This window comes from Heterodontus francisci, chromosome 20 (genome assembly GCF_036365525.1).
Source record: "Heterodontus francisci isolate sHetFra1 chromosome 20, sHetFra1.hap1, whole genome shotgun sequence".
NCBI classification, from domain to species: Eukaryota; Metazoa; Chordata; class Chondrichthyes; order Heterodontiformes; family Heterodontidae; genus Heterodontus; species Heterodontus francisci.
Genome location: NC_090390.1, coordinates 45,788,084 through 45,932,262, shown reverse-complemented (window position 1 = coordinate 45,932,262; position 144,179 = coordinate 45,788,084). Strand labels below are relative to the sequence as shown.

General features: G+C 42.7%; 1 protein-coding gene across 2 annotated transcripts; it reads right to left on the bottom strand.

Moving 5' to 3' along the window:
* Positions 1-59,562: 59,562 nt before the first annotated feature.
* Positions 59,563-120,559, bottom strand: bnip3 (BCL2 interacting protein 3). 2 transcript variants are annotated; one of them, XM_068052710.1, is made up of 6 exons: positions 120,313-120,559; positions 90,948-91,128; positions 77,820-77,904; positions 75,768-75,874; positions 71,740-71,889; positions 59,563-61,695 (listed from the first exon to the last, which is right to left on the bottom strand). In XM_068052710.1, the coding sequence occupies exons 1-6, from the start codon at positions 120,350-120,352 to the stop codon at positions 61,650-61,652; spliced, it is 609 nt and encodes a 202-aa protein (XP_067908811.1). In that variant the 5' UTR covers positions 120,353-120,559; the 3' UTR covers positions 59,563-61,649. The 2 variants fall into 2 exon arrangements, with proteins under 2 accessions (XP_067908811.1, XP_067908812.1); XM_068052711.1 differs by lacking the exon at positions 71,740-71,889.
* Between the last annotated feature and the right edge of the window lie 23,620 nt (positions 120,560-144,179).

Here is a 144,179-nt window from a genome sequence, read left to right as displayed (position 1 = left end):
GAGCATACACAAATCCAGTGTTCCTCAACTGTACAGGAAAATATGACCCAATCCATAATGCCCCTGGAGGGCGAGGTGAATAGCCTCTTTGTTAACCTCATGCAGCTGTGTTGACGTCACCCATGTTCACCTTGATCCTGGTGCTCATTAAATTACTGCAGAATTAGGCCAAAAATGTACCATCCTCTAAATTCTGTTTTTTCAGACTATTTACTACCACAACAACAATTTGTATTTATATAATGCCTGTTCACATAGTAAAATGTCCCAAGCCACTTCACAGGAGCGATTATCAAACAAAATTTGACATGGAGCCACGTGCAATATTCGGAACAAGAATGAAAATTTCAAAATCAAAATATGTAATAATATAAAAAGAAGAAATGCTGGAACCACTCAGCAGGTCTGGCAGCATCTGTGGAAAGAGAAGCAGAGTTAATGTTTCGGGTCCGTGACCCTTCATCGGAACTGACAAATATTAGAAAAGTCACAGGTTATAAGCAAGTGAGGTGGGGGCTTGCTTATAACCTGTGACTTTTCTAATATTTGTCAGTTCCGATGAAGGGTCACTGACCCGAAACATTAACTCTGCTTCTCTTTCCACAGATGCTGCCAGACCTGCTGAGTGGTTCCAGCATTTCTTCTTTTTACTTCAGATTTCCAGCATCCGCAGTATTTTGCTTTTATATTATGTAGTAATAATACTTTTTAAGTATGAACACCCATTACCAGATTCTCTTTTCTTTGAAAAAAAGTACCTGAAGCATTAATTATTAAATGCTTGCCAGTTTTCTCATCTCTTGAAATGAATTGTGGGGGTAAATTGCTAGATCACTTGGTTTTGATATTAGCATTTCTGGAATGGGCCTCCCTTTCTTAAAGAGGCCTTCTTCATGTTGATACTTTTAGCATTAAGACAGAGCTAATGATTTCCACCAAGAAGCATAATTGTATAAGAAAAAAAAAAAGAAACTGAGAAAACACTGTGTGGCACATCAAGCTGGTCACTGAGCAGACCATGTACAAGTTGCCCCATCGTGGTCTGTACCACACATATAGGCTGAGATTTTACGGGTCTTCCCCAGGTGGGATCAGAGTGGGGGGGGGGGGGGGGAGGGGGAGGAAGTGTGAGGCACGGTGTATTGCAATGGGTGGCGGTGCGGACGGCCCGTTGCCCAATATTCCCGGGCGGGATAGGCCAAAGACAGCCTTCCCGCCCAGAGCCCAATTGAGGCTCCTAAGTGGCCTATTAACAGCCAATTAGGGGGTCTCTTCCTGCCACCTGGCGGGGGGGGGATGAGCCTCTCCACCATGCAGGGAGGACACCTTGTAAATGAAGCACCCTCCCTGTGGGAAATGGGGGGGTGGGGTGGTCCCTCCTCCATGGGCAATTTATGGCCCATGGAAGACCCTCACCAGAAACAACTTTACACGCCGGGGCCTTCCAGACTGGCCCCAGCAACCCCACCTCAACGACCTCTGTTCCAGGGCCTGGGTCCAAGGCCTCTGCAGTTTTGACTGTTGGCAGCACCACCAGGAGCCGTGGTAATACTGCTGAGCTGCTGGTCCTCTGATCGCTCCTTGGGGGTGCCACGAAAAGGTAGAGGTGGGGCTCCCCCTGCCTTTTTGGCACGGTGCTGGGATCCCCTCCTTCAGCACAAAATCCAGCCCATAATCTTTTCAGAGAAAGCTCTTAAAAATTTATTTCAGAAACCCAAGAGTGTGTCTCTCTTCACACCTCCATTATATAATCCTAACCATTTTGCTTTCTAGAAATATACTGATGTGCCCTGTAACACAGGAGCCACAGAGTATTTAAGTCATTTGTATCTAAGCATTGTTAGAACTTTCAATCACATCATCTTAACCAAATACTTGGCTGTTTCTGGAGTAGAACATGTAATTTGTGGGGAAATAATTCTTATTTTTACTTTCACTTGAGCTTGTAATTCTCTAGTTGCATATTTATTCTGTGCATAATGGATTCTGTCATAAAACTCTGAGAGGGAAATGTTCCTGTGATATTTTCTTGCATGATTAGCAAGTCCCTTTGGAATTATTGTCTAATTGTACCCTTGTTTATCATGGTCTGATTAACAAATATTAACAGTCAATTTTTAATGACTGAAGCTGTGGCAAATTATAGGAATTTTCTTCTGTTAAATTTGAATGTATGGTTAAAAGTTGTGTTAATATAGATGTAAGATGTGTTATGGCCATGTGTTTCTTTTTTATTCGTTCATGGGATGTGGGTGTCATTGTCTAGGCCAGCATTTATTGCCCATCCCTAAATGCCCTTGAGAAGGTGGCGGTGAGCTACCTCCTCGAAGCGCTGCAGTCCTTGGGGTGTAGGTATATCCACAGTGCTGTTAGGAAAGGAGTTCCAGGATATTGATCCAGTGACAGTGAAGGAACGGCGATATAGTTCCAAGTCAGGATGGTGTGTGACTTGGAGGGGAACTTGCAGATGGTGGTGTTCCCATGCATCTGCTGCCCTTGTCCTTCGAGATGTTAGAGGTCGTGGTTTGGAAGGTCCTGTCGAAGGAACCTTGGTGAGTTGCTGCAGTGTATCTCGTAGATGGTACACACTGCTGCCACTGTGTGTCGGTGGTGGAGGGAGTGAATGTTGAAGGGAATGAATGTTGAAGGTAGTGGATGGGGTGTCAATCAAGTGGGCTGAATTGTACTGGATGGTGTTGAGCTTCTTGAGTGTTGTTGGAACTGCACCCATCCAGGCAAGTGGAGAGTATTCCATCACGTTCCTGACTTGTACCTTGTAGGTGGTGGACATGCATTGGGGAGTCAGGAGGTGAGTTACTCACTGCAAAATTCCCAACTTCTGACCTGCTCTTGTAGCCACAGTACTTATGTGGTTGATCCAGTTCAGTTTCTGGTCAATGGTAACCCCCATTGATGGTGGGGGATTCAGTAATGGTAATGCATTGAACATCAAGGGGAGATGGTTAGATTCTCTCGTTTGAGATGGTCATTGCCTGGCACTTGTGTGACGCGAATGTTACTTGCCATTTATCAGCCCAAGCCTGGATATTGTCCAGGTCTTGCTGCATTTCTACACAGACTACTTCAGTAAATAGTGCTGAACATTGTGCAATCATCAGCAAACATCCCCACTTCCAATCTTATGATGGAGGGATGGTCATTGATGAAGCAGCTGAAGATGATTGGGTCCAGGACACAACCCCAAGGAACTTCTGCATGATATCCTGGGACTAAGAAGATTGACCTCCAACAACCACAACTATCTTCCTTTGTGCTAGGTATGACTCCAATCAGCGGAGAGTATTTTCCCTGATTCCCATTGACTCCAATTTTGCTGGGGCTCCTTGATACCATACTCGGTCAAATGCTGCCTTGATGTCAAGGGCAGTCGCTCTCACCTCACCTCTTGAGTTCAGCTCTTTTGTCCATGTTTGGACCACAGCTGTAATGAGGTCAGGAGCTGAGCGGCCCTGGTGAAACCCAAACTGAGCGTCAGTGAACAGAATATTGCTGAACAAATGCCGTTTGATAGCACTGTCGAAGACCCCTTCCATCACTTTGCTGATGACCGAGAGTAAACTGATGGGGCGGCAATTGACTGGGTTGGATTTGTCCTGCTTTTTGTGGACAGGATATACTTGGACAATTTTCCACATTGCCGGGAAGATGCCAGTGTTGTAGCTGTACTGGAACAGCTTGGCTAGGGGCGTGGCTAGTTCTGGAGCACATGACTTCAGTACTATTGCTAGAATGTTGTCAGGGCCCATAGCCTTTGCAGTATCCAGGCTATTCAGCCCAGCATGTCTGCACCTGCTCTACGAAAGAGCAATTCATCTAGTGCCATTCCCCCGTCTTCTCCCCATAATGATCTATGTAGCGGGTCCCACATGTTTCTTTGGACATCCACTGTAAATACTGATGCTGAGGACCTCAGGAGGTCAAGACAGATCATCCACTTGTCATTTCTGGCTGAAAATGGATGCAAATGCTTCAGCCTTGTCTTTTGCACTGATGTGCTGGGCTCCATCATCATTGAGGATGGGAATATTTGTGGAGCCTCCTCCTCCTGTTAGTTTAATTGTCTACCACCGTTCATGACTGGATGTAGCAGGTCTGCACAGCTTAGATCTGATCCGTTGGTCATGTGATCACTTAGCCCCGTCTATCACATGCTGCTTCCGCTGTTTGGCATGCAAGTAGTCTTGTGTTGTAGCTTCACCAGGTTGACACCTCATTTTTAGGTATGGCTGGTGCTGCTCCTGGCATGCTCTCCTGCACTCTTCATTGAAGCAGGTTTGGTCCCCCAGATTGATGTTAATGGTAGAGTGGGGGATATGCCAGGCCATGAGGTTATAGATTGTGGTTGAATACGATTCTGCTGCTGTTGGTCCACAGCGCCTCACAGAGGCCCAGTTTTGAGTTGCTAGATCTGTTCAAAATCTATCCCATCTAGCACGGTGGTAGTGCCACACAACACAATGGACGGTATCCTCCATGTGAAGACGGGACTTCGTCTCCACAAGGACTGTGTGGTGGTCACTCCTACCAATACTGTCATGGACACATGCAACTGTGACGAGTAAGTTGGTGAGGACGAGGTCAAGTATTTCCCTCCTGGTTCCCTGACCACCTGCCGCAGACCCCGTGTAGCACCTATGTCCTTTAGGGTTTGGCCAGCTCAGTCAGTAGTGGTGCGACTGAGCCAGTCTTAGTGATGAACATTGAAGTCCCCCACCCAGAGTACATTCTGTGCTCTTGCTACCCTCAGTGCTTCTTCCAATTGGTGTTCAACATGGAGAAGCACTGATTCAGCAATCTAGGGGGTGGGGGTTGGGCAGTGTGGCCGGCAGTTGAGCAGGGTGGTAGGTGTTAATCAGCAGGGGTTTTAGTGGTTCCCACTGTTCAACTCCCACCTGACCACAGCAAGTGTGTTTCGTTATTTACCTTTAACCTCTGTGTTTTATTTGTCAAATAATTAGACAGATTTTCTTGTACATGTAAAACAGAAAATCAATTACTTATGATCAATATGCCTTAACCTGAAATTGTCGCAAAGGCATTCACTCACTCTCTCAGACACACACAGGAAGAGACAGATAGAGAGGAAAAGGGGTAAGTGATTTTTAGCGGGGGTGGGTTCTGGGGGCGGTGGGGGTCATGGTAAACCTGTTGAATTCTCCAGGAAGTCAAGTTCTTGGTCGCGGGGCTGAGGTTTTGTAGGTTTCTCTCTTGGTTGAAAGTTCAGTTGAAGACAGTGGATCACTTCTCATTCACTACTGGATAAGTATAGATGTGGAATTCTATCGCAGGGCACATCCCTTCTGGCTTGCTGGAGTTCTCCCAGTCCCTTGGGTGGAAAACCTGTTTGGTGATGCTACTCTCTCTCTGTCTGTCCGTCTGTGTGTCTGTCTGTCTCGGTCGGTCTGTCTGTCTCTGTCTGATCTTTCTCTGATCTCTCTCTCTTTGTCTCTCTGTGTCTCTCTTTCTGTCTATCTATCTGTCTGTCTCCTTCTCTCTCTGTCTGTCTCCTTCTCTCTCTGTCTGTGTGTGTCTCTCTCTGTCTGTGTGTGTCTCTCTCTGTCTGTGTGTGTCTCTCTCTGTCTGTGTGTGTGTCTCTCTCTGTCTGTGTGTGTGTCTCTCTCTCTGTCTGTGTGTGTGTCTCTCTCTCTGTCTGTGTGTGTGTCTCTCTCTCTGTCTGTGTGTGTGTCTCTCTCTCTGTCTGTGTCTCTTTCCCTCCCTTTTAAGGTAAAAATTTGTTACATCTCGCCTCTGTTGGGAGACGGGGATTTTCTTGCCTGTGGTGACTGACAATGGTCCAGGATGTGTCTACTTCACACCTTCTTTGTTTCAGAAGAACCCATTCAATTCAAAAGGGTCTTTTCATGGGCTCAGGATAAGAATAATCCGGTTATGATGTCTCCACTTCGCACTTTCTTTATTTTAGAAGAACCCATTTAATTTGTGGTGTGTAATTTGTGTCTTATCCCCAATAATATCTGTGATTTGGCAAAGATTCTACCTGTAAAATGAGTCCCATTTGTTGGGACAAATATATCCCTCTATTTTTGATTTAGTTCAGACAAGACAACCAATCTGGTGAGACAGAGAGACGACAGCCAAAGTGTAGCCAATGAGCAGCAATTGCCCATAGGTCCTTACTTTCCCCAAACGGTCGCACTCTAGGTGATCTCCCCTTGTGTCTCTCCTTCTCCTCCAAGTGGAACTTGGTTATCTCAGGAATTTTTATACAGGTGCAACTGTGTATTTCCAGTGGTCCAGACTCTGACCTCATACATTCCTTTTCTTTTGAAGACTTAAGCTCGTCAGACGGCATTCATTGTATTTGGTAAATGCAATTAACTTTGACGCTTACCAATCACGTCAGAATTAATACAATCAATAGCCCATTCATGGTTTTGTTGGTAAACCATCACGCAGAATCATGGCCATTTCCTGGATTATCCTGGGTGAAGTTAACATGCAGACACCTTAAGGGCTTGCATTGTTTTTAACAGTGGGATCCTTTAACAGTGCACCCCTGTGACTGTCTTGTAGTCTTGAACTACACATTCCCCAGACAGACTTAATTCTTCTAAACCTATCTCATTTCCATCCTATCATCCTGGACTGTTCCAATGTTCCTTCCTTTGATTCTATAAGTGTCTGGTCTCCACGAACATATTGTCCCTAATCATCGTGTGACATTATTTGTTTACACTTAACTTGAACAATGCAGCTTTCCACATATCAGCAGTTCAATTCTTTGTTTCCCAAAAGAACCCACACCACACATTGCCTAAAATTCACAGTTACATGAACAATATATAAAAACCCATACTTCCATAAAACCCCATACTTCTTATACCATTTAATTCAAAAATGTCTCTTGATGGGTTCAATTGACACCTCTCAACCTAGTTAGGCATCCTTCGTTCTAAACAGACAATATGGCCATGCTTGAATATACAAGCACCCATTTTTTTTAGCAGCATTGTTCACTTTTTTGAAAGAAAGATCCATTTTTGAAAAGACAAAGTTAGCTTTTATAACTCTTCATTTTTAGTCCATAATTTTTCATCATTGCACTTCTTGTACGCTTGACAGATGTATTCCACACACTTTGTTAAATCTAAAGTGGCTGCTGGGAGATGGTTTGCCTTTCTTAAAACCACCTAAACATTTAAGTATAGGTTAGATTGCATATGTTAGTTTCAAAACTGGATTGCTGGGGTTGTCCTCGCAAGTCACAATTGTTAGGTTACATATACTGCAGTGATCAACCAGCTAAGATGTCAGATCAATGTGTATGCTTTATCATTGAACCTTGGAGACGAGGTTCAGCTTTAACAAACAAGAATTTGTAAGACATTCCCAGTAAGGTTCTCGGTATCTGATTGCTCATCCCTAAGGTAATGGGTGACCTAACAGGGGCCTTCAAAATTATGGAAGGGTTTGATAGTGTAACATAGAGAAGATGTATCCACTTATGAAGGTGTTCAAAACTAGGGGTCAGAAATATAAAACAGTCACAAATAAATCGAATGAAGAATTCAGGAGAAATTTCAGGAGAATAGTTAGAATGTGGAACTTGCTACCATATGGAGTAGCTTAAGCGAATAACATAGATGTATTCAAGGGGAAACTAAATAAGTACCTGAAGGAAAATGGAATAGAAGGATATGCTGATAGGATGCGATGAAGTAAGGTGGGAGGAGGTTGATGTGGAGCATAAGCACCAGCACAGACCAGTTGGATCAAATGGCCTATTTCTGAGCTGTAATTTTTATGTAACATTGGTATTCCACAGAACTGTCTGAATATTGTAACTTAATCTGAGAAAATGTGAAGAATCATGCAGCTCAATAGTTACGCTGATTTGGTCATGATCAAAAGTCCTAGCATCAAAGCTATTCAGGGTGTAAAGCAGAGATTTTTCTGTGTTCTGGAGTTCTCCCTGCATTTCTAAAGGCTGGATTAGTGTTAAGAACTAAAGGTTGGTGTACACATTTCAAACATAATTTTCCACCTGAGGCAAGAAAATGTTATCCCAAGATCTAAGAAGACATAACTGGTTGCTTGGTTGCTTTTCTAGATAAGTGTTGTGAAGTTCTCATGATGTTGTGCAATTGCCTCATATACTTCCTCTTGAAAAATACTTAAATGTAAATAAACTTCATTAGTCATTTTACCATGTCCAAACAGTTTTTTGTGTATATTTCCCATCATCCTGAATTCCAGTCTGTAAATTGATGTAATAAGGTTTAGATACAAACCATGGTTATTATTTGGCTTATAAAGAATACAGATTTCCTTGCTGTTAAAGAATACAACTCACAGAATCTGCCATTAGGCTATTTGAATAAGAGAATGATGTTTGGAAAGAAAACAGACCATAATAGAGGGATGTGTCCTCAGTACCTTGCTCTATGTCAGCCGAGAGTGACGTCTCAATTCATTCCATCTTCGCTGCCTCCAGATAATACTTGGCATCAGGTGGCAGGACCGTATCTCCAACACAGAAGTCCTCGAGACGGCCAACATCCCCAGCTTATACGCACTACTGAATCAGCGGCGTTTGAGATGGCTTGGCCATGTGAGCCGCATGGAAGATGGTAGGATCCCCAAAGACACATTGTACAGCGAACTCGCCATTGGTATCAGACCGACCGGCCATCCATGTCTCCGCTTTAAAGACATCTGCAAACGCGACATGAAGTCCTGTGACATTGATCACAAGTCGTGGGAGTCAGTTGCCAGTGTTCGCCAGAGCTGACAGGCAGCCATAAAGGTGGGGCTAAAGTGTGGCGAGTCGAAGAGACTTAGCAGTTGGCAGGAAAAAAGACAGAAGCGCAAGGGGAGAGCCAACTGTGTAACAGCCCCAACAAGCAAATTTTTCTGCAGCACCTGTGGAAGAGCCTGTCACTCTAGAATTGACCTTCATAGCCACTCCAGGCGCTGCTCCACACACCACTGACCACCTCCAGGCGCTTACCCATTGTCTCTCAAAATAAGGAGGCCAAAGAAGAAGACATAGAATCACAATATGTCCATGATGAGGTTAGAAATGGGACCAAACTGTGTATCAGATATAAACACCAGCACAGATAGTTGTCTGTTTATTTATTTATTTATTTAGAGATACAGCACTGAACTAAGCCCTTCGGCCCACCGAGTCTGTGCCGACCAACAACCAACCATTAATACTAATCCTACATTAACCCCATATTCTCTACCACATCCCTATCATTCTCCTACCACCTACCTACACTAGGGGCAATTTACAATGGCCAATTTACCTATCCACCTGCAAGTCTTTGGCTGTGGGAGGAAACCGGAGCACCCGGCAGAAACCCACGCAGACACAGGGAGAACTTGCAAACTCCGCACAGGCAGTACCCAGAACTGAACCTGGGTCGCTGGAGCTGTGAGGCTGCAGTGCTAACCACTGCGCCACCCTGTGTTCTATATAATTCAATTTAATATTGTAAACTAGACAAAAAAAAGGAACAGCTGAATAAAACTCAGCCTTTTAAAGCTGAAATTCTACTCTAATCAAAAGATTAAAATCCAGCCAGTAGTATTAAACCATTCACAAGATAATTACAGTTGATGAAGGTCATTGGTTCATCTTGGATCATGCAACCAAAAAGAAGTTGTTCCTGATATCTGTCTTAAATCTATCTTTGCTAGTTTGAACCTGTGTCTCCTTGTTCACTCTCTTGATTTAAACTAATTTTCTGGGATTACCTTTTCCATACCCTTCATTATCTTATTCAACTCTAAGATCACTTCTTAGGTGGTGCTTTTCCTGGCTAAAATTATTCCAGTCTTTCCTCCTAACTCAAACCTTTCACAACAGGATTGGGCTCCTCTCAGCACTGTTGCCAGCACTTGAATGTTTACCATGGACAAGATTTTGTGGACAACATCGAAGCAAGGATGCTCACCTCTGACCTTGAAGAAAGCTGCCCCCAATGGTCTAGTGATCTCTGGAGTCAGTTACTCACCTTTCCCAAGGGCAGTTTAAATCTGCCAAGTCAAGGGGATGTCTTGGCGTGCAGCAGTAATGATGTCAGCAAGCAGGCAGACAACCAACCAAATTGAAGTATTTACAAACAACAAACTGGGAAAGCACTTAATTTAAATTAGAAGTGAAGGATATTTTCAGATAGTGAACGAAATGATTGGATTAAGTTAGATTCTAAAATAAAGATAAACTAGCTTTAAGAAGGAATTTTTAAAAAATGAATTTTTAAAATCATTATGGAGCATTTTGACAATCCACAAATACAACGTTAACTTTTCAGGGCTGGTGATGCTGTTTAGCAGTACTTACGAAGTTAGTACACTGTTAAAAACCCAGTTACACCTCATTCAACAAGGTGTGACTTTTACAAGCGAGACTAACAGCATAAGAGTGAAAGTTCTCATCTATACAATTGGTTGCAGTCTGGAGGCCTCAACAGCGCACCCTATGGGAAAGCATAGAATCATTGACAACAACTGGATTTCTGCATTATTCTGCTCATGTGCAGACTCCAGAAGTTGCTGTCAGTTTCAGTGGATTAATGACATTGAATGTTGACAGTTTCATTGTCGTGGCTGTCATTATGACATCAAAATTCGAGCCATGTTTCTCTAATACAGATACTTCAGATATCCAGTTCTGAAACTAAAATATACAATGAAATTCACAATTAAATCAATGATTAGCTGGTTGTAATACAGGCAAAACAATTCCTGGTGGCCATTTTAGATCTAAGAAAGTGGCTGGAATCCAGCTTAGGTTTGTACATATGTTTAAAAGTTGTGTTAACACGGATCTAAATAGAGATACTTCTACTAATCTTTACATGTTAGCTATTATTATAAGGTATAACTTACTATGAGCCATCAGAGTATTTTGAACACTCTACTGGGATATGCAAATACTATAGTTTCAGTAAACAACTTTTGTTGTAAAATTGGGAAATCAGAAAACATTTAACATCAGGGAATAACATATTGTTCTTGGTGATATATTGATGGCAATAACAAGGAGTGACATTTGCAGGGTGCTCGAGAGGATGGAACTGATCTAATGTTGCTGACTGCAGCCAATTTAAATGAAAAATTATTTGAAGTTCTAACATGCCTGCAGAGCACAGTACTGCTTTCCAGAATAAAGGCACATGCTGAGGTTCTGCCCTTTCAGTCTTTAATTGTAATGGTATTGTATTTTTCCTTTAGCATCATAGACCAAAATAGACTTCTCCCAAGAGCACATTGTGATTTTCAGTGCAGTGGTTCCTTTATACCTTGCACTAGCCCATGGGATTAAGCAGCAACATTTATCTGATCTACATTAAGTATTTAACAGTTTTTGCTTCCCTCTAAATTTATAAAGCAATTGATGTTTTCTTCTGACAGCTTGAAGCCTCCTGTACAGCTGTTGAATGACACTATATTGGTATTCCCACTAGGAAGATGAGAAGAGTCTGTATTACTAATGCAAAGAAATTGGTACTACCGTAAAAATTATTTCTCACAATAATTCAATAGGATTTGTGAACATTGTGGTAATTGTACAATCCCTTTGGTGTGAAGTCCTATTAATATAGGATCATAAGAACAGGATAGGTCATTTAGCCCCTTGAGCCTGTTCTGCCATTCAATGAGATCATGGCTGATCTGCGGCCTAATTCCATATACCCACTTTTGTCCCAAATCCCTTAATAACTTTGGTTAACAAAAATCTATCAAACTCAGATTTTAAATTAACAATTGATCCAGCATCAATTGCCATTTGCAGAAGAGAGTTCCAAATTTCTGCCAGCCTGTATATGTAGAAATGCTTCCTAATTTCACTCCTGAAAGGTCTGGCTCTAATTTTTAGACAAGCTGGCTAGTCCTAGACTCCCCAACCAGCAGAAATATCTATCCTATTTTAATGAACTATTTATCTGGACCGCTAAGTCTCTTTGGTCTGCCATTGTTTCTAGCTTTTCACCATTTAGAAAGTACTCTGTTCTATTCTTTTTTAGGTCTGAAGTGGATAGCTTCACACTTGCCTACATTGAAATCCATCTGCCACAGTTCTGGCTATTCACTTAATCTATTAATATTTCTTTGTAATTTTATGCTTCCATTCACATTGCTTATAATGCCACCTACCTTGGTGTGATCAGCAAACTGGATATTTAGCTTTTTATCCCCACATCTAAGTTATTAAATATGGTGGATAGTTGAGGCCCCAACCCAGATCCCTGTGGGACACCACTAGTCATGTCCTGCCAATTAGAGTATCTTCCCATTATCCATAGTCTCTGTCTACTGTCGCTCAGCCAATTTCCTAAATAAGTCAATAAGTTGCCTTCAATTCTATGAAGTTCAACTTTAACTAACGGTCTCTTATGAGGGATTTTATCAAATGCCTTCTGGAAGTCTCTATAAATAACATCCATAGACATTCTGCTATCCACTACTTCAGTCACCTTTTCAAGAAAATTCAATCAGCTTCATCAGGCATGAAGTACCCTTTACAAATCCATGCTGGTTCTCTCTGATCAGCTGAAAGTTTTCAAGATGTTCAGTCACTCTATCTTAATTATAGACTCTACTAATTTCCCAACAACAGATGTTACAGTAACTGGTCTATAATTCTCTGGTTTCCCTCTTTCACCATTCTTGAATAGTGGAGTGGCATGTGCAATTTTCTGATCTCAAGGAACACTTCCCGAATCAAGAGAATTTTGGAAGTCTGTAAAGTTCTCATCTACTTCCTTTAAAATCCTGGGACAGAAACCGTCTGTTCTTGGGATTTGTCACACTTTAGTGCCATTCTTTTTTCATTACTGTTGTCCCTGATTCAATCATAGTTTCTTTGGGATGCTGACCTCAGCTATAAATACTGATACAAAGTAATTATTCAGCAAGTTCACCGTTTCTTTATTTTTATTGATATTATCAAAGTTGTTTTTAATTTCAAAGGGCCCACATTGCTTCTGATCACACTCTTTTTCCTAACATAATTGTGAATGTTTTTGTGTTGATTTTGATATCCCTTGCACATTTATTTTCTAGTCCCTTTTGATAGCTTTTCCTGTTTTGTTTCCCATTTGCCAAGATTTGTGCTTTTTTTTTTGCATTTTTATATACTTTTTTCTTTTAGTTTTACATTGTCTCCTACCTCATTAGTTACCAGTGGCACTTTTTTGGCAAGTAGAGCTCTTGCCCCTTAAGGGTATAAACTGGTTCTGTATCACATTAAATTCTTTTTTGATCTTCTGTCTTTTTACCCATTAATAGATTTGCATAATATACTGTGGACTGTCTTCCTCATCCCATTGAAGTTCACCTTACCTAAATCTAGAATCTTAATAGCTGTTTCACATTTCTCCCTTTCAAATATTACATTGAGCTTGATTATATTTTCTTGACTATTAGATAAATGTTCATGCATTAGGCTGTTAATTAAACCTGTCTTATTTCTCATTGCCAAATCTAATATGGCACGCCCCCTTGTTCTAGGACATATTGTTGCAGAAAACTATCCTGAACACAATCAAGAAGTTCACTACCTTTCTGACATGAGCTGATCTGCTTATCTCAATCTATTTGAAAGTTAAAATTCCCCATGAAAATCACACTGCTTTTACTACATGCTTGTCTAATCTCTGCATTTATACTATTACAATCAGGTGATGAGGGGTCAAAGGGCTGCCCTCTTTTTCCCTCTCCTTGTTTGACCACAATAGGTTTATTTCTTTTTGAAGTGGATATACTTGCCAATTCAGTGACTGATTAACTGTTTACATGCCGTGATCATAAACAAATCAATCGGACAGGTTTTCTTGAGTTTTATAAAGAAAGAGGTTCGCTTTATTGTACTAAGTAAATCTAAGTAAAATAATAAACACTCGTGTATACAGATGCACCCAAGCGCGCGCACAAAGTTCACATACACACACATAAATAGGTTACAGAGTGGGGAAGAAGTGATTGGTCGAATTAGAGTTCAGAGAAATAAAATGGGTATACAGTCTGTGGAGGTTGGTGACTTGGCTGGCTTCAGGCTGAATTTGCTGGTCACGTGACTTTGCTTTGGCCCTGAAGCTTCTAGTTTGAGGATGTGGATGGCTGATTCGGTGGTTCTCTGAGAGAAAGCAATAGGGCTGATTTCCTTCGAGGGGTCTCTTTCTGCAGTAGGGATATGCCTAGGTGGTCATGGTCAGCAGGCAGGGTTTGAAGCTTGCAAGGTGGATTGAAAAGAGAGAGAGAGAAAGGAAGGACCCCACTGAATCTTCTCTTCTCTTAGTTTCTAGTTGCTTGTCTGGTTGCTGCAGAGAAAACACCAGCTTAAGCATACAGATGGTGGGCCTATCACATGACTATCAGCCAGTGATTCAAGCATGGTGCTTACCAGTGTGTATTCCCTCTTGCAACTTAAGTCCATGTCTAGGAATTCTTTTCTCACAACCAGGGTCCCATTGTTCAAGTGATTAGGTTTCAGTGTTTCGTCTCCACCAGTTTAATATTCAGGTGATGGCCTTGATGCCTTTCTAATGGAACAGGAGAGAGAGTTCACTAACATTCCCCAGGTCATTTTTCTTGATTGGTCTGTGCAGACAATCCGTCTCCACTTCAATGCTTTGGAATGTGGAGTAGAGTGGTGCTAATTAGGGTGGTCATCTTTAGCTGCTAGTATAGATTACCTTTTACCGTTTTTTAAAAATATATTTATTTTATTATTTAGAGATACAGCACTGAAACAGGCCCTTCGATCCACCGAGTCTGTGCCGACCAACAACCACCCATTTATACTAGCCCTACAGTAATCCCATATTCCCTACCACCTACCTACACTAGGGGCAATTTACAATGGCCAATTTACCTATCACCTGCAAGTCTTTGGCTGTGGGAGGAAACCGGAGCACCCGGCGAAAACCCACGCGGTCACAGGGAGAACTTGCAAACTCCGCACAGGCAGTACCCAGAATCGAACCCGGGTCCCTGGAGCTGTGACGCTGCGATGCTAACCACTGTGCCACCCATGTTTCCAGTCGGTGGATTAAAAATCATCATTCAACATAACATCTTTTTGGGTCATGTCCACACCATGTGAAATGAAATGTAACGACAGCATGTAAATGAAAAAAAACTGTAAACATGCATTCATCCTCAAACACTCACTTATCAATCTCACTGCTATAGCTATGCTCTGGTTCATCTGGGATGATTCTGTGCTGAGTTAGATTCTGGATAAAGCATTAGCTTTCATATTGTTTATTTTCCTGCAATGTGGGTAAGGGTGCAAAGCAGGCTCCATCGAAAATAGCCTTGCATTCTGGGTTTTGAATTTCTCCACAAATGTCATAGGATTGTGGTGGGTATTAGCTACAGTCTCTCTAAATCTATTTTGAACATATACTTCAAAGTGCTTGAGAGCCAGTAATAGTCCCAGAGTTTCCTTCTCCATTGTAGACCAAATTAGAGTTTGTTTTAATAAATTTCACCTTTCTTCTTTCAACCTAAGAAAGCCTGATTGTGCTCATTTCTTTGCATTTCATTTCAAACACACTGTTTCTCCAAGTTAAAGCCCAGCAACAATTTGAAGTTTAGTATCTATATGGTGAAATTAATGTGCCTCATTCTTGGCAGGTGGAGGCCTGCATGAGACCTCCACACCCAAAGGAATGAAATGTGATTTGAAATATAGGCACATTTCATTAAAAGCGTTGAGAGAAATGTATACATAAGATACAGAAAACATGCTTTCTCTCATTCATTTCCATTCATTCATGAATCCTAAAGCTTACTAAAATTGTCTTTTCTGGGTGCCAGTGCTGCTTTCATTTCCCCTTTTTGACATCCCTATAACCATGTGGTTCTTTGGGGAAGCTTTTCTTCAGTTTGCCCATTGCCATGATTGCCTCGGGTCTTGGTTCCTGTTGGCCATTTTTTGTTTCAGGAGAGTTAGTAGTGGGCAGGTTTATCCTGAACTCTCTTTCAGTACTTTGCTGAGTCATGCAAAGGCTTTTGACTTCAGGGGATGGGTGGTTCCCTTTTTCTCTGATTGTGGAGGAGGATTCTTTGTTAATCTCCCCTTTGTTCTCTGGGACACCCCTGCCTGTAAATATTTGTGCAGACTTGACAGCACTCTCCTGTGGCACTTCAACTAGGTGAGGCATCACCCTCACAGTTTCTGTGCCCCCTAGAGGTTCCTATTTGTCTCTGCAGGTTCCTGTAGGAGCATGTGGGGTCTAACTATTCACATTTTTTGGGGTTGACTGACCGGACAGTAGGGGTTTTCATCAAGGCTTCCTCCCAGACTTCCTTTAACCTGCCTTCTTGATCATTTCTTCCCCCCCCCCCCCCCCTTCTCTTTCTAAACTTTTGCCAGCCGTGTGCCTGTCTGTTCCTTTTTGCTCTCAATGGGGGTCCAATACAGTTCACCAGCCCTCTGCTGGAGGGTCCGCTTAACTGTAGGTTGGGGTTTCCCCTCAACCTGGCACATGTGGCAACTCCTGCAGTACTCCACCACATCTTTGTGGAGTTTTGGCCAGTCAAACTGCTGTCTTATGCAGGCTTTGGTCTTTCGTATACTGGCATGTACAGCCACTGTAGTCTCATGGGCCCTTCTTAATATTTCTCTCCAGTTTCTCCACTGCACCACTAACTGGTGTATTACTGCCCACTCCTTGCTGTCAGGTCTGTGAGCAGAACACCATTTCCTCATCAGTACCTCATTCTTTAAATAGTAGCAATCAGGGACACTCTCCGCTTCACTTTCAGACTGGGCAGTGTGTGCTAACTCTTGCAATATTGGGTCAGCTCGCTGAGCCTCAGCTAGGGAAGATTTATTTAATTAGTTGTGTCTCCGAACTTTCCAAAGAAAGTCTCGGACAGGCGGACCTCATGGTCATCTGCCTGCAGTGCCAATGCAATCTCCTCTGGGGGAGCTGGTTTGATCATGGCCTGATCCACTACATATTCAGGGAAACTGCAGGAGACCGTCTCCTGCCACTGCCCTGTCTCTCTGACCTCCTGCGGTCTTTCTTTCACTACTGGGGGGGCTACCACCTTCACCCCCGCCAGATCATTAACTAGGAGCAGGACAACCCTGTCCACAGGCAAACTAGGGACAATCTCTATGGTCACCGGTCCCGAAACTAGGTCGCACTTCAGGTGCCCCCGATGTACATGTACAGGCGTACATTGTCCTCTAATGCCATTCACCACCCTTGTGGTGTTCACTGCACTCTCTTGGGGTAAGGTCAGGCCTTTTCCCAGTAAAAGGGATCTAGTGGCCCCTGTGTCTCTGAGAATTACTAAAGGCTTGCTTGGCCCTCTCGAGGGGTTACTTTCCCTTCAGACACAAAACCTTGATAACCTTCAGGAATCCTATTAAATTTTCCTGCACTTGCAGAAGCTTCCTGGGTCTTACTCTTACTGTAGTTAAAGCCACAGCTTGTTCTGCTGTGCTTTCCATCAGGTTCACTTCTTCACTGAGCGGGTGTGCCCTGATTAACCCTACAGGTTTTCCCTTTAGTTTCCAAAAGTCAGCTTTTACAGGCCCTGCTTTATTACAATGGAAGCACAAAGGTCTCCAGGTCTCTCACTTGCTCACAGCACCTTCCTTTTTGGTCGGAGGAGGGCCCCCTGTGTCTCCTGCTTTCCTTTCTCTCCCAGGACTGCTTGGGCGGCGATCACCTTCTCACCCTTTGTCCTTTTCGGATTTGTGGGGGTGATTAGGAAAGGTTCTCTGCTGGGAAACCGACTTATAAATTAAAGCAAACTCATCAGCCAGAATGGCCGCTTGCCGGGCTCTCTGAACCTGCTGCTGCTCTACATGGGGCTTTATTAAGAGTGGGAGAGAGTTTTTAAATTCCTCTAACAGAATTACTTCCCTGAGATTCTCATAGCTGAGCTGTACTTTAAGAGCCCTCAGCCACTGGTCAAAAGCCAGTTGCTTACTTCTTTCAAACTCCAGATAAGTTTAATTAGCTTACTTTTTGAGGGTTCTAAACATTTGGCGATAGGCTTCGGATATTAATTCATTTGCCCTGAGGATAGCATTTTTGGTCAGTTCATAACTTGATGAACTCTCATCTGGCAACAGCGAATAAACCTCATTTTCCAGTTTGTTTGCTTTGCAGTAAAAGAGACCAGGTCTCAGCTGGCCATTTTAGCTGCCTTGCCAGTTTCTCAAAAGAGAGAAAAAATACCTCCACATCTTCCTCATTGAATTTTGAAATTAGTTGAGTGAGTTTTAGCAATTTTGTACCCAGCCCTGAATTATGTTCCTCCATATTGGCCATGCTTTCACTGGGGTTACTCTGTTTCCCCCTACTTAACTCAAGCTACTTCAATTCTCTCTTCTCATTCTTTCTGGAAGCTTCTTCAACTCTCTCTCTCCTGCCTCTCTCTCTCTTTCTTTCTCCTGTCTCTTTTTCTTCACATTCCTTCTGGAAGGCTCCTCTCTCTTTCCTCAAATTCAAGTTTCTTTTTTTCCAATTGTAGCTTTGCTAACAATACCCTGTCGGAGTCTGCTTCTAATCCTGCTTCTACTTCTTCAGATTAAAGGGAAAAATAGTTGTCCACTAGTCTTAGGAGTTCAGATTTCCTAGCCTTGCCATGTACAGTGATCCCACACTGCTCAGTCATTTTCCTCAACTCCTCCTGCTTTTAATTTATCCCAAGTTACTTCACTCTGGCTTGGAGAGCTACTGGCTTCAGCTGCAGACATGTTAGTATTCAATCGCACACAACCACAAGAAACCTGTATTAATCTTCCTTTTTTTCGATTGTGAACAGTTTGGCTTCCCACTTACAATTTCTCCTATTTGTCTGTGGATAAAATCTGGACACTAGCACAAAAATTCTGTTATGACCAGGTGAGAAAGGTGTCTAGGGGTCCTTTTCAGTCTTCACCTGGTCTTACTGTAACAGGGTTTTATTTTTAAACACTGTGTTTTGAGCTCCCCCTTGGTGAATCCTTGTTCACCGCTTTCCAATTATAAGGCAAAGAAATGAGGACAAACAGGCTTTCTTGGGTTTGAAGAAGAAAGGTGAAATTTATTAAAACTTAAACATAAATTCTAATTTGGTTAACGCCTACGGATACACGATGTGCCCACACTAGCATGCACATGTGATACACACATGCAAATAGGGACAGAAAAGAGCAGAAGAACAATAAAAGTGGAGAGGTTTGAGGCTGAAGAGTTTGTTATGGTTCTTCGAACTCGCTGTAGAGACATTTTGTAGGTTGTTCCTGCTTTTTGTTGGGGACCAGTAATTTTCCTAAACCTTGTTCACTGTAGGAGACTTTTCTCTCTTGGGGTTCATGTGTCTTCAAATGGATTCCAAAGCAGGTAAGAAAGAGATGGGAGCAGACAGGAGAGAGATGTCCTCAATCCAGAAGCCGGGAGCTTTCTGATTTCAAACACACTGTTTCTCCAATTTAAAACTCTCAGTTCAAAACTCTGCAACAGCCAGTTAGTCATGTGACTAAACTGGTCTAATCACGTCTGTTCTGTGTATTGGGAGCAGGGACTGGTTCCTTTGTTCCCACACTGTCTGCTAGTATACAAAAATGTTTTTCTGGCTAGGGGCCTGGCAATTCCTTGTAATAGGCCCTCTTCTCAGCATCAATTTGAAGTTTAATGTCCATGTGGTGAAATGAATGTGCCTCATTCTTGGCAGGTGGAGGCCTGCATGATAGTCCCCCCAATTATTGAATCCCCTGCCACTACCACAGTACACTTCTCCTCCTCCCCCTTTTGCACAGTCTCCTACTCCAAGGTGCCACAGTCTGCATTCTAGCTCTCCTTCTGACCATCTTTATCTTTATCCTCAAATGTTAGCAAATACAATGCACCTGTTGGATAGGCTCAGTTTCTGTAGATCCTCATTCTCTATTTCACCTGGGTCCCTCGTACTCTGCACACTAAGTTTCACCAACCCAGTTCTGATCCTACACTTCTCTACGAGTTATGACTGAAGTCTAGAGCAAACTGCCCATGTACTGCTCCCCATTTCTTATGTGTTGGAGTGTTTCTAATTTGCACTCCAGTTCAATGTCTGAGTCAGAGAGATTCTAAGCAGAGACATCTACTGTAGATGTGTTCATTCAGGATAGTCTCGCTGCCCATAAACTCCCACATACTGCAGTCCAGCCAACCAGCTCTGCCATAAAAGCAAGAAACACTGGAAATACTCAGCAGGTCTGGCAGCATCTGTGGAGAGAGAAGCAGAGTTAATGTTTCAGGTCAGTGACCATTCTTCAGAACTGGCAGATATAAGAAATGTAAAAGATTTTAAGCAAGTAAAGCGGGGGTGGGGCAAGAGATAACAAAAGAGGTGTTGATAGGACAAGGTCACAGAATAGCTGACCAGAAGGTCATGGAGCAAAGGCAAACAATATGTTAATGGTGTGCTGAAAGACATTGTTAATGGACTGAAAACTGAACAGCCACAAGTACAAACATGAAAAAAAAAGTGGGCAGGCACAATAGAAACAAACTGAACAAACTAAAATAAAATAAACAAAAAAGAAAAAATAACTAAAAATAAAAGTAAAATGGGGGCCCCTCATGCTCTGAAATTATTGAACTCAATGTTCAGTCCGGCAGGCTGTAGTGTTCCTAATCGGTAAATAAGATGTTGTTCCTCGAACTTGGTTGATGTTCAGTGGAACACTGCAGCAATCCCAGGACAGAGATGTGAGCATGAGAACAGGGGGGTGTGTTGAAATGGCCAGCAACCGGAAGCTCGGTCGTGCTTTTGGACTGAGCGGAGGTATTCCGCAAAGTGGTCACCCAGTCTATGTTTGGTCTCCCCTATGTGGAGGAGACCACGTTGTGAGCAGCGAATACAGTATACTACATTGAAAGAAGTACAAGTAAATTGCTGCTTCACCTGAAAGGAGTTTGGAGCCTTGGATAGTGAGGAGAGAGGTGGTAAATGGGCAGGTATTACACCTCCTGCGATTGCAGGGGAAGGTGCTGTCGGAAGGGGACGAGGTGGTGGGGGTAATGGAGGAGTGGACCAGGGTGTCGTGGAGTGAATGATCCCTTTGGAATGCTAACAGGGGAAGGGAGGGAAGGATGCCTTTGATAGTAGCATCATGCTGGAATATCAGCCATATCCGAGTCTAGGTTATTTATATCTAATTCTTTAGTTTGTTATAGTTTTTCTTTTCTACATACTTGCAGTAAGCACTAAAACATTGGACAATATTTTAAATATTGCTGCCTCAAGCTTGTACAAACCACTACCAGGATTGGAGGCATAAAAGCAGCACTTCCTTCTGCACCAAATTCGTACTCTCACCAAATTCCCAATTTTTACACACCTTTTACAATGCATTCCGTTTATGACCACATTGTGAGTCAGCAGATACTGTTTACTTTTATACAACTTTTCAAACCACACCAAAGTTATTAGTGCTCACTCAGCTTCCTGCTCACAGCAATTAGCTTTTCAGGCATTAACTTCGAGCTGATTGACTGTTAACTAACGCTGATGGGCAGTTTCTGATAACTAACTTGAGATTCTTTTACAGTTTTTAAACTTCTTAGTTAAATTCAAAATCTTAAACTAAGGCCGAGATTTTCTCAGGGATTTGGAGATAGGCTGGGAGGCGGGACGAGTTGTAAAATGCCGGCGAAAGAGAATCCCGAGGTGTTCCTGCCACCAGGGTATATTCCCAGCAGTGGGAATGGCAGCAGCCCAGCCTCCTGCCAACTAGAGGTGGGTGGCCAATTAATTGGCCTCTTGATGGCCATTTTACCAGGTGACCATCATTTTTCTGGCATCGGACTGGCCCCCACTGCATGGGGAGTCTGCCTGCTCCATCTAGGTGGCTTCTTAGGATGGTGTGGGGAGGGGGCCTTGGTTTTTTGAGGCTCCTTATCTAAAAAGGGGCCCCCTGGTGGCAATGGCTGCTCCCCCTGTGGACCCGACGCCACTGCTGGATGGATTGCCACCAAGGCATGCATGCCTGGCCCCAGCATAGAGATGGAATTTTCTACTTGTTTGCAAGGGTGCCTCAATATGGAGGCACCCTCTCTTTCCCCTTGTAGCCTCAGCAGCAGATCCCTTTACCTGTGGCACTGCCGAGGTGCAGAGCTGACCACCCTCTGTTGGGGCTGGCAGCTCGGAGAAGCAGTCTGCTGTCCTTAATCGCGCAAGCTTGGGACCCGCATTGAATCCAGGCATTGTGACTTCTGTCGTGGTGGCAAAATCCTGGCCTAAATTTCAATTTGAGACCTACTCATCCACTAGATACCAGAAATTCCCACTTTTACCAAATTCCCAATTTTTACACTTTGTTTACAACGCACTCCATTTACAACAACTCCTACATAATATCCTATTTTTACTTTCATTTTATTAATACTACTTTCACACAAATAGAGGATAAAGATTCAGAATTGATTATCTTGGATTTTGATATGAAGAGAAACAAACCACAAAACTTGAAGCTTGTAAATTTTATTTTAGGCTGAGGGAGGGGACTTTATGGTAATGACTTCATTTTTCAAGGAGTTAGAGCAGGATTATGTGTTGTTTGACTTTTACACGTAAATACTAATAACCATGTGAGTAGGTCTGGGAAATTATGACCTACAGACTGAGTTGTTCACTGTCTCATAGAAGTTGACATGTATGAGCATAGAATGCTGGAATGGGTGGAAGTTGACTGGATGGTTGGCCCATGGATGAAGACAATTGTACTAATTTATCTTGCAATGCCTTTTGGATTCCAGAAAGGATTGTTGGTGGTGCTAGAGTGATTTGGTGATGACCAACACAAAGATGTATTTCCATACTGTGGAACAAAGTAGTAATCCCTTAGTGAGTGAGTACTATTTTTGCTTGGCCTCTTGGATAGATTGCTTCAGAATAGCGAAATATCATATTATCTAAAAGAATAAAATTACTTATGGGTATCTTATTCTCCTCTCCATAAGCTAGTTTAAGCAGGATTGACAGCATTTCAAGAATTCTGCAACTTCAATGGCTCCACAGCTCAAAATATCCTACCTGGATTCCTGAAAGAGACTACTATAAAGCTAAGAAGGCTAGGAGGGTATAAAAAGGGGGGTAATATTGAAGACCAATGAAGATATGGAAGCGGAGACGATCAATGACTTCAAGAGGAAGTTGGATGGCCTACTGAGAGACATAGACTTGCAGGGCTACGGGGATCGAGCTGGGGAGTGGGACTGATTGCAGAGCTCTGCGGAGAGCCAACATGGATTCGAGGAGCCAATTGGCCACCACCTGTGCTGTAAATGATTCTGATTCTTTGTGCTGAAAGTTTATTAGCGTGCCGCACATTACTGCAGCATGCTTGGAAGTCGGTGGCCTGCCCTCATTGAGCGGCCACCACCAAGCCTCCGTGATATTACGCGTGGGGGCTCATTTAAATGGAGGGGCGGAGTGGTTACCCCCGATGACAGGGAGGGGACGGCCGCCACGTTCCTGGCAATGGCTTCAAGCCCTTAACAGAAATTTGAATTTTTAAAGGGAAATAACCTTGTTAAATTTTTTTGATCACAATTGAAAACTGTTACCTTAAGCACTAGCATGCTAGCAAACACCCTAGCTATTTTCATAAAACTTCTGAATTTCACATAAATCACTGTGCTCCTCTGATGTTTCACACATCAATGCAAACAAGGATTAATGCGGCAGTAGTCTGACTTTACAAATGCAGCAAAGTTTTTCCCTGGGTTACTTGGACAATATTTGAAAAAGATGAAAGGAATCATTTTTAGTTGCTAATTTGTTACAAAATTCTTCTGATTTGCTTTAAGAAAATGCCATTTATCCACACTAAACTTATACAGACCTAGTGCAAGAAAGGCAGCTTGAATAGTAAGACTTCTTTCAATTCACACTGTTGAAAATATCAAAATTCTGATATTACTGACAAAGTCCAAAAATTAAACCAGGTCTAAAATGAAATTCTGTCATTAACATTTTAATAAAAATCATTATGGTACATGGTTAATTTATGGCAATGAACATTCTCTGAGATACCCAACAATTTGCACTCTGAACGCTACCCAGTAGTGCTCTGAAATGCTCGTGTTTAGAGTTCTTTGCTCGCATGTAATAGAGCCTGCCACTTACACATAAACCTACGAGTGCCTTCAGTCTTGACCAGGCTCAGATAATCTCATAATGGAGCCTGTGTTACAGTAACATCTTCCTGGGTGTGAAGTGTGACTAATCAAACAAAATGTTGGAATTATCCACATTTTCAGTGAGAATGGGTGAATTGATTTTGCTCATCAATAATTTCACTCTAGGAAACAAATAAAATATGGGGCTGGATTTTAAGGAGCCCTCGACACAGGATCTGTGGCTGTGGTTGGGGACCTGAAGATGGCCCCGGATGAGGCCTGCCAGGGACCTTGATGTCAGCAGGGTCTGGCTCGATCCTCCCAGCGGCAGCAAGGCTTTGTGGCAGCAAGGCCCCGCCCCCCACCCCCCACCCCCCCCATGCCGTTCGGTGACAGGACCACAATTTAAACATTTAAATAAATGTATATAATTGAATTAATTAATCTTGCGTCTCCTCCTGATGTCCCAGCACGATCTTCAGTCCAGCGGCCGGCACTGCTGTGCTTCAGATCCCCGTCCGGGGAAATGAGGCCAAACAATTGCTGTGGCATGGGGGGTGGTGGTGGGGAATAGGGTCAAATTAGCATCATGGGTGCAGGGGATGGTGGGAAGGGTTGCAGTTGAAAGTGCAGTTTTGGGAGTGAGAGGGAAGGTCAGATTGTAAAGGTAAGTGTTTTTTTTGGGGGGGGGGGGAAGGGCAAATAATTTAATTGTTCTGGGGTGGGGGGAGGTGAAGAGGAGCAAAAGAAATGCCTTTATTTAATTTTATTCACCAGTTTTAAATATTTAAATTTCCCAGTAGGACTGACAGCCCTTTAAAAATGGAGTCAGCGCCTGCTCACAGGCAGCTGACAGCATTGTTGGGGTTGGACAGCCTGCCCCCTCCATGTGAACAGAGGGCAGCCCTCCCTGGCTATTTAAGTGAGCCAGCGTGCTTGGATTCGTGGCGATTCTTTGGTGGCCCCAATTTTTTCGGCGGCGAGCTTTTAAAATTCAGGCCTTGGTGTTATGCTTATAAGCTGTCTTGTGCTAAAAATCTGTATTTGAACCTAACCCAGCAAGCTTTTTCTGTCACAGATAGGATTACAAAGCTGAGGAGCTCTGAACCCTCATTATAAGAAAAATAATGGGGCATAATTTATCAAGATAATAGTGAGGTTAAAGGTGCTCGCCATTGTTGACATGCAGATGGTACAGCAACTTTAGGTGAGGGGCTGATGTGGGGTGAATTCCCAACATCCAAAATTAGCTATCCACGTTGCACCACTCTGCTTTTAGCTACACGAAAATTGGATTGCACTGCCTACCTCACCATTGAAATGCAGCGAATAGCATGAAGTTGCTGCATTTGTGCAGTAGATGTGAAATAAACTCTCGACAGAAAGTTGTCTTGTCATTTTAGGAGTAACTACCCTTTTAATGCTGTGATAAGTGTTAATTATTGCCAATCAACCTCTCTGGCACTGAAATTAACTTTTACAATTGTGGTGTCTCATTTCTTCAGAATTGAATTATTGTTGGAGGTTTGAAAATGCAAATGTTACATTTTTTTCATTTTTCCTTTCTGTCACTTTTTTTTTTACTCTTTTAATCCAATTTTCCATTCCCTCTCTTTTCATTTCTGTACCGAGTCTGATATTGAATTCACCCACTCTAATTTACACTTCCTTCTCAGTCTTTGTGCTGTTTATTTCTCAATCCTGCAATCTGATTGGTTAAGGAGATGCACAGTTGTTTGTCCTGTCCCTCAGTTCCCAGATGCCTGGTTTCTCTCAATGCACCATTATTAGCTCATACTTTTAGCAACTTGCCATTCAAAAAAATTTGAAAAGATAAATGTGCAAGGGCAAGTCTAACTAAGAGCAAATTCTGTTATTTGCCTTGCTGCAGTAAAATTTGGCCAAAAGTTTTAGAGAGACATGGTGCAACTATAAAATTATAGATAATCTTTCTCAGTAAATTTACTAATTTGGTGAACACAAATTCACCACTTCTCTGCCAATTTACAATTTGGTTTAAGCTTATTTGTAGCAATTCACTGACTGCTTGCCTTTGAGTCTGCAAGTTAACTCTTTTTTTCCCAAAATGGCCAATGAAACGAGGTCTAATTGTGAAATATTTTTTTCAGTAATAAATTTTCTCATATCAGTACTTTTGGTATTGTATTAACCTCAAACTATAAGTAAACACTTAATTTTAAATTTTTAAAAATGCAAACTATTTTCTTCTGTTTACCTTGGCATTTCGATCCTGATTTTACTCATTTTTATTATTTTACTAGGCTAGAAATAAGACTGATATTCTCAAAAACCAAGGCTAGAACTTTGTTAAGCCAGATTAGAATTGTTTATGTCTATGTGCTTTTTGCTGGCTGAACCATTTCCTTCAAGCACTTAACTTGTAAAGCTTCTAAACTTAATCTCTTGGGTGCAGCGTTAACCCGTCCTCATCTTGCCTGAAGTGCACATATTAGAAAAAAAGGAAAAGATAGACAAAGAGGCCTAAAGTTATTTTAGCCTCATGTAGAATGCACTTCTATTGAATGATTTTCATAAGACTAACCAAAGCACATATTAGATCAGGATACATATTATACTGTCCTACCAATTGGCCAGCCTTGCTGAGAATGTTTCCCTCTCAGCGAAATGGAGGGTATATCATATAGTCCACATGAACATATTCAGGACATCCTATCTTCAAGACAATGTACACCTTAACAAATGTGGTTCATAATTTACTTGTATCTTGACTACAATTTAAGCATAAGAAGATCTAGGTTTGCATACGTAATTATATCTACAGTTGTACATTTATTCAAGGTCTTTTGTGACAGTGTGCATGCTGTTAAGTAACCTGTTACACCATAATTATTCTAGTAGAATGTTTAACCTTGCATCTGACTTGAGGAGTCATGGTTATTTTATTCGTCTCGACTATCCTGGCTTTTCAAGCCACTAATTTCTGATGAATGTGTCCTTAAGGAATATCGGGTTGGATTCTACCAGTTGCTTGGCATAGTGGATCGTGGTGGGGAGCCCCATAAAATGCTTGTGGGAGCGGCCCACCATGACCCATGATGCCGAGAAGGCCCTGTCGGATATTAGCGATGGTGGCGAGGCCCCGGTGTGGCCCCTCCGTGGCGGGGCCTTCATTAAAATATTGAACTGAGGTTAATTAAAATGCAGTCGAACTTGCCTGCTTCCGGCGGCTGTCCGTACAGAGTTCTGAGGCGAGACACTGGTGGGGAGGGGGGAGGACTGAAATTAGTGGGGGGGGGGGGGGGAAGAGTGTTGGGAAAGGGCCCCTTGCTTTTAATTTTTATTTGTACTAAGAACTCTTCTGTAAGTAGCAAGTGAATATGCATGTCTCCTTGTTATGAAAATATGACCTTAATTAATTTAAGTCTCAATGATCTGGCATTTTTAGCTTTCAAGTCTGGAATTTTTGATAATTAAGATCAAAGTCTAAAATACCTTGAAATACCCACAGCCTAGCATACCAGATACAAAATCAATTTGGTTTTACTTCTGCGTGTATTTCTACTTGCTTATTACAAATTAATTGTCTCGAAAAATAGAGCAACTGTTGATAAAACTTCTACTTGATTACTTTTTTTATTGATATAAGAAACAGATACATGATTTAACTATTTTCTGCTTAAATCGCTTGCTCTGGTGTCTGCTGGAAAATGCAATCTATCCAGTCGTAAATTATGATATTACCCCTTACAATTTGAAATGACATTCTTGAATACAAATAGGTAAAATTTACCAATGGTACAAAACTGGAAGGGGCATCTCAGAATTCACAGAATGTGCTGGCTAAAATTTGCAAGTGGGCAAAATAATGGCAGACAAAATGTTAATACAGATTGATAGAAAATATTACGTGCAGTGAGGAACAATGGGCAATGCAATACTCCATGAATGTTTTTGAAATAGCTAAGGATGAAATTGAAAGAAACATAGAAGTTTTAGTAGATTAAAAATGCCTAGCACGTGTAATCAACTAAGTCAGTAGAAAGTTTCTACGTAGCCAAAACAGTAGAATTAGACGTCAGAGGAATTTATGATCAAACTGTAAATGGTCTGGAGTGTGCCCAGTTCTGGTTGCTGAGAAACAAGGGAGACGTTGAAATGATGTGGAGCAGAACCACAAGGATCATCCTCAGTCTTAAAGGTTTCAATTATGAGTAAAAGCTCAAGAGGAATTTGAGTCTTCAACTTTGAAAGGAGATGTTTGAGAAATTATGTTAGAGATACTAGAGAGAGAAAATTACTTAATAAATTGAAAGTAAGGTGTAGAGTCACAGGTTTAAACTAGTAAAAGGCAAATTTAGGAGTGAGATACCAGGAAGTTTTTCATCACAGAGAGTGATCAAAGTATAGAACCTATAAATGATCATTTGTGCTCTCTATCACCATCCGTTATACAAAACAATGGCCCAGATTTTGGGGTCAGCAGCAAAGTGGCAGCAATCGCCACTGACCACACTGAGAAATGTGAACTCATCTAGTTTGTTGGCTGCAACGATAATTTCAAATTCTGGCTGCTGCATGGTCCACTGACAAGAGCATCAGTGAGACCTTGCAGCAAAGTGCATTCCCAATGAAGCCATGCCCCCTAATGACATCACAAGCTTTTTTTTTATTCTTTCATGGGATGTGGGCATCACTGGCCAGGCCAGCATTTGTTGCCCAACCCTAATTGTCCTTGAGAACTGCGTGGCTTGCAAGGCCATTTCAGAGGGCAGTTAAGAGTCAACCACATTGCTGTGGGTTTGGAGTCACATGTAGGTCAGACCAGGTAAGGATGGCAGATTTCCTCCCCTCAAGGACATTATTGAAACAAATGGGTTTTTATGACAATAGTTGATAATTAGCAAGACTGTTTCAATTCCAGATTTTATCAATTAATTGAATTTAAATTCCAGCAGCTACCATGGTGGGATTTAAATTGTCTCCGGGGCATTAGCTTGGGCCTCTGGATTACTAATCCTGAGACATTATCACTACACCACTCTCCCCTTGAGGTCAGTCTTCAGCTCAAAGGCAGGCGGGTATTTTATTATGAGTTTAAATACTTTTAAACTCTTGAATAACTTTGAAATGCTTTTATAAACTTTTAAATACTTCTAAACACTTTAACAAACTTTGACTGCTCAGTGACTGCCCCTGGGCAGCATTTTGCACAAAGTGCCTTGGCTTAAACAGGAGCTGCGAGTCCATAGTGGACCTTAGAACTTGAAATATTTATAAACTCAGAGAAAAGAGCAAACAGTGTTTCATAAAATACATTCAGACCCCATCTCTCACTAATACCATACAAATCTCCCTCCCTCTCTTTCCTAGTCAGGAACTGCACTCAAACTGTCAAGAGTAATTCAGAAGAGGTTTCCTTCCCCCCTCGCACCCCACACCTCCCGCCCACCCCACCATCTCCTCCATTCTTCAAACAGATGTAGAGAAAGGATATGCAAAAAATAGGATTTATAATCCTTTTTACACCACTAACACAAAGTGCTTTCAGAAAGCAAGTGCCACATTTGCAATCCTTCCACTTGGAATTTGCCTGAGACATCATTGTCTGACTTTGATGTCTTGGGGCAGGACTTTATCATGTCCTTGGAGATGGGAACGGAAGTGGGGGGCAAACAAAATGGCATGGGGTGCCGTTCCCACCGTTGCCCAGGCCTCCTGCCATTTTGTCTGGGGCGGGGAATGCCGAAGACGGCCACGTGGGGACGCTGCCAGGTAAGACCTGGCAGCCTCCTAGTGGGTCAGGGGGTCCCTCCTTTAGGAAAATCCATGGCCCCTAGAGGGCTCCCCAGCGATGATGGCTGTGCGCATCCCCCCCCCCCCCCCCCACACCCCCACTTCTGGTAAGACTCCCCCCACCCGCACTAACTGCCACCCCCCCTACCAGCAACCCGTTGCTGGGGCCTGCCTGATTGGCCCTGGCGACCCTAACCCCACTCACCTGTCCTGGCGTCTCTGATGTCCTCAGTACTGTAGGCCTCCTGCAATACCGTCAGTGGCCACTACTTCTGGTGGCGCTGCCAGTACTACAGAGCTGCCGGCCCTCCAATTAACTGGCAGCCCTTGGACGCGAGAACTCGCCCTTTAAAGCGAGGGCATCCCCAACGGTGGGCAGTTAATTGGCTGCCCACAGCTTGATTGCAATGGTGGTCTGATGGAGGGCTGAGGTGGGTTCTTGCCCGCTCCTTCTGGTCCGCCACTGGGACACCCGTTGCCAGAATAAAATCCGGCCCTTGTTCTCAAATAAAAGTGAATCAATTGACCATTCAGACAAATGCAACCTCTTCGTACATTATACATTGCACTTTGTATTCTTCATAGTTATTTGTTGAAGAGTTTCCATAGATATAGCTCCAGTGCAACACTAACAGGGCGGCGCAGTGGTTAGCACCACAGCCTCACAGCTCCAGGGACCCGGGTTCAATTCTGGGTGCTGCCTGTGCGGAGTTTGCAAGTTCTCCCTGTGACCGTGTGGGTTTTCGCCAGGTGCTCCGGTTTCCTCCCACTGCCAAAGACTTGCAGGTGATAGGTAAATTGGCCATTGTAAATTGCCCCTAGTGTAGGTAGGTGGTAGGGAATATGGGATTACTGTAGGGTTAGTATAAATGGGTGGTTGTTGGTCGGCACAGACTCGGTGGGCCGAAGGGCCTGTTTCAGTGCTGTATCTCTAAATAAAAATAAAATAATGAATAATCCCTTTTTCCTGACTGAAAATGTAGAATAGTTTCTGAGAAATCAACTCTCCTGCCTTAGGATGAATGCCATTGTAATTAAATCTATGGGATTTTAATGTAATTAGAATTTCTGACTTCTTTGCTTTTAATAAAGCGTGAACCATGTGTTGTCTGTGTTCTTGGTTAAGTCTTTGTAAAGAATCAAAGCAGCAGTACCGAGGGACATCATTCAGGTATATGTTTGTTTGTATGGTTATTTTGACTGCAGGCCTGATATCATCTACTGATTTTGTTAATATGGTATTTTAATAGCTACCATGAATGCAAAATCTATCTAATTGATACATTTGTTAAGCAACTGTTAATTATTTATAAGATAAGCAATAAAGTGGTTCATCACCTTTTGTTGGGCTCAGATTGGCAATGGGCAAGCAAATGGTGCAATGCTGTGTAATTAATACACAATCCATTAGGAAGGCTGTTTGTAATGAATTATGTGAGGTCAAAACGTCCCAGAAGCATTTTAGGTTAACACATATGGTTGAAGGACTGAGAGCTGGTCGTCCTAATGTTTATAACAGTTCCTTGTTTTACTGAATTTGGTACATTTTGGACATTGTAGAGAAGTTACATGCAGTTTGACTATTCATAATTACTCTGCACACTACCCCAACTATTAGTTCATTATCAGCAATGGTTGTGCTCCACTGATCTAACAAGATATAACATCACATTGCTCCTTCCCCTCCCACCAAACACACATATACAAAATTATTTTGACTGTAACTGGATGTGGAAAAAGTTGGCATTTTTTGAACTTTGCAAATATGAGAACTATGTTGGATTTACTAATACAAAAGAAAAATACTGCAGATGCTGGAAATCTGAAACAGAAAATGCTGAAAATATTCAGTAGGTGAGGCAGCATCTGATTAACATAGATTGGAAGAAGGGATAAAATGCCATAGTGTATATTCTGAAATTTGTAGACCCTTGCAAAATCACACCTTCAATGTCTGAGCTCATTCATGTAGAAGACTCACCCGGGTTAGGTATTGGAGAATGACTGGCACCTGTGAAACGACACCATAATGTGTCAGTGCTTTCAGACCAGGAGAAAGTTAACCTGGAAAAATCAAAATAATTGCAGAGAGTCATTATGTTGAAAAGATGCACATATTTGTAAATGAACTTAATGAATAGTAATTTGATGTATTTTCTCTGTTTCAAGAGTCACTGCTGCACATGTTAATTTAAGTCTATTTGTACTCTGGGATTCATCCCCAACCCATCTCTTCAGATTCATTACAATGAGCTTGTGCCTGACAGCGAAAGACCCTCAAGTTTAAATCTATTGATTGGGCTCTGTGAAATTAATTTTTTTTAAAGATACATTTGCTTGAGATGTGGGGTGGGGTGACAGAGGAGGATAATGAGTTAAATCTTTAAAAAAAAATACATTTGTGGAGCCAATTCCAACTTGATAAGCATGAGGTGCCACCTGGTGGGCACCTGCAGTATAGCACACCTTTTATTTGGTTTTGTTCTCGGCTCGGAAGATTGACAAAGTACTTTCAAATTTGACTCCATCACCATGCTCACTAGATTATTCCAAGTATTTATCACTGGAGAAGATTTCCGCTGTGTTATATTTGTCAAAATCTTTATCATCAATCTTTTAAAATAGTTTAGCACTGTTCCTGCAAGTACAGAGAGAAATGCTGTCTGTACTCTCCCTTCTCCAGTAAAGATTTTCTTGATATTTACTTAAAGAAAAAGCCTATAATTGTGCAAAGATGGGAGGCAGGTCAGAAGATTGGACCGAATATAAAAAAAAACAGTAAAGAATGACTAAAAGATTGATAAGGAAGGTAAAATTAGAGTACAAGAGAAAGCTAGCTAGAAATATAAAGACAGATAGTAAGAGTTTCTATAGATATTTAAAAATGAAAAGTTAACAATGTGAGCATTGGTCCTATAGAAAGTGAGTCTGGGGAATTAATAATGGATAATAACGAGATGGCAGATGAATTGAACAGATATTTTGCATCAGTCTTCACTATTGAGGATACAAGTAACATCCCAATATTAGTTGTAAGTCAGGAAATTGAAGGGAGGGAGGAACTCAAGAAAATTATAATCACCAGGGAAGTGGTACTGAACAAATTGTTGGAGCTGTGGGCTGACAGGTGCCCAGGTCCTGATGGACTTCATCCTAGGGTGTTAAAAAAAGTAGCTGGTGAGATAGTTGATGCGTTAGTTTTAATTTTCCAAAATTTCCTAGATTCTGGGAAGGTTCCATTAGATTGGAAAATAGCGAATGTAACTCCTTTATTCAAAAAGGGAGGGAGACAGAAAGCAGGAAACTACGGGCCAGTTAACTTAACATCTGTCTTAGGGAAAATGTTAGAAGCTATTATTAAAGAGGTATAGCAGGGCACTTAAAAAAAATTCAAGGTAATCAGGCAGAATCAACATGGTTTTGTGAAAGGGAAATCATGTTTAACTAATTTATTGGAGTTCTTTGAGGGAATTACATGTGCTGTGGATAAATGGGAACCGTTGGATGTATTGTACTTAGATTTCCAGAAGACATTTGATAGGGTGCCACATCAAAGGTTATTGCAGAAAATAAAAATTCATGGTGTAGGAGGTAACACATTGGCATGGATAGAAGTTTGGCTAGCTAACAGGAAATAGAGAGTAGGCATAAATGGATCATTTTCCGGTTGGCAAGATGTAACGAGTGGTGTGCCACAAGGATCAGTGCTGGAGCCTCAACTTTTTACAATTTATATAAATGACTTAGATGAAGGGGCCAAAGGTATGTTTGCTAAATTTGCTGATGACACAAAGATAGGTAGGAAAGTAACTTGTGAAGAGGACATAAAGGGACTACAAAGGGATATAGATAGGTTAAGTGAGTGGGCACAGCCCTGGCAAATGGACTGTAATGTGGGAAAGTGTGAAATTGTCCACTTTGGCAGGAAGAATAAAAAAGGATCATATTATCTAAATGGTGAGAGATTGCAGAGCTCTGAGATGCAGACAGATCTGGGTGTCCTAGTGCATGAATCGCAAAAGGTTATTATGCAGGTACAGCATGTAATTAGGAAAGCTAATAGAATGTTACTATTTATCGTGAGGGAAATTGAATACAAAAGTAGGGAGGTTATGCTACAGCTGTACAGGGCACTGATGAGACTACATCTGGAGTACTGTGTACAGTACTGGTCTCCTTATTTAAGGAAGGATGCAAATGCGTTGGAGGCAGTACAGAGAAGGTTTATCGACTATTACCTGGAATGGGCAGGCTGGCTTACGAGGAAAGATTGGACTGGTTAGGCTTGTATCTGCTGGAATTTAGAAGAGTAAGAGGCAACTTGATTGAAACATTTAAAATCCTGAGGGGTCTTGACAGGGTGGATGTGGAAAGGATGTTTCCCTTTGTGGGAGAATCTAGAACTAGGGGTCACTGTTTAAAAAATAAGGGGTCGCCCATTTAAGACAGAGATGAGGAGAAATTGTTTCCTCTGAGGGTCGTGAGTCTTTGGAACTCTCTTCCTCAAAAGGCGGTGGATGCAGAGTCTTTGAATATTTTTAAGGCAGAGGTAGATTCTGGATAAGCAAGCGGGTGGACGGTTATCGGGGGTAGGTGGAAATGTGGAGTAATCAGTTCAGCCATGAACTTATTGAATGGAGGAGCAGGCTCAAAGGGCCAAGTGGCTCCTAATTTGTATGTTTTCACTAATTCCAATTTAACTCCTATTTTCATGGCTTACTTTTAAAGTAATGATCTGGATAATTTTTAAATTTTCTAATGCATATCAAGGGACCACCAGGATATACAGGAATGTTTGATTACAATTTCCATCTTCCTCATTCTTTGAAAGTTCAACCTGCACCTACTAATTAAAGTATAGCTTTTAATTAAAATCATTAAATGTGAAATCTTCTACTGAGTCATAAATCTGCCTTATCAAAGAAATTGACTGTCATTTTGATCTGCAGTAACTAAACAGAATTCTGATGTACTTCCACTGATGCTTCAATGCAGATGGCTCTGAATAATTAAGGTCTTTCAAGTATTTGCAGTTTTCAAAGCAATTTCACAGATGCTCTAGAAGCTTAAAAATGTTAACAACATACATTGGTTTATTTTTAGCCCCATTTTAGTCTTCATTCCACCCATATAACTAAGTTCAAACTTGTTTTCAAAGAAAAGGACTATGAAATGCAGGAGGGATGAGATGACTGGTACTGTTGGTACATAACTGCTTAATCCCTGCAGGGACTCATGAGATGGAAAAGATTAGTCTGTTCGGGCTCTGTAAAGATCAGAAACAAGAGAATAAACAACAGCTACCAAATGGATTGAAGTTTAGCAGCTTATTTTTGCTTCAAATTGAAGCGAGTTTCAGGCTCTCCATTATGGCTGATCTACTTCACTTACGGCATCCACTACTCTGTAACATATTCTGCCAGCACAGAGGCAATGGGTCGAATGGTCGCCTCCTGCGCTGTAATAATTCTATATAATCTTAATAATGTCATGTAAGAATATACGGTGCTTCTTAAAATTATAATTTAATTTTAGAAATTCACATATTTCATCTGGTGGACCAAGCGAACCAAGTGTTTGTGGGGGAAGACTTGGGTAAGAGTGATCATTATATCGTAGGGTTTATATTAGTAATGGAGAAGAGCAAGGAACAATCTGAATTAGTACTTCTAAACTGGAAGAGGGGTAACTTCAATGGGATGAAAGGGGATCTAGCCAGGGTAAAATGGAACCAAAGACTGATAGTAAAAACTGTAACGGAACAATGGATGGTCCTTGAGGAGATGTTTCAGGTACAGGCTAGGTACATTCCTACAAGGGTGAAAGGTAAGGGAACCAAAGCCATGGCTCCTTGCACGACAAGAGAGATAGAGAATTTGGTCGGAAGAATAGAAAAGCAGAATATTATCTAAATAGAGACTACAGAATGCTGCAGTACAGAGGGATCTGGGTGTCCTCATACATGAATCACAAAAAGTTAGCAGGCAGATACAGTAAATTAGGAAGGCAAATGGAATGTTTGTCTTTATTGCAAGGAGGATGGAGTATAAAAGTAGGGAAGTCTTGCTACAACTGTACAGGGTGTTAGTGAGACCACACCTGGAGTGCTGTGTGCAGTTTTGCTCTTATTTATGGAGGGATATATTAGCATTGGAGGCAGTTCATAGAAGGTTCACTAGGTTGATTCCTGGGATGAAGAAGTGGGGTGGGACTTATTAGGAACAACAAGGTTGATATATGCCTAGGGCAAGGCTAGAATACTTAATGAGTATTTTGTATTGGTTTGTACAAACCAAGAGGATGCTGGTAGAATATTGGTAGAAGCAGAGATTGTACGGTAATGGATGGGGTGTAAATTGACAAGAAGGATGTATTGGAAAGGCTATGCTTAGAGTGGATAAGTCACCTGGTCCAGATGGTTTGCTTCCCTGATGCTCAAGGATGTGGGAGTGGAGATAGCAGAAGGGCTTGCCTCAATCTTCCAATCTTCTGTACATAAGGGGGGAGGTGCCAGAGGATTGGAGAGTGACAAATGTGACACCCTTATTAAGAAAGTATGTAAGAACATTCCTACTTAACCACAGACCTGTCAGTTTAATATCTGTGGTGGGTAAGGTTTTAGAAACAATAATCGGGGAAAAAAATCAGCAGGCCCTTGGAGAGGTTTGAGTTAATTAGGGAGAGCCAGTACAGATTTGTAAAAGGTATATCGTGCTAAACTAATTGAATTTTTTGATGAAGTAACAGAAAAGATTGATGACGGAACTGAAATGGATGTTGTCTATATGGATTTTAAGAAATTATTTGACAAGGTACCAAATAAAAGGCTGGTTAACAAAATTGAGGCTCATGTGTTGTATGATTGCCTTAAGAGTGATGTCCCTTTAAGAATTTAATATGCTAATGAGCTAAGTACCAGGATGTAATCATGTGACTGGAAGCTCTGCAACTGTAACACCCTAGGCAAAGGTTCTGTATATAGTTTGCTCTGCATTGTATATACTAGTTTAGCTGTTAATAATTCTTTTATAATCAAGGAACTTGAATCCACGTACCTCATTGTGTTGCTTAAGATAACACAGACCACATGATATGGTGGCAGCTATGGTGAAAAGACAAGATATAAGCTTGAAGACCACTGGTAAAACAGCAAACAAAATTTAAAAGCAGTACAGACACAAGAGAAAATTTGAAGCAACAAGTAAAGAAACTTTGAAACAAGGACCAAAAAAGAGTGAAAGAAAGCTACATACCTTAGAAGGCTGAGAATCATAGAACGGAAGCATGGCTGAGGGGCAAACGATTGGGTGAGTGATTGTGCCGATGATCAAGAAATCCTGGTTTTAAAAAAAAGCATTTGAAAAGTTTAAAAAAAAAATCATTTTCTATGGGTGCTGTGTGAGCCAGAGGAAAAAAAGGGGAAAACCCTGAAAAATGTGCGAACTAAAAAAAAACTCGGATAGTAAAAAAAAAAGTGCTCAAAACCCCTAAACCTGTAGAGTCTCCATTAAAGCAGTCAAGCTGAAAAAATCATTTTTTTAATTCATTCATGGGATGTGGGTGTTGCTGACTAGACCAGTATTTATTGTCCATCCCTAATTGCCCATGAAAAGGGCTGCCTTCTTGAACCGCTGCAGTCCATGTGAGGCACCCATAGTGTCTTTAGGAAGGGAGTTCCAGGATTTCAACCCAGCGACAGTGAAGGAACAGTGATATAGTTCCAAGACTGGATGGTGTGTGGCTTGGAGGGGAACTTGCAGGTGGTGGTGTTCCCATTCAACTGCTGCTCTTGTCCTCCTAGCTGGTAGAGTTCGAGGGTTTGGAAGGTGCTGTCTAAGGAGCCTTCGTGTGTTGCTGCAGTGCATCTTGCAGATGGTACACACTGCTGCCACTGTGCGTCAGTGGTGGAGGGAGTGAACATTTGTTGATGGTGTGCCAATCAAGCAGGCTGCTTTGGCCTGGATGGTGTTGAGCTTCTTGAGTGTTGGAGCTGCATCCATCCAGGCAAGTGGAGATTATCCCATCACACTCCTGACTTGTGCCTTGTAGATGGCGGACAGGTTTTTGGGAAGTCGGGGTGAGTTATTCGCCGCAGGATTCGTAGCCTCTGATCTGCTCTTGTAGCCACAGTATTTATATGGCTACTCCAGTTCAGTTTCTGGTCAATGTCAAGGGGAGATGGTCATTGCCTGGCAGCCAGAAGTCACAACAGGACACAAACAAACAGAAGACAGGTGCAGCATCATGGCAACAGCAGTAAGAAGAGCGCCAGAGACCTAAATGCAAGCCGATACATGAAATCCACAGCGAAACAGACCTGAGACAAGACTGAGTGGAGCGATTCACAGCCAGAAAACAAGCAGGCATTTCACATTGTGAACCTGACACATTGTGTTGACGAAGTCAAACAACTGGAAGCTTTTGCTGCTATTAACATCATGTGATCAAAGAAAGTCGGCAAGCACACGCTTAGGATTAAAATTGGCACCAGACCAGGTGCAAATATCCTACCAGTCCGAATCCTGCAGGTTATGTGCCAGAGTCGTTGGAAATTAATGATACAACTGACAACTGCAAAGTTAACTGCATACAATGGGTCACCCATCCCTTGCAGTGGTACACTAATGCAATGCAGCTATGGCAAGTCAGATCGGAAACCACAAATATTTCACCTGGTAGACACGAGCAGACCAGCAGAGACAGGACTACCAGTGTGTAACGACTTTAATATCCACAAAGTCACCAAGGTACCCACTACAGCAGAAGAGACCAAGGGTACCCGCATGAGTCAGTCCACGACCTACAACCAATGTACCCAGACAAGTTCAACATCATAGGAGATTTCAAAGATGATGCCATACTGCACCTCAGGGAGAATGCAATCCTGTCAATCGACCCTCCCACAAAGTGCAGCGTGCACATACAAGAAAAGCTTAAGCGCGAGTTGGATGGAACGCAATGGCATCATCTGTCGTGTGCATCATCACACAGACTGGTGCAGCTCAATTATGTGCATACTAAAGAAGGATGGAGCAATCGGGGTATGTCTAGATCCACATCGTCTAAACCTGTCCCTAAAGAGATGTCCCCACAAGATTCCAACACTAGAGGAATTGAATCCTAAGTTCACAGGTGCCAAATTCTTCTCCAAGTTGGATGCTAAACATGGATGTTGGTCTCAGGAATCTCAGGAAGTCACCACCTTCAGAACACCATTTGGAAGATATTTCTTCCAGAGACTACCCTTCAGTTTATCTATTTCAGCAGCATATGGACAGAATTACAGTGTCTGGATATATATGCGCTGCTTATGATGTTGCGGTAATGGGCAAAACCAAAACCAAAAAAGAGCATCATTCACTGATGGCAGTAGCTCATCACAAAGGGCTCATTTTAAGAGCAAATAGTGCAAGGTGAATGTAAGTCAGATCAATTTCTTTGGCTCCATCTATTCAGGTTGAAGATGTAAGGCATATGCCTACCCCAGAAGGCAAGTAAGATCTCCAGAGATGTCTTGGATTTTTCAACTTCTTGGCACCAAACATTCCAAATTTTTTCTGATAAAACATAATCATTGAGAGAGCTCTTAAAGAAAGACGTACTATTTCTATGGCAGGAGGGCCATCAGCATATGTTTGAGTCTCTCAAACAAGCATTGTCAGCAGAAACCTATACCCTGCAGTACTACGATCCAAGAAAGAAGACAATCCTGGAAGTCGATGCCACACAGAGCATGCATCCTGACAAACCAATTACATTTGTATCCAAATGTTTATCCTTGGCACAATCCAATTACTCAAACATAGAGCATGAAACACTTGCTCTAGTGTTTGAGATCACAAGGTTCCACACCTACCTGTTTGATAAGCAGTTCCCTGTGGAGACCGACCACTAACCACTGGAGATGATCTGGCACAAACCATTGACAAGCGCACCACCTCCAACTAAAACGACTCCTGGTGAAAGTACTGGGGTATGACTTCAGCGTCTGCTACAAACCGGGTACCAAAATAGTCATCTCTGATACGCTGAGCAGATTGCAAAACCCAAACAAGAATGAAGAAATCCCTCTGGATTTACAAGTAGACAGCATGGAGTTCGCGGTGTAAGATATGTTCAAAATCAATTTATTGCATTTTGGTCAGCACAAATGTGACCAACTACAAAAACAGCCAATGACCCACAATTGAAGGCACTGTAGAGAATCATTCATAGGAGTTTGGCCTGATACAGTAAAAGAGGTGTCCGAAACCAGCAGATTCTTTTGGCCTTATAAAGATAAACTCAGTATCTTGAGAGGCATTACCTTCAAAGGAAAACAAGAGATTGTGCCCAAAGCTCTCCAACAGGACATCTTGTCACATCTTCAAGGCCATATGGGTATAGAGCGAATATGATGACTGGCACGAGACACTATTTATTGGCCAGGGATCAATGTTGACATCAAAAGGTTAGTGAGGATGTGCGAGGCATGCCAGAGCCACCAGCCACAACAATGCAAAGAACCTCTACAACCTCACAAGATTCTGTCAGTCCCTTGGTCCAAAATCACCACTGACTTATTTTCCATGAGCAGAGATGACTTTATCTTAGTCACTGATAATTTCTCCAAATTTCCAATTGTCAGACAGGTAAAAGACACTTCAAGTGTGGTCATTGCAGACACATTGAGTGCCATATTCAGTCTATTCGCTGCACCTGAAGAAATTATCTCTGACATTGGGCCACAGTATACTGGCAGATCTTTCAGGGATATGTGTGCCAAATGGGGCGTAAACCATGTGATGACCTCACCACATTACCCTAGATCTAATGGTTTTGCCAAGTGAATGGTTTGCACAGTTGAATCACTTATCCTGAAGTTAGGATGATGAAACAAGATTTTCGTGTTGCCATGCTACACCTCAGAGCTACACCTATGGATATGGGCTTACCGTCACCAGCAGAGATCATGTTTGGCAGACAAGTGTGAATGATTCTACCAAGCCATCATCTGTCTAAATTCTCTGAGATTTGGGAGACATTGCTCGAAAAACAAGGGAGAATGAAGATGGTGCAGGACCGACAAATAGGGGCGGAACTACCTCAGCTACACATAGGTCTAAAGGTCAGAGTCATACACCCCACAATGAGAACATGGTTACCCACAAAGGTATCTAAAGTATGCAGCGAGCCTCGGTCTTACGAGATTACAATATCTAAAGGAGCAATGCTGAGGGGAACTGGAGCCAATTACAAGAAGTGTACAATACTTGCACACAGCAGACTCGAAGGAACACACTCAGACGATAAGAGTGTGATGGAACAACAGGACAACAACCAACACATTGACAACATATCAGCAAACCAAAAACAGCCACAGGTGAAATCCACATCCCCAGAGGTTATACCATAACAAGATCTGGAAGAGTTGTCAAACTACCGAAATGATATATGGTCTCTTCTGTACTTGTAAATGCCACAATCCCTATCCTTATACTTGTAAATTTTATCATCTCTATCCTGTATAACTAATTTTGATAATATCCAATCTTATGTGTTTTTACTTGTATCATATGAGCTTTATCTTTGGAAAGAGAGGGGATGTTGTATGATCGCCTTAAAAGTGATGTCCCTTTAAGAAAACAATATGCTAATGAGCTAAGTACCAGGATGTAGTCATGTGACTGACTAGAAGCCATAGTCACTCTGCAACTGTAACACCCTAGACAAAGGTTCTGCATACTGCATATAGTTTGCTCTGTATTGTTTCTACTATAGCTGTGAATGAACCTTTAGAGATCTTCAAGGAACTAGAATCCACGTACCTCATTGTGTTGCTTAAGATAACACAAAGAACACATGACAGCATGTAATAGGAGAATCAGTGTCAGCCTGGATTAAAAATTGTCTTACGGACAGAAAACAATGAGTTGTTTTTTTTAGACTGGAGGATGGTAGACAGTTGTGTTCCCCAAGGTTCAGTGGTCAGACCACTGTTTTTTTTTTGATATATATAAATCATTTGGATATTGGAATAGAGAGTAGAATTTAAAAATTTGCCAATGATACCAAACTTGGAGGTGTGGCAGACTGTGAGGATGATATCAAACGACTGCATCAGGACATGTGTCAGATGGAATTTCATGCAGAAAAATATGAGGTGATGCATTTTGGCAGGAGGTGTAGGGAGAGGCAATATAAACAAAATGGCACAGTTCTAAAGAGTGTACAGGGATAGAGGGAACAGGGGGTTCATTTGCATTGATCTTTGAGGGTGGCAGGACATATTGACAGTGTGGTTACCTAAGCAGATGGGAACTTAGGCTTCAGAAATAGAGGTATTGAATACAAAAGCAGGGAAGTTATGCTGAATCTTTATAAAGCTCTGGTTAGGCCACAACTGGAGTATTGCCACCACTTTAGGAAGGTTGTGAAGGTTCTTGAGAGGGTGCAGAGGAGATTTACTAGAATGGTTCCAGGGATGAGGGATTTTAGCTACAAGGTTAGGTTGGAGAAGCTGGAGTTGTTTCCCTCGAGCAAAGGAGATTGAGGGGAGATTTGGCAGTGGTATACAAAATTATGACAGGTTTACATAAGGTAGACAAAGAAAAGCTTTTCCCATTAGCTGATCAGCTAAGGGAACAGATTTAAGGTTTTTGGCAAGAGATGCAGGGGGAATGTGATGAAGAACATTTTTACACAGCGGGTATGAACTCGCTGCCTACGAGGATGGTGGAAGCGGAGATGATCAATCATTTCAAAAGGAAATTGGCCGAACGCTTGAGCAAAATAAACCTGCAGGGCTGCGGGGTTGCAGCAGGGGAATGGGACTAACTGGATCTATCTACAGGGAGCCGGGTAGCCGCCTCCTTCTGTGCCATAATGACTCTCAAATTTGACACTGGACCACAGAAGGAGATATTACGACTGATGACCTCCTTGGCAATCTCTTCCCACCATTATGTAAAATGGATTCCTCTTACTGCTTTTTGACCCTATGGGGGAAATTTTAACCAAACAAACAGGTGGGTTTGAGTTGAGTGGGGATTAAAGGTATTAAAATCAGAATCCAAGCCCAAACCCGCCTCCAACCTGCCCATTTCAAGCTCTAACTTAGGGCAGGCGACCAACCTGCTCCAAGGAGACGAGTTGGCACTTTAATTATGATAATGAGGCTGTGAGCCTCATTGTTATTCAGCTTTTTGAATTTAGCTCTGGGTCCACCAGATTTCCCAAGCCTCACGAAACCTAGCAGCTACATCCAAGCGTGATCCAAAGGGATCAAGGGACATGGGGAGAAAGCAGGAACAAGGTACTGAATTAGACGATAGGCCAAATAGCCTACTCCTGTTCCTATTTTCTATTTTTCTATGATTGCCTTTATACTATCCTGCTGGATCAAGCGTGCCTGCCTGAGGAGCCTCTGCGATCAGGCCCTGCCCCACCCCCGAGGCCACCTATTTCCCTCCTCCTCATTCACTTCTCCTGGGACCAATCCAGTGTATACCACAGCTCTCAGGAATTCACTTCAATTTTCTTTAGTTTCCCAGCTGCCTTCTGAAGTGAGAGTTCTTAAGGATTCTCTCTCTAGCATTCAGCTAGGTGAACCTTCTAGCTCTCCTTCAACACCTCACGAATCTGGATTTCCCCAAATCGGAAACATCCTTGGTTCCTGGTGGCCTTTCTGCTCCTTCCCAGATTCGGGCAGATTCTCTCTCCGCCTGGTTCAAGCTGCTTCCAAACACCAACTGACTTCTTGTCAGAGAGAACAGAGATAAAACACCTGACCAATAGGCATCTCCCTGAATCATCTATCTCCGTAGCAACATGGTACATCTGGGATGGTCCCAGATAAAAATTTTAACTAATTAACTCCAATTCCAAAACATCTCTTTGATTCTGGATAACCACATGAATAGTTTATACTGCCAACAAAGGCAGACCAATTCTCTTCAGACTTACTGACTTCAGTTTCCCAAGTAAACCAGTCTACCTACTGTTTTATGGCTCTCACCTTTCTAACTTTGACTCTGTACGTACACATGGAAAGATCTTTGAAGTGTATATATTTTGGGTGGTCCTGCAACCCTTTTGAATTCCAGAATTTCAATTATCTTACATCCACCAATTTAATTTTCCCAAAGGTAAAAGTGACCTTTAAAAATATTAATATGACCTATGAACTAGATGATTGTAACAATTGAACGTCCCTGCAACTGCAACAGCCTTCTGTTTTGGCTTCTTTTGAAAATTTGGGCCTGCTATTTATAATTCATTAGTCTACTATTCTGTTACCTTCTCAGAGTCTGTGGCATCAGTTGCTCCTGTAAGAGGTCTGAGCATTTTATTTTGATGGGTGTTGACTCTCACTGCCCTATAACTGCAGATACAATGGAGTAATTCAGATATAGCTCTAGCATCCCCTTGTGATTGGGCACGAAAGTATTTTTGCACATGTAGTTCTTCACTTTCTCCAAAAGATGAATACTTGGTGAGATGAAGTTTGATATGAAGAGCTTCAGCTGCTTTATTTCACATTGGGTAAACACACTGAGCAATAGTTATTATCAGATTCACTTATTTAAATTGCTACTACTTCGCATATAATAATGAACACAATGCACTTCCTGATGTCATTAGATCATCATATTTTATTTGAATAGACTAAATGTTAATGCATTCTGGCCTACAGTTCAGGGAAGAATCTCCTCTGCCTGCAATCTGCTACCTTTTTCTGAACCTTTTCTGGTGAGCCTCTGCCTCAGTCACTTCCCTCATGCATTATTCCTCTTCCTCCACCTGTTTTATCTCTCTTCACAGAAATGAAACCATTTTCCAACATAATGAGTGTGAGATGTTTGTTTTCAACTACCCAGACAGGCTGACCTATTATTTAACACCTTAACCACCTTTCATTGAGGTGCTGTTCATTAAATGTGTAAGAAGTCAGCTTTTTAAAAAAAAAACAATTAATTTCAAATCTTTTCTGTGAAAAAATGGTCAAAGCATCCTGAAACGTAAGAGCATTTCATTTTTAATGGTTTTAGCATTCTTGTATAGACATCTGGTTGTATTGTCTGAAAGGGCAGTGGAAGCAGATTCAATACTAACTTTCAAAAGGGGATTGGATAAATACTTGAAAAGGAGAAATTTGCAGGACTAAGGGAAAGAGTAGGGACGTGGAATGAATTGGATAACTCTACCAAAGAGTCAGTACAGGCATGATGGGCTGAATGGCCTCCTTCTGTGCAGTTTGATTCTATGATTTGGCTCCTTTCATGGCCCTCACCTCTGCCTCTTCCTGGTCTCCAGTTCAAGAATGTGTGTATCTGTCCAGGTGGGTGCCTTGTGAATAAATTCAAATTATGGTCCAATAATATTATTTGGATTTTGATGTGACTTGAACTGGGTGGGTCAGAAGTCTTGCCCAGTGACCAACCTGCTGAGTAAAACTGATTGGCTTCACAAGCTAACTGACATGACTGGAAGCTGAATTAAAAGGAGTATTCACCCACAAGCACTTGGTCCATTAGGATCTGTATGTCATTGTGAGGAGTACATTTCCAAGGGCGTTCTGAGCTTCCAGTTTGCTTCTTTCTGAAATGATCAACCCATAGTGCTTTTTTTCAAAAGGTTTAGGAATTCTAATAGTCCTATGAGGTGCACCCCCAGCAGCTTTACACAGTTGGTGAAAAGCTGCTGCTGTTTGTGTGATGATTCTTGAGATGTTTGTGACTGGCCGTTTGATGGCCCAGCTGCCTGTTGCACTTTGGCTATTGCTGGGGTAGTCTGGCCCCCAGCTGCCTTTCTGGCACTGTGGTTGATTTTGGTTGAGGAGCTGGCAAGGAAGCAGATAGGTTGACATTCTGAGAGGGACAACATGTTCTGCTCCTGTTGTACTAGGCCTCAGCACTGTCACTTGTCTGCAGGATATAAAACTGCAGAAGGTGAGTGATGTCTTGAAAGGTCCTAACCATTTCTCTATCAATCACCTGGTGAGGTAAACATTTGTCTCTCCAAGGCAGAGGGCAGGTTTGAGCACAGAGTCTGCATAGCAGCTGTTTGAGGTTCCATCAAATCTGCCTGGGCTATGAATGTTGAATCTTGTTCTGAGTGCCCAGGTACAGCATCTGGGGATGTAGTGATACAGAGTGCTGATGTGGAACTTGCATCTTCCAAATCCTGAGTGGTAGTTATAAGAAGCTATCGTGAGGAAATCTGGAAGATTAATGGTTTGCACATGAGTTTTCCTCTATGTTGAAAAGGGAGTGTTACTAGCAACTTTGCTGCTTCAGAAGTCAAAAGTCAAAAGGACACAAAGGTACATACAATAGACTGTTGACAAGACTGCAGTCTCTTGAATTCATTGAGGATTTAGATATAATGCATGATATCTTTGCATTCAAGATGATTACCGAAGCAAGATACCACACATATATATGCACTATTCGAATATATAATACAAGACATGAGGAAATTCAGTAATCCCACACTCCCGGCAAAGAAGCTGTGCTCAAAAAGAGTGTAGATTAGAGACTGAGTTACAATGTTGTATTCTCAGTTCTCCAACCCATGCTCCCTTCGAGCACGTGCCCTGCACCGGAAGCACTGAATTGCTGAATTTGCTCTATAGAGATGATGAAGTAACCACCCTCGGGGAAGTGAAAGTTGTAGCCTGACAAAGTTGGCTGAAAAGTGTCCATTTAGTGTCTAACAGTAAACATGTTGGCTTCAACCACCAGAAGTTTCTATTCAACTTAATAAACCATATGAGAGTTCGATTAGTTGTCACTTTTGCAACACATGACAGGAAAACCACAGGGGACAGATAAACATCAGTGCACAATTCTTGTATTGCTGAGATAACTGCCATATGTCTAGGTTACTAACCAGAAGATATCTGGTAAGGAACAAACAGAATCCCTGTGTAAAAGGTTCAGATTCGCTCACAGCATTGGGCATTATTCTGGCATGGAAATTTTGGCATGAGTGACTGATGCATTAGATATGCTATGCCATAATTTGTTGGAAATTTAGTGCTGCTCTGCAGAGACCCTCACTGAAAACTTTTAAGAGCTAATTATCATAGTTCCACCCCCATTAAAATCATTTGCCAGAATCTTGCGGGAGTGATAGGAGTCCTGTCAGCGGGTCTCAAAGTGGGGGCACGATCGCACTTTGGTGAGCAGTGGGACCCAAGGCCGCATTTTGTAGGTGGCAGTCATTTAAGTGGCTGCCACCAGGGCTGCCATCCTATTAAGAACAGTGGCCTGCCCCCAAGAGCTGACAGCCCAATCAGAGGGTTGGCAGCTCAGCAGCGCCACCAGGAGAGGTGGTCACTGCTGAGGCAGGAGTGTGAGCTGGGGCCTACAGCAGGTGGGTGGAGAAAATATTTTAAATAATCAAAGTGCCGAGTGCTGGAGGTGAAACCACTCCAGGGAAATCATTGAGGCCTTCCCTGCCCACAGCCCCTCTTTGTTGCATAAAACTTCCTCAGGCGGCTGCTGCTGGAAGGATGCCTCCATTTATCTGGCGGTCTCCTCACGCAACAGGGGGTTGACCTGCCATCAGCAAGATGCCAACAGCAGTGTAAAATGGCCCCTGGTTGGGAATGGAAATTCCAGTGCCGCCATCAGTGAAATGCCCTGACGGTGTGACTGCATAAGGGAGCCAATCTGACATGGCTCCCTGTGATATCCATATCTCTTAATACTTTTTATCAATTTCAGATTTTAAATTAACTATTGATCCAGCATCAACTGCTGTTTACAGAAAGGAGTTCCAAACTTCTACCACTCTTTGTGTATGGAAGTGACTCTTAATTTCATTCCTAAGGTTTGGCTCTAATTTATAGACTATGGCCTTTAGTCCGAGACTCCCCAACCAGCAGAAATTGTTTCTCTTTCTATCTATCCTATCTATTTCGCTTAATAACTTGAAAACTTCAATCAAATCATCCTCTAACCTTCTAAATTCAAGGGACTACAACACTAGTTTGCGTAATAAAAACAGAAAATGCTGGAAATACACAGCAGGTCAGGCAGCATCTGTGGAGTGAAACAAAGTTCACGTTTCAGGTTGATGACCTTTCATAGAACCTTTATGTAGCTTGTGTAATCTCTCCTCATAACTTAGCTGTTGGAGTCCAGGTATCATTCTGGTAAAACTACGCTGCACTCCTTCCAAGGCCAATATATCCTCCTTAAGGTGTGTCAAATAATCTGTTGTTCTTTGTGTGTTGGGTCCCAGTATCTAGGATGTGTATCAGGCATAGGTCTTGCCACTCCTGATCCGTCACTGTGCTCACTGAGACATAGTCTATTTTTTCTGCAATTTGTGGTGTGCATTTGCAACTGGAAGATTGGGGAGCACAACCATCTAACTCATGACATTTGTCAGTAAATTTGCCATTATAGCGACTTCCAGGCCATTGTAATAAAACCACAGTTTATCTTATTCAATCACAATAAATTAGTGGTGGAATATAGCATAACAGTATCCTCCAATTCAACCTAAGCAAAGTGACAGGAGATCTGCTAGTAATCTGTTATATGGAATATTTTCTGCTTTAAATCTTGAGTAACGTGTTCAATTTTCAATATATGCTGTTGGCCATTGAGGTTCCTCATAAAAATCTTGCATTTGTTGTGCATTTCATGCAAGAGGAAGACTTACTTCCTGTAACACTCCTATCTTGCTCTTTCCATAGCATCTGCCTGACACACTGACACTTCTTCTTTATAATTCATTCTCTTATTCTTACCTCTGGCTCATTCTTACCACATTGTTCCTTCCAACTTTAGTCTTCCCAGCTTTAAATTTGTGTCCTTGAGGTAGATGCTTCTGTTCTAACTCTAGAGGCATGTGAACCTCAGACCTCTCATCTAATGTGCTGCCTCTTCCCCTGATTCAGCTAGCCTCCTGCTACTTATATATTAGAATTAGAATTAGAACATTACAGCGCAGTACAGGCCCTTCGGCCCTCGATGTTGCTCTGACCTACACTATTCCATTTTCATCCATATGTCTATCCAATGACCACTTAAATGCCCTTAAAGTTGGCGAGTCTACTACTGTTGCAGGCAGGGCGTTCCACGCCCCTACTACTCTCTGCGTAAAGAAACTACCTCTGACATCGGTCCTATATCTTTCACCCCTCAACTTAAAGCTATGTCCCCTCGTGTTTGCCATCATCATCCGAGGAAAAAGACTCTCACTATCCACCCTATCTAACCCTCTGATTATCTTGTATGTCTCTATTAAGTCACCTCTCCTCCTCCTTCTCTCTAACGAAAACAACCCCAAGTCCCTCAGCCTTTCCTCGTAAGACCTTCCCTCCATACCAGGCAACATCCTAGTAAATCTCCTCTGCACCCTTTCCAAAGCTTCCACATCCTTCCTATAATGCGGTGACCAGAACTGCACGCAATACTCAAGGTGCGGCCTCACCAGAGTTTTGTACAGCTGCATCATGACCTCGTGGCTCCGAAACTCGATCCCCCTACTAATAAAAGCTAACACACCATATGCCTTCTTAACAGCCCTATTAACCTGGGTAGCAACTTTCAGGGATTTATGTACCTGGACACCAAGATCTCTCTGCTCATCTACACTACCAAGAATCTTCCCATTAGCCCAGTACTCTGCATTGCTGTTACTCCTTCCAAAGTGAATCACCTCACACTTCTCCGCATTAAACTCCATTTGCCATCTCTCAGCCCAGCTCTGCAGCCTATCTATGTCCCTCTGTACCCTACAACACCCTTCGACACTATCCACAACTCCACCGACCTTAGTGTCATCCGCAAATTTACTAACCCACCCTTCTACACCCTCATCCAGGTCATTTATAAAAATGACAAACAGCAGTGGCCCCAAAACAGAACCTTGCGGTACACCACTAGTAACTAAACTCCAGGATGAACATTTGCCATCAACCACCACCCTCTGTCTTCTTTCAGCTAGCCAATTTCTGATCCAAAGCTCTAAATCACCTTCAACCCCATACTTCCGTATTTTCTGCAATAGCCTACCATGGGGAACCTTATCAAACGCCTTACTGAAATCCATATACACCACATCCACGGCTTTACCCTCATCCACCTGTTTGGTCACCTTCTCGAAAAACTCAATAAGGTTTGTGAGGCACGACCTACCTTTCACAAAACCGTGCTGACTATCGCAAATGAACTTATTCTTTTCAAGATGATTATAAATCCTATCTCTTATAACCTTTTCCAACATTTTACCCACAACCGAAGTAAGGCTCACAGGTCTATAATTACCAGGGCTGTCTCTACTCCCCTTCTTGAACAAGGGGACAACATTTGCTATCCTCCAGTCTTCCGGCACTACTCCTGTCGACAATGACGACATAAAGATCAACAACAACGGCTCTGCAATCTCCTCCCTGGCTTCCCAGAGAATCCTAGGATAAATCCCATCTGGTCCAGGGGACTTATCTATTTTCACTCTTTCCAAAATTGCTAACACCTCCTCCTTGTGAATCTCAATCCCATCTAGCCTAGTAGGCTGTATCTCAGTAATCTCCTCGACAACATTTTCTTTCTCTACTGTAAATACTGACGAAAAATATTCATTTAACGCTTCCCCTATCTCCTCTGATTCCGCACACAACTTCCCACTACTATCCTTGATTGGCCCTGTTCTAACTCTTATCATTCTTTTATTCCTGATATACCTATAGAAAGCCTTAGGGTTTTCTTTGATCCTATCCGCCAATGACTTCTCGTGTCCTCTCCTTGCTCTTCTTAGCCCTCCCTTTAGATCCTTCCTGGCTAGCTTGTAACTCTCAAGCGCCCTAACTGAGCCTTCACGTCTCATCCTAACATAAGCCGCCCTCTTCCTCTTGACAAGCGCTTCAACTTCTTGAGTAAACCACGGCTCCCTCGCTCGACAACTTCCTCCCTGCCTGACAGGTACATACTTATCAAGGACACGCATTAGCTGCTCCTTGAATAAGCTCCACATTTCGTTTGTGCCCATCCCCTGCAGTTTCCTTCCCCATCCTACACATCCTAAATCTTGCCTAATCGCGTCATAATTTCCTTTCCCCCAGCTATAATTCTTGCCCTGCGGTATATACCTGTCCCTGCCCATCGCTAAGGTAAACCTAACCGAATTGTGATCACTATCGCCAAAGTGCTCACCTACATCTAAATCGAACACCTGGCCGGGTTCATTACCCAGTACCAAATCCAATGTGGCATCGCCCCTGGTTGGCCTGTCCACATACTGTGTCAGAAAACCCTCCTGCACACACTGGACAAAAACCGACCCATCTAAAGTACTCGAACTATAGTATTTCCAGTCAATATTTGGAAAGTTAAAGTCCCCCATAACCACTACCCTGTTACTCTCGCTCCTGTCGAGAATCATCTTCGCTATCCTTTCCTCTACATCTCTGGAACTATTCAGAGGTCTATAGAAAACTCCCAACAGGGTGACCTCTCCTCTCCTGTTTCTAACCTCGGCCCATACTACCTCAGTAGACGAGTCCTCAAACGTCCTTTCTGCCGCTGTAATACTTTCCTTGATTAACAATGCCACACCCCCCCCTCTTTTACCCTCTTCTCTGTTCTTACTGAAACATCTAAATCCCGGAACCTGCAACATCCATTCCTGCCCCTGCTCTACCCATGTCTCTGAAATGGCCACAACATCAGGATCCCAGGTACCAACCCATGCTGCAAGCTCACCCACCTTATTCCGGATGCTCCTGGCGTTGAAGTAGACACACTTTAAACCAAGTTCTTGCTTGCCAGTGCCCTCTTGCGTCCCTGTAACCTTATCCCCTACCTCACTACTCTCAACAGCCTGTACACTGGAACTACAATTTAGGTTCCCATTCCCCTGCTGATTTAGTTTAAACCCCCCCGAAGAGCACTAACAAATCTCCCCCCCCAGGATATTGGTACCCCTCTGGTTCAGGTGAAGACCATCCTGTTTGTAGAGGTCCCACCTACCCCAGAAAGAGCCCCAATTATCCAGGAAACCAAAACCCTCCCTGCTACACCATCCCTGCAGCCACGTGTTCAACTCCTCTCTCTCCCTATTCCTCTCTTCGCTAGCACGTGGCACGGGCAACAACCCAGAGATAACAACTCTGGTTGTTCTCGCTCTAAGCTTCCACCCTAGCTCCCTGAATTTCTGCCTTAAATCCCCATCTCTCTTCCTACCTATGTCGTTGGTGCCTATGTGGACCACGACTTGGGGGTGCTTCCCCCTCCCCCTTAAGGATCCCAAAAACACGATCAGAGACATCACGTACCCTGGCACCTGGGAGGCAACACACCAACCGTGAGTCTCTCTCGTTCCCACAGAACCTCCTATCTGTTCCCCTAACTATGGAGTCCCCAATGACTAATGCTCTGCTCCTCTTCCCCTTTCCCTTCTGAGCAACAGGGACAGACTCTGTGCCAGAGACCTGCACCCCATTGCTTACCCCTGGTAAGTCGTCCCCCTCAACAGTATCCAAAACGGTATACCTGTTGTTGAGGGAAACGGCCACAGGGGATCCCTGCACTGCCTGCTGGTTCCCTTTCCTTCCCCTGACTGTAACCCATCTACCTACTTCTTTTAACTGAGGTGTGACTGCCTCCCTATAACTCCTGTCAATAATCCCCTCCGCCTCCCGAATGATCCGAAGTTCATCCAGCTCCAGTTCCCTAACGCGGTCTGCGAGGAGCTGGAGTTGGGTGCACTTCCCGCAGATGCAGTCAGCAGGGACACTCTTGGCGACCCCTACCTCCCACATTCTGCAGGAGGAACATACAACTGCCTTTACCTCCATTCCCACTATTCTAGATTCCCAACAAATCTACTGAAAAACCAAACGAAAAAAAAAAGTCAAAACTTGTTCGCTTAGCAATCCGACGGACTGAACTTTTTAAATAAAAAGCTTACCTCATCAACACACCAGAGTCCTTTTTTTTTTGGTTAGAGGAGGAGGGTGGATGGGAGACACGACACGTGTAGTGTCTCGGGTACTGCCACTGCCCAAATAAATAGTTTTCCCTTACCCAGCAGTCCCCTGGTCCTCTGAAACAAAAGGGGATTAACTTGTAACTTACACTGAAATTGACCGCTCAGCTGTAAATTCGCTCCGCACCTCGTTCTGTCAAAGCTGCTCCTCGCAAAAAGAAAATGATTTTAAAACTGCCCAAATAAATAGTTTTCCCTTACCCAGCAGTCCCTGGTCCTCCGAAACAAAAGGGGATTAACTTGTAACTTACACTGAAATTGACCGCTCAGCTGTAAGTTCGCTCCGCACCTCGTTCTGTCAAAGCTGCTCCTCGCAAAAAGCAGTAAAAGTAAAAATATTCTTTTAGTTATGTTAGAAATTAGTAATATAGTATATATAATTGGCTTCAAATAACTTGAGAATTAGATTAATGCTGTAAGTTTTGTTTTACTGGAAATTGCTTAAGTTTGTTTTACTAGGAATAAGGGAAGCAGTCCTGGACGTGCTGTAAGGACAGCATTGGTTAAGAACAGAAATGTTGTTTAAGGGCTATAGAGATCCTAAAAATTAGAAGGTAACATAAGGGTGGACTTTTATTCCATGTTTTAAACAAAGAACTTGGCATACCATTGGGCATTTTGTATTAAGGGCAATCTTTTGTAGGATAATGTGATCTTTGTCAATAATGAACGCCAGGTCCATCCCTGAAAAAGGGTATAAAGGAAATGTTTTTGAAAGATTCCAGTGCAGTAGGTGGTGGATTAGAGAGCTCTTGAGAATAGATCCATGCTGACATCAGCCTAACACTCTTGGGTAGTTCAAGGAAAACTTTTTGAGAAGAAGCAAGGCACAGAGAAAAGGAAAGGAATAGCAGTTCACACATCCCAACCGTCCCCTGCCTGACCTGGACCAGTACTCATTACTTGTCATGGTCATGTGTTTTTGCTGCATAACCAGTGTGTTATAACCATCTTAAACTGAGTAAACTTAACATACCCACCAGACTGGTAGTTGTTGATCTTGATTGATTGATAAAAACTGTTATTTGAAGGCCTTCCTTTAAAATTGCCATGCACTGGTTTTCCAACGCTGTAAGACCATTGCCACTCAATGGGTTGAATTTTATTAACCCTTTGGCGATGGACTGTGACACAGGAAGGCTGGCAAAATGGCGTGGGAAGGCTGGAAGGTGTGCCTGACATATTTCTGCCGTCATTCTATTTTAACAGTGGTGGGAAAGGTGGCAGATGAGCAGCCTACCTGGAGCCCAATTAAGTGACTTAAGTGACCAATTAACGGCCACTTGCTGCCTCCATGAGCATTTGCCCGCATTGGTGGGGATCGTGACACCACCGTGAGGTGACACGTCCAGTGAAGTCCATGGCCCAAAGAGTTCCCCTGATGGCAATGGCTGCCCCCTCAGCAATGGCCACCCCCACGGCAATGGCACTGCCTGTTGCTCACAACACCACATCTGGCCCTGATGTCCCCCAAGAGTACTTACTCCTCTTCTAGGGTGCCTCAGCCATTGAGGCACCCTCTCGTCATAGCTGCAGTCTCAGCAATGGCCACCACTGGCAGTGGTGCTGCTCAGCTGCCAGTCCTCTGATTGGGCCAGAAGCTCTTGGCTGCTGTCAGCCACTTAATTAGCCTAAGCAGGTTTGTCTACTGTTTTTGGCACTGGTCACAGGACCTCAGCCATTGTGGCAAAACTCTGCCCAATGTTTCAGGACCCATCTATCCAAGTCTTGCAGATACCTGGGGATAGGCCTGTTTAAGTTCCCAGTACACCAACAGCTATACCAAACTACAACCACCATTTTCAGGAAGCTACTGCCCTGTTTCTGCTGGGCACGAGGCCTCAAAACTCATCCCTCAAAGTGAGGTTAACAAACTTTGATTTACACCCAAGTGGCTCATCAGTTGTTTAAAAATGCTAATTGTTTTTAATGTTAATAGCCTTGCTCTCCATCACCAAAACTGCTCTATTCAAAGATCATCCAGGAAGGCAAAGATAACACCTGACTTCGCTTCTTCACCACTAACCGTCTTCTTAAACCACCTTCCCTGCCTTCTCCACCCTCACCTCTGACACTAAGTGCAATGAGCTTATGAATGTCTTTGTTACAAAGAGCGAGACCATCTGATCAGCTGCTTCTACTGGTTCCCTCCCTTCCCCTAGTTCACTGGGCCTAACTTCTTCTAAGCCTCTGCCTTGCCCTAACCCTGAATTCATATCTTTCTCTAGTTTCTTTCCTATCTCCACTAATGTCCTCTCCAAGTTCATCTTGTCAACGAGACTCATCTCTTGCTATCTAGACCCTATTCTTACTAAATTGCTGACCTTCCTGGCTCCTATGTTAGCTGACATTATGAATGGTTCTCTTTCCTCAAGTACTGTCCCCCCCGCCTTTAAATCTGCCGTCATTACCACCTCTCTCCTCAAAAAACCAGTGCTTGACCCCCTTTGTCCTTGGAAACTACTGCCCAATCTCGAACTACCCTTTCCTGTCCAAAGTCCTTGAATGTGTTGTCACCTCCAAAATTTGTACCCATCTTTCTTGGAACTCCTTGTTTGAGTCTCTCCAAACAGGTTTCCATTCCTGTTATAGTACTGTAACGACTGTTAGCAAAATCACAAATGACATCTTATTCAACTGTAACAAAGGTAAACTATGCCTCCTTGACCTGTTTACAGCCTTTGTCACGGTTAACCATGAAATTTTGTTCCAATGTCTCTCCACTGTCATCTGGCTAGGTGGAACTGCACTTGCTTGGTTTCATTTCCATTTATCCTGTCATTGCCACAGAATCAGGGGGTGGGGGGTGAAGAGGACAGTTAGACCAGTTGGCTAAACAGTTAGCATGAAATGCAGGAAGACGTAAACAGCACAGGTTCAATCCCTGTACTGGCTGTGGTAGTTCATGGAGACCTGCCTCCTTGCCTTGACCCCTGCTTTAGGAGTGGTACCCTCAAGCTATACATCACCAACTGTCTCTCCCGAATGGGGAGAGATGTCTATGGTCCTTTGGGACTCTGGCTAGAGCCAGAGAATCACCTGCCATGGATTCTCTTTTCACTCCTGCATTGTTATCTTTGGTGTCCCCCAAGCATCTATCCTTGGTCCCCTCCTATTTCTCATCTACATGATGCCCCTCAGCGATGTCATCCAAAATCAAGCTGTCAGTTGCCACATGTATGCTAACAACACCCAGCTTTACTTCACCAGCACTTCTGTCAACCCCTCCACTGTCTCTAAGTTGTCAGACTGCTTGTCTGATATCCAATCTTGGATGAGCAGAAATTTCCTCCTATTTAATATTGGGAAGACAGAAGCAATTGTCTTTGGTCTCCACCACAAACTCCATTCCCTTACCACTGATATCATCTCTTGCCCTGCAACTGTCTGAGGCTGAACCAGACTGTTAGCAAACTTGGTGGTTTATTTGACCCTGAGATGAGCTTCCTACCACACATCTGTACTATCACTAAGATCACCTATTTTCACCTCGATAACATTGCCTCGTTTTGACCTTGCCTCAGCTTATATGCTGCTGAAACCCTCATTCTTGCCTGTTACCTCTAGACTTACTTATTCCAATATATTTCTGCCTGCCTCCCATTTCCTGCTCTCTACAAACTTGAGGTCATTCAAAACTTTACTGCTTGTGTCCTAACCCGTACCAAGTCCTGCTCACCCATTACCCCTCATGCTCGATGACCTACATTTACTCCTTTAGTCAAGCAATGCCTCGATTTTAAAATTCTCATCCTTGTTTTAAAATCCCTCAATGGGTCCCTCCCTATCTAATCTCCTCCAGCCCTACAATCCGCAAGATCTCTGCATTCTGCCAATTCTGGTCTCAAGCATTCCTGGTTTTAATTGCTTCACCATTGGTGAGGTGACTCAGCCGCCGAGGCCCTAAGCTCTGGAAGTCCGTCCCTATATCTCTCTGCCTTTCTTTTCTCAAATACTATCTATCATACCTACCAAGCTTTTGGTCACATGGCCTAATATGTGCTTATGTGGCTTGGTGTCAAATTTCTGTTCCATAATGCTCCTGTAAAGCACCTTGGGACATATTATGTTAAAGGCACTACATAAATGCAAATTGGTGTTGTAAGCAATCATTGTTCCAGGTACATTGTTAAAGTTATTTTTATTAGTGGTTTGAAAATTGAGGGAGAAATGGTCTTCAGGTGTCTTCAGAGAAAGGTGCCGCTTTATTCCCAGGACAATATCACTGTGCTTTATTAACGTGATGTAGCATGTTTAAAACAAAGTCTGTTACATAGATATTTGTGTTAGTGATGTGCTAGTGATTACCCATAAGTGCAAATAGGAATAAGGATTAAGGAAGCAATCTGCTTGCCAAATGATTTTGTACAACTCTGAAGTAGTTCTTTGTAATGTAATTTGTAACAAAAGTTCATTGTATCCTAAATAAAAGCAAAATAGTGCGGATGCTGGAAATCTGAAATAAAAACAAGAAATACTGGAAATACTCAGGTCTGGCAGCACCTGTGGGGAGAGAGAAGCAGAGTTAATGTTTCAGGTCAGTGATCCTCCTTCAGAACTAACAGATATTAGAAATGTGAAAGGTTTTAAGCAAGTAAAGTGGGGGGTAGGGCAAGAGATAACAAAGGAGAAGATGTAGATAGGACAAGGTCACAGACAATAACCAAACAGAAGGTCATGGAGCAAAGGCAAACAATATGTTAATGGTGTGTTGAAAGACAAAGCATTAGTACAGATAGGATGTTAACGGACTGAAAACTGAAAGACCACAAGTACCAACATGAAAAAAAGTGGGTAGACAAACTGAACAAACTAAGATAAAATAAACACAAAAAAAAAGAAAAAATAACTAAAAATAAAAGTAAAATGGGGGTCCTGTCATGCTCTGAAATTATTGAACTCAATGCTCAGTCCGGCAGGCTGTAGTGTGCCTAATCGGTAAATGAGATGCTGTTCAAGCTTGCGTTGATGTTCACAATTGTATCCTAGGTACTCTTGTGTGAGTGCTTTAGAGGAATTTGTTTTTGTTAATAAGTTCATTGTCAAACATCATTTTGAACCTGCTTTAATTCCCCTTGCTTTTTCCAATGGAATCCATATTGCATTTCCATATAGTCCAACGTTTTTAATTACTGTTTACTTGAATGTGCTGCTGTAAAGCCAGAGCCTACAAGAGACAGAGTTCAGATGACAATGTCTTGGAGACAATTCCATATGTTGGAGAAGCAGTGTATTAAGCTCTGCTGCTGCTATTCTGTGCAGATTCTTTGGGCTGAGGGTTGAAGTAAGCACAGGTCAACAACTTTTTCAGCTACAAACTAGACTGATTTAAGCACCACCAAATCTGATACTGCTCCAGTGCTGACAGTCTGGTTGATTCTCTCTAATTAGGTTTTGGCATCTCTCCAACTCACATGTCAGCATAGTTTTAGACTCCAATGAGTCTCAGAAAAAGAACTCTGCTCTTTCAGTGGCTTTCTTCTACCCTCTCTCTTTGGGTGGATATATAAACTTTGTAGAGAATTAAAGCTGAAATGGTAATAGGTAATGCCTAGCATTATTGAAAATTCCTATTTTTCCAACAATATTTGCCCATATATGCAACAGAATCGATCAGATGTTATAATCGATGTAACAGAAGAATTTGCAGCCTCTTGAAAAAATAAGTGGGGAGGCAAAAATAATTTTTTTAGCTTCTTTACAACTCCAACAGCAATTAAAATTTGAAGGAAATGAGATACCACACTTGTAAAAGTTAATTTTCAGTGTCAGAGAGATTGTTTGGCATTACTTAAGGCTTATTATGCCATTAAAAAATTCCTAGCACTGGAATCGACAAGCCCTAACTTTTCCTGATAGGTTTAGTCAGTATATAGCATATATTGGGGCGGCGCAGTGGTTAGCACCGCAGCCTCACAGCTCCAGCAACCCAGGTTCAGTTCTGGGTACTGCCTGTGCTGAGTTTGCAAGTTCTCCCTGTGACCGCGTGGGTTTCTGCCAGGTGCTCCGGTTTCCTCCCACAGCCAAAGACTTGCAGGTTGATAGGTAAATTGGCCATTGTAAATTGCCCCTAGTCTACCTAGGTAGGTGGTAGAAGAATGATGGGGATGTGGTAGGGAATATGGGATTAATATAGGATTAGTATAAATGGGTGTTTGTTGGTCAGCACAGACTCGGTGGGCCGAAGGGCCTGTTCAGTGCTGTATCTGTAAAGAAATAAATTTCAATGCCAAGCCTTGGTGAGATACTGTTTATACTGCAGCTTCTGGAGGAGCAAGGCAACTTGGACAGCAACTTCCTGATTTCTGTGTTTAACTGAGCATGTGCAGACGACAGAGGTTGCCGTCCATTTTACCCTTTCTCCCACAAAATGCGGGCCAATACATCATTTGTCTGTCTGCTGTCCAACTGTCTCTCTGAATATCTTCAATGATTTAGTCACTCTTCATATTTCAGCGTTAAACACACCTGAGGAAAATGGTGTCTTTGCAGTGAAAAATGTCAGCTTGTCTGTTGCAGGTGGGTATATGAACCCTGTAACAATGACTTGATATATTTTGCTGGATAGATCTCATTAAGCTTTGTGTATTAATTCTGGCATTTCTAACAATATACACTGAATCATGTTAATCTGTTATAAAATTACCAAAAGATCATTAACAAAAAACTCCACCTAGTGAAATATCATTATACAATGTTTTTTTATACTGCAAACATTTAAAACAAATTATTGAACACTACTTCCACATTGATTACAAGCATAAAACATACAACACGGCATTCTGCAAAATTTGACACATTTACTTAACACATCAGCTCAATATGACAAATCTGAGGACACTGAAAGCTCCATGAATCACTTTCCAATTATCTATTTTTCCAGTTACAGCCCCTACCACTTCAAATGTGTACGTTTAAATCAGAGTCGCTTATATTGGCCAAAAAAACAATAATAGTTATCCATTTCCATTAACTTTAGTTTCAAAATTTTCCTAAATAGCATCTTAACTACTCTGTTTATTTTGGGCGGAACCAGCTGTGTTTACTCACTAGCTCACACCTCATTAAGGTGCACTCAATGTAATAGAAGTTTTATTGAGGCAGAATTCACTTCCCTTAAGCTTCAATTTCTTCTAAAATTTAAAATACAGGTTTAGCATCCCCAAACACTGCCTCCAAATGTTTATCACGTTCTCTCCTACTATTTTCCATTTCTGCAATGTACGGCACTAAGGGCTTTGGCCCTTTATCCAGCTTTCTCAAGCAGGAAAAAAAATGAGATAGTAAAGACTAAGGAAGCTGAACTACACTTGAAAAGCAGCATTGATGTTTTAACTGTCCTCCCTCAATAGTCTTTAAAATGGTAAAATATAAATTCTGCTCAGCAGCCACTCAAGGCAAATCTGAACTGAAATTATTTTTAATTTTTATTAATGCTACCTATTTATACCAGGCATCGGGTAAAGTGAGTAAATCGCGTTTGCACAAACGTGCCTGATGTAAGCGATTGCGACTGTCCTCACTAGACTTGTTATGTGACAATGCTTTCTGTGAAACATCACCTCACTGCATGGCATGTCAATATTTAATTTGTTATTTACATCGTACCTATCTTCAATCCCATACCTAAAGAATTACTGCACCAGAAATGCAAGACCAGATTTTGGGATTTTCAGTTATTCACCAGGCAGGTAGATCACTTCCATGATGATGATCTTGGATGTTTCACAGTACTTTCATTTCTTACATAAATTTTAAACAAGCCTATAATCATACAAATAAAAGCACACAAATATTATGATTTTTTAAGAAAACAATCATATGATCCAGTATACTTATATTGATGCAGTCGTGTCTTAGATATTTTTACTTTATCACAAACGCAAGTGCAGTCAATGAAAATTAACTCAAGTAGTGATGTATAAAGTACGCTTGATAAATTTGATATAATGTAACTGGCTTTAAACATCTCTTTGAAAATATTCTATTGTTTAGGAAGTTTTTAAAAATCATAATTGATCTTATTCTGTTTAATAATTCCAAATGTAATGTAAGACATCAACTTATCAAAAACTCTGGTGTTAAATTACAGGACTGTCAGCTGCATCACCCTTTGGTTGCATGTATTTCATTACTTTCACAGCTTTAACTATATATTAGATACCAGGGTTTTCACATCTGCTTCATTGCTAGTAATAAATAGGAATCTCACACAACTGCTCCTTTTTATTTCAGTTATAATTGTTGATAGAACAGTTAGGAATCCTCCCCTAGGGTAGAACACTGAAGTAAGAGTATAGATAGAAGTAAGAACAGCCCTCGCCACCCACCCCTGAAGGAAGATTAATCTGAAAATTGTCATGTGTTCCATCATTTCCCAGATATGTTGAAATGTGTTATTGTTGATTCTTCAGACAAAAATGTTAATTTATACTTTCTCACTACCAGATAAATTACACAGCTTTTTTCCTTTATGAAATGGTTTGTGTGAAAAATAAATCCCAATGTGCCTGATGTTTGTGGCATGTGCAAATTATTTTGAATAGGTAACAATCTAACAAGGCAGTGAGGGGGACGGGGCTAATCCACTATGAACATAGTCCTTAGTATTGTAATTATCACTTGGGGGAAAAGGAACAGCAGCTACAGGGAAAAAAACACCCAGCAGCGACAGGAAAAGTGAACAAGCCATAATCAATGACTGCTTCTCAAAGAACTCTTCACAGGATCTGCTACATATCACACGCATGCACCTTCAATGGAATAGCCTTAAACAGCACTGGATGGGGAACTTAAGCGTCTGCCTATGTAGATTCTAGAAAGAAAAAAAGTGAAAGAATTAAATTAGAATTAGATATGGGTTACTACAGCACAATGCATGATCAGTAATGACTGCAATCTAGTACCTTTTATCTATTATAGATTACTGAGATCACTGACATATTGAGAATAATTTGATGTTGCAGTTTGAGGTCAATAATTTAGTATTATATGTGCATATTTCCCAGTTACTGAGCTGCAATACTTCCTTTGGTAGTAAAAGGATAAGGGTTGATTAATTAAGGAAAGCCAGCATGGATTTGTTGAAGGCAAAATGTTAAGTAACTTGATTGAGGTTTTTGATGAAGTACCAATGAGGGTTGATGAGATGTATATGGACTTCCAAAAGCCCTGTGATAAACTGCCATAATATAGAATAAAGGGTACAATTCTAAAGGGGTTGCAGGAGCAGAGAGACCTGAGGGTATATGTGCACAAATCGTTCAAAGTGGTTAAAAATGATATGGGATCCTGGGCTTTATAAACAGAGGCATAGAGTACAACAACAAGGAAGTTATGATGAACCTTTACAAGACACTGGTTCGCCTTCAAATGGAGTATTGTTTTCAATTCTGGGCACCGCTCTTTAGGAAGGATGTAAAGGTTATAGAGAGTTGCAGAAAAGATTTAGGAGAAAGTTACATGGATAGATTGGAGAAGAGAAAGTTGAAAAGAGATTTGATAGAGATGTTCAAAATCATGAGGGGTCTAGACAGGGTAGCTAGAGAAATTGTTCCCATCGGTGGAAGGACAGAGAACCAGAGGACACAGATTTAAGGTGACTGGTGAAAGAACCAAAGATGACGTGAGAAAGCGTTTTGTTTACACAGCAAATAGGATCTGGAATGCACTGCCTGAGAGGGTGTTGAAGGCAGATTCAATTATGGTTTTCAAAAGGGATTTGGATAAGTTCATTTGTTCAATGGTGTCATCTTCTTCCCAACTGTCATGAATCTCCATCTCTGTCTGTCCTGCGCTGGCCTTACACATTCTGCATGGGTCAACTGCATCCAGTCCATTATATCTGTCATCCATTTTCTTCTCTGCTTCCCTCTCCTAAGTTTTCTATTGATCTTTTCTTCCAATAATTCTCTGTCTACCTCCTGCTCTAATGATGTGACTGAAGTATTGTATCTTTCTCTCTTTGATGTTAGGCACTAATTTCCTCTTTTCTCCAGCCATTCCCAGCACCTCCTCATTAGTCTTTCTGTCTAAGATATGCAGAACATCCTCCGATATGTCCACATTTTGAATGCATTCAGCTTATCAACAGTCTCCTTATTTGTTTTCCATGTCTCCGAGGTATATAACATAATGACAAAATGTAGCATATCAGCAGTCTTTTCCTAAGATTCAGGGTCAGTTTCTTTGAGGTTAACAAGTCTTTTACTGACAAAGCTGGTCTTGGCTCTCTCAATTGTCCTTTGGATCTCATACTCAGATCTCCCATCATCTGTGATAACCTGCCCACTTGTTCCAGGAGTTGTCCATTTACTTCAATTTTCACTCCCTGCTTATCACCATTGTCTTGGTTTTCTTCACATTCATTCTTAATCCATATTCCACACTCCTTGTATTTACTTTGTTCACAATGTCCTGTCGGGCCTCTTCTGCCTCTGCAATCAGCGCAGTGTCATCTGCATATCTCAAGTTGTTAATGTTCAACCCACCAATATTGCAACCTGGTAGATGTTCTATGTCTCTGAAGATAGTTTCAGTGTACAGGTTGAACAGTTCTGGGGACATAACACATCCCTGATGCACACCACTTTTGATTGGGAAACTATCTGACAAGCTGCTATCAAGTCTCATCACTGCTGATTGTTTCCAATACAGATTCTGAATTATTCTTTTATCATTACGGTCAATTTCTAGTTTGTTTAAGCACACCATTATTTTCTGATGGTAGACTCTATCAAATGCCTTCTCATAGTCTATAAAGCATATATACACAGGTTTTTGTACTTCCAGATATCTTTCAATCACTTTCTTTCTTTTGGGCCTCCTTATCTCGAGAGACAATGGATACGCGCCTGGAGGTGGTCAGTGGTTTGTGAAGCAGCGCCTGGAGTGGCTATAAAGGCCAATTCTGGAGTGACAGGCTCTTCCACAGGTGCTGCAGAGAAATTTGTTTGTTGGGGCTGTTGCACAGTTGGCTCTCCCCTTGCGCCTCTGTCTTTTTTCCTGCCAACTACTAAGTCTCTTCGACTCGCCACAATTTAGCCCTGTCTTTATGGCTGCCCGCCAGCTCTGGCGAATGCTGGCAACTGACTCCCACGACTTGTGATCAATGTCACACGATTTCATGTCGCGTTTGCAGACGTCTTTATAACGGAGACATGGACGGCCGGTGGGTCTGATACCAGTGGCGAGCTCGCTGTACAATGTGTCTTTGGGCACTAAAGATGCCCTCTCTTGTGGCTTTCTTTGGTTTGAATCCTGACTATCATCTATCTCTGCTTCTATGGATTGGTCATTTCTTTCCAAAATGATTAGAAAAATCATTTTCATCACATGGCTCCTGAGGATTATTGTCCTGTGCTCTGAACATATTAGGGCTTTTGGTTTCTTTGGGAGCTTAATGAACACTGACTGCATGAGATCTTCAGGTAGGAAACCTGTTCTGTAAATTTTGTTGCAGAGTTCTGTCAGTTGCCCAATGCTAACATCATTCAGAGCTTTCAGGCAGTCTGCTGGTAAGGGAAAGGGAAACCAATGAACATTGTGTGTTTATAACTGTATGGGCCCGCGCAGGATCACAGTGATGAAGAAATGGAAGTATTCTATGAGGAGGTGCAAAAAGCATTGAAGCATGTGACGAGTGGAGACATCTTGATAGTCATGGGCGATTTGAACGCAAAAATTGGCGGAGAGACATTTGGAAATGTGGTAGGAGCTTATGGACTAGGAAAGAGCAGCAGAGGTGAACGCCTGATACAGTTCTGTGAGGAAAACTACTTGGTCATCTTGAATACACTGTTCAAACAACACCCATGAAGACTGTACAACTGGAAGAGTCCAGGAGATGTTCACAGAAATCAAATATATCTTTCATTGATCATTAGAAAATCATCAAGAATGTCTTCATTTACCCAGGTGCAGACATCAATTCAGATCACTGCCTGCTTGTAATGAAGATGAAGATCAGGCTGAAAGTCCCAAAAAGGAATCCCATGAAAGATCAAGCCAACTTCGACAGACTGAGAGAGGAAGATGTGATGAAGCATGCTGTGGTAGTTACTATCAAGTATGAAGCTTTACTTCAGGAAGGGACAGTGCAAGATCTTAGGGAGCAGGAAACAACAGAAAGGCATTGGGAAAGGTTGAAACAAAGCATGAAATGCACAGTAACTGAGTTGGTCCCTAAGAAAGAGAGGAGGAAACAAGAAAATGACTGATGAAATACTAGATATGATGGAGAAAAGGAGACAGAATAAGAATAAAGAAAAATATGACAAAATAGAAAGGCAGTTAAGAAAAACATATTGGGCGGCCAAGGAAAGGTGGTACGAAGACCGTTGCAAGGAAATAGAAGAACTGGAGAAAAGGCATAATAGAGCATTGCATGAGAAAGTTAAAGTACTGACAGACAAGAAGAAAATAGCCACAAATAGTGGCTGTATAAGGATCAAGGAAGGTGAACTTCTCTTTGAAAAAGGGTAGAGAAATGATGGGTGGAGTATATTAGTGAGCTGTACGACGATGAAGACAGATGTGAATTGATGCCACCAAAGGGAAGAAAAGGACCAGAGATAATAGAGGCAGAAGTCAGTGCAGCGATCAAAAAGATATAAGCAAAGAAAGCACCTGAAATTTATGAGATACCAACAGAATGCCTGAAAGCCCTTAACGATGATAGCATCAGGAAACTGACAGACCTCTGCAACAAATTGGATAAGTACCTCAAAACAATTTGCAGGGTTACATGGAAAGGGTAGAGGAGTGGGACTAGCTGAATTGCTCTTGCAGTGAGCTGGCACAGACTCAATGGACTGAATGGCCTCCTTCTGTGCTGGAACCATTCTATGATTCAAAGGGAATTGGGGTTCCTCTACGGGTAAGACCTTTTATGTATAAGGGTAACTTGGACACTCGTAGGTCAAACAACTCAAAGCCCATATCACTTATCTATCATTTGTTGGGATAAGATTTTATTTTTCTCAAAAATTTGTTCTTTAAACATGTGGGCCCCAAATTTCCACAGGGTTTGCTAGATCTCTGGTTGTAACTTGTAGGATTGGAATCCCCTCCCCCAAACTGGACTTTAAAACTGGACTTCGTGGAGTAGGAGGGAAGGAACCCCAACCCCCATGGACAATAGTAATGTGAATGAGAGCCAAACCTCAACACAAAGCACACAGAGGCAGGCTGCATTCTGATGGGTCAATTTCAAACATTCCAACATCACAACAGAACTGATACCGTTAAAGGACTGGAATTTGGGACACTATCATCACAGTGACATAGGATAACTGCCGTCATGTTAAGTGATTGGGGAGGCCATTGTTACAGCTAACCGGCCTCAGAGCGCAGCATTCACTCCTGTCAAGACAGGAGAGAAACCTTTTTCATGTACATCAGCTCTGGAGCCTGGGCTACCTCACCTTAGTGGAGTTCATTGTTCTCGGTCATGGAAATAACATCAGTACTAAATGGATCTGTCCGGACCAGGCAGGTAACAGAGGAAAGAGATTAAAAGCAGGATGGCTTCAGGAGATGTGTTCATGATATTTCGATAAGGATCATCATAAAAAGGACAAGATCGAAGGGTTTGACACTGCAGTTATGTGAGGAAGGATGGGGACTGGTATCTCCGGTCCAGATCTACAACCAACATTGGTAATGACCAGCCTTGTGGATGATTGTAAGTTTTTCAGTCAAGTCTTGAAGGAGTTTGTACTGTGGGGGCTGCAGTCGGAAGAAGGATCAAAGTTGGTCATCTTGGCTCGGGACCTACAATCAACACCGGGACCGACCAACGGTGATCGTAAGTGGTTTCAGCCAAAGCGTAGTGATATTGGTCTGAGGGACTGGGACAAAGCATAGTGTTTTGCCCATATTTGTGGTTCAGCCAAATCATAGTGATCTTGTTCTGAGGGTTTTGGGACAAAAGCGTAGTGTTTTTGCCTGAAATTTGTAAGTTTGAGCCAAGATGTGGTGACTTTATTTTGGGTAACTGGGAACAGTGGTCAAATCACTGAAGGGTTCAGCTGGGAATTGGGGTGTCAATTTTAAGTTACTGCAGGAGGCTTTGTACAGAGGACAGTTTTGTTTTATTTCTGTTTCAAATAACCATAGACGTGTCTGTACTAGGGATATTACTGGATTCAATAAAACAACAATTCATGGTTAAGCCAAACCCTGTGTTGTGTGCAATTTTGTTCTTGTAATTCCTGAAGTCCAAGAACTGTAGTAAGGGAGTACAGGAACAGAACCTCTTACACACTTCAGCAGAAATTGAGAAAATGGCCATTTTTAAGCCCTTTTCCTACACTTCTGCTGATCTCCTGCTGAAGAACCTCTGGGAAATTCCAGGTATGCAAGTCTACTGGTAAAATTGTTTAAAAAAACCTTTTGACAAATAGTCAATTTTTTTATTCTTAGACTCTCACGTATGATTATAAAAATTATAATTAGATAAAAAAATGGATGTGGACAAATCACCTTGTGGAAGGTTAAGAACAGGACCAGTTTATTTTTACTATAGTGTTTTATATATTTTCAACATTACTCATTGAAGCAAAAAGAGATGAAGGCATTAGAATTTCAGCAATGGTTCTTCAATCTCCCACTGTAAATCTGACAGAAACCCTAGAGAATGGGTTCTAGGGTGGGAAATAGCAAGTGGAAATGAGTTCTGAATGCAGGAAGACAGATTAAGATCCCACAACTAGTTGTGTAAGGATGAACAAGTCTCTACTTAAGGATGCTCATCGATTGCATAAACTCTTCCCAAATTCCCATAGATTAAAAGAAAGCAAGAGGCGGATCACAGCAGGACATTTAGCTCAGCTGACAAATCTGTCTTTTTCAATTACTGAGTAGCAAGTTAATGTTTGTGACTGAGTGCCAAAGTAGATTTTGAACCTGAAGCAGTGCAAATGTGCTCAATTTAGGTTAATTCACCAAATATCCAAATTTGGCCAAATCAGAATAGCAGAAAGGAAAGCAAAATACTGCGGAAGCTGGAAATCTGAAATAAAAACAAAGTGCTGGAAATACTCAGCATGTCTGGCAACTTCTGTGGAGAGAGAAACAGTTAACATTTCAGGTCTGTGACCTTTCACAGAACTGGCAAGGTTCAGAAATGTGACAGGCTTTGAACAAGTGAAATGGGTGGGAGGGAAAGAAAAACAAAGGGGAAGGTGTTTGATAAGGCACAGGGCAGGAGCTTTGTCTTTTAATATAATTATTAGCACTCCCTTTGCCTTTGTTCTATGATATCTTTGTCACTTAATCTCACCTGTCCTCTACCCTGATGCATCTTGGCCTCCTCCTAACTTCCCCAGCATCACAGATGCCAGTCTTCAGCCAATTCAATTCATTCCACTTGATATCAAGAAATGACTGCAGGCACTGGATACTGCAAAGACTATGGGCCTTGACAACATTCCGGCAATAGTACTGAAGACCTGTGCTCCAGAATTAGCTGTGCCCCTAGCCAAGCTGTTCCAGTACAGCTACAACAGAGGCATCTACCCGGCAATATGGAAAATTGCCCAGGTATCTCCTGTACACAAAAAGACAAGTCCAACCCGGCCAATTACCATCTCATCAATCTACTCTCAATCATCAGTAAAGTGATGGAAGGTATCATCAACGGTGCTATCAAGCAGCACTTGCTCAGCAATAACCTGCTCAGTGATGCTCGGTTTGGGCTTCGCCAGGGCCACTCATCTTCTGACCACATTACAGCCTTATTTCAAACATGGACAAAAGAGCTGAACTCAAGAGGTGAGGTTAGAGTGACTGCCCTTGACATCAAGAAGCCCTAGCAAAACTGGAATCAATGGGAATTAGGGAGAAAACTCTCCGATGGTTGGAGTCATACATAGCACAAAGGAAGATGGTTGTGGTTGTTGGAGGTCAATCATCTCAACTCCAGAACATCACTGAAGGAGTTCCTCAGGGTAGTGTCCTAAGCCAAACCATCTTCAGCTACTTCATGAATGACCTTCCTTCACTCATAAGGTCAGAAGTGGGGATGTTCGCTGATAATTGCACAAAGTTCAGCACTATTCGCAACTCCTCAGATACTGAAGCAGTCCGTGTAGAAATGCAGCAAGAACTGGACAATATCCAGGCTTGGGCTAATAAGTGGCAAGTAACTTTCACCCCACACAAGTGCCAAGCAATGACCATCTCCAACAAGAGAGAATCTAACCATCTCCCCTTGACATTCAATGGCATTACCATTGCTGCATCCCCCAGTACCAACAGCCTGGTGTTACTATTGACCAGAAACTGAACTGGAGTAGCCATATAAATAGCATGGCTACAAGAGCAGGTTGGAGGCTCGGAATCCTGAGGTGAGTAACTCACCTCCTGACTTCCCGAAGCCTGTCCACCATCTACAAGGCACAAGTCAGGAGTGTGACGGGATAATTTCCACCTGCCTGGATGGGTGCAGCTCCAACAACACTCAAGAAGCTCGACACCATCCAGAACAAAGCAGCTCGCTTGATTGGCACTCCATTTACAAACATTCACTCCCTCCACCACCAAAGGCACAGTGGCAGCAGTGTGTGCCATCTACAAGATGCACTGCAGCAATGCACCAAGGCTCCTTAGACAGCACCTTCCAAACCTGCAAGCTCCCCTCAAAACCACACAACATCCTGACTTGGAACTATATCGCTGTTCCTTCACTGTCGCTGGGTCAAAATCCTGGAGCTCCCTTCCCAGCAGCACTGTTGGTATATCTACCCCACATGGACTGCAGCAGATGAAGAAGACAGCTCACCACCACCTTCTCGAGGGCAATTTAGGGATCGGCAATAAATGCTGCCCCAGCCTGCAACGACCATATCCCATGAACGAATAAAAAAATTACTCTCCCGTCGCCTCCTGCAGTCCCGCCACAGTCTTCACCCTGGCGGCTGGCACTACTCCCCTTTGGATCCCCGTCCAGGGAATCGAGGTACAACACTGGTTGGGAGGAGGTAAGTTTCTCAGTGTCATTGGGGGGGGAGGGGGGAGGAGAGGGGGGTCAAATTAATGTCAAAGGTGTAGGGGATGGTGGGAAGGGTTATAATTTAAAGTTTGTGCATTTAGCGGGTGGGGGTGTCGGTCAGATGGTAAAGGTAAGTGTTTTGGGGAGGAAAGGGCAAATAATTAATTGTTATGGGAGGGGTGGGAGAGGGGCAAAAAAGTTTTTTTTAAGGCTGTGCTTGCTGACAACGCAACCACTAGGTGGCACAGTACTTGCAAATGCAGCCTCTTTCACTGGAAGGTCAGTGTCTGCGATGTTCAGGCAGCTGCCAGGATTAAAGATGGCGCTGTTCAATTTATCCCAGAAATGCTTACGGCTAGATCGTTCTAGCAAACTAACCTTACATTAAGTTGAATCGAAGCCCAGTAATATATTAGTATGTAGTATAGGATACTAACTGTAATTCTCAGATCCATTTAATATTCCAGTAATCCTATTAAATACAAAAGGAATTTAATGATTGAATTTCCACATTCTGATACTTTTGGGAGACAGTGAATTGGCACCCCGATCGCTGGAGAAGAAAGTCGGACAGAGTACAAAATGTGCTGCCAATTTGTTATCCACATTTTATATGAGTGACCAAGACTGATTTCACCCAAACGCAGCTACTAGCTACTGTCCCCCGCCTCCACCCCACTGGCTGCTCTGCCCCCTCGGCAACTCGCTTTCTCCCCTTCCTCCCCTCAGCCGCTCACTCCAAATCTCACTGCTCCCCTCACTCCCCTGCCCGATTGTTGCCCACTCCTCGCTTCGCGCCACCCCGCTCTCCGGCCATTCATTCCTCACTCCCCCCCCCCCAACCCTAGTTATAGGCCGCGCCACTTCCCTCCTCTGTTATTTTCTCCCACGTTTGATCGTTCTCCACGCACTGCCCAAAGAAGCAAAGCAGGCTGCAAGTGGTGATGGGGGCGACGTGGGAGTAAGTGGCTGAGAGGAGGGAAGTTGCGCGACCTAGTGCTAGCGGCTGAGGGGGAAAGCAGGGAGCAGCGAGCAGCCGGAGAGTCGGGTGGCGAGGAGCGGGGAACAATCTTGCGGGGAATGGTGGGGGGGAAGAGCAGCGAGGTCTGGAGCAAGCGACTGAGCGGGGGGAGAGCGTAAAGGCCTGGAGCATGTTGCCGAGGGGGGAGAGCGGCTAGTGGGGTGGGAGTGAGTGACAGGGATTGAGCTTCAGCCGCAAAGTCTCCCATTCAATCGCTCCCTCCAACCAACCAAGTGGGGGGCTGGATACCTGATGACGATCTATTGCGCATGCGCGAAGATGGACAGGCGTGGATACGCGATGACGTTGGCATTGCGCAATGACGTCCTCACGCGCATGCACTTCTTAGTCTTGGCAAGACGTAGGCTATGCATGTGCACATCTTGGAGTGCTCTGTTGAAGTCAGCGGGCCGCTGCGTTGTCAGAAGTCACTTTTTTTTTAATGCCGTTTAATTTTAAATATTTCATATGCCAGTAGGGCTAACAGCCCTTTAAAAATGGCATCAGCGCCTGCGCACAGACAGCTGATGCCATTGCCGGGGACAGATAGCCCATCCCTACACATGATTGGTGGGGCGGGGGGGGTGGGGTGGGGTGGGGGTGGCGGTGGCCTGTCCTGGCTATTAAATGAGCCACTGTGCTTGGAATTGCGGTGGCTCCTGGCTAAGAGAATTCCGCCCGTTAACTCTGTTTCCCTCTCCAAAGATGCTGCCAGACCAGCTGAGTATTTCCAGCACTTTCTGTTTTTATATAGCAGAAAGGAACTTTTTCTTTAAATATTTGGATCAATGCAGTAAAAAGATCCTGATGCACTCTAACAAGCAACCGATTGGATGGCTACTTACCCCAAACCAACGGCCAATATGTGGGAGATGAGCAGTGAAGGCAGGAAGACTTTCAGAAACTCAGCTGAGAAAATGCCACCTTTTTTCATGACTCCAGTATTCCTCATACTCAGAGTGGCAGAACGCTTTGGGTGTTTGAACTGGAATTCCCTGTTTCAGAACACACATTTTAGCTGGTGCTGTGGTGTTAAAGATATGGCAAAGAGGCCAAAATGATAGAATGTTACAACATAACAACAAGTCAGAATAAGAGCAAAGTACTGCAGATGCTGGACCTCTGAAATGAGAACAGAAAGTGCCTGAAATACTCAGCAGGTCCGGAAGCATCTGTGTAGCGACAAACAGAGTTAATGTTTCAGGTCTGTGACCCTTCATCAGAACTGGCAAAAGTTAGAAATGTAATAGTCTTTGAGCAAGTGAAAGGGGAGAGGAGGAAAGAAGAACAAGATGAAAGGACTGTGATAGGATGGAGGGGGGAGTGACTGAATGACAAATGTCATGGAACAGAATGCAAATGGAGTGCGAAATAGTTGTAGCGAAAGACAAAGTATGAGGCCAGAGAGTGCTAATGGCAGAATAATGAACAGTTCGGTGTGAAAGCAAAAACATGAAAAATAAGTTTAAGACTAGCATATGTTTTAAAAAAGAATAAATTAAAACATACATATAAAAAAAAATTGGGTTCGTGGTCTGAAATTATTGAATTAAATATTGAGTCCCGAAGGCTGTAGAGTGCCTAATCGGAAGATGAGGTGCTGTTCCTCGAGCTTACTTTGATGTTCACTGGAGCACTGCAGTAGGCCGAGGACAGAAACGTGGGCATGGGAATAAGGTGGTGAATTAAAATGGCAAGGAATTGGAAGCTCAGAATCATGCTTGCAGACCATGTAAAGGTGAGAGAAGGGTGGAAATTGGAAGCCTTCACATGGTCCTTCAACTTTGCTGTCTCTATCTATGGGGATAGGCTGTCCACTAGTATTTATTATAAGCTCAGCAACTCCCACGGCTACCTTGATGACACTTCCTCACACTCTGCCTCCTATAAGGATTGCATTTCATTCTCCCAGTTTCTGCGTCTCCGATGCATCTGTTCTGATGATGCAACCTTCCACACCAGCACCTCTGATATGTCTTCCTTTTTCCTCAACTGAGGATTCCCCCGCACTGTGGTTGACAGGGCCCTCGACGGTGTCCAACCCATTTCCCGCACTTCTGCCCTCACCCTTTCCCCTCTCTCCCAGAACTACGACAGGGTTCCCCTTGTCCTCACTTTCCACCTCACCAGCTTCCACATCCAAAGGATCATCTTCTGCCATTTCCTCCACCTCCAGCGTAATGCCATCGCCAAACACATCTTCCCCTCCACTCCCGTCAGCATGCCAAAGGGACCGTTCCCTCCACAACACCCTGGTCCGCTAATCCATCACCCCCAACACCTCTTCTCTTTCCCACGGCACCTTCCTATGCAATCGCAGGAGGTGTAACAGCTTCCCTTTTACCTCCTCTCTCCTCACCATGCAAGACCCCAAACACTCCTTCCAAGTAAAGCAGCAATTTACTTCTTTCAATTTAGAATACTGTATTCATTACTCACAGTGAGGTCTCCACTACATTGGGGAGACCAATCGCAGATTGGGTGACTGCTTTGCAGAATACCTCAGCTCGATCTGCAAGTATGATCCCGAGCTTCCGGTTGCTTGCCATTTTAATTCACCACCTTGTTCTCATGCCCATATTTCTGTCCTCGGCCTGCTGCAGTGTTCCAGTGAACATCAATGCAAGCTCGAGGAATATCACCTCATCTTTCCATTAGGAAATCTACAGCCTTCTGGACTCAATATAATATTGAGTTTAATAATTTCAGATCCTGCGCCCAATTATTTTTTTTTTATATGTATATTTTCTTTTAACCATGCGCTTGTCTTAAACTTATTTTTCATGTTTTTGCTTTCGTACAGAGCTGGTCGTTATTCTGCCATTAGCACTCTCTGGACTCAAGCTTTGGCTTTCGCTACAACTATTTAGCACTCCATTTGCTATCTGTTCCATGACCTCTGTCATTTAATCTCTCTCCCCTCCGTCTTATCACAGTCTTTCCTCCTTTGGTATACAAATAGTCGTTTGGTAGGACAGAACATGAGTATTGCTGAAAACAGAGACATTTTGTCAAAGCTTTTCATCTTGCAATGATCAGGACAATACACAAGAATACCAATGTAAGGGAAGCAACTAATTTATACTAAATGTGAATGTTGATTGGTTAGCAAGTGGAGTCTGATTGGTAAAGGCATTGCCATGGAAAATGTACCAGTTTATGGTGACTGACGTTATTTTCAGCCCTACAAAGTGCCCAGTCTACCTCAGATTACCCTGGAAGGGTACTGCACCCCAAAACTTTGAACAACAGGTAAAACTAGCTGTTTCACTCTGCTACTATACAGTAGCAACATGCATGTTGTTCGCCATGAACAGGATGCTGCTGTCAAGCCCAAAAAATTTTCTGCCTATCACACAAATGAGTGATGTGATATATGAATTTCAATGCCAATGTGATGCTAGGTATATAGGCCGTACGTCCTAAAGACTGGCAGATCATATCAAACGACATGTCCCTTCCTCTGTTCGCAACAGGCAAGGTACAGACCATACCTAACCAGCCCGTGCTTGCAAAACTCAAAACACAGTATCCAACAGTAGATGTAATCCTGTGATTGGACAATATATGCTAAATAACCCTCAGTGTGTTAAGAATTACGCTGACAACCAATTTAAGATCGTCAGTCGGGCTCGCAGTGTGGTGCATTTGCGCATGCTGGAAGCTACATATATTAATACACAGGGCCCTGTTCTTTGCAGACAGAAAGAACATGTACACATACTGCACCTGTTGCAACTAAACAAAATAAGTGACAACCATTCAGTGGCTCATTCCTCAGGGCAATATTTTGACCAATCAGAAGCAAACTGCCTGGTTTAAATTTCAAACAAAGCTTGGCATTTAATGGTCAGTCACCATAAACTGGTGCATTCTCCATGGCAATGCCTCAATCAATCAGAGTCCACTTGCCAACCAATCAGTAATCTCTTCTTATATAGCATAAATTTGTTGCTTTCCTTACATTGGTATTCTTGCGAATTGTCCTGATGAGTGCAAGACGAAAAGCTTCGACAAAATGTCTTTGTTTTCAGCTATGCTCCTTTCTTCATTCCCCCACCCTCCTTTCTCTTGCTCAAAGACTGTTACATTTCTAACTTTTGCCAGTCCTGATGAAAGGTCACAGACCTGAAACGTTAACTCTGCTTCTCTCTATACAGATGCTGCCAGACTGCTGAGTATTTCCCAGCATTTTCTGTTCTCATAAAAAACATGCCATGTGACCCATCAATTGTGTGCTGGATGTTTCCGATATATCAAATGACATGTCCCTTCTGCTGCTCGCAACAGGCAAGGTACAGACCATACCTAGCCAGCCCGTGCTTGCAAAACTCAAAACACAGTATCCAACAGTAGATGTAATTCGGTGATTGGACAATATTTGCTAAATAACTGTGTGTTAAGAATTACGCTGACAACCAATTTAAGATCATCAGTCGGGCTCGCAGTGTGGTGCATTTGCGCGTGCTGGAAGCTACATATATTAATACACAGGGCGCTGTTCTTTGCCGACAGAAAGAATGTGTACACATACTGCACCTGTTTCAGCTAAACAAATAAAACATCCAGTCTAATCTCTCCTTCCTGACTGATTTCCCCCTCCCATTTAAAGCTCCCATTTTGAAGCAGTTATCCAATTCCACTTTAAAAGAATTAATACACACTGGTTCAGTAGTTTATGGCAGAGAATTCCATATTCTGGCCATGGGCTGTGTAAAGATCATTTCTCAACCTTTCCTTCAATGCTTTTTGTGGCTACCTTAAATTTATGCCCCATCGTCAGCATTTTCCTTACCAACAGAAATAATCGATCACTATTTACCCTACCAGAACCCTTAATAATTTTGAACATCTAAGCCAAGTTTGTACTTACTTCGGGGGGATATTTTCTGGCCTGCTTGACCAATCCCAGATCCAGTCAGCATTTTTCTTCATTATATTTTCTACCTCTCTCTTTCTCTCAAGATAATCTTCTTCAGACTGAAGAAAGATCATGAAAATATTGTTAAATATATACACAATAGTCTTCAGCCTTGCACATATCCATCACATCACGTCACAACTGATTATAGAAGCAAAACTACTCTATGACTCTAAAAGGCAGTCATTTCATGCTAGGTTCTTCTAACATGGAGCCAAACAGCAGCTAAACTATCTTCTCATTAACCCAAGTAGCTACAACTGCCAGGATTCCCCTGTTTTAACCACTTCCCACAGGGAGTACTTCAGCAGTTGCTTTAAAGGGAATGGTTAGGTTAAACACAGCTCTATCTTAATAGCTAAATATAGCTAAATAATACACTTGAGACTACCTATTAGCAGTACTATGAATGATCAACTAGTCTAAACATCCAGATATTAATGCAAATTTGGTTTAGTCAAGCTACTATAATCCATGTATTAATTCAAATAAATGATGATCCCTATATGTACTGAAGAATATTTAAGACTATAGCATGTGTGTCACAGTGTTAGGTTTAGTAAATCAGGCCAAACTTACATATAATCCAATATTAAAGTGCTTCACTAGCAGTAATTCATTATCTGTTATTATCTACAAACCTCAGCTCAAACAAAATAATGTGCTACAACTGCTTCACTGCCTCTTCGGCTAAGGATGAGAAGAGCACTAGCCAACTAAGGACTATATCAGACATTGGTGTGGTAACATTCGCCAAAGTCAGTCTGCTAACACACAATGTCAATCTCTCTCATGAAGAATGGCGAACAGAGGAAAGAGAAAATACATAAAATAATAATTCATTGAAATCGCAGTGCATGATGATTAGCATGCAAACAGCTAATATGTATTAAATTCCTTTGCCTGATTTTAACAGAGGAATTAACCCACCTAGTTTAATCTCCACATAATGTAACCTGAAGCCTATAGCCAGAAATAAGTACTTCACATGCAAGCAGATACTGCTGTACTAATATTTCCTTTCAGATACTTCTCAACAATGGGTGATTATTTCAAACTGATTTTACTATTCTTCTAGCTTCTTGACAAATTTATTTAATGCGCCTAATTTAACATTTTTTTCCCTCAAAAATAAAAAAAACTCCGTAGAGTTGTGCAAAATTTAGTGCATAATCAACACAGCTCATGGCTCATGTCATCAAATGTTTCTGTATGATTAATGTCATTAAGTCATCATTTTCTAAGCTCATTTTTAACGGTTTTAATGACAACAGTACCCCTTTAACTTTGACCTTTCTGCCATGGTTACAATTGAAACACATCTGGATAGCTATTAAACATTTGCTACACTTAGCAATATGTTAAATATCTTGCAACTGTTTGCACTTTCTGTCAATGTTTTCCATTATGAGTTCCTATGCTCACATTTATAATGGAAAATACATATGTAAATTTGTCACCATGTAATTATACCCTCCCTTTAACATACTCGTAGAATTCATAATGTATCGTGATTTTGCAAATTGAGTGCCTATTAGTACTGTCAATGTATTTTCCTTATAACTATGGTTGACTAGTTCTGTCATGCAGTTTTGTATTGTCACTGGAAGGTTGGTTTTCTAAGCTTGTAATGCCAGAACAGAGTTATTATTGTGCCAACTATAACTGAAAAATTATTTTAACAGTTTAAAAGATGAGTTAAAAAATCAAGTATAGTCTAGAATTTTGTCACTGGAAATAACACAAGGAAAGCAGAATGTTCTTCATCACTCATTAAAGAATAAACAGCCTAAGCATGTTCAACATAATTATGTAATGGTGACTGTTATCAGTGTTACTGGTGCCTGCTGTATTTAGATACCTATTTGATCCTTTGTGAGCACTTTGCAAGTTCACCAATACAGTGAAGGTCATTTTGATCAGATTTTAATAAAAATGTTAACAGTGCAATTCCAGGAGCCTGTGATGTGTGACTGATGGAATATTTTCCTCAATTTCTCATACCTGTGAACTGTTTTTCTCTCCATTGCTATGTGTATCCATCTCTGAACCATAGCGAGGCTGTTGAGGAGTCAAAGAACGTGGAGGGCTAGAGAACCAAAGGCAATGATTAAAAATTGCAACATTTTACCAGAAATGTAAAGTATTGCTTTAGAAATAAGTACTGTTAGTGAGAAATACATTTTTAAGTGCAGCATCTGAAGAAAAACTTACTGCATTTCCTAATTCAAAACTTTTTATGTTGATATTGTATTTATTACACCAATTGCCAGTTTTAAACATTGAGAATGCTGAAACCCCATATATTTGTCAAAATTGCTCAATAATACCTGCTATTCACTGCTACTGCCTTGAGTTGGCTCTGACCCCTTTTTAGAGAACTGACTTGATTTTTGTTCCATTCATTTCAATGGAATGACAATTAGGCAGCTTCAATAAAGGGCATGCATTTCATCTGCCAGATAACTACCCCGGCAGTAAAGATGAAATCCTACCCTAAAGATGATGCTTACTGGTACTTCATGTTGCACAGCCTATGTATTTGGGTATAAAATTTTTGGGGCAAGAGGGGTAGATCTTGTGTTTCCTGAATTCAGTTAAAAATGAATATCCAGTCTAGGCTCTTTATTCCCTTACAACTGTGAAAATATCTTATCAATCACCTACACACGTTCTGTAGTGATGCCAACACAAAATTTCTCTCTTGCAAGTTATAGACAGAATTGAAGAGATGACACTGAATACAAGAGTTTAACAATGGGCATATTAGAAAAGAGCCATAACTCACTCAAGCTTTAGACTATTAACTTACAACATCTGAATTTCATCATTTATTTGAAAGCTTTATCTACTCACTTTCAACCAGTCATGATTTAAGTCATTCAAAAAATAGTTTTGCTAAGCTTTTAATATTTTAAACACTATTTCTCGTATATATACAAAGTTCTGTGTCTCTGCTTTCACCATATAAGTTGACACAAATGTCATGCTGCCTGATAATTATTGACCTGCACTTCATGCTGTCAAGCCAGTCTTTTGCTTTATGATTAATACAGATCACACTTTATCAGCACTCAAAGTATAAAGGACAAATGAAACTAACACATTTTAGAAGAACTTCAATATAAATCCTTTAATGAAATAAAATCAGTTGTCCTCAGTATGTGAAGTAACAACACTTTCCTACCTAAGTTACCATGGAAACAGTGAGATTATTCTCGCACTGCCACACTGAGAGATCATTTATGGTAATAAAAGCAAAATACTGCAGATGCTGGAAATCTGAAATAAAACCACGAAATGCTGGAAATACTCAGCAGGTCTGGCAGCATCTGTGGAGAGAGAAGCAGAGTTAACATTTCAGGTCAGTGACCTTTCACTGAAGTGTCAATGACCTGAAACGTTAATTCTGCTTCTCTCTCTCCACAGACGCTGCCAGACCTGAAGATTTTTTATGGTATGTATTGAAGTATGCACTTTCATTTCACCTGGATAGTCTAATTCCTACTGGCTTCTAAACTTAAATTTTGAACCTCTTTTGTGCCCTTCCTCTATCCAAAAGGGCAGGCAACAACCAAGTCTCAGGCAGTGTTAGTACTGCTCATTAAATGGTGGCTGAGAGGAGTACAAGAGCAGCGTGAACTGATTAAGCCTTAAGTAGTTTTCTTTCAGCCTTAAGGGATAAAGGGGAATAAATTCCTTTGCGCAGTGCTGCACTTAAGACGATTCCCCGTGGGGCAGGCAGCACAGCAGGCCACTACCTACACAGCCCATGCGGTGTCTTTCAAATTATATCAATGAAGAACGCCAGGCAGGCGACACAGGTAGTGGCCGTGGGCGTCACATTCCCCTGGGAATTGATGAAAATCTGTGCGCCTCTAGAAGCAGCGCTATGCAAATGAATTTCTCCCCAATGCATCTTCCCTGCTTTGAAGGACATCAGGCGTTCACCACACGGAGACTCACATGGCCTAAACAAAATAAGAGCAAGGAGTTGAAACCAGATGGGTACCTACAATCTTCCATTTTCACAGATCAGTTAAGCACTTCAACATCAAGTCCAGCCATTTGATGCAAAGCAATTCTGTGATGCAGATTAGGTTGAAAGTAAATGAATGTTACAGTCAGTAAAAAGAGGAGAGTTTTATCTCATCACTGATGTAAATCCAGCTTACAGAAGCAAAATAAGTGTGTTAACCCATTGCACCACCCAGTTCCTAAAATTTCTCATTTTTAACTCTGAGGAGGGTGCTGCCTTGTGTAACTGTGTTGATACTCTTTTACCACCTTTTTCCATTCCTGCTGTGAGTTCCTTTGCAAGGGATACCAGCATCTACTTGGTTGCAGTTTTTTTATATTATTGCCTACCATTTGTGTGAAAAAAACATATGTGATACAGTTGAACAGTGAGACATGGTGACAGTTTTTTCCACTGATAAATTACGAAAACTGTCAGAACTTGGATTGTCAACATTAGTTCCTTTCCCTTTTAAATTAGAGAGAGTTTCCTTACACAAGAACTATCACAATCAACAGTAAGCAGGCAATAAATGAACTATTACTAAATATTATGTGTGGAACAATTTTCACATTATACTACATAGGAAATAGATTAAGCTCTTGTGTATAATTTTAGGCAAAAATCGGGTAATTCAGCAATTTACAAGTACACAATGGTAAATGAGCAGCAGATGGGTCGTGGATATAAAAATTAAATAGCTCACATAAAAGGCAGAAATGTCTCATGGCAAAAGCAACAAAAATCAAGGGACCAGCACTGTGTAGTGACGCTGGTGCTGTTATAAATGTACCTGTGCATGAAAGAAGACTTTGTGCCATGGCACAAGGTCAGCTTATTTACATAATTTATTGGTGCTCCTGGAGCATCTCCCACAACATGCTTGGAACAGCAGGACTATATTATCAGATGCCAGACAGCTGCTAGCTGCTCGTGGTGCACTGGATGGGGAAGGGGTACATAAAGTATATTGGAGTGAGTACTGGGCATGAGCAGGGCACTCATGACAGGGAGGATAAAGGCAGAGGGCCCTGATTTACAAGCAGCTTTCGCTTTGGTACCCATTCCAACTGGGCTCCAGCACACTGGATAACTCCCACTAATAGCAGTCCTCAGCTGTGTTACACTGCAGTGAGACTGACTCTCTTATCTGGGTCAGAAACATGGGTAACACAAGGCAACCATTTAAGAAACAAATGTATTTGGAATGAAATGTCTCAGATTAGCTCTCAGGCACATTCTGATAAAACACATGCCCAATGAGAAAATCTGACGAGTCTCAGAGCTCCCCAAAGGAGCAATTGAGGTGGGTATGGGAATATTCTGAGAAGGGGCAATGACAGTTTAGCTAAAGAAGCTTTGGCTTTTAAAAGGCAGACAGAAGGCCCCTATGTGGAACAGCAAAGGAGAAATGGAAACAATGCCTTAAGGAAAAGCTACTTGATAGAAAGCTCACAGGAGAAAATGACAGATCAGTGAACAGATGGCACACACAATACCCAGATTTCAAATGAATGGGATAAAAAGCAAGAAGAGATCGAACAGAATCTTCAATTTGAATTGTTCATTCTATTCTCCACTGAGTTTGAACTGCTGACAGTTTATAGCTAGATGAGAGCTTAGGAAAAATAAGGGAAAGTAAATGTAAGGTGGGTGGCAAAGTACTTCAATAAGTAAAGCAATACTAATGTGGATGTATTATATGAGGTCATTACAGTTAGCAAATAAACTAGATAACAGCATAAACTTTTACATCAGCTCCACTTTCCTGTCCTATCTCCATGTCGCTTCATACCCTTTGTGCCCAAAAATCTATCGATCTCAGTCTTGACTGTACAACTTGACTTTCTGTTGCCTTTTCCCCCCCATTATAAACTCCTGTGCACACATTTATTCTGGTATTTTCTTACATAAATTTGTCACACTCATTACACAATCTGACCACCTATGCAATCAGGTTGCCAGGTTCCCATAAATCTCTCAAAATGCTTTCTGGTTTTTGTCCATCTCACACTTTTTCCCCTCAGTAACTGAAATTTATAATGTCCAAAATAAAAGTTAATAACTACATATTTCAGAACATGATTAAATGTATCGACTGAACTGCTTTCAATTTTCAAGTTTCAGCTTTTCCCAAAAGCCCAGACTTAGAGTTGACATTTTTGCCAATACCTGTCCTAATCAGGATGCCCAAAGCCAGTCCTTGGCCTCATTTTAATAAATTCAGATGCACTCCTGCTCCTCCTGGAACCACATCAACTTAAAAAAAAAAATACCTACCTTTTGGTGGTAACCACCTGCTAGAAAATGTGAGCAGAGCAGCCACTAAGCCTGTTCTACTCAAGGCAGCATGATTGCTTGGAGGGATACTAAAATGGGCATTAGGTGCCTCAGTAGCTTATGCAAGGAGCCTAATCTCTGTTTTAAGCAGCCACTGCTGATGTTTTTCAGGTGTTCTCGGAGTACAGGCCCTGCAAAATCAATCATTTTTGCCACTGCTTTCCACTTGGTAAATCTGACCATTTTCTACCTCACTATGCCCAATTTTGGGCACCTTACTTAAAGAAAGACATCAAGGCCATGGAGAGTGCTCAGAAAAAAGATCCAGCATAATCTCAAGGATGACAGCCTTTAGTTATGAGACCAGACTACAAAATCGAGGGCCATGATGATCTTGACAGCCACTGGCAGTGCCAAACTTACCTGCTGTGTGGCTGTAGGTTGGGCTATAGGAGGTGGCACAATTCAATAACCATCTCCATGGTGAAATGCAGGCACCTCACACACTGCTCCTGGCTGAAGTGAAGGTAGGAGAGGTGCACCCGAAAGACCCTTGGTGTGTAGGACCTTCTTATTGAAAGACCTCCTCCTTGTTCCTCTGCGCACTGCTTCCCCCCTTTGCTGCCCGTGTTCCATTTCCATATCATGCTGCAGCCCAAGAAAGATTGCAACTATAGCCCCCATTACTGAAGCAGACTTTCTCCTGACAGGCCTTCCAACTCCTCTGACCTCCTTGTCATGATCCTGCACCACTCCCTTGAAAATCCAAAATGTTTGCAAAACTCCTCCAATAATAATCAATAGAGTACTTCCACTCAATCTGCACCAGTAAAAGTAAGGCAAAAGCTCCTTATCTGCAAGTTGGATGGTTAGCCCTTTGAATAATGCAAGTGGAGGGGGGGACGGTTCCTCATGTAGCTAAATGCACATCCAGCTGGAAGTGCTTACGAGACTGCGCTTACTGGACTGGCGTGGTCCAAAATGGCAGACTGTGTGTCAAACCAACATTAGAGGCTGTTTGACATCACGATTTGCCCACTCTGCAAGCTTCCAGTGCACACATATCACACCCTCACTAGTGCCCTGTCAGGTAGGACTCGCTGCACCAGAAACGTTCCTCCCACCAGTTTCTGAGCTTGGGGTTTCCATAGCACAGGCACAAGCGGTGCTACGGATCCAAATTTCGCGGCTGGAATGTCCTATTAGAAACAGCATGGATACAGAACCTGTATTAGTTTTTAAATAGGAAAATGGACAAATATTTGAAAAAGGAAACATTAAAAGGTCATGGAACAAGAACAGCAAATGTTTTATGGAATATTCCCATGTTCTTAACCACTTGTGTGCTAGTGGGATCTGGGAGTCTAACAATGAAACTGCCTTGTGATTCGAAGTGTATATCTGTGTCCTACGCATGCATACTCCTTTAATCTCTCCAAATGGCAAGCTGAGTTAACACTATGCTAAGCGTTGTCTAGTTCCTTTTGTACGATGTTTTATTTCAGTGCTCTGTATGTTTTGCCTACTGAGTACCATCACCTCTGTTGTCCTCCTATTTCTCATTTACATGCTGCCCCTCGGCAACATCATCCAAAAGCACAGTGTTAGTTTTCACATGTATGCTGATGACACTCAGCTCTACCTCATCACCACTTCTCTCAACTCCTCCACTGTTGCTAAATGATCAGACTGCTTATCTGACATTCAGCACTGGATGAGCAGAGATTTCCTCCAATTAAATACTGTGAAGACTGAAGCTATTGTTTTCGCTCCCCGTTCCAAACTCCGTTTCTTAGCAACTGACTCCATCCCTCTCCCTGACAATCGTCTGAGATTAAGCCAGTCTATTCACAACATTGGTGTGACATTTGACCCAGAGATGAGCTTCCAACCTCATATTTGTGCCATCACTAAGACCGCCTATTTCCATCTCCAGAACATCACCCGATTTTCCTGTCTCAGGTCAACTGTTGCTGAAACCCTCTTTCAAGCCTTTGTTACCTCTAGACTTGCTTATTCCAACTTACTCATGGCTGGTCTCCCATATTCTACTCTCTGTAAACTTGAGGTCATCCAAAACTCTTCTGCCTGTGTCTTAACTCACACCAAGTCCTGTTCCCCTATCAGCCCTGTGTTCACTGACCTACATTGGGGCCTGGGTCAAGCAACATCTTGATTTTAAAATTCTCGTCCTTGTTTTCAAATCCTTCCATGGCCTCGCCCTTCCCCATCTCTGTAATCTCCTCCAGCCCCACAACCCTCCAAGATATCTGTGCTGCTCCAATTGTGGCCTCTTGTGCATCGCTGATTTTAATCGCTCCACCATTGGTGGCCATACCTTCGGTTGCCTAAGTCCCAAGCTCTGGAATATCCTCCCTAAATCCTTCCACCTCTTAACCTTACTTTCCTCCTTTAAGTCACTCCTGAAAACCTACTTCTTTGACCAAGCTTTTGGTCATCTGACCTAATATCTTATAATGCTCCTGTAAAGTGCCATGGGATGTTTTATCATGTTAAAGGTGCTACATAAATATAAGTTGTTGTCGATTATGATGAGAGTCACTTTGTAAAATCTCTACAAATTCTGCTTAAGTACTGTTACAAAATAAAGAACACAGGGGCACCAGCCCATTTCAGTGGGTCCTTTACTTAACGTAAAAGCACAAACACTCCCAAACCAGAGCTTAGGTCCTCCTCTTGCAGTCTGCTGCTGCCCGATTCGCAATGTTTCCAACACCAAAGGTTTTGTGAAGAACCAGACATGAGAAATGAATTGTTTATTATTTGGGTCTCAGTTAAACAGCTCACATTGTAATTACTATCCAAATGCCTACCGAGCCACAGTTCCACATGAAGCTGTTTTGGGAAGCTATCCCTTTTAGGCAAGCTTCTTGCTACAAAAGAATTCTTAATACAGCTCGGCTCAAAGCACTTTCCAAGAACAAACAGCCAAAGAATCTGAACCGTGACACTTGCTCTGGTAAATGCAGTTATCATTGTCCATGTTGAAACCAATAACATAGGCAGGAACAAGGAGGGGGTCCTGCTGAGGGATTATCAGGAGTTATGAACTAGGTTAAAAAGCAGAAACTTGAGGGTAATAACCTCTTAATTATTGCCAAAATCATGTGCAAATTGGCATCGAGACAGACAGATCAAGCGAGTGAACACGTGGCTAAAGGGCTAGTGTGGGAAAGAGGAGCTCCTTTCCATAGGGTACCAGTTTTGGGACAGAAGGAGTTGTACTGATGGGATAGACTCCACCTGAACTGGAACAGGACCAGTGACTTAGTGGAAATGGTAAATAGGGAAGTTGCAGAGGCTTTAAACTATTAAGACTGGGGGAGGGATCTACAAGAAATGAAACAAGCTTAAATATAAATGAAACAGAAAAAGGAGAGCATGGGCCAGATTAAACTAAGGAATATGATTAATGGCCAAGGAACGAGAGTTATGGACCAGGAATGTAAAAGAATGTAGAGCATAGCTACCCAACCCGAAGGAACCTGACGACATGTGTTGGGTTTGGGTCGGGTCAAGTCGCTCTTCCGGGTCCGGCATTTGGGCTCAGGTCGGGCCGAGTTGAACACAGTGACAGCCAGGACGTCAAGGCGGGAAACACACTGCACTAGTCCGCAGTGAGCGATTCCATCGAAGGTAGAGCACAGCCTCTTTCATATACTCAACTTTATTTCGGTGGGCGGGTCGGGCATGAGAAAAAATGAAAGGACTCGGGCCGGGTCGGGTTTCATTTGCAGACCCGAGCAGGCCTTTAAAAGGATGGTTAAAAATTAAATGCAAGGAACTGTTATTAAAAATGATTGAAACTGTCTATACATCAATGCACACAGGCCGGAATTTCATGCCACCCCAGTGAGTAGGATGGTGGTGGGGGGGGTGGTGTAAAATTGACTGGGAGGCTCCGGGAGGCCTTCTCGACCCACTCATGCCTCTGCCCCACTTTATAAAGGGCTGGGGGGAAGGGGGAGTGGCGAAAAACAGGCCGACCACCCCAGGCCAATCAAGGCCCTTATGTGGCCACTTAATGGCCACATAAGGGGCTTTGCCCACTCCACAGGGATTTTACCCATGGCAAGTGGGCTTCCTGGAGACATGAAAGGCCGCACGGTGAAACTTGGCAGCCACTCAGTGCACCGGGGGGGTGGGGGGGGCCCTGACAGTCGGGCACAGAGTGCCCGATTGATGACCTCCCCTGCTTCCCCAATCACCCCTAGGACCCAAGACACCCCCCCTTCCCCCCAGCCTACCACCCTTGCCTCGCCAGGGCCCAACCAATGACCCCCGTCGAGGCAAACCAAACTTACCTTCACTCCTGGTTCCATGTCCTCCCGGTGGCGCTGCTGGGATTAAGAGCTGCTGGCCCGATGATTGGCCGGCAGCTCAATGAGGCGGAACCTCCCCCCTCAAGCGGATGGAAGTCCCGCCTCGGAACAGTTAAAGCCCGAGGACCCATAAAATGCGGGACGGATCCCCGGGTGGGCGGAAGCGGGTTCGCCACCGACTTTTATATCAGTGGCCAGCTCCCGTCCATCCGACATAAAATCCAGCTCACAGTGTCCGTAATAAAACAGGAGAACTAGGGGCAACAACACATTGCAAGGAACCCGAAATAGTCGAGATTACTGAGACAAGGCTATATTAAAATCAGGACTGGGAATTAAACACTGCAGGATATAACATTTAGAAAAGATTAGAGTGGGAAAAAGGGGAGGTGAAGTGGCTGTACTTACTGGAAATAACATAATTTCAGTAGAAAATAGTAACATAGTCAGACAGTAATAGAACCCATGTGGAAATAGATAAAAAAGGATTAATAATGAATAGATGGCATGGATTTTAAAAGGGAATGCCTTGCTTGACCAATCTCATTGAATTCTTTGAAGAGGTAACAAAGAGAATAATTAAGGGTATTGCAATAGATGTAATATATCTAGATTTCCAAAAGGGCTTTGATAAGGTACCATATAATAGTCTAATGAATAAAGTCAGAGCATGAGGAGTCAGGGTACAAGTAGCAGAATTGATAGAGGGCTGGCTGGTTGAAAGGCAGAAAGTAGGCATAAAGAGTAGCTACTCAGAATAGCAGAAGGAAGGAAATGGAGTCCCACAAGGATCAGTGCAGAGACCACTGTTATTTTATATTTTATACTAATGATTTAGACTTTGGAATCAAAAACACAACATTTGCAGAAGCCACAAAATTGGGAGGGATAGTCAAAACTGAGGAGGACTCCACCATTACAAGAAGACATTAATAAACTTGAAGAATGGGCTTATAATTGGCAAATGAATTTCAACATAGGTAAGTGTAAGGTATAATTTAGTTAAGAAAAATAAAGAGCACACATATTACAGAAACATTAAGAATCTAAATGGGATAGAGAAGCAAAGGGATCTGGGAGTACAAATAAACAAATCACTAAAAGTTGTGACGCAGGTCAATAAGGCCACAACAAAAGCAACCCAAGCACCAGGGTTTATTTCTATTTATTTCTAGAGGAATAGATTTGAAAAAGTAGAGAAGTTATGCTAAACTTGTATTGAATTTTGATGAGACCTGATTGTAGTTGGGGGGGGGTTGCAGTTTACAGGGTAGTTTGTTCAGCCTGGAGGAAACACTCCTCCTGGCCCACAAGCAGTGCTGTAAAGGCATTTACCTCATGTATTCAGCCTTCTTGCCTTATTTAAGCTGCCGAGTTTCCCGAGGCCCAGGAGACTGGCTGCCTGTGGTTAAAAGCAGAATGACTGTTAAAATGAAGGCATGCAACCTAATTGTAATACTTAAATGACCAACCCGCTTCCAGCAAGTGGGTTGGTCGCCCGCCCCTTGTCCCACCTCTGTTAAAACGGAAAGTAGATGAGTTCAAGGCAAGTTTGGCTCCTGTTCCAGATCGTTTTGCAATTTAACCTTTGACACAAGCCCAACCTACTAATTTTTGGGAGTTAAGATTTAGCCGAGAGAGTGGATTTCCACTTGTGGGGAAGAAATCAAATAGGCAATTCAGAAGAAAACCTCTTTACCCATAGAGTGGTGAGAATGTGGAACTCTCTGCCACAGGGAGCAACTGAGGCGAATAATATAGATGCATTTAAGGGGAAGTTAGGTAAGCATATGAGGGAGAAGGGAACAGAGGGTTATGCTGGTAGAGTTAGATCAGAAAGAATGGGAGGAAGCTGAAGTGATACATAAACATTGGCAGGGTCTGGTTGGGCCAAAGGCCTGCTGCTGTACCATACATTCTATGTAATTCCACATAATATAACCTTAGCTGCATTCTCAATGAACACAATTTTCTCAGAGGCTCTTGAGACTGACCTAAAGTGCCTCACTGCAAATAGCTTCACTTAAATATTAGACTACACTGAAATAAAGTCCAATGCCATTTTCCATCTGCTGAGGCTGGGATGGAGCTGGGTGCTCACAATGCCCTTTTGGAATGGAATAAGGGGAAGTTCAATAAGCAATGGAGCTCTTAAAGGTTCCAAGAGTTCTTAACTTTTTTTTGTTTTGCAGTACATTTTTCATAAATGCTTCTTTTTTGAAAAAAAACGTATTTAATATTTTTGGGGGAACTTTTTCTTTCTCGTAGCCGTGTTGTGAGGATTCTAAAGTAACCAAATGTTTAATAATTCACTGAAAAGCCAATAGTAATGGATGAATTTACAAGATCAAAGCAATACAGGAACAGCTGAAAACAAGAGGATATGGAAAAGGAGCTCTTACAATGCAAAATTTCAAAAAGAGCTCAGAGAGTTGTAAGGCATCTAACTGTGAAGTGCTTAGAGTTTGATGAGACAAGTCCAAATTAATAATTTAGATTGGTTTTCAAGTGTCCAAGTTACAATGGTACAAGGGAAAGAAGGCAGCACAAGGAAATTAGCAGAGACTAAATTACTACAGTTGTCATTATGCCACCTACGCCTGGAAGTTCCTGCATATTTGCATCCAGAGAGTCAAGCAGGCCCCCACCTGCCAAGAATGAGACACCTTAATTTCGCCACATGAACATCGATTTTTAAACTGTTACTAGAGTAAAGAAAGAACTTGTTTTAAAAAAACCCACCAGACCCTTAACTGGAAAGACATTTGCATAGTAAAAGACAGTACTTGGAAAGGACAAAGGAGCCACTCCCTGTTTCAATTTAATCCACAATGGACTTTTGTTTACCAGATGTTGAAGGTGGAGAGGGTAGCGTTCCAGGTTAACTGCTAAGATGGCTGAATACACAAACAGACGTGGTCAGCCCAGTTTAGTCACATGACTAACTGGCTGTTGGAATTTATTTTGAATTTGAACTTGCCACAGAGTTTTAAAACTCAGAAAGCTGTTTGCTCCTGGATTGCAAAGACCTCTCTCCCGCCTGCTCTCATCTTTCTCAAGTAACTGAAGACCCATTGAACACACATGAACCCCAAAAGAGAAAGTTTCCTGCAGTGAACAAGGTTTAAGAAGAATACTGGACCCCAACGAAAAGCAAGACTACCTACAAGCAAGGACTACAGCGAGCTCGAAGCACAGTAACAAAAACCCCTCTTCAGAGATTGCCTCAAGCCTCTCAACTTTATTTTTCTTCTGCTCTTTTCTGTCTCTATTTGCATGTGCAAATCGCGTATGTATGCTAGCATGGGGCGCGGCGTGTATCAGTGGGCGTTAACCGAATTAGAGTTTAAGTTTTAATAAATTCCACTTTTCTTCTTTAAACCTAAGAAAGCCTGTTTATGCTCATTTTTTTGCCTTATAATTGGAAAGCAGTGAACAAGGATTCACCAAGGGGGAGCTCAAAATACGGTGTGTTAAAAAATTAAACCCTGTTACAATCAGACCAGGTGAAGGATAAAAGGGACCCCTAGACACCTTTCTCACCTGGTCGTAACAAGAGACACACACAATCTGAGTGCATATCAATTACATGTCCTACAAGAAAGATCAAGGAATTCTGAGCGTGAGTTACAATGCAAGTACAATATGCCCAAATGCCTTGATCTTTTCGGACTGTCTTATCGATTCCTCTCCCAAATGTATCTCCACACATAATGATGCTGCCTGATCCTGAGAGATTAGTGCTGCTGGAAATTGGCAAGCATTATCCTCACTAATTTATGAGGGCCTCAGATTTAAGCAGCCCGTGCAAATTCTACCTTTATAAATAAGAAACTGCATCTTATCGTGAATTGTTTAATTGTACATGAATTTCTTCTGTTAAGCATTACTTTATCTGGTGTATTTTGATATGGGTAAAGTATTCAAAATGGTGGCTTAAACCAATTTTACAAAACTATTGATAACAGGAAGCAATCAGTTCATGAACCATATTTGGTGTTCCTACCACTTGATAGTTTAGGATTGGTAGCTTTCAAAAAAAATTAATTGCTACTTACTGATTTAAATCAAACTGCTCTGATTTGTTCACATTTTGTTGATTGATTATATTAGCTGAAATTAGGACCTATCTGTTAATTCATCATTTTTTTTGCTACAGAGGATACACACTAGATACAAGACTTTGGTCCTAGTATCATTGATCACGTCGTTAGGAGAGACCAAACAGATATGGCATTCAGTGGATGCCTCTGGCTCTCAAAGTACACTTGTAACATTGTTGACATGTTGCATGGAGAAGTCGTTCTAAGTTACAAAAGATTATTTTGTGAAAAGGCTGATTAGAAGCTGAGAGGCCCACCCTTCCTCTTTCAGGCACAGCATGTTTTGGCAACAATCCTAGCTCTGCTATATTCAATCTGGAATCAAAACTGTTTAATAACACAAAATAAACATATGTATTTTTGTCACAAAACTACATGTTGCATGTACCTGTCACAGTGAGAACTTCCTCTGGAGCTGGTTCGGCCTGATTCATGTTGAGCATCTAGAAGTATTTTTTCCATTTCCCCATTGAGGATGGAAGTGGGTGCTGGAACCTGCTCCTGTCCTCCAGTTTGTGTGCTGCTCCCATTGTTGCCACTGTTACTGTAGTGCAACTCTACCCACGATCCTGAGTGGATTAAAAGTAAAATATTGTCAAATTGTCATATAAGTAATCTGAAATTAAGCAATATCCCACAATATCCTGGTATATGCACAGTGTTGTTGGCAACTTCCACTTATACTCTTTACAGAGTCAATAATGATGTAGATGTCCTGTCACATCCATGTCTGACTGCATGCACAAGCTTTGGCATGCAACAGGATTCCACTGGATATATCTAGTAGTTTAATATTAGGGGGTGGGGGAGGGGAAGATAATATCACGAACATTAACAATCAATGGTTACGATAGACACGGTGAACAACTGGTCCCCCATTTCAGCTTACATTATATCCAACATTTTCCCCTCTTAGTTTCAGTCTCTTCCGATTATTGTTTAATTCAGTTGCCTCACACAGGACATGCAGACAACTGCTGTTATGTTGTTTTTTACATTTGTATATTAATCTGAGTTAGTATGACAGTTTGAAACTGCAAATACATTTTTATTGTACTGTATAGGCATCTGCTTGTAGCCTGGAGGCCTGTGTGATGAATTTCTCCATCCTCAGATAATAAGCCATGACTCTCTCTGACCCCCAGCTCACTTTTGGCTGCAAACACTGTTCAACTAAGCTGAAGCAGCTAACCATTATCCATATTGTACTTTCCCAGCTAAAATGTACATCACAGTTTGTACCTTGGTAACAAGTTTGGTTACACAAGGAATATAATAAACTCAGCTTATTAAACTGTGCATTGAAATAAAACTGTCTGAATCAATAATAAAATGTGTACTTTCCTTTGTTCAAAGAACCTTGCACTGTATTCATTATGTATATAAACTGGTGAGGAAATCTGTTTTCAGAAATTCCCTTAAAATTGAGTTAGTGCCTAAAGTTGAATTCTTCTTATTCATAAAGTGCTATGGAAATTATTTTAAAAGCATAAAGGGGAAAAAGAACTTATTAGGGGCTTATAAATGTCAGAAATGAGTTGATTGAAACTTTTCATTTAGAACTCGGTGCTTTCTTTAAACATGAAAACAATTTGAAGAGAGTGAAAATTTTCAGCTGATCAGAGAGCCAACATGGATTTGTAAAGGGTAGGTTATGCCTGACAAACTTGTTTGAATTTTTTGAAGAGGTCATTGAAGTACTGGACAAAGTAATGTCTATGGATGTTCTTTATATGGACTTCTAGAAGGTATTTGATTAGGTCCCTCATAAGAGACTGTTGGCTAAAGTTGAAGCTCATGGAATTGATGGCAAATTATTGACCTGGTTAGAAAACTGGCTGAGCAGCAGGAAACAGAGAGTAGGGATAATGGGCAGGTACTCTTAATGAAAGGATGTGATTAGTGGTGTCCTGCAAGGATGTGTGTTGGGACCTCAACTATTCACGTATTTATTAATGACTTAAGATATAGAAAGCTGCATATCCAAATTTGCTGACAACACAAAGACAGGCAACATTGAAAGCAGTGTAGATGGAAACATAAAATTATGACGAGATATTGCTAGATTAAGTGAATGGGCAAAACTGTAGCAAATGGATTTCAATGTAGGCTAATGTAAGGTTATCCAATTTTGACATAAAGGATAGAACAGGATACTTTCCAAATGGTGAAAAGCTCGAAACAGTGGAGGTCCAAAAAGACTTGGGGGTCCAGGTACATAGATTATTAAAATGTCACGAACAGGTACAGAAAATAATCAGAAAGGCTGATGGAATGCTGGTCTTTGTATCTAGAGGAATAGAATACAAGGAGATAGAAGTCATAAAACAAAAACAAGAAATGCTGGAATCACTCAGCAGGTCTGGCAGCATCTGTGGAAAGAGAAGCAGAGTTAACGTTTCGGGTCAGTGACCCTTCTTCGGAACTGACAAATATTAGAAAAGTCACAGATTATAAACAAGTGAGGTGGGGGTGGGGCAAGAGATAACAAAGGAGAAGGTGCAGATTGGACCAGGCCACATAGCTGACCAAAAGGTCACGGAGAAAAGGCAAACAATATGTTAATGGTGTGTTGAAAGACAAAGCATTAGTACAGATTAGGTGTCAATACACTGAATATTGAACAGCAGCAAGTGCTGCTCTCAGCAGGTGAAGGTCTCAGTAGGCACATTGGAAGCATTTTATGCAATAGCCTCCACACTTGCAGAGGCACATAACTAAGGTGGGCAGAAGTACCCACACTTCCACAATTAGAATTTCAGCAGCAACTTTGGGGAAAGAAGCCAACAGACCTACCTTCCACCCCAAATTACAGTTTCTCCTCAGCTGCCCACACTCTTGACATTCTTTCATTAACCTGCTGTCCACAAGTCAGGGGTCTTTTTTCTCATATAGTTCTATCCTGCCCTTTGACTTTCATACCCAGCATTGATTTGCATAGTAATTCACATCCAGGTAGCCTGGGGTCAAAGTTGTTTGTGCCACCACCGCACCCCCCCAATCGATTCACTCCACGTGATATCAAGAAACGACTGAAGGCACTGGATACAGCAAAAGCTATGGGCCCTGACAATATTCCGGCAATAGTACTGAAGACCTGTGCTCCAGAACTTGCCACGCCCCTAACCAAGCTGTTCCAGTACAGCTACAACACTGGCATCTACCCTGCAATGTGGAAAATTAACCAAGGTATGTCCTGTATACAAAAAGCAGGACAAGTCCAACCCGGCCAATTACCGCCCCATTAGCATACTCTCAATCATCAGTAAAATGATGGAAGGTGTCATCAACAGTGCCATCAAGCGGCACTTGCTTAGCAATAACCTGCTCAGTGACGCTCAGTTTGGGTTCAGCCAGGGCCACTCAGCTCCTGACCTCATTACAGCCTTGGTTCAAACATGGACAAAAGAGCTGAACTGAAGAGGCGAGGTGAGAGTGACTGCCCTTGACATCAAGGCAGCATTTGACTGAGTATGGCATCAAGGAGCCCTAGCAGAACGGAGGTCAATGGGAATCAGGGGGAAAACCCTCCGCTGTCTGGAGTCATACCTAGCACAAAGGAAGATGGTTGTGGTTGTTGGAGGTCAATCATCTGAGCTCCAGGACATCACTGCAGGAGTTCCTCAGGGTAGTGTCCTAGGCCCAACCATCTTCAGCTGCTTCATCAATGACCTTCCTTCAATCATAAGGTCAGAAGTGAGGATGTTCGCTGATGATTGCACAATGTTCAGCACCATTAGTGACTCCTCAAATACTGAAGCAATCCATGTAGAAATGTAGTAAATTCAGGCTTGGGCTGATAAGTGGCAAGTAACATTCGTGCCACACAAGTGACAGGCAATGACCATCTCCAACAAGAGAGAATCTAACCATCTCCCCATGGCATTCAACGGCATTACCATCGCTGAATCCCCCACTATCAACATCCTAGGGGCCACCATTGACCAGAAACTGAACTGGAATAGCAACATAAATACCATGGCTACAAGAGCAGGTCAGAGGCCTTGAATTCTGAGGCGAGTAACTCACCTCCTGACTCCCCAAAGCCTGTCCACCATCTACAAGGCACAAGTCAGGAGTGTGATGGAATACTCTCCACTTGCCTGGATGGGTGCAGCTCCAACAACACTCAAGAAGCTCGACACCATCCAGGACAAAGCAGCCCACTTGATTGGCACCGCATCTACAAACATTCACTCCCTCCACCACCGCGCACAGTGGCAGCAGTGTGTACCATCTATAAGATGCACTGCAGCAATGCACCAAGGCTCCTTAGACAGCACCTTCCAAACCCGCGACCTCTACCAACTAGAAGGACAAGGGCAGCAAATGCATGGGAACACCACCACCTGCAAGTTCCCCTCCAAGTCACACACCATCCTGACTTGGAACTATATTGCCGTTCCTTCACTGTCGCTGGGTCAAAATCCTGGAACTCCCTTCCTAACAGCACTGTGGGTGTACCTACCCCAAATGGACTGCAGCGGTTCAAGAAGCCAGCTCACCACCACCTTCTCAAGGGCAATTAGGGATGGGCAATAAATGCTGGCCTGGCCAGCAACGCCCACATCCCTGAATGAATAATAAAAAAAAAAGCTGGATGTTAAATATCTCAGGTCACTATTCAAAGAAAAGCAATTAGTTTTCCTGGAGTGTTGGTCAACATTCCTCCCTCAAACAACCAAACAGATTAACTGGTCATTCATGCCCCTTGCTGCTGCCTATATCTTATCCTGCACCAAATCCATTCTCACCATTAACTCTGGCCTTGCTGACCAACATTGGCTGCCAGTCCCCCAATGCCTCAAATTTTAAATTATCCTTGTGTTTAAACCCTTTCATTGTCTCACTCCTCCTTATCTCTATACTCCAGCCCTACCACCTCCTGACCTGAACTCCCCATTCCTCCAACTCTGGCCTCTTGTGCACAAATTCCTCCCTCAACTTTCCACTTCTCCACCTCCCTCTTCTTCAAAACTCTGCTTAAAACCCAAATGATCAAACTTTGAACACCCCAGGTGATCAGGGCAAGATGCTAGTCATTCATCACCAAAACTTGCAGCAGCCCACTTCTCTTCACCCTGCTACTACCCCCATCTTTATCACATTCATTAAAGCTCACGGGTCATTATAACCTAACCCATCCGACAGGAAACTGGTAAGATTAGATTGGACTTCTGTTTAATACCCACTGAAGTTGTGCTGAATCTCGGAGAATGCAAACTGACTATTGCATTACAACAGTGACTGCACTATTACAACAGTGACTGCACTTCAAAACAAATCATTGGCTGTAAAGCACACTGGGATGTAAAATTGTTAGATAACTGCAAGTTCATTCTTGTTAGGAATCGGAAAACAATTACCCAGCATTTTTCCTGAATGGTCCACAGGCTTCTTCTCTGATTTTATTAAGTTTCCAGGGAGGCAGCATTGTTATAGGATAGGATGAACAGTGTGCGAGATGGATGGGACAGATCTGCTGAGCCCGGTCGTCTTTACTAATTTTTTGTATGTTTGTATACATTTATGTTTTGGGGGGTAACCCTTACCAGACGAATAGAAAATCTGTGACTGTGATGCACTTTGGGTTAATTGATGATTAAAAAATCTCTTCAACGAAAGGAGTGGAAATGTTTTCAATTATGATATTTTCTTTTGTATAGCAGGTATGCCACCTTGTGTTGCAGAAAGGTATTTTCTAGAAAATTGTCAATTAAAAAGAATTAAAAGGAAAGCCCTATGCACGGTTTGCAGTTCGAGTTTCACCCACTTTCCAGAGCAGAATGAGGAGGAAGATGCTTTGGATCCTACCACTTCCAGATATTTTCCATCAGAAGCGGAGGGCATATAAGACATCCTCCCATGTAAGGCTATACACAATGGTAAAGTGTTGCAAATGATGGAAATACACCATACCACATGAAGTGAACATTAGCATCCAGCAGTGCCAGAGAGAATTAAATTATAAAGGACAAAGCCTACCCAATTGATCTTTGGGGAATCCACTGCATAAAATTTTACATGGGGTTGGATATTAACTTGGAGTGCATTTCCTGCAGGAAACTGCTCTGGCAAACTAATTTTCCATCCACCAGATGCATCAGAAGGGCATGTGATTTTAACTGCTGAGCAACATTCCCTCTAATTTTTTTGTTTGGGAGTGTGCATTTGCATGGCCAGCATGGTAATTTAAAGGGACCGACTTGTACTTAGCCTATATGTCTGCACAGCTTACAGGGAACATCGCTGCTGAACCATATTTAAACGCCACTGGTCTACTTGCTGCCCGTGTGTGCCCACTAGCTTTCAGATAAGTGGCAGGGATGGGGGAGGAAGAGTTTCAGGAAGCCTCACAGGGAAGGTGGGGTTGGGGGTTGAAAAAAAGAGGCCAAGGCAGGGGAGGTCTCAACTTTACTTGTGGGGCCCGGACTGCGTACTCCTGCTCTTCCAAGTCCCACAATGGACATTTTTTAACATACCTATATTGATAACAATTAGAGCGATACTTCAACACACTTGACTTTAATTCGGGTCTATGCATTTCCCGGACTTCCTGAAATTCGCCTGTGAAAACAAGGCCCGTATACAACAGCAACTGAAGGGGCTAAATCAATCTCAGGAAAACATGCCACTAAGTATTCATAGCTGTTTTCTTACTTGTTAGTGGGAAATGGTTTGTTCACATTACTTTTCCTGAGAGCTAACCTTCTACACTTCGAAGGTTGCTCTATCACATTAGGATGGGTGCCGCTTTGGCTGCCTTTGGCGAGGACCTAGATGACCAGCAACAGCACTTGCAGCCTGCTGATCACAGACCTGTAACTGCACACCAGAGAAGAGTATGTCAGAGTGGGGACCAGCAGAGAAGCACAGGAGGCATGACCCACGAAACAGGGTCTACAAACAGAGGCTCAGTCTCCTTGACCTATCTGAACACTAGTGTGTCAGGAGGCTCAGGATATCAAGCCAGGTGGTAACAGACATCTGCAGCCTCCTAGAAAGAGGTCTGTTGCTTGCTGGACTTGGTGACCACGTGTTATCAGGGGCTTTCAAAGTCAACACTGCCCTCATTTCTTTTGCCTCTGGATCCTTCCAGAGCTCAAATGCAGACATATCCAGGATCTCCCAGTCAGCCATGCAAATACGTAAGATAGGGGACTGATGGCTTGTTTGCCAGGGCCGGAAATAATGCCAATTTTTCCTGCAATGATGCCAGTCAGAAAAAGTGGGCTCTTGGCTCTGCAGCTCGGACTGGCTTCCTAAAGGTGCACAGCACCATCGACTGCACATCACAGGATCTCAGAATTGTTAACAATGCAGAAGGAGGCCACTTGGTCCATTGTGTCAGCACCGGCTCTCCAAATGAGCAATTCACTTAGTGCCATTCCCCTGCCTTCTCCCTGTATAACCCTGCACATTCTTCCTTTTCAGATAACAATCTAATTCCCTTTTGAATGCCTCGATTGAACCTGCCTCCACCACATTCTCAGGCCGTGTATTCCAGATCTTAACCACTCGCTGTGTGAAGAAGTTTCTTCTCATGTTGCTTTTGCTTCTTTTGCCAACACTTTAAATCCATGCCCTCTTGTTGTTGATCCTTTCACGAATGGGAACAGTTTTTCCCTAGGCACTCTGTCCAGACCCTTCATGATTTTGAATACCTCTATCAAATCTCCTCTCAGCCTTCTCTTCTCCAAGGAAAACAGTCCCAATTTCTCCAATCTACCTTCATAATTAAAGTTCCTCATCCCTGGAACCATTCTTGTGAATCTTTTCTGCACTCTCTCTGCCTTCACATCTTTCCGAAAGTGAGGCACCCAGAACTGGATGCAATACTCCAGCTGAAGTCGAACTAGTGTCTTATACAAGTTTAACATGACCTCCTTGCTCTTGTACGCTATTCCCCTATTAGTAAATACCAGGATACTGTATGCTTTATTAACCACACTTTCAACCTGTCCTGCCACCTTAAATGTCTTATGCATATATACCCCCAGGTCCCTCTGCTCTTGCACCTCCTTTAGAGTTGTACCCTTTATGTTATATTATCTCTCCATGTTCTTCCTACCAAGACGAATCACTGCACATTTCTCCGCATTGAACTTCATCTGCCACTTGTCCATCCATTCCACCAACTTGTCTATATCCTTTTGAAGTTCTACACTATCTTCCTCACAGTTCACATTGCTTCCAAGTTTCCTATCATCCGCAAATTTTGAAATTGTGCCCTGTACACCAAGGTTGAGGTCATTAATATATATCAGGAAGAGCAAAGGTCCCAACACTGACCCCTGAGGAACTCCACAACAAACTTCCTTCAGCCTGAAGAACATCTATTAACCACTACTCTCTGTTTCCTTTCACTCAGCCAATTTTGTATCCATGTTGCTACTATCCCTTTTATTCCATGAGCTATAATTTTGCTCACAAGTGTGTTGTGCGGCACTGTATACGGCAATCCGGGCACCAGAACAACCAGGAATATTAGTCAACCATAAGGGCTTCCACTCCATCAATGTGAAGCTGCTGTACAACACAAAAAGATCTTTATGCAGGTGTGCACAAGATTCCCAGGCAACTGCCATGATGCTTTCATCCTGCAGCAATCCAAGCTCCCGGATCTCTTGGTACTGTTATGAACTTTGCAGTATTGTATTTTTTTTTAAACTGTGATCTTTAATGCAGTGTAAATCAGACATTCAGAAGAAACATGTGACCTCATTCAAAATGTTCCCAGAGACAAGGTCTTGGTTACCATGAGAACAAGGAACCCAGATCAAAGGCCCTTTTGAAAACAGGGTGCAAGGTTCTAACACCTAAAGGACAATAGATTTCACTCTCCCAGACTCTCAGATTGTAAACGGGGAGCCAGGAGCTCTAAAATGCAAATTCAAGTTGCAATTTTTAGCACCTGGAAACAAAGGAAGGCACAGGTGGTTTTGCTATGGTCAGACTTATGGCAGCGAGCTTCGAAGATGGCGGCCCGCACGACCAGGCTTCACTCCGCGGAGCCGCCGTGATATTATACATGGCGGCTCATTTGCATTGCCAGGGCGGGTCTCACCGCCGCCGATGACGTGGAGGGGGCGGGCAAGCCGTCTCCGTCGTCCGGTGCCACTGTGCAGCCGCCGGTGCCATTTTTTAAGGGCTTAGAGCCCTAAATGGCAATTACAAATTTTAAAGAAGCAGTGCATTTAAAAGTGTTAAAAATAATTTTAAAAATCTTTCAGCCCCTCGCCCACCCCCCCCAATATGTCATTCCTGCCCACTACTCCTGCCTCCCAAAATACTTACCTTCAGTACCTGACCTTTCCCCCCCACCCCCCCACAAACAAAATTCAGAAACTTTTACCTTTACGCCTTCCCATCACCCCCTCGACCTATCAGGGAAGTTTGACTCCACTCCCCCGCCCCCACCCCCCAGACTGAAACAATTATCTCCTCCCCCCTCCCCACCAGTGTCCCACATCGGATCTTCGGTCGGATGTAACATCAGAATGGGACGACTGTCGGGACGAGGTAAGTAATTATTCCTTCGCTTTAATGTTTTAACATATTCAAATGGATATCCTGTCGCCGAGCAGCAGGGTGGGGGGGGGGGGGGCCGCCACGAGGTCTCGCCACCACAGGTAATATAGGGCAGGACCTTCCCGGCATCAAGGCCCGTGGCGGGCCTCTTCTGGAGGCATTTTATGCCCCCGCCCCCATAACCCCCAACGTCAGAGTGCCAGTAAAATTCACCCCATGGTCTCTGAGAAGTGTAAATGGCAAACAACTATTGACTTTTGATCTAGATAAATTGAGAGGCTTTTCTAGGTCTGAAGGCTGAAAGAAGAAAGGAAGAAACGCAGTCAGCTGCACGGCCTAAAGAGAGAGAGAGAGAGAGGCAAGTCAATTGTTTTCTGGAAGACTGCTGCTCTCAGATTACCAACACAGCAAAAGGCTGCGAAGATCTGAACCCAGTTCAAAGGCTCGAGGTTTCAGGAGGAGAAAAGACCAATGGGGTCACCAGAGGTTGCCTTATTAACAGAAGTCCAGTCACAGGTGCTTGGAAGAAGTGAGCGAAGAGGATGTTGGCTTTAAGAAGGACACGGGGAGATCCAACCCACTGCAGCTGGGAGGAGTTTGGGACTTTTAACTGCAAGAATACCTTTTCGATGAGAACACTGTGCAACATATAAATGTGGTGTGGGGTTTTTGAGTATGTTAATAAATTAATGGGAAATACTTTTTTCTGTAATTTAGTGTAATAGCTACCTACTAAGTACCGTAAAGTTAATGTTGATTTTTAATTTATTTGTTACAGTAAAAGTCTTAAAATGTGAAATTTTGTCACACATTTCAATTGTTCTGGGGAGTTCATATCTCTTGTTTTACAATTAACGGTCTCTACTCAGGTTGTAACAGTACCGGGAAGCAGACTGAAGTGGTGGCTGGGGGCGACTAGGATACCTATTGAAAACTTGGCTTAATGACATCTGTCAGAAACCCCAACAGTGAAGTTCAACAGCGCTAAAATGAATGCCATATCACCACCAGATGTGTGATTGACCAGGCTATCAGCATGTTGTAGATGCCCTTCAGGGGCCACAACAGATCTGGAAGCAACCATCAGTATGCATCAGCCAGAATCATCAGAATTGTTGTGGTTTGCTGTGCTCTGCATTGCATTGTGCAACAGTAAAACTTGGACCTGCAGGAGGAACAAGGCAAAGAGCTAAGCTCTCCTCAGACGATATGGACGGGGGAGGAGGAAGCAAGAGGAAGAGGAGGAGGAGGAGGGTGATGCAACTCCAGCTGCTCATATTCCTGCCCAGGATACCCTTATAAATGCACGGTTCACTTCGGTTGCAGCAGCGGACCATGCCAGAAAATGAAACAGCCACTCTTCCCCTACAGTCCCTAATGTCACTGACATAAAGCAGTCTTGCAACCAACTACTCCTTGAAGATCCCCCCATTGGTACCCATCAATTCATGACTTCACATTCATCCTCAAACAAGTTAGAAGGCCATTTACCATCCAACACACCAAAACTGACAAGACAGGAAAGTGCTGAAAAAGAATAATATTTTGTGAGCTAAATAAAGAACAAAAACTTATCAGAACAACATTTTCTCATACATCCATGTGTCGCTCTACTACTCCTGCATGATGCAATCTATGTGACTTCAGCAGAGCTAGAAGGCGGCTGCTTGTTCCCCTGCTCTGACTGCTGAGATACTTGTGGCTGACTTCCTCTGGCTGTTGGAGCTTGTGAGGGCCCTGCCAAAGACTAATCCACCTGCACCTGTGCAGGGACAGACTTGGCCATCAGGAGATGAGGCAGCATGTGGGCTACAGACTGAGAGACAGACTGTGGCTGACAAGCGGAAGCACTTTGAGTGGACTTACATGACCCTTTTCACCAACATCTCTCTCACAGCCTAGCCACACTTCACTGTTACTACTGTGGTGCAGAACTCTTTAGTGCAGATCAGTATAGCCCTGTAATGCCAAGGCTAAGGTATCTGTCAACCTCATTAAAATGGCAGACATGTTGGCATCGAAAATCTGCATGCTGGTATTCAAGGCATGCATGGACTATAAGAATATAAGAAATTGGAGGAGTAGGCCATATGGCCCCTTGAACCTGCTCTGCCATTCAGTAAGATCATGGTTGATCTTCGACCTCAATTCCACTTTCCCGCCTGATCCCCATACCCCTTGATTCCCTTAAGAGTCCAAAAATCTATCGATCTCAGCCTTGAATATACTCCGACAATTAAGCATTCACAGCCCTCTGAGGTAGAGAATTCCAAAGAGTCACAACCCCGAATGGAGAAATTTCTCCTCATCTCAGTCCTAAATGGCTGACCTCTTATCCTGAAACTATGCCCCTTAGTTTTGGACTCTCCTGTGAGGGGAAACAGCCTCTCAACATGTACCTTATCAAGCCCACTCCTTACAAGTTTCAATAAGTTTGATTCTCAACACTATCAGCAGTCGATTGATTGGAACGTTTGGTGGTGCGTGGTGTTGGCCACTCTACCCATAGAAGACATCATCTCAATGGAGTATGGCATCACCCCTTTCATTTTTGAGGTGTACTCCTCCTATCTCTCTGCAATCATGGTGAATTGACTTTGAAGTGGGTATAAGGTATTATGTAATGGGAATAGGCTTGACAAGGCAGAGTGAGGGAACTGAATTGATGCATACAGCAGAATGCATGTGAATGCATCACTGTACTCACCTTTCCTGACCTGCTTAGGTCATTAAGCCACTTCCTGCACTGAATCTAGGAATGTAACACCACGTTCCTGCTGCTGACCTCCTCCGGTACCTCAAACCACACCTTCTTGGTCTCAGCTGCAGGCTTCTTCCTCCCATTGCAAGGGAAAAGAATTTCTCTCCTACGCCTCATAATCCCCAGCAGCACATCCAGCGAGGTATCAGTAAAATGGGGCACAGCCTTTGCCCATCTAGATTCAATTCTGACAGCGAACTCCAACTCCTTAAACTTGTATGTTTGCATTTTCCCTTTAAATACCGGAGTTGAGATTACGCGATGTGGGTCCACATCACATTTTTGGCTGCTAATTGGACAGGAAACCCAGAAGAAAAAGGACATAGGCAGGTGAGTTAAAAAAACCCACTAACAGACGCACAATCAAAACCCCCACTTCCAGAGTATTGCAAACTTAAAATCAGGGCCAGTGTTTCAGGGATTGTACTGTTCCAACAATCTGATAAATGGTTGCAAATTAAAGTACTACCAGCAAGGAGCCATTTTTGAAACTATTCCTCACTAATTATAAACACAATAAAAAATTGCTGAACAAAAAAACATTTGTGCTTAGAATTCCTGATATATTTATACAAATTTTCAGAATAGCAGTTATTCCCTTCACCAAATTTATGGAAAAGCAGCCTTTGCCAGCTGACACACAACACCCCCCCCCCTCTGTTTTGTAATCACATTGTGCTTCCTGGTATGTACGCAGGTCAAACCCATGTGATAGTCACATGAAAACCAGAGTTCAGTGCTTATTTACAGCAAACCTCCCAATCACAGCATAGCCAGCTGTCATTTTTATATTTATAAACATCAAAGTGTGGAAATAAAGAGTGATGCCACGCTTGTTCCTCTTCAGAATGTCATTACATGCCTAATATGCTCACTGAATAGGACAGTCTGTGATCGTACTGTGCATCTGCACAATATTCTGTGATTCTGTGAATAGCCCAAGATCAAAGCACACAATACTACCTTCAATAGAAGGCTTCTTCAAAATTGTTTAATACATATAAATTACCAGCCATTCTCCTCTGACCATAAATCATAATTTATTCACCTGGTATTATTTTACATCGCAATTATTTTCAACTGATGTTCCAACTGCGATGTTTTAGTGATGTGGAACATGTGGAAAAGTTAAATTGTAAGATTTAACAACCATTGTGACACATTGAAAGATATCTTAACAGGTGCACAAGCTTTTTCATGGCCAATCATTCCTGCCTGCCACCCTATCACAGACCCTTTACCCTTTTCCCTGACTCTGTAATTGCTTAAAAAGCTGATATCTATAGCATCTTGCAGTTCTGATGAGAAGTCATCGACTTGAAACGTTAATTCTGCTTCTCTCTCCACAGATATCGCCTGACCTGCTGTGTGTTTCCAGCATTCTTGGGGTTTTATTTCAGATTTCGAGCATCGCTGTATTTTGCTTTTCTTACTAGTTACAAACATTTGTGTCTGCAGGTGGAAATGTGATCACCCATTCACCAATTAGCATGGTCTGTTATCACTGGTGGTAGTCTATCATTAGTCATTGTATTCCAAGTAACATTAGTTTATTAGACCAGTTACGAGAGGAAGCTCTTGGAATGGAGTTTCCTCTTGCACCAGAACATATAACGAATCATCTAGATGCATGGAATAGAGGAAAAACTGGGTGAAATGATCACACCCTAATTAGAGAGCTTGCTCAATTTTTCGTTTGTTAGTTTAAAACGATGGAAATTTGGGGAGGTTCCCTTGTGCATATGAGATTCGCCCTACCTATTTATTCTCCATGTGCTGCAGCCAAGTAATCCAAAGTGCCTAGGCACAGGAGAAGGAAAATCTGGCCCCTTTATTTGAACGAACCAGAATGGTACCTCCTTGCACAGGCAAAAACAGTCCTGCGCCATGTATGCTATGGTGTATGGTTTTACTCAGATAAATTTAGATTCAATTAAAATTTATAAGTGCTTAAGCGAACATTTTAGTGTTAAAATTAAATAAAGCATTGTTGACAAAACAAATATTTGCATGTTGGCCAAGGTAAGTTAGAAATGTAATCAACTATTCAATCCCTAAATGCTTGAGTTACAAAACATGCTTAAAATATGGAAGAAAACAACTCAAAAGCCATTCAAACACCCATATTCCCCAGAAGGACATGAAATGTTGCATAACACCACCTCTACCATATATCTCTGAGATAAAATTATCAGGGGCACCCATGGTGATACTCTGGCACTATTAAAAAGTTACTAAATAAAACTACAGTTCTCTGGAAAGTTAGACGATATGTTACTTTAGTGCAACAGCAATACTATGCTGTGCAACACATAGGGAGCAAGTATCCTCTGTGGGCGCAATCAGGAAACTGGGCACAAAATGCACTTGAAATTGCACTGGTTAGATTAAAGTTTTCGCTACAATTCAGTTGCATAATCACAAACTCAAAATCTACGAAGAAACATGCAATGAGAATATATACTGTTTTTTCTCTTTGGCCCTCAGGGCCACCCAGCTTCATACCTCATTACAGTCTTGATCCAAACATGGACAAAAGAGCTGAACTCTCAAGAGGTGAGGTGAGAGTGACTGCCCTAGACATTGAGGCAGCATTTGACCGAGAGCAGCATCAAGGAGCCCTAGAAATATTGAAGTCAATGGGAATCAGAGGGGAAAACTCTCCACTGGTTGGAGTCATATCTAACACAAAGGAAGATGGTTGTGGTTGTTGAGGTCAATCATCTCAGCCACATGACATTGCTGCAGGAGTTCCTCAGGATACTGTCCTCGGCCCAACCATCTCCAACTGCTTTAACAATGACCTTCCCTCCATCATAAGGTCAGCAGTGGGATAGTTGCTAATGATTGCAGTGTTTAGTATAACTCACAACTTCTCAGATACTGAAGCAGACTGTGTCCACATACAGCAAGTCCTGGACAATAGTCAGGCTTGGGGTGATAAGTCACCAAGTAAAATTCATGCTACACAAGTGCCAGACAATGACCATCTCGAATAAGACAGAATCTAACCACCTCCCTATGATGTCCAAAGGCATTACCATTGCTGAATCCTCCACCATCAACATCTTGGGGGTTACCACTGACCAGAAACTGAACTGGACCAGCCATATAAATACTGTGGCTACAAGCGGTCAGAAGCTGGGAATTCTGCGGCAAGTAACTCATCATCTGACTCCCCAAAGACTGTCCACTATCAACAAGGCATAAGTCAGGCGCGCGATGGAATACTATCCACTTGCCTGGATGAATGCAGCTCCAACTAGGAGGACTAACAAGGCAAGGAAATATACAGTGGATGGTAGGACCATAGGAAGTACAGTGGGTCAGAGGGACCTTGGTGTACTTGTCCATAGATCACTGAGGGCAGCAGCACAGATAGATAAAGTGGTTAAGAAGGCATATGGGATGCTTGCCTTTATTAGCCGAGGAAAAGAATATAAGAGCTGGGATGTTATGATGGAGCTGTATAAAAGGCTAGTTAGGCCACAGCTGGAGTACTGTGTGCAATTCTGGTTACCACACTATAGGAAGGATGTAACTGCACTGGAGAGGGTGCAGAGGACATTCACCAGGATGTTGCCTGGGCTGGAGAATTTCAGCTATGAAGAGAGACTGGATAGGCTGGGGTTGTTTTCCTTAGAGCAGAGAAGACTGAGGGGGGACCTGATTGAGGTATACAAAATTATGAAGGGCAAAGATAGGAAGAACATTTTCCCTTAGCGGAGGTGTCAGGAACCAGGAGGCACAGATTTAAGGTAAGGGGCGGGAGGTTTAGAGGGGATTTGAGGAAAACCTTTTTCACCCAGAGGGTGGTTGGAATCTGCAACACACTGCCTGAAGGGGTGGTAGATGCAGTAACCCTCACAACATTTAAGAAGTATATAGATGAGCACTTGAAACGCCATAGTATACAAGGCTAAGTGCCAAATGCTGGAAAATGGGATTAGAATAAATAGGCTTGATGGCCAGCACAGACATGGTGGGCCGAAGGGCCTGCTTCTGTGCTATATAACTCTATGACTCTACGACAACAACACTCAAAAAGCTCAACACCATCCAGGACAAAGCCGCCCACTTGATCAGTATCCCATCCATTACCTTAACTGTTTACTCCCTCACCCACCGATGCACAGTGGCAGCAGTGTGTACCATGTTCAAGATGCACTGCAGCAACTTGTCCTTCAACAGTATCTTCCAAACCCGTGACCTCTACCACCTAGAAGAACTAGGGCAGCAGATACATGGGAACACCATCACCTGCACGTTCCCCTCCAAGTCCTACACTTTCCTGACTTGCAACTATATCACCGTTCCTTAAATGTCGCTGGGTCAAAATCCCGGAACTCCCTCCCTAACAGCACCTACACCACACGGACAGCAGCTGTTCAAGAAGGTGACACACTACCACCTTCTCAAGGGCCATTAGGGATGGCAATAAATTCTGGCCTTGCCAGCGATGCTCACATCCCATGAACGAACAAAAAAAATTAAAACATCCATTGATTTTTAAGAGTAGTATCCAGATGAAGCTTTATTAATAGAGCTTTATTACAGAAAAATAAGAGTATTTAGTCCTCCAACTATAACCTGAGTCATTGAAAATGACTCAAAAAACTACACTGAAATATTTATTTACTAGTTTCACTGGTGTGCACTTGTTAGTTTCTTTGTAAATTAAATATTTTTTCATATGTAAAAAGTTTTAAAATCTGCCTAGTAGTGCCCAAGCACCAAGAAAATGAGCTCAATTTGAAGAACCTCCTTGAACAGCTGTAAACATGTGCAAATGTCAAAACTTGCCATCATTATTTTGATCAGGGGGCATGACCAACTGTGGGCGTGGCTGGATTCAGATGAAATGATTTTTAAACCCGCGTTAAAGATCACAGGAACTCGATTTACACTTGATGTAACTTGCGTTTAAAATTCCTCGATCTTTTGCGTTGATTCTGCTGATAAAACTAAAAGGAAATGCTACAGTATACCCACAGTATATTACAGGTAGTCTGTTTGAGCTGTTCCATCCCAACATGGGCGGCGCAGTGGCGAGCACTGCAGCCTCACAGCTCCAGGGACCCGAGTTCGATTCTGGGTACTGCCTGTGCGGAGTTTGCAAGTTCTCCCTGTGTCTGCGTGGGTTTTCGCTGGGTGCTCCGGTTTCCTCCCACATCCAAAAGACTTACAGGTGATAGGTAAATTGGCCATTGTAAATTGCCCCTAGTGTAGGGAAGTGATAGGGAATATGGGATTACTGTAGGGTTAGTATAAATGGTTGGTTGTTGGTCGGCACAGACTCGGTGGGCTGAAGGGCCTGTTTCAGTGCTGTATCTCTAAATAAAAAATAAATAAATAAGGCAGAAAATTAGAGATCAATTGGTCAGTTCACAAAGTAAGTTTGCAGATGGGCAGGTGCTTGTAAATTTTGACACCAGGTCGGGAAAAAACCATTATGAAATAATTGTTTTCTCTTTAATTTCTATACTTTTGATACTTTGAAGACTGATGTATTACTTTAGACTTAAAACAGAAATTTGCATCCAACAGTGAGTGATGTCTGAAATTTGATGGATAGGAACTTAAGATAAAACTTTTATACATAGAAAATATATTTAGCTTATTTTCCATAGCATTGCTGAGAAGGAGTCAGAGGATATACTAAAATGTGTGAAGTGTGAAATGTGCAACACTTAAAGAAAGCATGCATTTTAAAAAGTATCTATTTTATGAAAGACCTTTAATATATGTAGGAGATAGGCCAAGGCATTACTAAGGTGAGTGGCAGGATGCAATGATTTAGAAGAACAGAATTAGTTAATTAAGTAAATCAGAGTTAAGCAGGTGGGTCATATACCTGAGAATCTGTGAATTGAATAATATTGGAGTCAATGAATAAATAATAAATTAAATAAGTACTATCAGAGGCACAGAATAATATAAATATAACATTGGGAAGCAGAAATCAAATGAATGACAACAGAGCTGTAGAATTAAATAAATTAATATTGGGGTGAGGAATAAAATACTATTGTGATGAGAAATTAAGTAAAATCAAGGCCAGGTATGAAATAAATACCAAAATCACACAATTAAAAATAATATTCGAGCTGGGAATGGAACCAATACCATTGGAGTCACAGAATGAAATAAATAATGGTGGGCTGACTCCAGCTACTCAAATCACAGCTGCACCTATTGGTAACTACAGTAACAGGCAGGTAGGCTTGTCCCATTATAAAAATGTCAACTATAACTAATAACAGCAATTTCTATTGATCTGCGAGGTACATTTCATTGCTTCCTATGGGCTGAAGAATGGAAAACTAGCTGTCATATTTTTGTAAGGCTGCAATTTCATAACAGCAGGGTAACTTGGTTTGGAGATGGGATTTTTTGTTATAAACAGAACTTGGCTGTCTGCAAGATTTTTAAGGTTAATCACTGGTGCTCTAAAAGGATTCTGCCTTTATTTTCACTTTAATAAATTAGCTACTAAACTGAAACATATTAGTAATGTAATACAGTCCAGTGCTCAGGAAGCAAGGTCCAAGACAATAACCCATTGTGCACTGGAATGCAATTTAAATGAAATACAAATATTACTCATGTAGGGGTGGTTAAATTGGCTAACCCCCGCCACGCCCCCCCCCCCCCCCCCAAAAAACAGGCATTGGGATTACATTATGTGATTAGCCCGTGCCCATTCATGGCACTGCAGACAGCATAGCAAATTTATGCTGCTTGCTGCTTTAAATGATTGCTGCATGCAGCCAATGCCACCCACTTTGTTCACTGGCTGCGCACATCAGCAGGCACTCAAGATCAAGAGTGGCTTGTGCTACTTAAAGGCTGGAACAAGTGGTGGAAGTTTTTGGAAAACTGAAACAGGGCTGTGATACTTTGAACAATATCTGAACATGTGAGAGTGCATGCACCAAAGTTTTCAGACAATGCACTAGAGGTCTTGGTACCAGGTGTGGAAATAAGGAGAGACATCTGTATCTAAGGAGGAACAGGAGGCCCTCCAGATATATGCTAAGGAGGCAGTGAGAAGTAGTACTGGTAGAGGTCAATGCCAGGGGTGTTGCTCCAAGAACATGGATGCAGTGCAGGAAGAAGTTTAACAATCTCACAAAATTGACACGTTGAGTTTATTTTCAAATGGCACATCATGCCCACTATACCACTAGCCTCATTCACTGTTCAATTCTCTACAACCCCCATCACCCACGTATCAACAATCTCTATCAATTAGTACTCAACCCTTCAATTCAAATGCTTTACCTCACCTAACACACCTAGCACTGTTGCAAGCTCTGTACACACTACTCTTAGCTTGCACACACTGGCAGCTATTCAAATATGCCAGCCACATTACGCAAACATACTGTAGGATACTCAATGACACACTTCCCTCCTTCTTGCAAGAGAATGTGGCACAAACAGCAGGCAGCAGGAAAGAACTGGAGGAGGACAAGTACATTTACATGTTTTAACCTGCAATGACAGGAAAGGGTATTGTTGAGGCTGTGGTCACTGGCTGAGCTGGAAAGATAAATGATCATGGTATTTGCATAGTTCATCCTCCTCCCCCTCTCATCCCACTTCTCCCCCATTTCACAATCTCTTCACTCAAAAGCTGCAGATGGTGTAAGCACACAATTCTTACTTTCTCCTCTCTCCTCACAACCCATGTCCCGTTTTCATTTCAGATACCCAAGAATTGGAACCTTCCCAGTCAGAACAGGAAAAGGAAAAAGATAGTGAGATGAAAAGACACTGTCACTCAACCCTTCACTTGTAGCTGCCAGCTAAGAGACTGACACTGTTATACACCAGTAAACCCAATGGAAAAAAACAATGTTAACACTGTCCATGTGTAATAACAAAGTGCCTTTTTATCCTATGGATTAAAACTTGATTTATTTTAACTCAGCATCTCTTTGCACAAAGCTGCCCCTCGAACATATTGTAAAACTTTGGTTGAATTTAAAAGCCAGGATAGAGAGAGCTGCCCGTGGCGAAACACCAGATACAAGTGTGCAGTAGTCAAGGTGGGAGGAAAGTGCTCAGTGCAGATGCCAGCTTGGCTGAGGGCCAGGTTGCACACTAGATCTGCTACAGTGGAGTCAGATGTGGGCTTCAATGGGCCAGGCTACAGGTCGTCAGTGATAGAGGAAAGATAAGAAATATGGAACTGTGAATTGAGAGGTGTGGTTGAGATTACTAGGATCACTCCAGAGTGTCCAGTCAGAAGCATTGACTGAGGACGCCAATGGTGTGCTCTATAATATTACCTGTGGCAGCATGACTCACACTGTAGGCCGGCTGTGCAGATGTGCAAGCTTCCAGATCAGAATCATATGCTATATTTTGAATAGATAACCATTGTCATTCAGTAGCCAGCCTCTGACTTTCTGTGGTGCATCAAATACATGTGGCACAAAGGACTGCACGGAATGAAGGAATCACGGCCGCTGCCAGAATAACAGGCATCCACTTGTACGATGCATTTTCTATGGTCACACTCCAGCTGCACAATGAGGGACTGCAATTCCTTTCAGTTCATGAAAAAGGCTGAATTCACATGAGGCACACACAAGGCAATGTGCATACAATCAATTCTACCTTGTAGCAGAAGGAAGTCACCAATCCATGCAAACCCTTGTGCTCGCTCAACCTGCTTGTCTCTGGCAAGAGAGAATGAGATTAAATTGATTCTTTGTGTACAGAGAGCCTCAGTGACATCCCTTACGCAACAGTGCAATGCAAACACTGAGAAGCTGCCTACATCTCCAGCAGCATTTTGGAAACAGCCAAATGCATAACAGTGACCAGCCATGCTGTCCTTTCCTGCTTTGAAGTTGCAGTTCTGACTGCAGCAGTTGGCAAATGTCAGTCACAACCCCTTTTATGAAGCGGAGAATTCTCAAGCATTGGTTCTCATTGAAGTTGAAGTCAGAAAATTGCTCCCTAAAGACCTTTGGTGGAAATGGCCTCCTGCTGAAAGACCTCCTCCTCTTATTCTTCTCCTCCTTCACGAGCAGCTTGTCCTGCTCTCTTCTTTCTCCCAGTCATGCTCAATTCCCAGAAGAAGCTCCGTCAGGCCACCCATGTCTGGAAGCAACTTGTTTCAGCACTAGCTTTTAAGTGAACAGAAAAGTACTTTAGCACCAGCCAGACTACTTCCTGCAGATCTTCCAAATTTTACCAAGTATAGGAAAGCTCCAAAAATAGGTACAATTGCAGTCAGAAGAAACTAATCTGTCAGTAGTTCATTATCCCTTTAAATACTGCTGGTTGGGGCAGGGTGGAGGATTCCTTCATTGTATTTGTCATGTTCAGCTATGTGAGGTTAAGATAGAACATTAGCTAGTGTGTGCAATTGGAAAATGGCAGCACTGACATCAAATCTGTATTGCACAATGATTCGCGTCATGATCCACCTGCTCTGCAAGTTGCCGGCGGTCATTAGATGCACGCGCAAACCCCTTTACCAAGAGGCGCCCTGCATTCTTCCCATCAGAAGTGTGCATGAGTATCTTGGACTCCATTTTTCAGTGTTAGGTGGCCATGTAGCACCTAAAAAACATGCTAACCAGCCCAATTAGTCCCTCTTGCATTTACACAGTAAGTATTGTGACTTTTCAACCACCAATTTTCTAAAAAAACTGTTACACAATTAATTTCAGCTTGCAGAGCAGGCGGATCATGACGTGTATTAGTGTGCAATACAGATTTGACGCCAGTGCTGTCATTTTCAAATTGCACACTCCAGCTAATACCCTGTCTTAACCTCACATAGCTGAACATGACATTAAATGCGATGAAGGATCCCCCCCCATCCCCCAACTAGCGTTATTTAAAAGGATGATGAACCTACAGGTTAGTTGCTGGATTATTTCTTCTGACTGCAGTTGTACATATTTTTGGAGCTTTCCGATACTTGGTAAAGTTTGGTAAAATCTACAGGAAGAAGTCTAGCTGGTGCTAAAGTATTTTTCTGCTCATTTAAAAGCTAGAGCTGAAACAAGCTGCTTCTAGACATGCGCGGCCTGATGGAGCTTCCTCTGGGAATTGAGCATGACTGGGAGAAATCTGGGTAGTCTGAGCAAACTGCAGTATTTCCCAGTTCAGCAGCCAGTACCCAGGACAATAACATATACGCTAAATTTATCATGACCTACATCTCTGCAGCTGATCTGGAATAAGGAGCTCCAGGAAAATGGCCGAGGTGCACGAGTGCAATTACTATATATAAAAATATAAAAAGTAGCCCCTGCAGAAGAGGGTATACTGTACTTTGTTTAGAACAATAGAAATTAAAGACGCCTGCTTCTTTCTGGACTTTAAAAAAAAACTAGTCTACAAATACAGTGTAATCATTAAGTACACAGGCCCTTCATCTAAAATAAAGCAGCTATCACACTGTTTTGCCTTACTGTACTCAGTGATACAGCCCACCATATATTTTATATGGTTTGAAATTTTTCCACATAATTTGCCCAGACACGTTAATCTCATTAATTTAACAGTCTACATGGGTTGTGTAATATGTGTTCTCTCTAATCAGTTCTCCTTTCCCTGCTTGCACCCCTATACAAACTGTAATTAGGTTAAGCCTGTCACACACAATTACTAAAGGGGCAATTTCCGTTCCTTATATTGGCCAAGTACACCACATTGAATACGTCGGTCTATAAAAAAAATCCTAAGCAATAAAAGTTTCCATGGAAACCAAACTGCTTCAATGAACAGATGTCCTAAACAAATCAACTGACATAGTTGGTAAAGCCAATGACAATTTTGTTTCACCTTTTAAAAGAAAATTGGTGCTGATTGGGGGGGGGGGGGGGGCACAGTGGCGCAGTGGTTAGCACCGCAGCCTCACAGCTCCAGCGACCTGGGTTCAATTCTGGGTACTGCCTGTGTGCAGTTTGCAAGTTCTCCCTGTGTCTGCGTGGGTTTCCTCCGGGTGCTCCGGTTTCCTCCCACATGCCAAAGACTTGCAGGTTGACAGGTAAATTGGCCATTGTAAATTGCCCCTAGTATAGGTAGGTGGTAGGGAAATATAGGGACAGGTGGGGATGTGGTAGGAATATGGAATTAGTGTAGGATTAGTGTAAATGGATGGTTGATGGTCGGCACAGACTCGGTGGGCCGAAGGGCCTGTTTCAGTGCTGTATCTCTAAACTAAACTAAACTGATGAAACATGTACGTCAGATGAATTCTTCAAGTGACAACCAGGCCAAATCATAATAAGTTGAGAAAGGAGCTAAAGAGGAAATAAGACTGGCAAAGAGAAATTATCAGAATAGAATGGCAGTCAACATAAAAGGGAACCCAAAAATCTTCTACTGGCATGTAAATACTAAGTGGGTAGTAAGAAGTGGAGTAGGGCCTATTAGGGACAAAGACGGCAACATATGCTTAGAGGCACAGAGCAAAGCTAAAATACTTAATGAGTACTTCGTATCGGTGTTTACTAAGAGGGCATCGGTAGAAGCGGAGAGTAGAGGCAATGGATAGGGTAAAATCTGAGAGGGAGGAGGTACTGGAAAGGCTGGCTATGCTTTGGGTAGATAAATTACCTGTTGCAGATGGTTTGCATCCCAGGTTGCTAAAGGAAGTGGGGGTGGAGTTGGCGGACGGGATGGTAGACAGTGGTGTTCCCCAAGGGTCAGTGCTAGGACCACTGCTTTTTTTGCTATATATAAATAACTTGGATCTTGGAATACAGAGTAAAATTTCAAAATTTGCCAATGATACCAAACTTGGAGGAGTGGCAAATGGTGAGGATGATACAAACTACCTGCAACAAGACATAGATAGGCTAGCAGAATGGGCAGACAAGTGGCAGATGGAATTTAATACAGACAAGTGTGAGGAGATGCATTTTGGCAGAAGGGATAGGGTGAGGCAATATGGACTTAAGGTCACAGTTCTAAGGAGTGTGCAGGTACAGGGGTACGGGCCGGCAGCTCTTAGTCCCAGCAGCACCACCAGGAGCGGTGGCCACTGCTGGGACTGCAGCCCAGTAGACCAGATGGAGCCAGGGGTCGAGGTAAGTTGGGCATGCTTCACCAGGGAGATCGGTCCTTCCCTGGTAAGGATGGAGTGGTCGTTTGAGGGGAGGGGGGAATCTTGGGTCTTGGGGGTGGGTTGGGAGGCAGGAGCAGCCCACAATCAGACACCCTGTGCCCGACTGCCAGGGGCCCCCCCCAACCGCCGCGGCGTGCGGAAAGGCCAGCAGCTATCACTGGGCGGCCTTTCACGTCCCCAGCATGCCCGCTTGCCATGGGTAAAAAGTGGAGGTAGGCGAGGGCCCTTAAGTGGCCACTTAAGGGCGTTGATTGGCCTTGGGCAGGCGGGCCGTTCCACCCTCCCCCTCCCCGACCGCTGTAAAGCTGACCAGATGAGGGAGCGGGGCGGGTAGGCCTCCCGGAGCCTCCTGCTCAATTTTACGCCACCACCATCCGATCTGCTGAGGCGCCGTAAAATTCAGCCCAATGTTTTGGACAAGAGATGCAGGAGGAATGTGAGGAAGAACTTTTTTTACGCAGCGAGTGGTAATAACCTGGAATTCATTGCCCATGAGGGTGCTGGAAGCAGAGAGAATCAATGATTTCAGAAGGAAATTGGATGGCCACTTGAAGGAAATAAACTTGCAGGGCTACGGGGATTTTGCCGGGGGGCTAGGACTGAATGGACAGCTCGGTGGATAGCCGGCATGGACTTGATGGGCCAGATGGCCTCCTTCTATGCTGTAAATAACTCTATAATTTTCTGAATGTGCACTTCTGGCACAGAGCTTCAACTACTGGTAGCACATATTGAGAACATTTAGCCAAACCACCCCCCCCTCACCCCCACCTCAATTTTTTGACTATTAGAAAATTGTGAGAATTCCCGATGTGGCCTTCTGGGGGTGAAGAGTGGTAAGCAGAGACTTTGAGCAAATATTTTGAATCTGTTTTCACAGTAGAAGACACAAAAAGCATCCCAAGAATAGTAGAACATCAAGAGGTAAAAGGGAGGGAGGAATTTAAAACAATCACTATCACGAGAGAAAAAGTACTAGGAAAACTAATCGGACTAAATCATAGAAAGTTTAAGTCACAGAAAGAGGCCATCTGGCCCATCGTGTCGGTGCCAGCTGAAAAATGATCCACCCATTCTAATTCCACATAAAGGCTGACAAGTCTCCTGGACCTGATGGCCTGCATCCTGGGGTCTTAAATGAAGTGGCTGCAGAGATAGTGGATGCATTGGTTGTAATCTTCTAAAATTCCCTGGATTCCGGAAAGGTCCCAGTGGATTGGAAAACCCCAGATGTAACACCTCTATTCAAGAAAAGAGGGAAACAGAAAGCAGAAAACTATCAGCCAGTGAGACTAACATTGGCATTGGGAAAATGCTAGAATCCATTATTAAGGAAGTACTAGCAGGACATTTAGAAAATCATAATACAATCAAGCAGAATCAACATGGTTTTATGAAAGGGAAATTGTGTTTGACAAATTTATTAGAGTTCTTTGAGGATGTAACAAGCAGGATGGATAAAGGGGAACCAGCAGATGTAGTGTATTTGGATTTCCAAAAAGTATTCAATAAGGTGCCACATGAAAGGTTACTACACAAGGTAACAGCTCATGGTGATGGAGGTAATATATTATTTATTTTATTTAGAGATACAGCACTGAAACAGGCCCTTCGGCCCACCGAGTCTGTGCCAACCATCAACCACCCATTTATACCAATCCTACATTAATCCCATTACCCTCTCACATCCCCACCTTCCCTCAACTCCCCTACCACCTACCTATACTAGGGGCAATTTATAATGGCCAATTTACCAATCAACCTACAAGTCTTTGACTGTGGGAGGAAACCAGAGCACCCGGCGAAAACCCACGCAGTCACAGGGAGAACTTGCAAACTCCACACAGGCAGTACCCAGAATCGAACCTGGGTCGGTGGAGCTGTGAGGCTGTGGTTCTAACCACTGCGCCACAGTGCATTAGCATGGACAGAGGACTGGCTAACTAACAGGAAACAGAGTGTCGGAATAAATGGGACATTTTCAGGTTGACAAACTGTAACACGTGGAGTGTCACAGATATCACTGCTGGGCCCTCAACTATTTACGATCTGTATTAATAATTTGGATGAAGGGATTGAGTGTACTGTAGCCACATTTACTGATGATACAAAGATAAGTAGGAAAGCAAGTTGTGAGGAGGACACAAGGAGTCTGCACAAAGATATAGATAGTTAAAGTGAGCGGGCAAAAGTTTGGCAGATGGAGTGGGAAAATGTGAGGTTGTCCACTTTGGTGGGAAGAATAGAAAAACAGAATATTATTTAAATGGAGAGACACTGCAGAATGCTGTGGTACAGAGCAATGTCCTTGTACATGAATCAGAAAATATTAGCATGCAGGTGCAGCAAGTATTTAGGAATGAAACCTTTAACAAAGGGAATGGAATGGGAAGTCTAGTTACAACTGTACAGGGAATTGGTGAGAGCACACAGAGGGTTTGTACTAGAGGTAATTTTACAAAATTGGGCTGTTGCTCTTGAGCCTCACCCAATGGGACTGCGCCTACACGTTAAAATTAACGATGGAAATCTTGGGGCAAGAGGAGAACAAAATAAGTGCTCCTTGTAGGTGAGCCTCCACAATGGAACTGTAATTTTCTAAAATTACTGCTAATGTAACACTAGCAGTATTACAGTTACTATCAATCATCTTTTTAAGCATTACAGAAGTAGTAATAGATACCAAACATCACTATGCAAGTAATCATGTTCTCTTTGCATTGTTTCTATTGTCATCGGCAAAGCTTCGATGTCTGCTTCAAATCAATGTCCATATAAGATCACACAGTCCTCACATAATTGAATATTACAAACATACAAATTAGCAGCAGGAGTAGGCCACTCGGCCCTTCGAGCCTGCTCCGCCATTCAATAAGTTCATGGCTGAACTGATTACTTCACAGTTCCACCTACCCCTGATAACCTTTCACCCCCTTGCTTATCAAGAATCTATCTACCTCTGCCTCAAAATTATTCAAAGACTCTGCTTCCACTGCCTTTTGAGGAAGAGAATTCCAAAGACTCACACCCCTCAGAGAAAAAAAATTCTCCTCATCTCTGTCTTAAATGTGCAACCCCTTGTTTTTAAACAGTGACTCATAGTTCTAGATTCTCCCAAAGGGAAACATTATTTCCACATCCACCCTGTCAAGATCCCTCAGGATCTTGAATGCTTTACATATCCAGAATGAATCATGGCTATGTGCAGCTTTAAAGTGCAGCAGCCACAGAATGCAAGCAGTAAAGACAAAGCATGATGTTCACAGTGATGTTTGAGTGATGATGAGAAGCTGCCCAAGAAGCATAGGTAGGGGTGGAGGAGGGGTGCACATAAAGCCTGAGGAAATTGCTGAGTGAAGTGAAACACTGAAAGGGAACATACTGAAGCTTTTCAAAATCCATGTGTTGCTCATTCAGACTGGAATGTTCTTCATATATTTGTACTGGTGGGAAGGTTGGGATGTGCCATTGTAACATGTTATGAGAAATCCACCTGTTTACATTCTGCAGGTCGAAAACATCTGCTGAGCAGCACTCGAGCATGCATTTGGAAAAGTCGGAGGGGCGAGGGTGGAAAATAAGTATAAGACCATGCATAGATCAATCCAGCAGAATGCAAGAAATACCTGCCAGGCCCAGGAAACCAGCAGTCAAATGTCAGCAGGCTTTAGAAACATATATTGTAGCAATATTTTGTCCCCAGTCTAGCACAACTCAGTCTGAGGCTGAGGGGCCTAACTCCAAAGTGCTAATAATCCTGAGACTGGAATATCATCTGGGATCAGGAGTTCATATACTTGGTAAGCAGAATTAAGTAGTGCTTTGCCCCAATCAATGGGGGAGTCATGGGCAGAAAATCTAGCCCATTGTACCTGGAAGAGGCATACAAAACAGAGGAATACTTTGGTCTTTATTGTTCTTGTTTTCTTCAACAGTGAGCCAGGTAGGCTATCATATTCAAATGTTACTGTAATGCACATCAATTAACAAAAGAGCCATCCCAATAAAGAAGGAAATTCACAACAGCTGAGCATACAATAGGCACCTTACATTATTGCATATTTTGTTAGTTAACAACTAAAGTCCATTTGTGACAGAAGAGTTTCACAATAAAGGTTCACAAAGGATATGCATACTTAACCTAGTCCATTATCGGGATTCATCGCAGCCAGTAAATGGTTAATATGTTTGCAGCACATATTGTACACGTGAAAAGGGGCAAAGGTGTCACTGGATCTGGTTGTCTGCCATGGTGATTCTGTTTACATACAACAGCACTGCTGTCATCCTTCAAAACCTCGCAACTGCTAATCTGCTTTGGTAATACAAGGAGCAGTGCAGAGTTTACTGATATTCAGCCCAAGAATCAACAACACAGGGTTCAATAAATCACAGATCAACAGACTCACCAACTGTCCAATGGAGGGACTGAGAAACCAGTTGAGACGTAAAGAGCAACGGACGGCAGCAAAGCGACTCTGGGGTAACTGTAGACGATGGCAGTGGGGGGAGAGGGGGAAATTAGGCTTGGTGCAGGGTGGGGGGGGAGGGAGCAGTCACAGAAACCAGACCTGGGGGTGGGAGGAAGGGGCGGGAATCAGACCGGGGGACGTGGGGGGAATCAGGCTGGGGGAATTGGGTCTGGGCAGTGGGGTGGGGGGCTGGGGGGAGAACTGGGCTGGGGGGGGGGGGAGAACTGTGCTGGGGGGTGGGGGGAATCAGGCAGGGGGTGGGGGGTATCTGGTCATGGGGGAAATCAGGCTTTGGGGGTGGAAATCAGGCCAGGTTGGGGGGGAGCTTGGTGAAATCAGTCCCAGGGTGGAGGGGACATCATTGCCGGGGTGGAGGGGACATTAGGCCCGGGGGGGGAAACATATGACCCAGGGTGGAGGGGACATCAAGCCCGGAGAGGTGGGTGGCATCAGGCTCGGGGAGAGGTGAAGCATGCCGGGGGTGGGGAATCAAGCCAGGGGTAGGGGGAAATCAGGCCCGGGTGGGGAGGGGGAGGGAAATCAGGCCCGGGTGGGGGTAGGGACAATAGGCCCGGGGTGGGTGGAGGGGGACATCATGCCCGGGCGAAGGTGAAGCCTGCCGGGGGGGGGGGGGGGAAATCAAGCTGGGGTAGGGGAAAATCAAGCCAGGGGTAGGGGGAAATCAGGCTCGGGTGGGGGCGGAAGGGGGGGGGGGAAATAGGCCTGGAGTGGGGGGAAATCAGGCCAGGTTGAGAGGAGGGGGTGGAAGTCAAGCCGAGGTGGGGGTGAGGCCGGGGAGTGATGAAGTGCCTGACCTACCCACCTCTTACACAGCCCTGGCATCGGCCCGCGTCTCCCCAGCCCCGCGGGCCCCGGGGGCACCTACCCTGCAGGCTCTCCTCCTGATTGCTCTGCCTTTCGCTCATTGTGCCGCTTCTGGCAAGCTCGACCCCGGTCCGGTTCAATCCGGCCTGACCCCGGGAGCGCTTCGGTCCCGGCCTGCGAGCTCCGTCCTGGTGATGTAAACAGAGTGAACCCGAAGTGTATGGAGCAACGAAGCGAGCGGAAGAAACCACTCGATCTGACGTGAGTGCTGCCAGCGGAGATTGCGGGTCGGGGGCGTGGCTACAGCGGGGAGGATCTACAGGATAGGGGGGGAAGGGGTAAGAGGGGCGGGGCCACTAACAGGGGCGGAGCCTAGAAGGGGTGGAGCTACAGTGTGGCAAAGCTAAAGTGGGGCAGACTTACTGAGTGTAATACTGAGCACTGTTCGTCCAGTACAACGAAACCAGAGGCAGATAGTTAAAAGGAACAAGAACTTTATAGAAACACATCTTACTGCTATGACTTACATTTTCCAAGACTGTACACCACGGATCCACACATTTTTCCCCCCAAAATATACTTTATTCATAAAAATCTGTAAAAAATACATTACAAAACAGTTCACAACAGGTGACATTCCAAAAAGTGCAAAGGAAATCAGTTTTCTTCGATACAGGAGTGAGTTAGATTAGATTAGAGATACAGCACTGAAACAGGCCCTTCGGCCCACCGAGTCTGTGCTGACCATCAACCACCCATTTATACTAATCCTACATTAATCCCATATTCCTACCAAACATCCCCACCTGTCCCTGTATTTCCCTACCACCTACCTATACTAGTGACAATTTATAATGGCCAATTTACCTACCAACCTGCAAGTCTTTTGGCTCGTGGGAGGAAACCGGAGTACCCAGAGAAAACCCACACAGACACAGGGAGAACTTGCAAACTCCACACAGGCAGTACCCAGAATCGAACCCGGGTCCCTGGAGCTGTGAGGCTGCGGCGCTAACCACTGCGCCACTGTGCCGCCCTTCAATACAGGAGTGAGTTGCCTCACAACCCTTCCATTCTATTTTACATGCCATGTACATTTTACAGCAAACCCATATTTGGTGTATACAGCCCGAGGGGTTTCCTATGGGTTCTGCCCCTAAGTTCACTTTGGTGGGAAGACCTTACACAGTGGTCTTTCCCCATTGAGCCTTTGCGGCAGCTGCCACGACGGATGCACGCACATTTTTTTTATTTCCAAAATATACTTTATTCATAAAAATCTGTAAAAAATACATCACAAAACAGTTCAAAACATCACCAAGTTAAACAATACAAAGAGTGCTATGGAGGTCAGTTTCCTTCAATACAGGAGTGAGTTGCCTCACAACCCTTCCATTTCATTTTACATGCCATGTACATTTTACAGCAAACAAATATTTTCTGGATACAGTTCGAGGGGTTTTCCATGAATCCAGCCCCTCAGTTCAGCTTGGTGGGGGGACCTTACACAGTAGTCTTTCCCCATTGAACATTTGCTGCAGCTGCTCCAAGCTTTAGCGCGTCCCTCAGCACGTAGTCCTGGACATTGGAATGTGCCAGTCTGCAACATTCGGTCGTGGACAACTCTTTGCGCTGGAGGACCAGCAAGTTGCGGGCAGACCAAAGGGCGTCTTTCACCGAATTGATAGTCCTCCAGCAGCAGTTAATGTTTATCTCGGTGTGCGTCCCTGGGAGCAGCCCGTAGAGCACAGACTCCTGTGTTACAGAGCTGCTTGGGATGAACCTCGACAAAAACCACTGCATCTATTTCCACACCTGCTTTGCAAAGACACATTCCAGAAGGAGGTGGGCAATCGTCTCTTCACCACCACAGCCACCTAGAGGGCATTGTGCGGAGGGGGGCTGAGACTCCAGGCATGCAGGAAGGATCTGACGGGGAGAGCTCTTCTCACCACTAGCCAAGCTACATCTTGGTCCTTGTTTGAAAGTCCTGGTGATGAGGCATTCCGCCAAATGACTTTGGCAGTCTGCTCGGGGAACCATCCGACAGGATCCACCATCTCCTTTTCCCGTAGGGCCTTGAGGACATTCCGTGCAGACCACTGCCTGATGGATTGGTGGTCATATGGTGTTTTTCCGCAGAAACTTTTCCACGAAGGATAGGTGGTATGGCACGGTCCAACTGGATGGCGCGTTCCGCGGCAATGTGGCCAGATCCATCCTTCGGAACACTGGGGACAGATAGAGCCTCAGCATGTAGTGACACTTGGAGTTTGCATACTGGGGATCTACGTACAGCTTGATGCAGCTGCACACGAAGGTGGTCATCAGGATGAGGGCGACGTTGGCTACATTTTTCCTGCCCTTATCCAGTGGTTTGAACATCGTGTCCCTGCAGACCTGGTCCACTTTGGATCTCCAGATGAAGCGGAAAATAGCTCGGGTGACCGCCACGGCGCAGGAGTGGGGTATGGGCCAGACCTGCGCCACATACAGCAACAACGTGAGCGCCTCGCACCTGATGACCAGGTTTTTACCTATAATGGAGAGACATTGCTGCTCCCACATGCTCAGCTTATGTTGTACCCTGGCTACTCGCTCCTTCCAGGTTTTGGTGCACGCCCCGGCCCTTCCATTTCTACATGCACAATTGTTGTGGCGATTTTACAAGTCTACCATATCAAGTCCACTTCTCCTTTGAAGGGGATTGAGGTTTTGCGTCCTATGAGTGGTCTCTCTGACTCTGCTTTGCAAAAATGGAATTGGTAGATGACTCAGGTTCATCATTCGGGTTGGCTTCTGGATTGGTGGATGAATGCAGCTTCTCTGGTCCATTAGATTTTGGACATGATTGATTCTCCTGGATAGGAGGTTGCTTTTGTGTGACTAATGCACATCTGTTCCGTCTCACCATCCCATGCTCTCTGGATAAGGTAGGACCTTGGATGTGGTGTCTGTTCAACCACTTCTCGATAATGATTTTGGTCTCGGATCCAAACTGGCTCTCCTGTTGTAGGTCTGGTAGTTTCTTGCCTTATGACTTTTGCCATAGTTCCACCTCTGATTGGAACAATCTCTATTCTTTCTCTCCCTCACTTTGTCCAAGTTATCAACTCGTACTTGTGGCATAAGTGTGTGTGTGTGTGTGAGAGTAGGTAGTTGGGTTTTCAGTCTTATTCCCATTAGGAGTTCATATGGCACTAGACCATTTTGGAGCGGAGTTGAATGATAGCTCAGAAGTGCAAGTTAGACATCATCGTTGTTTTTCAGTGATGCATTCCTCTTTCAGCTTCACCATTGGCTTGAGGGTATCTTGGTGAGCTGGTGGTATAAACATCTATACAACACTTTGAACTCTTTAAAGTACGAGTTGGCAAATTGCAGTCCTTGTCTGAGGTTACAGGTTCTGGGATTCCATGTGTTGCAAATATTTCCTTCAACGATGTAATAACTGCTTCAGAAATGTGACCCTGCAGTTGCTTGATTTATGTCCATCTTGAGTAATAGTCTACTACTATCAAGAACATTTTATCTCTGTGTTCGAAAAGGTCGATTCCAAGATGTTCCCATGGTCTTAATGGAAAGGAAGATGACATTAATGGTTCTCTTGTCTCTTGACAATGAATGGCATCTTGATATCATCTCTTCTAGCAATTTTGAGAGATCTGGCTACCAAACAGAATATCTTGCTCTGGCTCAACATTTTGTGATGCGAAAATGTCCTTGGTGAAATCTTTGTAGTATGTCTAGTCTCAGAACTCTTGGAATGACCAATCTCTCATCATAGATGAGTAAATCATCAACTACACTGAGATGTCCTCTCTGTTCATAGTACTGTCTGAGAATAGGATTGTGTGGCATGTATGCTGGCCATCCTTTAATGTAGTACTGTCTGCCTTGAGCACATTCTTCATCAGATTTCTGTGCATCTCTGATTTCGTTCAGTCGCTGTGTTGTTGCTGGTAGAGTTGTGGTTGTTGTCGATGCAAAGGTTTCTACTTTTTCAATAAGGGATACATCACCTTGTTCAGGTCTTGCCACTGGGATATGAGACAAAGCATTCACTGTAATCTGCTGCTTTCCCAGAATGTACTCTGTCTTTGCATCAAACCTATTCATCCTCAGTCTGAATCGTTATGCTCGTGGAGGTATTTTTGCTAACTCGTTTGAATTTAGAAAGTTCCCAATGGTTTGTGGTCTGTCTCTATCTTAAAGTGAAGACCAACAACATAATCTGCAAACTTCTCAGAAGCCCATGTAGTTGCTAATGTCCTTTCTCTATCACTGCATTTCTCTATTCAGCCTCTGTCAGTGAACAGGATGTGCTTTCCTTCCCACTGTATCTGAAACAGTACAGTTCCCAGTCCTGTAGAAGTTGCATCTGCAGCAATGATAGTGGTTAGCTCTGAGTTGTAGTGAGAAAACACAATTGGTGATATCAGCATTACTTTGATTTTCTCAAAAGATCTTTGTTGTGTTTCCTCCCAACACTATGTATTGTCACAACAATTGACGTAGTGGCTCATTGACTACAGCTAGGTTGGGCAAAATCTTTCCAACTTGGTTTACCATACCCATGAATCTCTGTAGCTCAGTCACATTCCTAGGAGCTGGAAACTCCTTGATTGCTCTTGTCTTCTGTGGATCAACTCTACATCATCCATCTATGTTCAAAGAACTCGACAATTGGCTGCAAGAACTCACATTTGTTATTGAGTGTAAGTCCTGCTTTCTCTAAGTGTTGCAGCACTGATTTCACTCTAGTGGCATGTTCTGTCAGAGTGGATTCATGGATCAGGACATCATCCATATGACACACAACTCCATCCAGTCCTTTTAGAATGTTTCACATTCTCTTCTGGGAAATTTCAGGTGCTGTGATACCAAAGGGTAGTCTTTTGAAACAAAACCTTCCTAATGGGGTATTGAAGGTTCTGAGGAACTTCGACTGTACATTGAGGGGTAGTTGCCAAAAACCACTATTTGCATCTAGCTTCATGAAGATTGAACTCTTCCCCAATTTAGCTAAGCTCTCGTCTATGGACGACATAGGATGGACTTTGCGTTCAACTGCTTTGTTCAGCTGTGTAAGATCAACGCAAGTTCTGATAGATCCATTTGGCTTTGGTACTGGGACCATTCCTGAGCACCAGTTTGTATGCTCTATCACAGGTGAAGTAATTCCTTGCTTCACCATAGAGTCAATTTCCTTCTTTACTTTGGACAAGAGTGGATGAGGAATGTTTCTGGGTGTAAACAGGCTGACTGGCTTTGTTTCCAGCTTCCAGGGTTTCCAGGGTTTATGGTATGCTGTCTTCAGCTTCCCTAGTCCTGTGAACAGCTGTGGGAATTTAGCTGTAAAGTTTCTGGGTTGATCTTCTCATCTTTCCAGTTCCTCTACTCTGCAAATCAGATGCAAGTCGGTAAAAGCTTTCCTGCTTAAAAGTGAACAATTCTGATTTTGAATCACATGCAGTGTTTCTGTGATTTCTTTTTCTGGATATTGGAGGGTTGCCTTCTGTTCTCCTATGACTTTGTGTTCTAGCCCTCCTGGCCCATATAATTTTTTGCCTAGTGGCTGAAGAACGCTCTTCTTGAACCACGGTTCAGCATCAGAAAGAACCAAAACTGCTGCTCCAGTGTCTAACTTAAAGTGCGTCTTGTTTCCCTCAACAGGGATCTCTGCACTCCAGCAACTTCCACTTGGTTCCTGAATCTGTCTCAGGAAAGGTGTCTCAACTTTGTGGATATCCTCTACTTCATAGATCTTACCACTTTTCAACGATTTTCCTTTATGTAAATTCTGTACTGCTTTTTGCTATGGCACACCACCTGGAAGTGGCCATCTTCCTGCATGAATAGCATTTGCTTCTTTGGCGGGATAGTTTTCCTGACTGTGTCTCTCTAGGCCACACCTACTGCAGTTAGCTCTGGCTGCCAATAGACACTACTCCTGTCTCCCTTGCTTTTTACTGCCATCTTTCCCTTTCTTATGCCTTGCATCGCAGATCGATTCTGTTTCTTGAATTCCACTTGTCTTTTCAGTTGGATTGCCTTTACTAAGGTTAGATCATCTCTTAACTGTGTTACGATCAGGTGAGGAGGGGTCGAAAGGCTCCCCTCATCCCTTTCCTTGTTTGACCGCAATAGGATTTATTCCTTTTTAAACAGTGGATGTGCTTACCAATTCAGTGAGTGTTTAACCCTTTATGTGCTATGATCATAAAAGAATCAATCGGACAGGTTTTCTTGAGTTTAACCAAGAAAGAGATTAGTTTATTGCACTTAAAATCAAAACCTGATCTATGTAAAATAATAAACTACTCTCCAGCTTTCACATACACAGGCACACAAGAATTGCACACACACACAAATGGGTTACAGAGTGATGAAGAATAGTTTGGTTGGATTAGAGTCCAGAACAAATAAAAATAATATGCTAAAATAAAAGCAAAATACTGCGGATGCTGGAAATCTGAAATAAAAACAAGAAATGCTGGAACCACTCAGCAGGTCTGGCAGCATGTGTGGAAAGAGAAGCAGAGTTAACATTTCGGGTCAGTGACCCTTCTTTGGAACTAATATGCAGTCTGTGCGGTCTGGTAATTCAAGTTGTCTTCTGGCTTAATTACTGGGTTCTGAAGTTCCCGTGTGGTAGATGTACACTTGCAGCTGGTCCAACTGGTTTACAGTTTTCTTGGAAACAGTGATGCAGGTGGCTTTCTGCCCCGGGGCTCTGTAGCAATGATAGACTTAGATGTTCCGCAGTCACAGACAGGGTTTGTAACTTGCAGTATTACCTGAAGAGAGACAGAGACAAACAGACACAGCCCACTGGGATCCTGCACTGATAAGCTCTCAAAGTTTGTTGGCTGTGTGCAACAGAAACTCCAAATTTTCATACAGACTGGGGAGACGGTCACATGATTTTCTCAATTTTGTTTTTACTTTAATGAGATCCAAGTCTAAGAATCCCAATCTCTCTCAGGTCTTATTGTTTCAATGTTTTTCCCCTGGAGGTTCATCTACACCAGTGTGAATGCTCCAAGACGGCTTTGAATGTCTTGCTAACGAGGGCAATCCAGATCATTCACTCAACTGTTCAAGCCATTGTTCTGGAAGAGAGCTATTTGGACATGCTTCCCCACTTCGATGCCTTGAAATGTGAGGTATTTCAATGCAAATTGTGATGGCTTTCTCCTCATCGATACCTTTTGTGACGAGAATATCCTCCGCACAGTCATCCGTCACATATAACAGCATACTGAGCTGCTCACTGCTCGGCTGTGCAGTGAGGCCTGATGCAGTGCGATACCTGGAAAATCTCTGATACCACTTTGGCTCTGCTTCAGCTTGATTTAGGGCTGTGTCTTACCGAAACTTTCCGTTAAAGGTAGGGACTTTTTCATCATTATTTGTCACCATGTAATATTCTGCATATTTTTAGTCTAGTACAGAATATCTAAAGAGCCGGATGGGTTAAAAGAAACAGGAGCTTTACTGAAACACGTCTTACTGCTATGGCTTCCGTCTTCCAAGACTGTACATAAGGGATCCACACACGGGGTGTTAGATCACTTCCTGTGATGAGGTATAGTTTAGTTTAGAGATACAGCACTGAAACAGGCCCTTCGGCCCACCGAGTCTGTGCCGACCATCAACCACCCATTTATACTAATCCTACACTAATTCCATATTCCTACCACATCCCCACTTGTCCCCTACATTTTTCCCTACCACCTACCTATACTAGGGGCAATTGCTAATGGCCAATTTACCTATCAACCTGCAAGTCTTTGGCATGTGGGAGGAAACCAGAGCACCCAGAGGAAACCCACGCAGACTCCACACAGGCAGTACCCGGAATTGAACCCGGGTCGCTGGAGCTGTGAGGCTGTGGTGCTAACCACTGCGCCACTGTGCCGCCCTTGTGCCGTATACTGTATGATTAGCTTAATAACCCAGTAACAACCCAATGTCCAGTATGCCACATTATACTACACAGTGGGGAGGAGCTACAGAGGGGTGGGGCTACAGAGGGCAGAGTCTGCATAAAGGGGTGGAGCTACACAGAGAGTTTTACTGAGAGGGGTAGAACTACACCAAGGGGAGGGGCGATGTTACAGATGATCCGATTTTAGGGGGACTGCAGATCAGCCTCATCCCATCTGAAGCTGCAACTTTCATGCTCTTTTTCTCTCCAGGTTGCACTAGCCCAGCTCTAACCTGGCTGGCCTCCATCCTTCACCCTCCATAAACATCAGTTCATCCTAAACTCTGCTGCCCCTGTCTTTCCTATGCTACCGCAAGTCTGGTTCTCCCATTGCACCCTAAGAAATAAAGGAACAAAAAATCACTGCTCCACTGCAAATGAAACAGAAGTTGACTTTTACAGACTATAGCATGTGTTACGACCGACCGCTCCAGTCAAAGCCCTCAATCAAAATACACGATTCTGATTGTGGTGGGAGAAACGCACTGTTAATTCAATCCTGTTCCTTCACAGATTGCCTAACATATCATTTTAAACTTTCCAAATTAAAGATAGACCCAGCCAAATTGTACCATTATTTAACCCCCCGAATGAGGCTAACCAAACCGGATGTCTTTAAATCAACAAATTAACTGTTTGATTAGAAAAATGAAACTCTTAAACACTACTAAGACATAACATTTAAAATAGAAAAAATTAGAGTCCTTGCAAATTTATAGTCCAATGTTGCTTGAAATCCTCACAGTCGTCCAATGGGGAAAAAAGGTTCTTCAACAGTAGAACAGTCCGTAGTCTAATTCCAGCAGTAAGCGATGCTTTCCCTCTCCAGTGATGAATTTCAACAATTAACGACCTGCAAACACTTTTTAAATGAATCAATCGGGCTTTAGAATTTTTGAGGGATCAAAGATTGTCATCGTCTAATGTCCCTTCCTTCATTTTAAAATATCAGAGATCCCTTTTTTGGCTTGACTTTTTTTTAGAATTCTGAGAGATAATAATAAATAAATAGAATAAATTCTCTTCCTTCAGTTGAAATTTGCTGAGAGCTCTTCTTTCAGATGCTAACACACAGCTGTCTGTCTGTGTCTCCGGTTAGAACAGACTATCTCAACTAAAAAGCCAGTTTAAAAGATAATTGCAACATTGTATATCCGGTCTTTGGTCCCTGAATGGCTGTTGCCAGGTAACCAGGATGCATTCTTTGAAGCTGATTGGTTCCCTCTACATATGCTTGTATCTAACAGCAACTAAAATGCACTTTCTCTAACACCTGAGACATGCTGGTTCTTAAAGCAGTATGGCTCCTTTGCTGTCTTAAAGGCACACCACATATTTCCCGGAGAAAACGAAACATGATCATGACACAAGGAAACAAAAAATGGCTAAACTGGAAGGGAAAAAACAATCTCAGAACCAAGGTTGAGGTGTAAGCCTTTAACTGTTTCCTGTGCCTTTGCACTCGCAAACCTTTCCTCCACTCCAAGTTTGTATTGAACACTTCGAGAAGAACAACTCCCAAATTCATACTTATAAGTGCTTTCCTCTCACTGCATGTACAATAAATGACCACTAGATGGGGCAGCTGCAGAATAGGAACAAGGAATGCTACTGAAGAAAATACTGGCTTACAATCAAATGGTATAGTTCTAATCCTTAACTGTTAAGTTGTCCCTACAGAAAAATGACTCAAAAAAAGGAATCTAAGCCAATCATTCTTAAAGTTACACTGGAATGCATATAATGCTGAATGGTTAGTCCTTACTTGAAGGCATTAAGAATTTGGCACAACACACTCTATACTGGCAACAAGACATTTATATTGTCATGCTAGGCCCCCATCTGCCAAGAATGAGGCACATTAATTTTGTCATGAACATTGATTTTAAACTGTTACTGCAGTTTAGAAAGGACTTGTTGAACAGATCAGCCGTGGCTGGAAAAGACATTTTCATATTAACAGATGGTGTTTGGAAGGACAAAGCAGCAATTCCCTGACATGCAACCCACAATGGACTTTTGATCACCAGACTTTGAAGGTGGGGGAGCTCGCATTCCAGGTTGACTGCTAAGGTGGCCAAATACACAAACGGACATGGTCAAACTAGCTAGTCACATGACTAACCTGCTGGGCAACCTGCATTTTTTTGAATTTGTACAAACAGTTTGGGCAGAAAGCTGGTTGCTCCTGGACTGAGAAGATCTCTGTCCTGTCTGCTCCCATCTCTTTCTCACAAGCCTCTGAATCTACTGAAGACACATGAACCCCAAGAGAGAAAAGTCTCCTACAGCGAACAAGGTTTAAGAAGAATACTGGGTCCCAATGAAAAGCAAGATCTATCTACAATCAAGGACTCTACAGTGAGCTCGAAGAACCATAAGAACAACTCTTCAGATATTGCCTCAAACCTTTCCACTTTATTTTTCTTCTGCTCTTTTCTGTCTCTGTTTGCATGTGTGTATCGCGTATGCACGCTGACGTGGGGCGCGGCATGTATCCATAGGCGTTAACTGAATTAGAGTTTAAGTTTAATGAATTTCAACTTCTTTAAACCTAAGAAAGCCTGTTTTTGCTGGTTTCTTTGCCTTATAATTGGAAAGCAGTGAACAAGGATTCACCAAGGGGGAGCTAAAAACACAGTGTGTTTAAAATTAAACCCTGTTAAAATAAGACCAGGTGAAGGCTGAGAGGGAACACTGGACCTCTTTGTCACCTGGTCATAACAATATAAACACATAAAACAGCATTTTATGAACGTTAAATTACAAACTTAATAATGATAAGTATGACAGTTAAAGATTTACAGTATTGTATTGGGAAGCTGCAGGTACCTGCTGCTTATGAACAGTTTTACATGATTATACTGGTAGATCTGTAGGTGTCATCATCTTAACACAGTATGGCAGACATCTCAATCAAAGCACTGCGATAACTTAGCATACAAGACTGCAAATGTAACTGTACAACAACAAAGCATACAACATTCCGAATCTGATAATAGATTCAACATTGGATAGAATAATGCAATAAGAATTCTGGATCTGTGTCTGTTTTGGTGCTGATTAAATTGTTTCTATTCTGTTTACCTTTGCTACAGTATTACAAAATGAAATTACTGTCTATTCATTCTAAATTGCAAATTTTCTTAATTAGTTTTGAAAAAATATCTGTTTAATTAAGGCAGGAAAAATGAATTTCCTCCTTTTGAACTATCTGAAGTTTATTCTTATGAATGAGAGCGGCTTTAGTGTCAAGACATCCAGGAGGGAAAGTGAAACTGATCTGTTTGACTATATTTGTCTTTCATTTTTAACCCCTGCTTGTTACCAAGAGTTTAAGCTTAATATTACATAATTAATTCCAATGATAGAACACCAAGTTAAGTAATGTTAAAAAAGCAGGATCTGGCAGAAATATCCCAACCCCCTCCTACCAACACAGCCTGGATGCTCACATTATTCATAGCAGATAGGGAGGACAATATTCCCAGCCATGTAATATAAAGTGATTATATTTTATTTCATATTCTCACTTCACCACTTGGGCAGTAAAGTAGCAGAGCTATTGCCAGCTGGTTATAGAACTCTCCAGATTTTATTTCCATTGATTTCAATGCAAATGAATATTGGGTGTGTTGTTTAGTGAATGGGTGAGTGGCTCCAGTACTTTACTGTCCTAGCAGTGAAAGTAAAAATTACCCTCAGTATCTGAGCTAATTCCCAATAATTAGCTGTTGACTTCTACTAAATCAATTGCAATAATAATTCTTTGATGTAGACATTGCTTATCCCCAACATGGAATCCACTGGGCATCACTGACTATGATCCCAACTACTAGGAGAGTTGAAGTAATTGTACCCGAAATAAAAGGAAAGAAATAAAGGACTTAGAAACATAGCAACAAGAGAAGGCCGTTCAGCCCATTTAATGAGGTAAAGACTGATCTGTGACTTAACTCCATCCAGCTGTCTTGGCGCCACATCCTTTTATACCCTTGTCTAACAAAAATATATCAGTCTCAGATTTAAAATTATTAATTGAGCTGGCATCTACTACATATTGTGGGAGAGAGTTTTACACGTCAACCACACTTTCGACGAAAAAGTGATTTCTCTTTTGAATGGCTTGGCTTTGATTTTAAAATTATGTGGCCCTGTGTTAGACTTTCCCGCCAGTAGAAATAGTTTCGCTCCATCTACCCTATCAATTCCTTTCAAAATCCTAAAAACCTCAATCAAATCAGCCTTTAATCTTCTATATTCCAAGGAGTACAAGACTAGTTTATATAATCTCTCCTCATAATCCACCCTCAGAGCCCTGGTAACATTCTAGGGAATCTGCACTGCACTCCTTCCAAGGACAATATATCCTAAGGTGCAGTGCCCAAAACTGTACGAAGTACTCCAAATGTGGTATAACTAGATCTTTGTATAGTTATAGCAAAACTTCCTCTCCAACATATGCTATCCTTTTAGCTATTATCCTTTTTGATTACTTTGTGTACCTGACTGCTACATTCTAGCAAACCGTGTACTTGGTCCCCTAAATCTCTTTGAATCTCCACTTTCACCATTTAAATAATACTTGTCTATAATACTTACAATATATCCATTCTTTATGTTATTGTCAAACTTGGATACATGGCTGTCTGCTGCTGTTATCAAAATCATTAATAAAATTAATTGAATTGTTGAAGCCCAAACATAGATCATTGTCGGACACCACTAACCACTTCCATTCCATTCGAGTACATCACCATTATCCATACTCTCTGTCTTCTACCACCTAACCAATCTCCTAACCAGGTCAATATTTTGACTTCAATTCCATGAGTTTTAATTTTAGCTAACAATCTCTTATGTGGAACCTTATCAAATGCCTTCTGGAAGTTACAGATATGAAAGGTGGTTAAAAGAAATTGTGTGATCAGGAATTTGACTCACACCATGAAAGGATAAGCTCCCAGAGTGAAATAGCAGTACTGACCACTGAGAAAGGCTTCAGGGGAGGAAGGTGAGCCAAGATGAAAATGATTGCTCCATGGAAAGTAAAGTCATCCACTGTAGGCTCCATGCAGTTCTGTTCAAGAAAGTAAGAACAGATAAAGGAAGAGTACAACAAGATCAGCTGTTGTATTGTGCAATGTTGTGAGCATACTCATTATGTGATGATGTCACTAAACATGTGATCTGGCCATTTGGTGTCAATCTTTCTTTACAAGCTCCTCCCAATATAAAACAGATTTTGCTGACAAAATGGGATTAATGGGAGCAGAGGCTGTGATGAGCAAATTAAGCTAGAGACCTACTTGCTAGCATGGTGAAGATTTTTGACTAGGTTGACTGTGTTGAGCCTCATTGTTTCTGAAAACATGGGATTGCACTCAGTTAAATAGATGCTGCCAGGTTCTAGCATCCATCTGATTCAACTAGCGACTTCACTGGCTTTGGTGTGTTTGTTCTGATTAGGCTGACTTAGCTTCTGTATCACTGTTGCAGACAGCCACAGTAAGGGATTTACTGGGTCAAAATGGCTGCACCCACATGATACATCGGAAGGCTAGGAATGCATAATAGAGCTCAAGAATTGAGAAACATTCAGTTCTTACATTGAAAGAATGGACATATTCTTCAGAGTTAATAATATATTAGAATCTGAGGATGAAAGTGAAGAGGCCCAGACTCAGAATAAGGCAATTCTTCAGCACAAGAAAACAATTTTGCTAATGGAGATTGGCCTGGAAGTGTATGGCATGCTAACTAACCTTCTTGCTCCCAGCAAAGCAAAAGATGTGCCATTCAAAATAATTATCACCAAGTTGGAGGAACATTTTAATCCTAAACCACTAGAGACAGTGGAAAGTTATAAATTTGGAAACAGAAACCAGAGAAGTAGCGAAACAGTTGGTGAGTACATTGTGGGCACCGAAGAATTTACCACGACATTACAACTTTGATACATTCTTAGATCATTCATTATGAGACAGATTCATGTGTGGATCGGTGGATGAAAGAATCCAGGTAAGGTTATTAAACACACAAAATCTTACTTTTGAGCTAGCATGTAAGATTGCTTCTATCATGGAGCTGCCATCAAAGAATGCTCAGGAATGTTGTCCTATGCAAGTAAATAGTACAGGTTCTTTCCACTGTCAGAAGGCTTATGCCAAGTCCAAAGTGGGGAGACCTGATCAGAAGAGTGCAGTGGATTAAAGTTTAGTGACTTGTTATCGCTAATGTTAATGGTAACCACATGGCACAGGCATATCAGTACAGAAATATCAAATGTTTTAATTGCCAAAAGATAGGCCAAATTGCAACTGCTTGGCCGAGCAAAGGCCAAAGCAGGAAAGAGAACTTTTTCTAGTAATAATGGAAAGAAGTGACATAACAAGGGTGGCATTCCCAATCTTGAAGTAAGAGGAGCTAGCGTTATACAGCATTTATGCCAAGAGCAATCACTCAAATGACGGAGACTTTTGTACAAAGGTGTTGGTAGATCAATAGTACATCAAAATGCACATTGATACGACTACAAATTGCTCCATTATGAGTAGAGACACGTACAAGAGCAAATTCAGTGACGTACCTCTAAATGAGAGCACAGTTCAGTTAAAAACCTACTCTGGTGAGGTGTTGGAAATGTGTGGACAACTGGACTGCAGTGTCCAATATAAGGGCAAGTCCCTCAAGTTAGCCATTATTATAGCAAGATATGTCAACAAACCAATGTTAATGGGCAAAGACTGGCTTCGTAAGCTGAAGTTAGATTGGAAGCATGTTTTCCAAGTTGTGACAACTAGGAAGCTTGATCAGCTATTGAATACTTACAGAAACATTTTCAAGGATAGCTATGAAAGTATAATGAGTGTGAAAGCACATATCTGAATTAGAGCCGCTGCAAAACCAGTATATTGCAAGGCTAGGCTGGTTCTTTATGTTCTCAAAACCCAGGTTGAAGAGGAACTAAAGAAAGTAAAGAGAAATGGTGAAAATTGACTACAGTGATTGGGCAACCCCAATTGTAGTGGTACCCAAGTCAAACTAAACTGTAAGACTATGCAAGGACTACAAAGTCACAATCAGCCAGGCAGTGGATGATGAGCAATGTCCACTACTGACCTCTCAAGATTTGTATGTGGAGTTGGCAGGATCCAAGCTATTCACGAAGTTGGATTTGTCCTATGCTTATGCACAGCTCAATATGAATCGAGTCAACAGTATCTCACGATAAACACACACATGGAATTATACTGCAACATGAAGCTGCCCTATGGTGTGAAGTCTTCTCCAAAAATCTTCCAAGCTATAATGGATAAGATTTTGCAAGGAGTGCCACATTGCTTGTGTAATCAGGATGATGTGTTGATCATGACCTCAACAGAGTAAGAGAATCTTTAAGTGTTGCATGAAGTGTTAAAAAGGCTCAATGATCACAATGTGAAGTTCAAAAGGAACAAGTGTGTTTTCGTGCAGTCTGAGGTACCTTGGCTTGAAAATCAATGAAAAAGGACTACAGCCAGTGAAAGAGAAGATAGAGGCTATAGTCAATGCACAAAGCCAAAAGATGTGTCTGAGCTTAGGTCTTTTCTAGGCATAGTCCAATACTACCCACAATTTCTGTCTGAACTTGCAATGTTGTTAGCTCCACTACATGAGTTGTTGAAGAAATATGTGAAATGGGAATGGTCCAAAGCACAACAAGATGCTTATGATGTGCATAAGAGAAGCTTGACCAGTGATGCACTACTCGTTCATTACGACACACAGTGACCTAAATAATGACCTAAAGCTAGCATGTGATGCTTCAAACTATGGAGTTGGAGGAGTGATCAGTCGTGTCATGGATGATGGCCAAGAGAAGCTCATAGCATTTGCATCAAGTATCCTGATCAAGAGTGAACACAACTACATGCAAATATGAAAGAAAGTACTTGCAATCATCTTTGGAATCAAGAAGCTTCACCAGTTCTTGTTGAGTAGAAATTTTATGTTAGTTATAGACCATAAACCCCCTAGTAGCTTTTCTGGGCCCAAAGTCTGCAGTACCAACAATGGCAGCATCAAGGATGCAGCAATGGGCTGTACTTCTCTCACAGAATGACTACAGCATTGAATATCGATGTTCAAAGGAGAATGCAATAGTTGACGCTTTGTTGTGTTTGCTGCCTGAAGACTCAAAAGTAGGCTATGAAGGTGCAATCTTCACAATAGGAGTTGTGGATGAGGACTTTTCAATTACTACAACTGAAATTGAAGCTGAAACACAGAAAGACCCAGTGATTGGGCAGAGTTTGACCAGTGTACAGACGAGGAACTGAAATCATTCCACAATCGACATAAAAAATTGCCATATAAGCAGGGATGTATTAAATGGGGTCACAGAGTTGTAGTACCTAGGTCTTTAAGAGACAACATTCTGGCAGAACTTCATACTGAACACACGATTATAGTAAGCATGAAATTCATAGCCAGAAGTTTTGTTTATTGACCTGATTTAAATGATGATCGAGAATCATTGGTTAGCAAATGTACAATTTGTCAAAACTGCAGGAATAAGCCGCCAAAAGCTCTTTTAAAATCATGGTCATGGGCAATTCATCCATTTCAAACAGTCCATGCAGACTTTTGTACAAAGAAAAGTGACAATTTCTTGATGTTCATTGACAGTCACGCTAAGTGAATCAAAGTCAAGCATATAGAATCACCAATGCTGAAAGGGCGATAGATGAATTACGGCCCATTTTTGCTTGTCATGGTTTACCGAAGAGTTTGTCTCAGATAACGGCCCTCAATTTTATTCTGCTCTGTTTCAAAATTTCATAAAGTAAAATGATATCAAACATAACAAACTGGGGGAGGCGGTGGCATAGTGGTATTGTCACTGGACTAGTAACCCAGAGACCCAGGGTATTGCTTTGGGGACATGGTGGAATTTGAATTCAATTAATAAATCTGGAATTAAAAAGCTAGTCTAATGATGGCCATGAAACCATTGTCAATTGTTGTAAAAACCCATCTGGTTCACTAATGTCCTTTAGGGAAGGAAATCTACTGTCCTTACCTGGTCTGGCCTACATGTGACTCCAGACCCCATGAAGTCTCATGGCATCAGGTCAAACATGGGCAAGGAAACCACCTGCTGATTACCACCTACTGCCCTCCCTCAGCTGATGACTCAGTACTCCTCCATGTTGAACAGCACTTGGAGGAAGCACTGAGGGTGGCAAGGGCACAGAATGTACTCTGGGTGGGGGACTTCAATGTCTATCACCAAGAGTGGCTCAGTAAGCACTACAACTGGCCGAGTCCTAAAGGACATAGCTGCTAAACTGGGTATGCGGCAGGTGGTGAGGGAACCAACAAGAGGAAAAAACATACTTGACCTCGTCCTCACCAATCTGCCTGCTGCAGATGCATCTGTCCATGACAGTATTGGTAGAAGTGATCACCATACAGTCCTTGTGGAGACAAAATCCCGTCTTCACATTGAGGATACCCTCCATCGTGCTGTGTGGCACTACCACCATGCTAAATGGGATAGATTTTGAACAGATCCAGCAATGCAAAACTGGGCATCCATGAGGTGCTGTGGGCCATTAGCAACAGCAGAATTGTACTCAACCACAATCTGAAACCTCATGGCCCGGCATATCCCCCACTCTACCATTATCATCAAGCCATGACCAACCCTGGTTCAGTGAAGAGTGCAGGAGGGAATGCCAGGAGCAGCACCAGGTATCAACCTGGTGAAGCTACAACACAGGACTATCTGCGTGCCAAACTGTGTAAGCAACATGCAATAGGCAGAGCTAAGCGATCCCATAACCAATGGATCAGCTCTAAGCTCTGCAGTCCTGCCACATCCAGCCGTGAATGGTGGTGGACAATTAAACAACTAACTGGAGGAGGTGGCTCCATAAATATCCCCATCCTCATTGATGGGGAAGCCCAGCACATCAGTGCAAAAGATAAGGCTGAAGCACTTGCAACAATCTTCAGCCAGAAGTGCCGAGTTGATGATCCATCTCAGCCTCCTCCTGAAGTCCCCAGCATCACAGATGTCAGTCTTCAGCCAATTCAATTCACTCCGCGTGATATCAAGAAACGACTGAAGGCACTGGATACTGCAAAAGCTATGGGCTCTGTCAATATTCCGGCGATAGTACTGACGACCTGTGCTCCAGAACTTGCCGCTCCCCTAGCCAAGCTGTTCCATTACAGCTACAACAGTGGCATCTACCCTGCAATGTGGAAAATTGCCCAGGTATGTCCGGTACATAAAAAGCAGGACAAATCCAACCCAGCCAATTACCGCCCCAGCAGCCTACGCTCAATCATCAGTAAAGTGATGGAAGGTGTCATCAACAGTGCTGTCAAGTGGCACTTGCTTAGCAATAGCCTGCTCAGTGACACTCAGTTTGGGTTCCGCCAGGACCACTCAGTTCCTGACCTCATTACAGCCTTGGACAAAAGAGCTGAACTCAAGAGGTGGGGTGAGAGTGACTGCTTTTGACATCAAGGCAGCATTTGACCGAATATAGCATCAAGGAGCCTGAGCAAAACTCAAGTCAATGGGAATCAGGGGAAAAACTCTTCGCTGGCTGGAGTCATACCTAGCGCAAAAGATGGTTGTGGTTGTTGGAGGTCAATCATCTGAGCTCCAGGATATCACTGCAGGAGTTCCTCAGGCTAGTGTCCTAGACCCAACCATCTTCAGCTGCTTCATCAATGACCTTCCTTCAATCAAAAGGTCCGAAGTGAGGATGTTTGCTGATGATTGTACAATCAGCACCATTCACAACTCCTTAGATACTGAAGCAGTACCTGTAGAAATGCAGCAAAACCTGGACAATATTCAGGCTTTGGCTGATAAGTGGCAAGTAACATTCATGCCACACAAGTGCTAGGCAATAACCATCTCCAACAAGAGAGAATCTAACCATCTCCTCTTGACATTCAATGGCATTACCATCGCTGAAACCCCCATCATCAACATCCTAGGGGCTACCATTGACCAGAAACTGAACTGGAGTAGCCATATAAATACCGTGGCTACAAGAGCAGGTCAGAGGCTACGAATCCTGCGGCAAGTAACTCACCTCCTGACTCCCCCAAAGCCTGTCCACCATCTACAAGGCACAAGTCAGGAGTGTGATGGAATACTCTCCACTTGCCTGGATGGGTGCAGCTCCAACAACACTCAAGAAGCTCAACACCATCCAGGACAAAGCAGCCCGCTTGATTGGTACCCCATTAACAAACATTCACTCCCTCCATCACTGACGCATAGTGGCAGCAGTGTGTACCATCTACAAGATGCACTGCAGCAATGCACCAAGGTTCCTCAGACAGCACCTTCCAAACCCGCGACCTCTACCAACTAGAAGGACAAGGGCAGCAAATGCATGGAAACACCACCACCTGCAAGTTCCCCTCCAAGTCACACACCATCCTGACTTGGAACTATTTCACCGTTCCTTCACTGTTGCTGGGTCAAAATCCTGGAACTCCCTTCCTAACAGCACTATGGGTCTACCTACCCCAAATGGACTGCAGCGGTTCAAGAAGGCAGCTCACCACCACCTTCTCAAGGGCAATTAGGGATGGGCAATAAATGCTGGCCTGGCCAGCGACGCCCACATCCCATGAATGAATAAAAAAATAAATAACGTCACCCCTCTATATCATCTGGCATCAAATGAAGCAGAAGCAAGATCTGTGAGAATAGTCCAGGAAGCACTCAAGAAGCAAGTGCTGCATGGATGTTGAAGTTTCAGCATGAAACAAAGATTAGCTAATTTTCTACTGAAGTATAGAACGACTCCACACTCAGTTACAGGCTATACACCTGCTGAGCTCTTAATTAATCAGAGATTAAGAACACGTTTAAGTTTAGTTCTCCTAAATTTGACTGCTAAAGTTGAATGAAAACAGTTCAATCCGAAATGTCAGTATGACACAAACAAAAGGGAACGTAATTTCAGGAGAAATGATCATGTTTGTGTACTGAGCCCCCCTCACAAGTCACACAAGCGGGACAAGGGAAACTTCGTAGAAGTTTGTGGTACTAGGAGATATTTAGTTGAAATTGGTAGAAAAGTGAGAAGTGTGTACATAGATCATATGATTCCATCGAGGGATGATCTAAAACTTGAGCATGACCTACCTGATTGTGAGTTTTTGCCAGAGAGTGAACCAGTTCAGCCTTCGGAATCTGAAGTTCCAGTTTCAGGAAAATGTAACATGATCTTCTGTAAGTCCTGAACTAAAACCAGACAATCTTATACCTGACTCTACACCAAAACCTGTGAGAAGATCATGAAGACTTTGTAAACCAGTTGTTAGACTTGATTTTGCCAAGAATGCATCTTCTCAAAGACTTGTTTGTTTTTGAAGTTGTACAGTTAGTGTACCTGTAAACAGTTTATTAATTTATTTTTAAAGGGGGATGCCGTGTAATGCATTCCTATGTTTCTATAATGCCCAGTGTGTGATGATGTCATTAAAAATGTGATCTGGCCATCTTGCTGTCAGTCTTCCTTTACAAGTTCCTCCCAATATATAACATACTGATTTGCTGCCCCAAAGTAACTTTTTTAATGCATTTGAGTACAGTGTTTACTCATGCCCATGGCTAGTACTCGCTCTCTCTCCCTCTCTCTCATTATTAGCAACAGTTAAATTTATCTGGGATGACCTTTCTTCAGGGCCTTCTTTTCTCTGTTGTTGAATGTCTCCTTCCCTAATGATTCATTCTACAAATTCTGCAGCTTCAATGGACACCACCATATTTCATTGCAAACATAGGTAGTGGGTAAAAATGTCACCACCAGCTGAAATCTCATAACTTTTTAACAACCAATGAAAACTGAGGTTAGTAAATATTGACCAGGTTGCAATAAAATGTGACAAAGCGGGTGTTTTTTTGCACCCAGCATGCAGTTCACAAAATATCACAGCACATGGACATACCATTGTCTGCCCACCTCTGACAAAAGTCAGTTATCAAAAATATGCAGCATTAAGCCATGTTTGATACTTGTGCAAGTTTATGATCATGCATATGAAACACAACTTGATATTATTGACCCAGTATGATCCAGTAGCTCAAGTAGTTGAGTAATTAACTACAGAGCCAGAGGCAATTTTTCAAGTCCTTGCTTGTCCGTAACTCTTATTTCCTGGCCTTAGATGAGTGATTTTTGTTAATTCTTGGCCAGGCCTCAAGAATAGAATGTCATGCATGCGCAAAGTAAACCTACTACAAATCAGCCTGCTATACTTGAATCAGTCTTCATATTTGTTGATGGAAAAGTGGCATTCACAGTGACTGCTGAGATGTCTTGTCTCCCTCTCGTATCCTTAGAGGTAGAGAAGAATGTGTACTGATGAACGCTACTGGTAACAGTCACACTGAATAATAAACCAAACACTGGAAATGTACCAATTTGAGTTAAACTGTGCACCTAAATATTCTTCACTTATTATAATTTCAAATTCCAATTAGCCTGCACCTTCAAAAAAAAATGCCACTCGTGCAGATAATGGAATGAAACAGGTACAGAACTTACAGTAACAGATTTCAGAAATAAGCAGGAACTTGCACACATCCAGTTCAAAGCCAGCAAAAAATTAATTATTTGCTAAAAAAGTGTATTTCCCCTTAACCATGCAAACTTATATGTCATTTAAAAAGCTATCCGCTACCAGATCTAATCTGCATGGATGATCATAGAAGAATTTTAAGTTGCAGGATGAGATCATTTCAACAATTGTTCTCATCTTTAGCTGCCCTACAGCTTCTTTCCTTTTCATCTAATTTTCACTTTTTAGATTGCTTCAGAGGTGCATCATTTCCTGGGTGAAAGAACTGGCCAGAACCCTGTACCAAAACCTTTGCTACTGCCTCTTATGGAAACAGGAGGAGATGCACTTGACCTCTGCAGAGACATATGGCTGACTGTACAGTTGAGAGCTGAACCACCAAGATGGTTCAGTACTCTGCCTGCTGCAATTGAGTGGACAGCTTGATCAAAATTGCTGGCTGAGTACCACTGCAAATCCAAATTATCCCTCATATTTCAGGATTCTGTTAACAGTGGATGTGTTCCAGAAGACACATGCGCAGTGGCGCAGTGGTTAGCACCGCAGCCTCACAGCTCCAGGGACCTGGGTTCAATTCTGGGTGCTGCCTGTGTGGAGTTTGCAAGTTCTCCCTGTGTCTGCGTGGGTTTCCTCCGGGTGCTCCGGTTTCCTCCCACATGCCAAAGACTTGCAGGTTGATAGGTTAATTGGCCATTATAAATTGCCCCTAGTATAGGTAGGTGGTAGGGACAGGTGGGGATGTGGTAGGAATATGGGATTAGTGTCTTTTGTAACAGTGGATGTGTTCCAGAAGACACATGCGCAGTGGCGCAGTGGTTAGCACCGCAGCCTCACAGCTCCAGGGACCCGGGTTCAATTCTGGGTGCTGCCTGTGTGGAGTTTGCAAGTTCTCCCTGTGTCTGCGTGGGTTTCCTCCGGGTGCTCCGGTTTCCTCCCACATGCCAAAGACTTGCAGGTTGATAGGTTAATTGGCCATTATAAATTGCCCCTAGTATAGGTAGGTGGTAGGGAAATATAGGGACAGGTGGGGATGTGGTAGGAATATGGGATTAGTGTAGGATTAGTATAAATGGGTGGTTGATGGTCGGCGCAGACTCGGTGGGCCAAAGGGCCTGTTTCAGTGCTGTATCTCTAAACTAAACTAAAGACTAAAGAGTGACCAATGCAATACCCATTTCCAAAAAGGAAGACTGAGTTAACCTAGGTAATTAGCTTAATATATATGGTAGGGAAAATTTTGGAATCTTTAATTAAAAGTGAAATTATTAAGTATCTAGGTGAAGAGACAATAATTAGAAGTAGCCGATGTAGATTTCTGAAAGGAAGGTAATGCCAACCCATTTAATTAGAAATATACTGGTTACTTTTATGCTAAAAATGTTAATTAATGACAGTAATAATTGACTACAGGTTAGTTGATTGCCCGATCAAGGCACAGAACTTTTCAGGTGTCCTAGCATGAGAAGACAACAGCCTGAAAAAGCTCAGAAGGTGAGCAGACCTTGTTTTTTGCCTGATTCAAAACTATACCATATACATACGATATGCTAATGGTCCAAAACCTCCTCGAAAAATAGTAGTGTGCTAATGTTGCATGCTGTTATTAATGTACAAGTTGACCAGCAAGTTCAGGGGATGAAGAGATATGCCATGAGTTGTGAGCCTCCAGAACTTGCTGGTCGATTTATGCTAATGTGCCATTTGCATCACACAAGTGCCATCCCGCCTTTAGCCTTCATGTTATTTTTAAGAACTTGCTGGATTTGCATGTTAATTATCTACTAAACTCACTGTAGAAAGTAAGGGTTCATAATTAATAACATATGTACCCTTGCTATGAAGTGATAATTATTTGCTTGGTAGTACAGAACTTGAGTATTACTGAAAAAAGAGACCTGCTGGTGAAACTTTTCATCATGCACCCTTTTCTCATGCAGTATAAATTGTTGCTCCCTTTGAAATTTGGCATTCTTGTGTCTGTCCTGATGAGTGCAAGATGAAAAGCTTCAACAACATGTCTTTTTTTCAGCAACACTGAAGTGATAATTCTTGATGCATTGCCAATAAAGCTCTGTCACCCAGAAAGAGAACAATTTAAACTACTGAGTCTCTTTCCTGCATGTAGCAAATTGTCGTTAGAGATTTTTAAAATTTCAAATTTTGCTATTTTTCCTTTCCATCTCTTTTTTTCTCTGCCCTGCATTCTAATCTTTCTCTCCATCTCTTTGGGCTGAATTTTAAATGACCAGGATTGGCAGGTGTTGATGTGTGCAGGAGGTTAAGAAGCAAAAAATGCTGGCATGTTGGGAAGCTGCAGGAACCCACTA

Coding starts and splice junctions, on each gene's coding strand:
- bnip3 (XM_068052710.1), bottom strand. CDS start 120,352: ATGAGCGAAAGGCAGAGCAATCAGGAGGAGAGCCTGCAGG. Junction 91,129..120,312: donor TCAGGAGGAGAGCCTGCAGG/GTAGGTGCCCCC, acceptor TAATCCACTCAG/GATCGTGGGTAGAGTTGCAC. Junction 61,696..71,739: donor ATATTGGCCGTTGGTTTGGG/GTAAGTAGCCAT, acceptor TTTTCTTTCTAG/AATCTACATAGGCAGACGCT.